The sequence below is a fragment of the Trichoderma harzianum genome (genome assembly GCF_003025095.1).
Source record: "Trichoderma harzianum CBS 226.95 unplaced genomic scaffold M431scaffold_10, whole genome shotgun sequence".
Taxonomy (NCBI): domain Eukaryota; kingdom Fungi; phylum Ascomycota; class Sordariomycetes; order Hypocreales; family Hypocreaceae; genus Trichoderma; species Trichoderma harzianum.
The window spans coordinates 1-103,716 of NW_020209258.1; the positions used below are offsets into that span (position 1 = coordinate 1).

At 42.5% G+C, this 103,716-nt stretch overlaps 34 protein-coding genes across 34 annotated transcripts; 17 read left to right on the plus strand and 17 right to left on the minus strand.

Annotated features, from left to right (window-relative positions):
• Positions 1-7,544: 7,544 nt before the first annotated feature.
• Positions 7,545-9,146, plus strand: M431DRAFT_484078 (hypothetical protein; the record flags this gene model as incomplete). The annotated part of the gene is made up of 2 exons (XM_024916172.1): positions 7,545-8,590; positions 8,660-9,146. The coding sequence occupies 2 exons, from the start codon at positions 7,545-7,547 to the stop codon at positions 9,144-9,146; spliced, it is 1,533 nt and encodes a 510-aa protein (XP_024771672.1).
• Positions 9,147-11,552: 2,406 nt separating this feature from the next.
• Positions 11,553-15,992, minus strand: M431DRAFT_18432 (hypothetical protein; the record flags this gene model as incomplete). The annotated part of the gene is made up of 4 exons (XM_024913165.1): positions 15,107-15,992; positions 13,712-13,776; positions 13,255-13,650; positions 11,553-13,180 (listed from the first exon to the last, which is right to left on the minus strand). The coding sequence occupies exons 1-4, from the start codon at positions 15,916-15,918 to the stop codon at positions 11,553-11,555; spliced, it is 2,901 nt and encodes a 966-aa protein (XP_024771673.1). The 5' UTR covers positions 15,919-15,992.
• A 1,111-nt stretch (positions 15,993-17,103) lies between these two features.
• On the minus strand, positions 17,104-18,428 carry M431DRAFT_7469 (hypothetical protein; the record flags this gene model as incomplete). Its single annotated transcript, XM_024922254.1, has 2 exons — positions 17,104-18,273; positions 18,333-18,428. 2 exons carry the CDS (start codon positions 18,426-18,428, stop codon positions 17,104-17,106), a joined length of 1,266 nt encoding a protein of 421 aa, XP_024771674.1.
• A 4,730-nt stretch (positions 18,429-23,158) lies between these two features.
• On the plus strand, positions 23,159-23,665 carry M431DRAFT_120401 (hypothetical protein; the record flags this gene model as incomplete). Its single annotated transcript, XM_024912096.1, has 1 exon — positions 23,159-23,665. Exon 1 carries the CDS (start codon positions 23,189-23,191, stop codon positions 23,663-23,665), a length of 477 nt encoding a protein of 158 aa, XP_024771675.1. The 5' UTR covers positions 23,159-23,188.
• Positions 23,666-25,315: 1,650 nt separating this feature from the next.
• Positions 25,316-25,706, plus strand: M431DRAFT_510242 (hypothetical protein). The gene is made up of 2 exons (XM_024919429.1): positions 25,316-25,433; positions 25,536-25,706. Exons 1-2 carry the CDS (start codon positions 25,352-25,354, stop codon positions 25,643-25,645), a joined length of 192 nt encoding a protein of 63 aa, XP_024771676.1. The 5' UTR covers positions 25,316-25,351; the 3' UTR covers positions 25,646-25,706.
• Positions 25,707-26,885: 1,179 nt separating this feature from the next.
• M431DRAFT_91773 (glycoside hydrolase family 10 protein) lies at positions 26,886-27,979 on the plus strand (the record flags this gene model as incomplete). Its single annotated transcript, XM_024924296.1, has 3 exons — positions 26,886-27,332; positions 27,397-27,507; positions 27,566-27,979. 3 exons carry the CDS (start codon positions 26,886-26,888, stop codon positions 27,977-27,979), a joined length of 972 nt encoding a protein of 323 aa, XP_024771677.1.
• A 1,183-nt stretch (positions 27,980-29,162) lies between these two features.
• Positions 29,163-31,570, minus strand: M431DRAFT_91307 (hypothetical protein; the record flags this gene model as incomplete). Its single annotated transcript, XM_024924248.1, has 4 exons — positions 29,163-30,304; positions 30,358-30,616; positions 30,682-31,247; positions 31,309-31,570. The coding sequence occupies 4 exons, from the start codon at positions 31,568-31,570 to the stop codon at positions 29,163-29,165; spliced, it is 2,229 nt and encodes a 742-aa protein (XP_024771678.1).
• A 2,230-nt stretch (positions 31,571-33,800) lies between these two features.
• On the plus strand, positions 33,801-34,852 carry M431DRAFT_120410 (hypothetical protein; the record flags this gene model as incomplete). Its single annotated transcript, XM_024912097.1, has 3 exons — positions 33,801-34,098; positions 34,170-34,423; positions 34,485-34,852. The coding sequence occupies 3 exons, from the start codon at positions 33,801-33,803 to the stop codon at positions 34,743-34,745; spliced, it is 813 nt and encodes a 270-aa protein (XP_024771679.1). The 3' UTR covers positions 34,746-34,852.
• A 3,512-nt stretch (positions 34,853-38,364) lies between these two features.
• M431DRAFT_91135 (hypothetical protein) lies at positions 38,365-38,526 on the minus strand (the record flags this gene model as incomplete). The annotated part of the gene is made up of 1 exon (XM_024924221.1): positions 38,365-38,526. A coding segment is annotated over one exon (162 nt), but the record flags the coding sequence as incomplete, so codon positions are not given.
• Positions 38,527-42,444: 3,918 nt separating this feature from the next.
• Positions 42,445-43,906, plus strand: M431DRAFT_120411 (hypothetical protein; the record flags this gene model as incomplete). Its single annotated transcript, XM_024912098.1, has 5 exons — positions 42,445-42,744; positions 42,904-43,014; positions 43,067-43,195; positions 43,262-43,371; positions 43,428-43,906. 5 exons carry the CDS (start codon positions 42,445-42,447, stop codon positions 43,756-43,758), a joined length of 981 nt encoding a protein of 326 aa, XP_024771681.1. The 3' UTR covers positions 43,759-43,906.
• A 277-nt stretch (positions 43,907-44,183) lies between these two features.
• M431DRAFT_91882 (hypothetical protein) lies at positions 44,184-45,325 on the minus strand (the record flags this gene model as incomplete). The annotated part of the gene is made up of 2 exons (XM_024924305.1): positions 44,184-44,764; positions 44,830-45,325. 2 exons carry the CDS (start codon positions 45,323-45,325, stop codon positions 44,184-44,186), a joined length of 1,077 nt encoding a protein of 358 aa, XP_024771682.1.
• Positions 45,326-50,544: 5,219 nt separating this feature from the next.
• M431DRAFT_91657 (GMC oxidoreductase) lies at positions 50,545-52,475 on the plus strand (the record flags this gene model as incomplete). The annotated part of the gene is made up of 2 exons (XM_024924285.1): positions 50,545-50,769; positions 50,889-52,475. The coding sequence occupies 2 exons, from the start codon at positions 50,545-50,547 to the stop codon at positions 52,473-52,475; spliced, it is 1,812 nt and encodes a 603-aa protein (XP_024771683.1).
• A 1,065-nt stretch (positions 52,476-53,540) lies between these two features.
• M431DRAFT_510248 (carbohydrate esterase family 3 protein) lies at positions 53,541-54,634 on the plus strand. The gene is made up of 2 exons (XM_024919430.1): positions 53,541-53,814; positions 53,879-54,634. Exons 1-2 carry the CDS (start codon positions 53,691-53,693, stop codon positions 54,520-54,522), a joined length of 768 nt encoding a protein of 255 aa, XP_024771684.1. The 5' UTR covers positions 53,541-53,690; the 3' UTR covers positions 54,523-54,634.
• Positions 54,635-54,644: 10 nt separating this feature from the next.
• M431DRAFT_91140 (hypothetical protein) lies at positions 54,645-56,018 on the minus strand (the record flags this gene model as incomplete). Its single annotated transcript, XM_024924223.1, has 4 exons — positions 54,645-54,740; positions 54,796-55,072; positions 55,122-55,311; positions 55,367-56,018. 4 exons carry the CDS (start codon positions 56,016-56,018, stop codon positions 54,645-54,647), a joined length of 1,215 nt encoding a protein of 404 aa, XP_024771685.1.
• Positions 56,019-56,517: 499 nt separating this feature from the next.
• On the plus strand, positions 56,518-59,015 carry M431DRAFT_7479 (hypothetical protein; the record flags this gene model as incomplete). Its single annotated transcript, XM_024922266.1, has 2 exons — positions 56,518-56,970; positions 57,027-59,015. The coding sequence occupies 2 exons, from the start codon at positions 56,518-56,520 to the stop codon at positions 59,013-59,015; spliced, it is 2,442 nt and encodes an 813-aa protein (XP_024771686.1).
• A 124-nt stretch (positions 59,016-59,139) lies between these two features.
• M431DRAFT_538519 (hypothetical protein) lies at positions 59,140-60,243 on the minus strand (the record flags this gene model as incomplete). Its single annotated transcript, XM_024921033.1, has 4 exons — positions 59,140-59,764; positions 59,838-60,006; positions 60,093-60,142; positions 60,203-60,243. The coding sequence occupies 4 exons, from the start codon at positions 60,241-60,243 to the stop codon at positions 59,140-59,142; spliced, it is 885 nt and encodes a 294-aa protein (XP_024771687.1).
• Positions 60,244-60,656: 413 nt separating this feature from the next.
• On the plus strand, positions 60,657-61,906 carry M431DRAFT_510251 (hypothetical protein). The gene is made up of 3 exons (XM_024919431.1): positions 60,657-61,097; positions 61,151-61,464; positions 61,561-61,906. The coding sequence occupies exons 1-3, from the start codon at positions 60,710-60,712 to the stop codon at positions 61,756-61,758; spliced, it is 900 nt and encodes a 299-aa protein (XP_024771688.1). The 5' UTR covers positions 60,657-60,709; the 3' UTR covers positions 61,759-61,906.
• A 932-nt stretch (positions 61,907-62,838) lies between these two features.
• M431DRAFT_538521 (hypothetical protein) lies at positions 62,839-63,918 on the plus strand (the record flags this gene model as incomplete). Its single annotated transcript, XM_024921034.1, has 6 exons — positions 62,839-62,894; positions 62,947-63,054; positions 63,115-63,119; positions 63,194-63,376; positions 63,436-63,559; positions 63,636-63,918. The coding sequence occupies 6 exons, from the start codon at positions 62,839-62,841 to the stop codon at positions 63,916-63,918; spliced, it is 759 nt and encodes a 252-aa protein (XP_024771689.1).
• A 1,247-nt stretch (positions 63,919-65,165) lies between these two features.
• On the minus strand, positions 65,166-66,026 carry M431DRAFT_484096 (hypothetical protein; the record flags this gene model as incomplete). Its single annotated transcript, XM_024916173.1, has 1 exon — positions 65,166-66,026. One exon carries the CDS (start codon positions 66,024-66,026, stop codon positions 65,166-65,168), a length of 861 nt encoding a protein of 286 aa, XP_024771690.1.
• A 902-nt stretch (positions 66,027-66,928) lies between these two features.
• M431DRAFT_497320 (hypothetical protein) lies at positions 66,929-68,068 on the minus strand (the record flags this gene model as incomplete). Its single annotated transcript, XM_024917580.1, has 2 exons — positions 66,929-67,415; positions 67,470-68,068. 2 exons carry the CDS (start codon positions 68,066-68,068, stop codon positions 66,929-66,931), a joined length of 1,086 nt encoding a protein of 361 aa, XP_024771691.1.
• Positions 68,069-68,945: 877 nt separating this feature from the next.
• M431DRAFT_510252 (hypothetical protein) lies at positions 68,946-69,994 on the minus strand. The gene has a single exon (XM_024919432.1). It carries the CDS (start codon positions 69,950-69,952, stop codon positions 69,158-69,160), a length of 795 nt encoding a protein of 264 aa, XP_024771692.1. The 5' UTR covers positions 69,953-69,994; the 3' UTR covers positions 68,946-69,157.
• A 1,211-nt stretch (positions 69,995-71,205) lies between these two features.
• Positions 71,206-73,273, minus strand: M431DRAFT_91080 (hypothetical protein; the record flags this gene model as incomplete). The annotated part of the gene is made up of 7 exons (XM_024924215.1): positions 71,206-71,746; positions 71,843-71,872; positions 71,926-72,061; positions 72,145-72,339; positions 72,410-72,544; positions 72,612-72,803; positions 72,865-73,273. 7 exons carry the CDS (start codon positions 73,271-73,273, stop codon positions 71,206-71,208), a joined length of 1,638 nt encoding a protein of 545 aa, XP_024771693.1.
• A 781-nt stretch (positions 73,274-74,054) lies between these two features.
• M431DRAFT_538526 (hypothetical protein) lies at positions 74,055-75,532 on the plus strand (the record flags this gene model as incomplete). Its single annotated transcript, XM_024921035.1, has 6 exons — positions 74,055-74,286; positions 74,352-74,410; positions 74,505-74,559; positions 74,621-74,862; positions 74,918-74,942; positions 75,050-75,532. The coding sequence occupies exons 1-6, from the start codon at positions 74,143-74,145 to the stop codon at positions 75,530-75,532; spliced, it is 1,008 nt and encodes a 335-aa protein (XP_024771694.1). The 5' UTR covers positions 74,055-74,142.
• Positions 75,533-77,922: 2,390 nt separating this feature from the next.
• M431DRAFT_209024 (hypothetical protein) lies at positions 77,923-78,325 on the plus strand. Its single transcript, XM_024913430.1, has one exon. The coding sequence runs from the start codon at positions 78,051-78,053 to the stop codon at positions 78,258-78,260; it is 210 nt and encodes a 69-aa protein (XP_024771695.1). The 5' UTR covers positions 77,923-78,050; the 3' UTR covers positions 78,261-78,325.
• Positions 78,326-78,589: 264 nt separating this feature from the next.
• M431DRAFT_522092 (hypothetical protein) lies at positions 78,590-80,674 on the plus strand. Its single transcript, XM_024920494.1, has 2 exons — positions 78,590-78,717; positions 78,803-80,674. The coding sequence occupies exons 1-2, from the start codon at positions 78,634-78,636 to the stop codon at positions 80,564-80,566; spliced, it is 1,848 nt and encodes a 615-aa protein (XP_024771696.1). The 5' UTR covers positions 78,590-78,633; the 3' UTR covers positions 80,567-80,674.
• A 178-nt stretch (positions 80,675-80,852) lies between these two features.
• Positions 80,853-82,173, minus strand: M431DRAFT_91198 (hypothetical protein; the record flags this gene model as incomplete). Its single annotated transcript, XM_024924234.1, has 5 exons — positions 80,853-81,297; positions 81,347-81,499; positions 81,551-81,842; positions 81,899-81,935; positions 81,988-82,173. The coding sequence occupies 5 exons, from the start codon at positions 82,171-82,173 to the stop codon at positions 80,853-80,855; spliced, it is 1,113 nt and encodes a 370-aa protein (XP_024771697.1).
• Positions 82,162-82,773, minus strand: M431DRAFT_209034 (hypothetical protein). The gene is made up of 2 exons (XM_024913431.1): positions 82,561-82,773; positions 82,162-82,503 (listed from the first exon to the last, which is right to left on the minus strand). Exons 1-2 carry the CDS (start codon positions 82,735-82,737, stop codon positions 82,267-82,269), a joined length of 414 nt encoding a protein of 137 aa, XP_024771698.1. The 5' UTR covers positions 82,738-82,773; the 3' UTR covers positions 82,162-82,266.
• Positions 82,774-85,054: 2,281 nt separating this feature from the next.
• Positions 85,055-86,703, plus strand: M431DRAFT_91616 (hypothetical protein; the record flags this gene model as incomplete). Its single annotated transcript, XM_024924280.1, has 5 exons — positions 85,055-85,277; positions 85,334-85,368; positions 85,422-85,491; positions 85,539-86,007; positions 86,064-86,703. The coding sequence occupies 5 exons, from the start codon at positions 85,055-85,057 to the stop codon at positions 86,701-86,703; spliced, it is 1,437 nt and encodes a 478-aa protein (XP_024771699.1).
• A 1,180-nt stretch (positions 86,704-87,883) lies between these two features.
• Positions 87,884-89,604, plus strand: M431DRAFT_120441 (hypothetical protein). The gene is made up of 3 exons (XM_024912099.1): positions 87,884-88,150; positions 88,242-88,957; positions 89,019-89,604. The coding sequence occupies exons 1-3, from the start codon at positions 88,003-88,005 to the stop codon at positions 89,487-89,489; spliced, it is 1,335 nt and encodes a 444-aa protein (XP_024771700.1). The 5' UTR covers positions 87,884-88,002; the 3' UTR covers positions 89,490-89,604.
• A 380-nt stretch (positions 89,605-89,984) lies between these two features.
• Positions 89,985-91,150, minus strand: M431DRAFT_120443 (hypothetical protein). The gene has a single exon (XM_024912100.1). The coding sequence runs from the start codon at positions 91,018-91,020 to the stop codon at positions 90,037-90,039; it is 984 nt and encodes a 327-aa protein (XP_024771701.1). The 5' UTR covers positions 91,021-91,150; the 3' UTR covers positions 89,985-90,036.
• Positions 91,151-91,730: 580 nt separating this feature from the next.
• Positions 91,731-93,712, plus strand: M431DRAFT_497328 (hypothetical protein; the record flags this gene model as incomplete). The annotated part of the gene is made up of 6 exons (XM_024917581.1): positions 91,731-91,771; positions 91,793-91,944; positions 92,046-92,795; positions 92,823-92,918; positions 92,964-93,359; positions 93,417-93,712. 6 exons carry the CDS (start codon positions 91,731-91,733, stop codon positions 93,710-93,712), a joined length of 1,731 nt encoding a protein of 576 aa, XP_024771702.1.
• A 65-nt stretch (positions 93,713-93,777) lies between these two features.
• Positions 93,778-95,296, minus strand: M431DRAFT_120446 (hypothetical protein). Its single transcript, XM_024912101.1, has 3 exons — positions 94,921-95,296; positions 94,351-94,838; positions 93,778-94,276 (listed from the first exon to the last, which is right to left on the minus strand). The coding sequence occupies exons 1-3, from the start codon at positions 95,149-95,151 to the stop codon at positions 93,883-93,885; spliced, it is 1,113 nt and encodes a 370-aa protein (XP_024771703.1). The 5' UTR covers positions 95,152-95,296; the 3' UTR covers positions 93,778-93,882.
• A 1,373-nt stretch (positions 95,297-96,669) lies between these two features.
• Positions 96,670-98,378, minus strand: M431DRAFT_147762 (glycoside hydrolase family 30 protein). The gene is made up of 4 exons (XM_024912756.1): positions 97,532-98,378; positions 97,388-97,468; positions 97,290-97,336; positions 96,670-97,223 (listed from the first exon to the last, which is right to left on the minus strand). The coding sequence occupies exons 1-4, from the start codon at positions 98,336-98,338 to the stop codon at positions 96,761-96,763; spliced, it is 1,398 nt and encodes a 465-aa protein (XP_024771704.1). The 5' UTR covers positions 98,339-98,378; the 3' UTR covers positions 96,670-96,760.
• A 2,530-nt stretch (positions 98,379-100,908) lies between these two features.
• On the minus strand, positions 100,909-102,671 carry M431DRAFT_484109 (hypothetical protein; the record flags this gene model as incomplete). Its single annotated transcript, XM_024916174.1, has 6 exons — positions 100,909-101,444; positions 101,496-101,673; positions 101,722-101,937; positions 102,000-102,389; positions 102,437-102,539; positions 102,595-102,671. The coding sequence occupies 6 exons, from the start codon at positions 102,669-102,671 to the stop codon at positions 100,909-100,911; spliced, it is 1,500 nt and encodes a 499-aa protein (XP_024771705.1).
• Positions 102,672-103,716: the final 1,045 nt, after the last annotated feature.

Below are 103,716 nucleotides of genomic sequence, written 5' to 3' on the forward strand. Positions count from 1 at the left end.
TTTCTTATAAATTATATTTATTAATAAAACTATAATTTTACTATACCTTTTAATAAACCGTTAGTAGAAATTTATAAATTTTAAAAATAATAAATTTTTTATTATATTTTAAGGAATTAGCTATACTTTAACAGCCTTAATATAGCTATACTTTATATAAATTCCCTTTAAGCTAATTATAAACCTTAAATAAAAAACTATATTTATATAAAATTTATACTTTTATAAATTAATATATAAACTATATTTTATTAATTTATTAAGGATTTATTAAATATATTTTTAGTATTTTATAAAATTACTACTATATATTAAAATATTATTAAAGTATATAATATAAATATAATTTACTAACTTATATAGTATTTAATTAATATAGTTTTAAAAAGTAGTAAAGGTATTTATTAATTTAAAAAATATTACTTAATATTTAAAGTAGCTATAATAGTAGTAAAATACTATTTTTTATTTATCCCTTTTATAAATATAAATTTAATAATATATATTTTTAAAGTTAAGCTTTATATATACCTTTACTTTTTTTAATTTATTTAAAATTTTATAAATTAATAGTAATAAAGCTTAGTTTTTATAAGTAATTTAGTTTAATATATAATAATTAATATAAAGGTATAACTTACCTTTTTTCTTAAGTATAAAAAATACTAAAGTATTTATAAAGCTACTTAATTATTTAATTTATCCTTTTTATTCTACCTTATAAAAGTATTTTTTAAAGATTTTTAATTTATTATTTATAAAAAAGTAAATTAATCCTTATAAAAGTATTATCCTAAGTTTAAGGTTTATTATATATATTAGTTTATTAAGGGGTATAAGTTTAACTATAGCTTTTTTATTAAAAACCTTTATATATTTATAATATTTAAAAAGAAGTTTCTTTATTTTTTTTTATTATTATTTTTTAATATTTATTTATATTTTTTATATAAGTAAAGTAAATACTAGGTATATTTTATTTTTAAATCTTTACTTTTTATTAGTTTACTTTACACTAGAACTATTTATACCTTAGCTTTTTTATCCTATTTATAAATTTACCTTTTTAAAATTATAACTTTAAGGTTTTTAATAAAAATTTAATAATATTATATTTTATTTTTAAAGTTTAAAAAAATATTTAATAATTTATATTATAATTTCCTTAGTAATATATTTAAATTTAAATTTATTATAATAAAAAAGAAATTTAAAACTTTTTTATTACTCCTTAATTATTTATTATTTTATATAACTTTACTATTTTTTTATAAATATTCCTTTTATAATTTTTTATAAATAAAGTAAAGTTTATTTTATATAATAAAATATCCTTTAGTTATATAAGTTACTAGTATATTATATTAATATTACTACTTTTATTTAAGATAAAAATTACTTTTACTTATTTATTCTTAATTTCTATTTTAATTGATTACTTAAAAATAAGGTTTTATTCCTTAACTATAATAATAAGTATTAATAAGGTAAAAGTACTTTTATTATATCTTTATACCCTTTTTATAGCTAAAATAAAGTTTACTTTAGTAAATCCTTTTTTATTTATAAAATTATTATAATACTTTATTATATATTATTAATTTTTATACTTTATATAATTAAATATAATATAAGTATTTCTAAAATAACCTTTATTATATTTTTAATAAATTAATTTTATTATAAAGTTATTATTATTTTTATTTAACTTTATTAAAGTATTATTATAAGTAGGTTTAGGGTTAATTATAAATATCTTTTATTAATAAGTACTTTATACTTTAAATAAATTATATAATTTCTTTAATACTTAGGTACTTTAATTATTTAAAAGCCTATTTTAATAATTTTAACTTATTACCTCTGCCTTAATTCTAGCGCTATAAAGTTTTTACTATATTATAAAAAGTCTAAGATTAATAATTTCTTTTTATATATAGTAAAAGTATTTATTAATTAGCTAAAAAATCTAAAAAATATTAAAAAGTTATTTTAGAATTTTACTAAGGATTATTTTAAATTTCCCTATAAAAACCTAAAATAATTTACCCTCCTGTTAATAAAGGTAGTTTAATTATATAATTATATTAAAAGTATAAGTAGTTTTATTATTAATATTATCTTTATATTACTTTATATACTATTTATATATAAAGTTAATATAAAAGTATTAATATTCTTTAGTTTAAAATAAAGTTTATTAATACTTTATATTTTTTATATAATAATTACTAATATATTAGATTTTATATATATTTATTTTAAATTAATCCTTTTTAAAGTTAAATTAGTTACTTAAGTATATAAAGTATATCTATAGCTTTATTTAGTTTTACCTTTTAAACTTAAGGGTTAGTATTTAAATCTTTCCTTATAAGTTAAAGTAGGTTTATTTTAGTTCTACTTTAAAATCTTTACCTAGGAAACTAATATTAAAAATAAAGTCCTTTTTATTTTTAATTATTTATATATATTAAACTATTTTTCTTTTTTTCTATATTTTAACTATAGTTATAGTATATTTTTATAATTCTTTTAATAAAAAAAACTTAAGTTAACTTAGCTTAAGAGTTTTTTATTAAAAAAAGGTTATAATATTTATTTATAAAGTTATTTATAAAAGGGTTTATAATTATATATATAATTAAGTTTATAAAACTATAGCCTTATAGTTACTAAATTATAGTTTATATAAATAAGTTTTATTAGTAATTATTTTTATTTTTAATAGTTCTTTTACTTTTTATAAGTAAAAAAATAAATTTATTAAAAGCTAGGTTAGTAAAAAAAAGTAAAAAAAAATAAAAAATAATTATAAGTAGTTATATAGTAAATATATAAGCTTAAGGTAGTAAAGTAACTATATTTATTTCTGCTTTTTTTTAATTCTTTTCTTAGATTTTAGGTTTTTTATAATATTATTACTAAGCTAAGGGCTTTATAACCTTTAGCTTACGCCCCTGTAACGTGGCCGGTGCGCAGCTGTTGCGTAACTGCGCCCTCTTTAAATAGGCTCTAATACTTAAATAAAAAGCTAGACCTTAAAAACCTACTATAAAGAGATATTATTTATAATATATTTATACTAAGGAAAAGAAGTAAAGGATTTACTAGGTTTTAACTTAAAATCCCCTTTATAAAAACCTTTAATATTTTTAAAGGTATTTTAAAAAAGCTAAAGAAAATCCTCTAATACTTCCTAAATAATAATATAATAAAAGAAGACTTAGTATATATTTTATTTATTTAATATAATTTTATATATATTATAAAGTAAAAAAAAAAAAATTTATAAATAAGGTTTATAAAGGAGCTAAACTATAATTAACTTTTTAAATAGTCCCCTTTATATATTTAGTAAAATATATTTTAGCTTAGCCCTATTACCTAAAATAATATAAGGAAATAAAACTTATAAAATATATATATTTTTTTTAATATATTAACTATATTTTTTATATTAATTAAAAAAAACTAGCTTTTTTAATAAAAGGTATTATAGTAAACGTTAAATTAATAAAGTATTTAATATTAAAAGTAACCTTTAAGGTTTTTAGTTTAACCTCTTTTACTAAATTATGTTTACTTTTATATATAATATTAAAAAGTATAATATTAAAAATAATAAATATAAACTTATATATATTCCCTTTAAAAAAAGAGATTATATTATTAAAACTAATATTAATATACTTAAAAAGTCTTCTTTATTATTCTACTTATTTAATTTTTAAAAATATTACTAAAATAATAATTTTATATATCCTAATATAATTTATTATAAACTTATATATTAAGTCCTATTACCTTTTAGTAAAAATTAATTAAAATTTAAAAAACTTACTAAGTATTTTAATTATAGATTACTTAAATAGTAAAAGTAAGATTTTATTAATTATTATACTATAGATTTATATAAGATTAGTTTAGAATTTAAATACTATAGAAGTTACTAAAATAATAAAAAAGCCTAGTGCTTAAGGTCCTACCTTTAATTTAGTAAACCTATTATAGAACTTACTAAATTAATTAAGTATTTTTTTAAAAGCTACTTATTTATAATATATATAAATAAGTTGCCCCCATGGCGCAGTAGCATATGCCTGGAGGTCTTACAGTATTTCCCCGGGTACTCATAAGGTAGTCGGTTTAAATCCGGCTGGGGGACCCCGTGCCAGCAGACTGACCATCCTGCTCATCAAATGGTCAAATTGCCGCAACACTTAGGTCCTTAGGCCGGTCCCAACGGCTGCTGCCCGAGGTTAATATACAACCCGGGCCGTACCCTATACGACAGCAGAGACCTAGCCTGACGGTATTAAACTTAGGCCGTAGCTGCTACAATACAGCAGCGCTACCCGGAGCGTTCCCGGGAGGTTAGGCCGGCGGGCCACCCCTGCGGCAAAGGGCCACTACAATAATACAGAGCATTAAATACGGCCTACAGCAGCTACAGACTAACTAACGATACCTATCTAACTAGTTAGCAACCTTCCTCGAAGGGCCAAGAACGTACCGGCTTCGGGCTACTATAGCCGTAAACTATAGCAGTAACGGACCGTTATAGTAGTAAAGGGGTAGTATAGAGGTTTTTATCCCGGTAGTAGGTATAGGTTTTCTACAGAGGGTTTTTCCGCTATAAAGAAACCAGCAGAGGGACTAGTTATTAGCTTAGCTTAGCTTAGCTATCTAGCGTAATATTATTATTATTATATAAATAAGTTTAAGACTTCTATATAACTAAAGAGTTATAATTTTTAATAATATAAGTTTAACCTTAAATTAAAAAAAAATACTTATTTTTATTAAAGAAATAACTATAATAAAAAAGTAACTAAAGTAAGTACCTTTTACTATTATTTATAAAAAAAAAAGGAAAATTAGCTATAGATCTTTATAAATAAAATAATATTCCTACTTATAATTAAAAAAGTAAGTAAAAATAATTTTACTTCCCTAAAAAAGATTATTATAAAACTTATTATTTATATACTTTAGAAAAAGTATATAATATAAATAAAGACCTATAATAAGTTAATAATATTCCTTAAAAGTAGTATACTACTAACTAAAAGAGGCCTTACAGCTAGTATTAAAACTAACCTAAGTAAAAAAAATAATACTTAATTAAAAGTTATATTTTTAGCTAAAAAAATAATATAATATTAATTACTAATTTTACTATATATAATATAAATAAAGTTATAAATACTATATATAATTTAATTAAACTTAAAATTAATAATATTATTAAAAACCTTTTCTTAATATTAAGGAATATAAATTAATAATAAGTTAATATATATTAAAATTTAGTAAATAAGTAATACTAATTATAAAATCTAAGCTAGTAGTTTTTTATTACCCCTATTAAATATATAAAAGAAATTAAATCTATATAAACCCTTTTAAAAAAATAACTAATACTTAAATAATTATAATTATTACTAAAAAAAGTCTTAAAATAGCTAAAGAAATCTAAATTAGTAAAAAAGGATATTTTATAAATACTATATATTAAATTATATACCTTTAGTAAAACCCCTCCTTTTTAAAATCTAAGTATAATTAATAAAAAAAAAAACTATACCTTTAGAAGCTCCTTTAGTAAAAAGAAAAACTAATAAAAAAAGCTTTAATTAACTAATACTATTAATAAAATCCCTTTTTAACCTAGGACTTAACTATTTATATCCTAAGTAACTTAAAACTAAAACTACTAAAGCTATAACTAAAATAATTAAAAAAAAAAGTAAAATTATATTACCTAAGGATTACTTACTACTTAAGCTATAAGCTTTATAAATTTAATAAGTAAAGAAAATACTAATATTAAACCTATACCCCTCTTAAATACTAAATTTAAAATTATAAAGTAATTACTATTAATAAAACTTTACTTAAAAAAACCTTTTATAAAATAATTATACTTTAGCCTTTTTAAAAAAAAATTATTTACTTTTAAAAAACTTTTAAAAAAATAAATAAAGTTTAATACTTTACCCCTTATATACTACTTTATAAAATTAAAAAATAAAAGTTTATAAACCTTTAGGTAAACCTTTATAAATATTTTTAAAACTATAAAATTAACTTAATAATTATACTTTACTTTTTTCTTACTAAAGTTATTAACTTATACTTTACCCTCCCTTAGGTATTATTTAATAATATTATAATATAATAATATATAAACTAGCTTTAACTTTATAAAAGTAAAAAAAAAAAGTATATTATATAGTTTAAATTTAAAAAATAACTTAATAAAAACCCTAGGTTTTAATAATTTTTACCTTTAAAACTAAATAATTAAAGTTTAATAAAGGATTTTTTAATATTACTAATATATTACTTCTTTTTCTTTTACTTTTTTTACTTTTTTTCTTTTTTTTAATTTATATTAATATATTATATTATACTTTAAAACTAATATAAAAATAGTATTTATTTTTTTATTTTTTAATTTTAAAAATATTTCCTATTTTTCTTAGGTTTAGTTTTTTTTTTTTTTTTAAGATTTTTTTTATTTTTATAAAATAATTTTATTTTATACTAATACTATAATATAGGTTTTTATCTTAGTTACTAAATATACTTTTATATTATTTTCCTTAATATAAAAGACTTTTTTTTTTATTTTTTTATTATATAATAAAAACTTATTAATTAAAAAAGTTATATTATTTTATAATAAAATAAAAATTAAGAAATTTATATTATAATTAATAAAAAACTAATACTTTTTTTAAAAAATTAATATAAAAAAACTAAGGTTTTTTTTTTTTAATAATTATAAAAGCTTTAAAAAAAAAAGAAAAAAATCTATTATTTATTTTTATTTTTTATTTTTTATAAAATTTAATTAAGGTTTATTTAAGTAAGTAATATAGTTTAGTATAGGAGATTTTAAACACTAGGATAGTATTTTAGTAAAAGGGGGCGTAATAAAGGGGAGTATATACTTACTTATATATAGTCTAAACTAAACCCTCGTTTAGGAGAGGGGAACTTAGTATATATATACCTATATTATTAAACCTATTCCTAAATTCCTACTTATAAAACCCTCTCTTTCTGTTCTTATAACCCTAACGAGCGCTGAGAGGTAGAGGCAGAACTTCTAAGTGGTGGCGTTGAATATGCTTGCAGGCCGAAGGATTTAGCTTTAGCCAGTTGTCTACTGCATATTCTGCAGGTCCCATGCTCAGTTCCACCATCCCGGACGCCACAAAGGGCCGCTGTATTGCGCTTCGCTCCGATAGATGGGCAGCTACGCCGCATGGAGTCTGGACAAGGGGGCTCGAAATTTCTCATATGAAGTTCATCAAGGTCATTCATGGGCCCAGGACGATGTGTTCCGATCATCCCGTCGAAGCCGTCGCATCGTTGCTGCCACGCCAGCTCGAGTTGACATAAAAGAAAGGTGTTGACACCAGTGCAGCCTAACCCTTTCACCATCCTTTGCCTTTTCTCCCTTTCCCTTCGGAGTAACCCACCATCAGTCTTTTGCACCCCAGATTCAGAGGGATTGCAGCTGTAATACAATGGGTCGCGTATTTCTCCTCGCCGCATGGCTGCTCGCATGCGCCGTTCCTCATCACGGTGCATGTGCAGCAGCTACTGGTCCTGTTTCTGCAATCGCTGGTTCTCAAAAAATTGCGTGCAAGCTCTTGAGCCTCACACACCCAGACCATACCTTTTTTGAGGGCTCCGACAACTACAAGTATGAAACACAGACGCAGTACTGGTCGTCGACAGCCTACAACACACCAGCATGTGTCTTTGTGCCTCAAAATGCCCAGCAGCTCTCTTTCGCGGTGACCACGCTGACGCTAACTTCGACTAAATTCGCGGTTCGCAGCGGTGGTCATATGCCTGTCCAAGGCTATAACAGCATCGGCAGCTCGGGCGTGTTGCTATCCAATTCCAACCTAAGCACTCTCGCTTTGTCACACGATCATGCTACCGTCTCTGTTGGGCCAGCCTACCGGTGGAGGGACGTTTATTCGTATCTGCAACCCTACAACCTGACGGCTGTTGGAGGTCGTATCGGCCATGTTGGAGTTGCTGGTTTGCTGCTGGGAGGCGGCATTTCATTTCACTCGAGCCAATACGGCTTCGCTGCTGATAATGTCGTGGCATACGAGACCGTCCTCTCCAGCGGTCTCATTGTGGTGGCCAAAGCAGATAATGCCTATTCGGACCTGTATTGGGCTTTGAAAGGCGGCGGCAATTCCTTCGCTATTGTCACGCGTTTTGATCTCAGGACCGTTCCGTCTCCCGGCGTCTGGATCGGAATCGCGCAGTATAACGAGACCGACAAGAACAAGTACCTCGATGCCGTCTACAACTTTGGCAAATACGGATCTGCCGATAGCAAGGCCGCCATCATCCCTACAATCGTTGGTTACCCCAGCGTTGGAATGATTGCTTACGCGGCATCAAGATTCTACGACTCCTTGACCAATTCTCCTACCGTGTTTGAGAACTTTACGTCGCTCAAGACTGTGGCTGATCAGTACGCGTTTGGGGCCCTTGCTACGTATATCAGTGCCGTTGACGCACTGCAGCCCAATGGACTTCGCCAGGAGTAAGTTTTGACTCTCGCTTCAGTCAACCGCGTGTCATGGACGCAAGCGCTAACTTGATACTTTTACAGCTTCCGTGTTGCGTCTTTCATGGTCAATCGTGAAGGTCTTTCCACTGTGCACGACACATTTTTCGGAGATGCCAACTCGCAACTGGCAGACATTGCTGGATTGACTGCTTCCATTACCTTTCAGCCCGTCACCAAAGAGTTCATTGAGAATGGCCGCAATCGTGGCGGCAGCAACCCCCAAGGCGTGGACGCTAACAATGCCCCCTACTTCTGGATCGTGCAGAACCTGTCCTGGCAGAACGCTGGTGACGACGACACGGTGCGGGCTTTCGCCAAAGCTACCATTGCCAAGATTGAGGGAACCATCACTTCTCATGGCGTTGCTGGCGGCTACTTATACATGAATGACGCAGGAGATGGCCAACCCGTGTTCCAGAGCTATCCAAGTGCCAACTTGAGGCGCCTCAAGGACATTCGGACCAAATATGATCCATTCAGGATCTACACTAACCTCCTGGTTGGCGGTTGGAAGGTCTTGGATGCCTAGAAACGTTGATCTGGAAGCGGTTGACGTTCGATGTATTGGTTGCAAATTGCATGTGCCTGGCGTCTGTCTAGTGGTTTGTTTAGATGTCGATAATTGTGAGCATTAACCACGCTTTTCTGATTAAGTGTTAGGACGAAAAAGGGGGCTTTACAGATTATACACTGACATGAATAGTAAAGTATATATTAGTATAGCAAACCATGGGAAAGCGTGTTGCAAAGTTTAGGATCCCAGGGAGAGGTTCCCGGATTTCAAATCTCAGCACCCGATAATTGGGAACCAAGATCTAGATTCGGGGCCTCTATATACCTCCAGAACAGTATGTATATACAGTACTTATCTATTCTGCAGTATTGCAGTCTGACCATCCTAAAGCAACCCATCTAGTGTTTTATCCAATTGCGAGAAGCTACTGTGTTTTTTGCTCTCTAGGCTCTCCGTCGTGTTTACTCTGAACTGAGACGGATCTTATAATCTTTAGAGATTGCAGAGCCCAGCTCGTCTTCTCAACTAGTGCCAAAATATGGATGGTCATGTGTAACATCAGTAAGCCGCGAAACATCTAGAACTATGATTATGTATTTCAATCGTGTGATCGACATTGGCCCTTGAGATGCAGCTATGCACACCGGGGTGTAAATCAGCAGAAAAGGACGAAGTACGTTGATCATAATAGGGCACCTTGCGCCAGCCATAATTGAACTGATTGGTTCTAGTTTCAACTTAGATCCTCATGTATTCTACTTTCATCTCGGATTTGGCACGAGGCGTTCAGCTATGGTGGACATAATTGACCCTCATCGTGAGAGTTCGATTCCTGTTATCTGGTGTATGCCTGGTCACGCCCCAGATAATATCATCAGCGTACCTTTACCTTGCCATTTAAAGCCGATGAGTTCCCGGAAGCCAGAAAGCGGGCTGCCAATGTCAAAGACGTATATCCGACAGGCTTACCGGCGAATAACAGATCTCCATACGCCATACTAAGACTAGAATCTACCACAGAGAGCCTTTCACAGGGTCAGCTTGGTAACTGTTCAGAGCGATATTGAGACCAGTAGGTTTCTGGCGCTACCTTGGGACTCGATTTTGTGACTCTGCTAACTGAGTGAAGTCATTGTACTGGCATACCCAACGTGGAAACGTATCTCGCCATCACAATCAAATGTGCCACAGTCCCCACACAATGAAGGTCTTGACTGATACGGCTTTTCGCTAGCCTCGCCCACGATGTCGCCAAAGTTAGGACTGTCGCAACAGAATCAGGTTGGCCACGGAAGAGAGTTCGAAAGACAGGGTGTTTGGTCTGAAGGGCAGTGGGAACGTACGGAGCCCTTGTTTCAAGTCTGATTAGTTGCAGGGCTTACAGCTCCTGACCAATTGCCAGTATTGTTACTCAGCGGCTCAGCATGCGACCGCAGTGGATCAAAGTTGCATGAGTGCTGTCTACCCATGTCATGATTTCGACAAAGGAACCTCACTAACACATTGAGGAACTTTTGGTAAGGCGAGTGCTTGCCCAAATCTTCCGCTGAACTGTGTTTGTTCCTTCGGCGAAAAGTTTCACGTAAGGAGGGATATTTCATATTCTGAAGCTGGCTGGACCATCAGACCTGTCAGCATGGCACACCTGCTTGCCCCATTCGCTTTGTTGACTTGAGTCGCAGACATGCAAAACAAGACTGTGGGATGCCCACATAATCTTCCTAGAACTGCGACGGAAGGTTCCCCGTCAGTAGCTATGCTCCTTGGGGATTAGTGTAGAGGCAGCGAAAGGAGCTTGACACCCATGGCATTCGCAGCCTCAATCAACTTGTAATTCCACTGAGCTCGACGGTCGGTTTGCGAGACAAATAAGCTTCTCCTCTGGCATCAGCCGCGCCCAATCCAGATTATTTCCTTCAACCAGAAACGAAGGCGAGAATGCGAAGGTTGATGCAAAGGAAGGGCTCAGGGTCAGGACCGAGCCCTACAAGGGTTAATCCCATTCCGCTATACTTCGAGTCGTGGTACAACTTGATGGATGATTGCTGTTGGGCCGGGGGAGAGGGAACCAATAGGCAAATGCCGTCTAATGTCTAATCAAACCCCCCCTGCAAATGGAAGTCTAACCACCCGCGTTCCCCACCGGCCAGAGGGGTCCCAGCCAGTGGGCAAATGCTATTGAACCAGTCCGCCATTAGACTTCCTTTGGCCATAGTCGCCGAGGTAATCGTAGTATTTGGACGTAGGCGAAAACTTCTTCTTACTGACCAAGGTCAAACTCACTATGTAAAAATCATTGTCTCTTGTATTGGTTTCTTGTGTTGGTTTCTGCAAAGAGTACTTCGTATTTATTTAATTTTCAACTACTCCTATTATATATATAAGTAAACGCAGGACTTAGCTTCTCTAGGAACTCAACTTTCAGTCTATAGTACGGAGACGAAACTTTGCATTCCACAGCCCTGAGCGCTCTGTCTTATCAAGATCAATATCCATAGGCAACTTCGGGTTCACAACGGGGCGGACAAAAGACTTTGGAGCCCTATGCGCAATACCACCGTCTGCACACTTGGCATTGTTGAAGGCTGCGTTAGCAGCAGCCTTCCAGACCTCGGTGATATCATTAACCATGGGCGCTGTCCAATAAAGCCGACAGTCGGCATGCTCGACGACAAACTGCGCCGGCAGGCCATCGTGTAAGTTCGGTCGGAGGATCTGGTCTCGCACATTCACTGAACCCGCCGTGCTGCGGACGATCGGGAGGGGGTTCACGTTCTGCAACGCCTCCACATTCGCAGGACTCGTGCCAAGGATTATCCCTTGCTCAGCAAGCTGGAAGATATTGGTGAGCTGGTATACTTGCGAACCCTTCACCCCGCCGACTGCCTGGATCGGGCCTTTCTTCGGCCGGCCGCCGAAAGCAACAGACTTGACGCCTGCGTTGATTCTGAGGAATTCGGATGCCAATGTACAAGTCGAGGCGCAGGATCCATCATACAGAAGGACAATGTTCTCTGGCAGAAACGGTTGAGTGAGATTTACGCGGGATCCATATCCTGAAATCCCGAGGCCAAATCCGGTTGTGAAGTTCGTTGAGATAAGAGGATCGCTCCAGTTCCACCTCATGAGATCCGTGTAGTTTGTACCCTGGAAAACCCTTGGTGCAAATTTGTCCGCAAAGCTGGTAAAAGGCTGCTCTTTCTTGTCCAGGTCGAAGCGCCAATTCTCCGACGTCAAATACGCCTGAATCTTTCCAATATCAGCCTCAGTATAAGGATTCACGCCCTTGGTGGCGTTACTAAAGGCATGGGCGATAGTCTCGAACTCTGGGCTGAGCTTCCACCGCGAGAACCCATCCGCTCGGATATGGGGGAAGAGTTGACCGTAAAAGTCGTAGCCCAGAGCTATGAAACCTCCGGGATTGCCCTGGAAGTCGACAACAAGCTTCGATTTCCCGGCGGCTACCGCTTCTGCAAAGAAATTTTGGACGACGGCCTGGAATTGGGGCGGGGAGCTGGGCTCAAAGGTGAGGATCGAGATGACCGCGACATCGTCCAAACCGCCACCTTCGAGAAAGTAGCCAGACACAATACCGTCATTAGTAGCTAGAACTGGCACTGGGTACCCGGGGTTCTGGCCCGGCTGAGCTCTCGCACCGATAGTAGCAGGTTCAGCAGGCACAGCACTGCGTCGAAAGAAATCGACACTCAGAAAGCAAAAGGTATCAAAATAGGATTGACCATCCACGACGCCCGTCATATTTGCCTTGACGGACGCAGTGTTCTCAAAGGTTGCGGTGGTTCCATTGTCAAAGGTAAATTTCGTCTCTGGGCCCTGGTACAGGTATCGGATGCGGCCTCCGCCTGAAAAGTATCCTTGAGTGCCCGTAGCCGCCGCGAATCCTTTGGAATAAAACATGGAGTTGTAGGCGGCATCTATATCCTGGTTGAAAGAGGCCACTGCGATGGTGTCAAGGATGTATTTTGAAGCCTCGATGCCGTTGATCTTTGTGATTGTAGGCGCTGTCTTTGGGTCCTTGGCAACATCCTCTTTTTTTTTTTTTTGGATCAGCTATTGTCCACGCGGTTGTATACAGGGAACATATCAACAGCACGAGACTCACCATAGAGTTTGACTACAGGCAAATCCCGTCCATTCTCACTGATAGACACGATGGGCTTCGCGCGTGTCCACTCAAACGCAATGGTCAGCGCATCTGGATAGAAGACAAAGTGTCCATCGTGCGCTGGAGCAAATACTCGAGCGTAAAGATCCACCTGGAACTCGTACTCGTTCGTATACTTGTCCGCCACAAGATCTGCCCTAACGCCGGCAAGTGCCTTGAAAATGTCGTGGGGCGGGTAGAAGTAATCGGCAGGCGGGTCTGCCTTGTAGGCCGCGTCCGTCTGCCACTCGAGATATGGCTCCAAAGAGTCAATCAACTCAATCCCAGCGTCTTTATGCAGGGGAATTGTATTCAGGCAGGCATAAGCAAGAGAGGCGGGCACACTCGGTAAGGCTGGCAAGCGCGGCGGTGTCAGCAGAACTTGATATCTTCATCCGGTGTGCGGAAGACTCACCGGTGCTGGAAATCTGAGCGGCCCATAAGTTGCTGACTTCGGCGCATGGCTCGACTTTGTCGGCCCTTGAGACATGTTGTATAGCTTGAGGTGAGGCTGCTAGCGCCACGGCTGCGCCGTTGCTCAAAGCCACTGACAGGCGCATCTTTCAACCTACTTGTTCCACTCAAAGGAAAGAAGAAGCTTGGGTCTACACTTATTCACAATTGGCAAACTGCCAGAGCACACGGTCTAAGTTTTATGCATACTTGAAAGGGCGGGCTGCCGATCACGCAACCAAGTCATATACTAATCATCAACCTCTGAGGCAAGCTCAACAAGGCTTTCCCGGGAGAGAAAACTCCTGCCATTCACGTATCAAAGCGGCACCGGAAACAGGTTAATTGCATAAACACAGTTTAATGGGACAACCATATGCCCGGCTACAGAGTTATTACTGAAGAGGTATTAGTATCTTCCTTCTTCTGGCCATCGGATACAGAAGGTGGTAAGAATATAAAGACGGCGGTGTAGTATGTAGAGTTCCATTGCAGCAATAGCAGGCCTATCAGAATCAGGATAGCCGCTATTTATTTGAAGTTCTAGAATAAGCATACAGCTAAGCTCAATGCCTTTACACTACACCCGCACGGCTGATTTCGTAATTGATTGCTCAGCAAGGGATTACAAATTAACTCGCAAACTCGCATAAAAAACAAGTCTGGCAACAGATCCGAATACTATATATAGCCGCGCTATAAGCTACAAAGGCCTGGATGATTTACACAGGTAGGAAGGGGGGCCATCGGCGGCTGGCGATCCGCAATTGCCGAACGTCCCATTGGAGCGGATGGTGTGGTGGCCAGCGCTTTCTACTGACGATATTCTTTAATATTGCATACTTGGCCCTTGTTGATCGTAGATGTCTGTCCAAAATAGGAAGGACGAATATGAGGGGAACACTTAAATTGATCCGAAGCCGCCTTGGCGTCGCTTAGATCGTACATGCCCAGACCAAGAGCAGATGCTAGGGGATAACAAAATCGGAGAAGCAAGATACACGAGATACCATGCAAGTTCAAACATGGAGACAAATGGCACACGCAAATGACACGCATGCTATAGCAAGAATAATTGCTTTCGATTACCGACATCTCCATAAAAGCGTATCAAGCGATAATAATAGCATCACCAACATACGTCTGATCTCGGTTGCACCCACGCAAACTTGGGAATACTCAATTGCCGCTTCAATAGTGAATGGGATATACATAAAACATGGGAAAAGCACCAGAATCAGGTGGGACCAGAAGACGTTACCTTATTTTGCAATAGTTTCTAGAACTTTGGTTTATATATACCGCTTTAGGAACCCGGGTTGTCAGAACCTAGCCAAATGTCTTCCAAGCGTCATACAAGAATTGAACCGCCAGATTATGTGCTTTCACATCGTAGCCAGGCAGTAACTGGGTACCAAAAAGCATCATACGCCCCTTTTCGCGGTTCATGGTCCAAATGATATTGGGTTGACCTTCAAATGCGACAGTCCCTTTCGGGATACATGAGCCGGGGAGGGAACCGTCCTCTTCAACAAGTGCACCCGCCGCGGTCCAGTTCATGGCTGGAGGTGGTATTAACGCCCAGGATACCTTATGCGGCACGTCCTGTTCGAGGGGGAGCAGGAAGCCATAGTTGGTGGTTTCTGCCAGAAGCGACTGGTGTGCAAGGCTACCGGGAGTCAACTGCGGCGCGAAAAACAGATCACGGTGTTCCTGGCGCTGGAGCAGCTTGCAATCCGGCGATATAATATCGCCAAAGAGCCGGGCAAGATCGGATATACTGCAGGTCAGGCCATACGTATCTTTGTCACGGGCCACGAGGTATGCCTCGCCGTTCATCGTAGAGGCGTCCACCTTGCGCTCTACCATCTGCAGGCGACGCTTCCAGACCTGCGGCGCCAGAGCCGGTCGGTAGGTGGAAGTGGTCATGCCAAGCGCGCCAAAGATGTGGTGGTCGACGTACTCGAAGAACCGATCCTTACCGCCAAGCCGCCCGACGAGTAGCTGCACGCAATAGATACCCCATCCGTACTCGAAGCCCTCACCAGGCTCAAAGAAGAGGTGTGTAAGTTGATTCCTGGCTAAGGGATGGGCGTCATCGGGAAAGTCTGGGGGCAGTACTCTATCCTCTCTGCCAAACCGTTCTTGGTACGAATCGGGGGTGCCCATTCCACTCGTGTTCAAGAGTAAGTGACGCAACGTGACGCTACAAATTGGGGGGCGTAGCCGTGTTTCTTCGTCCACTTCCTCCACGAGCAGGCATTTCTCAATCTCTGGAAGATGCCTGGTAATTGGCTCGTCGAGCATCAAAATACCACGTTCAACCAATTGCAAGGCTGCGATATTGGTAAAGAACTTGCCCGCCGAGGTGAGTGATATAGTGCAATCAGGATCCAACGGCGGCGAGTCAGTGACAAGTAATTGGCGTCCAGCAGCATGTCGGTATAAGAAATTTCCTGCTCGTGCCCGCAGTATGAATTATATGTTCTCTTCTTACGCCTTCATACGCATTTCAACACTCGTAGGGAAGTGACTTGTCTCACCGTTATTGTCAATGACTAGCAACGGCACCCAGCATGTCCCCGTTGTCAAGGTTTGTTGCTTTGGCCAACTCGGCTTCAAACATTTCCATTGCAGGCAGTGTCGACGTCTTTCGATACGTCCTTTTGTAGCTCAGGGGAACGAAATTTCGGTCCAGTAGGAGGAAAGACTGAGAAGAAGGCCTCTCAATGATCTCGACACACATGGGCCCGGGTAGGAAAGATAATTTTGACCCGGTGTATATGATGGTATGCTATCGCGGGGAACCTTCAACATCATCGGCGAGCATAAATTCCTTACGTAATAAACCCTACGGGTTTGGTGGAAACACAGCTACCATACAACGGACTGTTGGAGGTGAAGCGAATCTCTCAGCCTCACATGTCCTTTAACAATTTATACTGTTAATGCCATCGCGTTGCGTTGGAGGGGGCTGAAGCTGCAGTAGACGCTAGACTACTGGCTTACAACATTATTCAGGATACTAACAATGCTGAGTTTAGCACACTAGCGGGCGCCAGCATGAGCCGCCCACCGAGGTCAAAGGCTGCGAATAAGAGCAGGGAGATGAAAGCGAACGATGTTGGGGATCTAGGGGCAATTGAGGACGGTTTAATCAAGATTAATTATGCCGATAGAGTAGTGCGCAAGAGTTGATTAGCATGATTTGAACTAATGGATAAATATAATGGCATCCAGTTTGGCCTCATTTAGCCACAGGCGCTTGTGCTTTACCGTTACGAGTGCCTAGAGTGCAACATTTTATTTCACATACTGAAGAAGAGTTATTTCAATTAGTCGTATATATAACCATTACTCTTTCACTGCTGTTCGTCCAATAGTTGCACGCATAATAACAGGGGAAGCCTGTGCGGCACGGAGAAGGCCTCGGAAAATAAAGCGTCGGATTCCTCCCCCGTTGCATGCGTTTTCCGCATTTCTTCGAGACAGCTGCAATGCCTCGTTGGCATAAACCAACATTTCATCTTGATAATTGCCAACTGCTTCAGTTATGGTCAATCTGCCCGCCGCAACGTCCGTGATATGCCTTGAAAGAACTTCTGCATCCTGAAGTGCAGTGTTGGCACCAATACCGCCCATAGGTGTCATATTGTGAATAGCATCACCCAGAAGGGTGACATTACTGGGATCCCATTTGGACAGAGTTGGCATCGAAAGCAGAGATGGATACTTGATAGAGGACGTATCTGAGTCGCTCAACATGTTTCGCAACTGTGGCGACCATCCTTTCGTAACCTCAAGTACGTGGTCTCTCAACTTCGATCCGTCGAGCCCATTGGCATTCTGAGGAATATCTTCTGTTGGCAAGACATACGCCCAAACAACGTAGTGTTCCGCCTCCGAAGAATGATTTCCATCAGCGGGTCTAAACTTCCAAGCTGAGCTGAACATCCAACCTTTCCCATATGGAACAATGTTGTTTAGTGATCCATCCGTTATCTCAGCCGGAAGGTTTTCAATTCGCTGCTCATCGAGCAAGTAACGGCCGGTAATAGCAGAAACCCCAAGATCCAAACGTTTGAGATCTGGAAGATACTGATGGCGTACTGTCGAGTTTGGTCCGTCAGCACCAACAAGTAAGTCTCCATCAACAAAAGTCCCATCGGAAAAATGAGCGCGAACCTGCCCGTCTAGGAGTTGATCATATCGAACGAAGAATTTGCTCCACTGGACAACCGGAGATGATTTGTTGACAAGACCTTCGAGTAAGACATCGCGAAGCTCTAGTCGTCCGATACCACAACGCTCTGTTTCTTTGATCGACTTTCCACTTAGCTCTGCATCGTCTCGTTCGGCTAAGAGCTGTAGCTGTGTGTCGCGAAAATATAATTGTGCCCCAGCGGGTGTGAAAATAGTTTGGAGTTGCGTCCAGCTCGAAAGTGGCAGGCAGGTCCGCAATGCACGTCTACCGTCTTGATTGATATGAATTCCATATCCAGCTAAGTTCTCAGTGTTACTTAACTAAGCCTATTATTAGTTTAATGAGCATCTTCAAAACCCTTCGCGTCTACAACTCTCACCTGCTGCTCAAACACCTGTACTTCTATTCCTGTCTTGAGAAGACCATGCGCTAAGCAAAGTCCTCCGACACCACCACCTATTATCAATACTTTCATCCCAAGAAATCTTATTGTTGATACCTCTTGTTTCTTGGTTGTTAATGAAGAATAATCTAGATATTGGATTGACGTGTAATTAGGAATCTCGGTCTGTATATATAAATCTGAAAAGTCTCTCCCTTCGGATAATCTATCCACATTTTGCTGTCATTTACAACCAAGTAACTTAGCTTCGGTACTTATTAACTTCCAGGCCGTGAAATATTATCTAGAGTAGAGGAAACACATTTCCAATCGTTTCCATAAACCTGTGCCGTTAGTGATGTTCTGAGAACTGTTGAAAGGGAGTTTGCTCGGAGCTTCGGAGCGGCAGTAACCTCCGAAAGATATTTCACTGTGCGGGACTACCCACTATCTTCCGCTGCTACTATGGCGGATCTTGGCTCAATTGCAAGGAGACCCGATATGCAATCGAAGGAAAGACTAGAAGCTGAGTATCTGGAAAATTGCGTAATGACTAATTACGTAGGCATAGCTACGTCTTTCGTCATCGGTAACTATATAACATCCGTCGTCCGCACAACTTGCCCCCGATAAATATTTACAGCTTTATCACAGATATACGCTTGAGAAACTGTTGGCACAGCATATTAGATTTTGTCTACTGTAATCACAAGTATAAATGCTTTAGTGTCCCTTTTATTTTCCTTTCCAAGTACATAGATATATTTGGATTAGCTATCCCCGAGATATCCAAGTCCTAGCGAAACGCGAAGCTAAAACTCTATACCTGTGGATAACAAGCGCTTCCAATGAGTCACGAAGCTTACTAGAACTTAAACATCCTTCCAAGTAAACACAATATGTCGTGACAAACGGCTTCACTAAGTGTGTCGTATCAAGAACATTAATAGGAATAACGTCAAACTTGAGATTTGGTGTAGGTGCGTAGGTGCGGAAAGAACCCTCGAGAAGATTTAACCGAGAGGCCATGGCGGCAAAAGTGAAGGCGACGGGCTGCTTGCTCCAGGATGCTAGCTAAGTCGTGGGGGTAGAGGTTTGCGGATATAAGTAGAGAGAACAGTCAGACTCAATTCGTTCTTGAGTCACCAGTTGTAAAACAGATCATACGCTGAAATGGGAAAGATGCGATGGGCTCTTGTTTACTACTGGGGATGCTATGTATTGTGGCCGCCGATAGCCTAGCTCTCATCTAGTGTTTATCTAAGAGTTGTAAGGCTTTCAATTCGGGAAAAGCATGACGCCGTCACGCCTCTGCTGCATGGGAAACGGGAATCTGTTATTGGATTGAGGATGAGGAGCTTCCGTCGTAAAGACCATGGTATGCCACTTCAGTCAGATTGATCTGTGTTAGACTTAATACGGGAAGCGGTCCCCCTGTCGTTTGTGCAATAAATCTTATTATGCATCATGAGAAAATACTGAAAACTACTTATCTTCTGACACGAAAGTTTTGACAAATCCGAGCTGTCTATACGCCCATGACCCTCAATGCGAACGAATAGTTACTTTCCCAATTGCGGCCTTCCGGAGTTTTTGAATATGATTTAGAAGACGTGAAGAGCTAAAGTTGGCAATATCGTAGAAAACGCCGGTTGCACAACCTATTTCAGAAGTACGTGGTAAGTTATCCAGAAGCCCGACAACTAATAAGACATGTCCCGACAGCTGAAACTCGGATAATGCAAAGGCAGTGTCATGACTCCGGTGCCTGGCCGCATAATGAGGCCACGGACGCACGGCATCTCTCACAACTTATGGCTGGCTGTGCCCTTCTGTGGGTGAAGCCAATTCAATGTAAGTAGCAAGGCGTGACCATTACACGGACAAAATTTAAGGGTTCGCTTACATGGAGGTACTTTCTTTCGATGATACATCTGCCAACTAGCCGCGACAATTGTCGATACTAAGTTAGTAAGAACCGAAGGTTGCCAAAGAGCGAGCGCCATTGGGCGCGACGGCTGACCGACACCAAATGGGGAAAATGGTGCACCTGCCGCGTTTTTTGGGAAGGAAATGTGGCGTTAGTGGATTAGTTGATCTCGGTCAACACTCCCATTCTTATGGAGGGGCCATCCCAACATTGGAGATAAATCTTTGTGGCCGGAAAAGATGTGATTTTGTCTGTACCGCTCGATGGGTTGTAGAACTACAATGGTACGTGGACACCATTGCCAAACCAACTGCTTATTGTATTATTTAGTTAGGTAGTCAAGTAGTTACTTTTGCCCTATTGGAGGATAACGTGGCGTTGACAAGAGACTCGTATCCGGGACAAATGAGTTGAGAAGTTCCCGCGAAGCGATGAGGTCGTTCAACCAAGTATGTAATATATGGATATGACTATGTATGGACCTCAAGAACGATTACGCGTCATTCTGCTCATACACAATCCACTTTTTGTCCCGAAGAGCAGCCAGGCGATGTGGCATTGCGTGAAGTGAATATTTCTCGCTCGTTATAAACTTATAGAAATCATCCGCGCTCCGATATTTGACAGTATCATGTCATCCCATTCATCGTCTGCCTCTCCGATCAGGATCCCCACGTGCTTGCCATAAAATAGTACCTCATTCTCAGTTCCCTCAGACGCCTTTAAAAAGGCCGGTGCGTAACGCTCATGGAATGCCCGCCATCCAGAACAAGGAGGCAGAGCCCGTATTTCAGGGAGATCGTCCAGACGGTATTCAGCCTGTTCTCGGTACCGAACCAAGTTCAGCATATAGACAGGCTTGTCTTTCGCTGCGGTTTCCAGGATTGCGCGTATGGCTTTCTCCGCAACACCGAGTTCAGAAAAGGGAAACATGGCTGACCTATTGCCAAATTTGATTCTGTGAACTTTATAACCAAGGGTGTCTTATGATTTTGAACTGAATGAGAACAATTCAGCATAGGCTGGAGTGTTTCTTTAATAATGGAAAGTCTCAGAGAATCTTGTACCTCGTTGTCAGCTTACTAAGATTCAAATTGAACTTGAAAAAAGTCCCCGAGTAGAAAGATGATTCCAAATGGTTGTATTCTCTATTAAGAACCTAGAGATTCGTTCAAAATTGGGGTCGTCTTTAAACTTACCATCGAGCTCGAACCCGCATTTATGGCAGACCTTAAGAAACAAACATCTACGCTGCATTTGGAGACGCAGGGTTTATGCCCTTTTATCTGAAAGTACGGGATGTACAGAGACGACTAGATGTGAAGCTTTGTATATTGTTTCCACGAGATCGTTGCAGCCAGACAGAAATATAGCAACTGGACAAACTATCTAACTACTGCTGCCTAGGTAGTGACACAGATTTGATGTGTAACATTTCTTTCCATACAGTCCTAACGATGGCACGAGGCCCGCAGGTATATCGAGGTGATTACTCACTTATTCTGCAGTGCCCGGGGGATCTATTTCCAAATCAGAAAAAGCCTCAAAACTCAATTCTCTCCTTATATTCAATATGGAATTCGCTCAACAACCGGTTGGGACAGGTACCATGCTAATACCAGCTAACTCATGCACTAGTGCGGAAAAGGTTGTCGGTGCGGAAATAGCTTCTAGTGTGGAAAAGGCTGCCGGTTAACGTATTGATACTGGTACATAGCTCGTTTTCTGTGTTTACTTGGCTAGTCCTTCAAGCTGCTTGTAGTACAACAAAATCAATAGTAGGTGTTGTAACAAACGCACAACGGCTTACCAAGCGACCCTATAACTTTATTGATTAATATTTAATCTCTACTGATTGCTAATCTGAGATTTTATATAACACCCTCCTGGAAAGCTCTCGATCCAAACTATCTAAGCCGGCTATGAGATGAATAGCTGAACTAAAAGAGAAGTAGCCAGTCACTTTAAAAAGTGAAATCGAACTGCCTCTAGAATAGCTCACCACATCTAGCTACCTCTACATACCCTTACTGAGTACACATTAATATGAAGGGACTCATTCTGGTATGCTTATTTACCTCGCCTGCCAACACAAGTATCTAACTGTTTTGACAGATTACCGGTGGTACCGGTTTCGTGGGGTCGCACATCATTCAGCATGCCCTTGATGCTGGCTTTCCTGTTCGAGCGTCCGTACATCAGCCTCTCTGCTCAGACATCCATTTCCTAGCGAACTGACTCTTCGTATAGTGTGGCTCGTCCAGGCAAGGCTTCGGTTATCCACGCCATGAATCCTAATGCGCCAGGTCTAGAGGTTGTTGAGGTGATCGACCTGGCAGATGGTGACTTCACAGATGCTTTGAAGGGTGAGTTGGATACTTGAATATATGTGATAACTCTGGTCGTGCTAAAGACGTGATATTAGGAGTCGAAGCTGTTATTCACTGTGCCGCACCAAGCTTCGCCGACCCGACTACACCATCTATGGTGGTATGGAAGGGTGCTTATGATGGCACTGTTCATCTTATCGAGCAGTCCCTGAAAGCGGGAATTAAAAAGTTTATATATACGGGGACATTTATGAACCTATTCGGAGATAATGGCAAATCAGCTTTTGGTGCCGAGTTGGTTGGACCAAATGGTAAGTCTCGAAGAACTAAATTTCACCCTCCCAATTATCTATTCAAAGCAACACAAAGCAACACTTTATAGCCAGGGCTTATAAAGGATAGACTGGAATATGATGAAACAAGAGGATGTCTACATGAAGGACGATAATCCTGCCGGTCCTGTTATGGCGTATCTCGGTGCCAAAGTACTTGCTGAGCGTAAAATGTGGGAATTCGCTGAAGCTAACCCTCAGGTAGATTTTACTTCAGGTATGCTACTACCCCCATACTCGTGCACTGATATTGAGAAGCTAATGCTTTTAGCGATCCCGAGTGGTATCTATGGCCCTTTCGCCAATAATTTCCCAAGGCCGAGCAACATCCCCGGATTAAGTACCAACCAATTCATCTACATGCTCCTCAATGGTGGCCCCGAAGGCCCCAATACATACCCACCTATATTCGTGCGTCATACGGTTGATGTTCGCGATGTCGCGAAAGTCCATATCCTGGCTCTGAGCGCAGAGCCACTTCCTAACAAGCAGCAAAAGCGTTTTATTTTATCTGAGGGCGTCCATAAATGGCCTGAGGTAGCCGATATGGTACGAGAAAGGCGGCCTGAGCTTGCGCCGCGCATGCCGGGAAAGGATGCTATCCCACCGACACAGACGGAAGCGCCGCTGGATACCTCCTTAGCTCAAAAGCTCCTTGGTTTTGAGTATCGCCAGTGGCAAGAAATGTTCCTCACTGGCATTGACGAGTGTCTAAAATGGGAGGCTAGCCGTGTTTAAAGCGGAAGTACTTGGTTTCAAAAACACTTAGTTCAAAACAGTCAATTCAATTATCCAAGTATTCATACGTTCCTGGCTGAATTGTTTTATATGCTCCCAGTAGCTCGCTAAAATTGAAATCGTTGCACTCAAATCAAGCTCACATTTGTCAGCTGTCTCTTGGTTCTTAATTCGCCCTTGAATATCTTCAAACCCTTGCATAAAAGGCACCATCCACTATTAATCTGCTAACTTATATACACCGTTGCCTACGAAATATCTTCTGCAGAAATGATGATTATAGCAGTCAATTTGCGGCGCTGCTCCCCTTTTACTGGGTCACATGCTCGCTACTCCCAGAGTGTTGAGATGTGTAGATTGGGTGTAGTATTGTATTGATGAAAGGTATTAGTTATCTATCATAAGATCGGGGGCAGGGCCTCTTATATATCTATACACAGTCCACGAGATACGCAGAGATAGATCGGTCAGGGGTACTCTGCAGTCAACACGGAGGACTCACTAGGCCTGTCGGCATTATGCTGGCAAAAGGGATCAGCAAATTTGATACATCATAGACATATGGCGGCAGCCAGACCGGATCACTCTTGGAAAGTCAACAAGTCTCATAAACAGTTATGTTTTGGGTGTACACATATGCCTCCGAGCCCGTAAGTCCCAATCTCATCAGGAAGCTCGAACTGAAATGGAGGATTTCCAATGAAGATAGTTGCTTTCACCGTTTGTGCTGCGCTTGCGAGCGTCAGTGATTTCCACGTTGGCGCAGGTCCTCGACGTAAGGCGTTGTCTATAATTCGTTCTCTCTGCAGTGAGGAAGTATAAGTCATCCAACGATAAAAAGAAGAAAACCCTTGTGCAAGGTGAGAACTAGCGTACCTGCGAGTATCCAATCAACACCAAACTCAATATTCTAACAATTGTTATAGAAAGTATACGCTATGGCAGTAATTCCCTGTTTTGCCGAGTTGCCATATGAAACTCCGTCGGAACTTGCTCCGCCGCAAGCTGGATAAGGAATTGTCTCGGAAGTAGTGTCAGAATGTGTCGCCTTTAGCCGATTTACTAAAGGGGGGAGAGGGCTATAGGCTGGAGAGCCGCCGGTACCTCATGCACCATATGTGGACGGAGGGACAGGATTGTGCAGTGATCAGGACACCAAGTGTAGCAAAGAGAAACACGAGGTTCAGGCGCCACTAGACTTGTGATGTGAGTGCTAATGTAAAGTTGTGGCGCTGAGACAAGTGAAGCAGACGTCTCTATGTTCCACCGTTCATAATCACAGAAGCAATCATAGTCAACACAAGGCCTTCACCTGGCTTACAACTTGCATGTCCTGATCAAACTGCCGAGTTAAAGCACTGAAACAAAGTATGGCAGTAACACTTGCTATTTAGCCTCAAAGGTAAGCTTTCCGTCTTGCATTTATTTAGTATTATTACAGGGCAGATTGAGGATTAACTCGCCTACATTATTCAAGGTTAAAGAGGATAATTAAGGCACCGGAAATCTCCCTAAATAATATTCGGTAATGAGAAAATATAGCAACTGGATTTTACCATTTTCCCATCCAATTTAGCCTTCGGTAGTTCCCAAAATCCCAACTATATCAGTTTTGTAATGCTAACAACCAAGAAGGTAATTCAAATACCCAATAATACAACTCAGCTTTGTTCAAAGTTTACCCTCATGAAACAGCAGTTCTTCTATTACCAAGTATTATACAATGATAAACCAAATAACCCATATATTTGGCCGAATACACTCTTTGGTATGGAAAGAATATACTTGCATTTACTCCTCAATATAACTCGGAGCGAGATTTATTAATATTACATACATGTTACGGTCCACTAACCGTTACGCCATACAGGGCAAAAGATTAGGCTAATAATCTCAATTGTAGCGATTATTATAGTGGAACCAGCTATTTATAAGGGATCTAGCTGTTACGGCGGAACAGATCGTAACAATACATCATGAAAAGAAGTCTTACTCTAATTAAACCTGTTCGAATATTTTATATCCAAAGCTAAGCATTTCCATTGCTGTTTATTTCTTGTTTTGTATAAAAGGTATTATTTGTTCTCCATCAATAACAAAGAAGTTACACTACTTTTCTTTTATATACTAATGAACCTCATTTGCTTAATTTTATATTTTGAACAACTACCAAAGTCAACCTTTATATCCCTGCCGGTACTTGTGATATTGACCGGCATTTGTGTAGTCCTCTCCTCATTTGGCCTCTCGGGCTTGGCACTGACAGAAACTAACAGGCACCGCTGAGGCTTAAAGTGATAAATGTTAAAGCGTGATTGTGACCAGCAGGGGTTGGGATAGGACGAATTGTTCGCTCAAGGTAGCATTAGTTCAACCACCCCTTTTCCCCGGCTAATGGTTAATGTAGGAAATAATATTCTCCAATAGCTACTACATATGCAGCGACAATGAAAGACGTTGGATATCAAGATGAAGATGTCAACTAGACCAGTGGATGGAAGGATTTCCTTTCTCATTAGGCCGCATAAAATAAACTACCAAACGGCCCGTCTTACTTGAGCTGCGCTGGGGTGTTATTGAGACCCTAATCCGGCCCAATTGGGAGAATGCGCATAGGGTTGTAATGTTTCGGAAGCTACGCGTCTTTAGCCTATTTCTCTCTCTTTAACAATTATGCATATTATGCCTAATTTATTTTCTATTTCTCGGGCATTTAATAATCTTTGGCACTGCTATTAGCTGCATTGGTTTTTGTACATTGGGGTGGAGATAACAACTAGGCTTGAAAGTATACTGTACATTGTAAATTGTATTAATTGTAGTAATAAAAATACATTGTGTATTTTCTTCTTGAGGTGACGTCAAATGACTTTACATTTAGCGGAAGAAAGGAAAAAGATTTACTCAACAATTAACCGCTACCTTGGCAGGTCATAAGCTCTAATGTTACTCTTCAAATCAACACAATGCTACGGGGGAGCGGTAGTTATTGGATAAATCCAGCGGATACATTACATAAATTTTCAGAATAACAAATTGTTTCCAAGCGTTCGGTAGAAGATTTAGGAATTCGGGGGCGGATTTATTTATTGTGCTATGATATATATAACCTAGTCTTATCTACATTTTAAAAAAATAAATTCACGATCAGCTATCCTTTGAATCAAAATTTGTTTCTGCTTATACTTGAAACTTCTGTGAGAGATTAGATCCAGCTATAATGTTGTACACAACACTCCTTTCCCTGGCCTTCGCTATTGCCAGTGGCGTCGCCTCTCCTATCGAAGACAGACAGTCAACTTCTCTGAACTCTAAGCTCAAGGCTCATGGAAAGAAGTACTGGGGCACTGCCACTGATCAGAGTTCACTGTCCAAAAGTGGCATGTCGACATTCGTGCCAGGACAGTTTGGTCAAGTTACCCCGGAAAACAGCATGAAATGGGATGCCACTGAACCTCAGCGCGGCCAATTCAACTTTGCCGGCGCAGACTACCTGGTCAATTACGCCCAGCAACATGGCCTGTTGATTCGTGGGCATAACCTCCTATGGCACTCGCAACTACCATCATGGGTGTCGAGTATCAGCGATAAAGCTACCTTGACATCAGTCTTACAGAATCATATTAGCAACGTTGCCGGCCGCTATAAGGGAAAGCTTTATGCTTGGGTAAGATCTTGCCGCAACACATTGCTTCATTGTTGTAATGATGTTAACAAATTTTCTGCAATAGGACGTTGTCAATGAGATTTTCAATGAAGATGGAACCCTGCGCCAGTCGGTCTTCTATAATGTCCTCGGCGAAGACTTTGTTCGCATCGCTTTCCAGGCAGCAAAAAATGCTGTAAGCGCATTCTTCCACCTGACTATAAAGATAAACAGGGTTTTGACAATGATCCTAGGACCCTACCGCAAAGCTATACATCAATGACTACAACCTTGACGACCCTAATTATGCCAAGACCAGAGGCATGATCTCATATGTCCAGAAATGGCGCTCTCAAGGCATTCCCATTGACGGAATCGGCAGCCAGGGGCATCTTAGCGCTGGCGGAGGGCCTAAGAATGCAGCTGCTCTTAAGGCACTAAGTGCTGCAGCTCCGGAGGTCGCTATTACTGAACTTGACATTATTAATGCTCCCTCCTCTGATTACCTCGCGGTCGTTCAGGGATGTCTTGCAGTGTCGAATTGTGTGGGTATTACAAGTTGGGGTGTTCGTGATGTCGATAGCTGGAGAGCCTCTTCGAATCCCCTTCTTTTTGATGCAAACTACCAACCAAAAGCTGCATACAACGCTGTCATAAGTGCATTGTAGATGCTATATATCTCAAGAGTTATTTTGTTTATGCTTATATATACAAATAGTTTCGCCAATGGAAGAGTAGCAGATTTCTCTTGAGTTATTATTTAAAGAAGTCACTTGTTTTTCCAACTTACTTTGATTCATAGCATATATAAGATAATCCACAGATCGAATAGAGGCGGCCTTGTGGTGATGGCAGAAATCAAAGGGCCCGCAGATGCTGCCTCAATCATAGTCATTGAACGTGCAGTTGAGCCACGCGAGCACCACGCCAAAATAATAAGGGAACAGACCGTGTTGTCTTTGATCTGATAAAGACATGACCCTTAACCAGCGGGCCGAGCCTGAGAAGCTAGATGTGTACTTCCAAGAGGATTTGGGCAATTTAAACATCGATGTTAGTATTAGCCTTCAGATGGATAGCCACTGCGCTACCACGAATGCGTATGAGAAGTCGATGTCTATTGTAACAAGTCAAGATTCGGAAGAGTTCTCAAAATACGTCAGCATGACTAAGAATTCATCACTGAGTGATGGTGGCGATGAAATATTGACAAGTGTCAAGAGGCATAACGAGTGTTCTGATGCTGCCGGCTTCCAGGAACTTGCTTCCACTATTGCTGCGGCAATTGGGGCTGATATCTAAAGGATATTAAAGTACTGACTGCCAAAGCACAAATCGAGACCAAGGCTGCGAGTATTTAATGAGATTGCATCTGCTCAGAGTATTGAGTAAGATATGGTTCCTTACTTGTCTGGCCATTATGCAGATTAAAACAACCCTGAGTTCAGTACAGTCCATGGGCATGTAGAGTTTCCAAGGCGACGACTAAATTATCGTAGGGATATATATAATCTCAATGCTCATTCTCTGGGGTCGGATGTTATTAGGAGGATAACTACGCTCTTCTCATTGACGGCGAAAATGCTACTGGTGTGCTATAGAATCTACAGCTAATATGGGCCTCACGATGAGGTAGTTTACGACAGCAGCTTATCGATATAACTATTTCATTCAAGGACATAGGATAAGTAACAACCTCTATGTATAGTTCAGGCACAACTCAACGTGAGTGAAACACCAGCGGAGGAGGCATTCAGCATAATATCGTCACAAAGCATCCTTGACCTATCTAGCTTGTCTAAATGTTGAATAGCGGCTAACAAGTCGTGGCGCAAGACAGCGAATGCCTCTTTAGACACGCCCCGTCACCTGTGCCCAATCTCTTGACTCTGCCTTCTTCACGTCAAATCTCTGGCCTATCGTCACCAGGCTGGCGTACACCAACAGGTTCCGGAACGCGCGGGCCTCCGCCTCCTCACCAAATCCCTTGTTGAACCCCTGCTCAACTACTTCGTAGTTCAAGAAACCCAGGCTATCCACAGCCTCCCTCGTCAACAGCTTCTGCAGCATCTGGTAGATGGGTCCTCCCTTGGGCCACTTAAACGGGGCCGAGTAGGGATGTTTCTTCCGCTGGTACAGCTCTTCCGTAATGAATGGCTTTGCCGCTTCGCGTAGGATCCACTTCTCCGTGAGCAGCTTCTGCGGCGCAGTTCCATCTGTCCAGTACGGTCCCTGCTCGCCAAAGTCTTCCGTCTCGGGCGTGTATGCGTACTTGAGAGAAGGCGGCAGCCGGTTTACGTACTCGACGAGGTGGTGGTCAAGGAATGGTGTCCGGGCCTCAATCGAATGGGCCATCTCGGCCCGGTCACCTAGCGTGCTGAGTATAAAGTTGGGCAGCACTGACTTTGTCCACACATACTCGGCCGTGTGCAGCGAATGCCAGCGGTTGGCCATCTTGGCGCGTACCTTGGGGTCGTGTGAAGCGGCAACCGTAGCGCGGCAATTCATGTTTGGCCAGCGACGAGACACCCAGGGCGCCCAGGTGGCCAGAGATGGTTGAAAGTAGAGCGTTGGCGCTACGCCCTGGACGTCGTCGGCGGAGGGGTCTTGGTCTGGGCGGTGCAACCATAGGCCGGACCACTTCATCACCTTTTCGAGGACATCGTCGGTCATCTTCAACAGATCGAGTCTCGTTTTCTGATCTTTGGCCAATGGGGACGTTGGCATTGAGAGATCCGGCTCATTCAAAATGTCGCGCATGAAGAAGGGGTATCCGGCAAAGATCTCGTCAGATCCTTCACCAGACAAGACGGCCTTGAACCCGTTGTCTCGGGCTTCCATCGACAGGCCATACTTTCCAACACCTGCCAGGTCGTGGCAAGGAAGTTCAGTGTGGAAAATGGAATCGGTAAAGTACTCCGCCAAGGTGCCTTCGTTCATGTCCTTTTTGGCGAGGTCGACGCCAAGCCACTCGGCCGTTCGATCGGCAATATCTACAGACGGGTTAGATTAGGGGGCTGTGTGAAGCAAGGCAGTTTGCACGCACCAGACTCGTCAAACCCGGACCCGCTAGGGAACTGTATCGTGAAGCACCGGATATGCTTGCTTGCATCCTCCGTGCCCGCCAACACGCCGTCTTCCCGGACGAGGTGTGCCACTATTCCCGCCACGGTGGAAGAATCTATGCCTCCGGACAAGTAGATCCCGACAGGCACGTCAGCCCGCAATCGGAGCCGAACGGCCTCGGTGAGTCGCTCCCGGACGCCTGAAATGATGTCGTCAAGTTGGCGTGTTTCAACCTTATCCTGCGAGAAAGTATCAGATAAGAGTGTTTCTCTTACTTTGTATGTACCATTGTTGCTGCCCTTACCTTTTCGTTATACTCCATATCCCAGTATCTGTGATGATGTACGGTCCCATCGCCGTGCATCTCCAACCAGCAGCCAGGCAGGACTTTGTGGACATCTTTAAAGACGGTCCTCTCACCGTTCATGTACCCGCCATCGACAATGGCCCCGACGTCCCATTCTGGCTGCCAGCCCAATGGCAGGAATGCTTTCGCCTCGGATGCTACCAGTAAGCGTTTCTCCCCTGACTCATCGCGGACAAATGTCCAGTGGAGTGGCTTAATGCCGAACCGATCTCTCCCGGCAATGACAAGGTCCCTGCGCTCATCGTACAAGATGAAGGCGAATTCGCCTCGGACGTGCTCGATGAAGTCGGGAGCCCCGTAGACCTTGTACAAGGCAACCAGCACCTCGCTGTCGCTGTGGCTCTTGAAGTGGTACCCGTGCTCGTCGGTCAGGACCTGACGGAGCCTGTCGAAGTCATACACTTCCCCGTTGACCACTGCGTGTATTGTCCCGTCGTCGCTATGGATGGGCTGGTCGGCGTCGATCGACAGATCGTTGATCGACAGGCGCGCATGACCGAGGCCTGTGTTTGTGCGTTACTTAGAAACAGAATTCTCTTGTGAGGAGAAGTAGTGATAGCATACCAACTCTAGCATCTTCTGTAGTCCACACATGAGAGTTATCAGGTCCCCTATGGGATATTTCCGTCAAGCCATCCTCTAGTTGCGTAGTCAAAAGGGCTCGCTGCCTTTTTTGATCTTCAAGTTCCCCATTTACGACCACATCATGGTTTCGAGTGTCTTTGAGATCCCCGTTTACCACTGTATTATGGTTGTTATTGGTATTATGGTGTCTATTGCGACGCGGGAAGCGCTCGACTGAGATGCTAGCAAGAATGCCACACATTATATCAATGATTCAAGAGGCTCGACTGTGGAAGAAATTACTCAAGATGTAAGGGGAAGGAGATGATTCACCAGGAGCACGGGGGAGATATCTCTCTCTGATATACATCCTTGGAACTATGGCTACTGCTGCGTAAATTCTTATTCACTGATGTGTAACTCGTAGCCGTGTCAGCTCGAAAATAGACCACATCAGCGTCTGACCCAAATTAGAGTCTGTTAACCGTATCCACGTCAGACATCACAGTGTCATCACGAAAGCTTGTTTACAACAAAGTTCAGCGTTGGTGATTTTTCTCTTACCGTCAGCAATGATGACATGCTCATAGTCAGCAATGGTTATAGGACAGCTTGAAGAGATGTAAGCTTGTGAGAATGACGCAAGTTACAGCCCTACAGAGCTATGCCCGTGTATATTTCCGAGGTCCGAGCAAAAAGACTGGACTCTCTCATGTAAATGTGGCGATAAGGTTTTATCCTCAGATCAGCCACAGTAACGCTTTAGTAGGCACCCTGGAACCGCTTTACATGATCACAATATTAGCTCAAGATCCAATCCAACATCATCCAGAAGTGCTGATATTTAGTAAGTGAACAAAATTCCGAGGTTTCTTTAGTCGATTAGCTAAATGTAACATTATACGCCATTTTAGTAATACTTTGTTGTAGTATAGCTTTGCGAAGTCAATGATCGCAGGGTTACGATCTCATGTGCGAACGGCCGTTTCTGAACTGAATGACTTATTATGCTTTCTTCGCCTGCATGGCTATCTACCATCCAATAATCGCTCTTCTGGTATTTACTTTGGTCATACTGTTATATGACTGTCCTGGTGACAATCGCAGTAATCTCGTGACTGGATTCTTCAACCTAGAGAAGGAGAAACACATGGCACTGCCCAAATGCTCTCAGGTGGAGCTGTAGAAGCTCCAACTATGGCTAATGTAGGTATGGATGCATCAGAGTAGTGTCTCTGACTCGGCCAATTACCACTCTGCCATGCTAGTGCAGCGCTAGCTTTATTTCCTATTTGCCGATTAAAGTACCCAAAATCCCCTGGATATGCCCCCTGGTAGTAGCAATACAGATCTGCCGATATAGGCGGTCATCTCGGAATCCTGGAAAAATCTAGCAGAATCGCCGTAGTTCTTTGGGGAATACAAGTGTCTTTGAGTAAGCAGAGGTCGGAACGGGGTAGGAGAATGAGGGTATTACGGTCATAGTAGAAACAACTTTGCTTCGTTAATACGCGGCCCGTCTGATGTAAACAAGATGATTCTACACAATCAAGGCTGCAAACGTGGAGAGGAATAACGCAACTTAGAGCTTCTGCATTTTGCAAGACGTACTTTGCGGTGTTTCATGGAATATAGAAGCCAGTCCCTTGCAGGCGAGAAGAGGTGTATTCGTATGCTGAGTACCTTGTAGTCAGCAACTCTATTATCCTATTCAGCTAATAGCGTATTAAAGTTTAACAGCACAATCGTCTTTGAAGATGACCATTGGATTGAATGCTGCCCCGTCTTTTGAAGAGCTAGTTCTGCAAAATGCTTGCGAGAATGGTATCCACTAAATTCAGCTTGCTAAGTTTGAACGGCTATTAGTCGACACAACGAGATACTGATGACGCAACTCGAAGTAGGTGTAGACCAAATTGAAGGAGAAGAATGTACTGAAATGTTATCAACATGTGAATGTAATACAAAATTCAAGGACATCCGTGTAAACCAAGTAGGACTGCATGAAACTGGTTTGAAAATTTCCTCCAGGGTATCTATGAAGGGTAATTATCGGCTTAGGTACTTTGTGTTGCTCTTGACGAGGTATCTAAAAAAGCTATGGGAAACATCCTCTTCATTAAAAGAGTAAGCTGGTCGCTCGAAATAGCATCATAGCAAATAAACTATTTATTCGTGAAATCCGTTAAAGGCCATGATGTGCAGTTGGTATGAATGTTTGTGAGCGCTCAATGTTTTCAGCACCCAACTTAGTGAGTTCAAATAACGAGGGAAGGCTGCAATCGCCATGTGGGGTGTGAACAAGCAAACCCCAATGTTCACGGAAAGCCGTGAATAGTATTGACAATTTATAAGCATGTATTCTACATAATAACCATGCAAAAGTTTAGTGTTGACAACTGTTTACGAAACTATAAAGATCAAGTAAAAACGTCTCCAAGCTCATTGTATGCACTCAGCGTTGACATTATTTATCTGAGCTTGACAAGAACATGACTGCGGAAACTCTCTCGCTTGCAGGCAAGACTGCCTTGATCACTGGATCCGGCAGAGAAACTGGCATCGGGGCTGCCATCGCCAGAGTGTTTGCCCGAAACGGTGCAGCTGTTGCAATCCACTATGTCTCAGAGAGCTCTAAAGCGAGGGCCGAGAAAGTAGCAGCCGACATTGGTCGGGAATTTGGAACTAAAACAACCGTTGTACAAGGAGCCCTGGAAAAAGCTAGCACTTCGATGAAGATTGTCCAAGAGACTCTGGAAGGGCTTAACGCCGACCACATTGACATTCTCGGTACGTACTTGAATCAGCCTTAAATTTTGTAAATAAGACTCGAAGGTGGCTAACAATTTGATGTGATCCAGTGAATAATGCTGGCTACGGAAGCCCAACGAATCTCACAGAGGCGACGCCGGAATTACTAGAAGCCGAATTCGGGATCAATGTCTTTGCCACCATTTACCTGACACAAGCTGTTATAGGAATAGGGAAAATGCCCAGAGGAGGGCGTATTATCAACGTTGGCTCCATCGTCTCAAAACTTGGCCTTGAACTCAGCGCAGTCTATGCCGCGGCAAAGGCTGCGCAGGATAGCCTTACAGCATCCTGGGCTGGTCAGGTGAGCTCCCTTACCCAGACTCCTATTCTCACAGGGCAAACCTTCTCACAGCAAGTACTAGCTTGGCCGTAGCCATGGAATTACCGTCAATACTCTTGCGCCGGGACCAATGATGACAGACATGTCGAAAGAGTTTTTGGTTGCACCCGACGGATCTGCATCTGAATTACAGACCGGGATGCTGGCACAGACGCGGGCTGGGTCACGAATTGGGACGGTCAATGATATGGCCGATGCTGCGTTACTGCTAGTCTCAGAGAAGAGCCGCTGGCTTACCGCACAGTGGATTTCGGTCAGCGGCGGAGTGACTGGAACTATGTAATCAGGAGTGTTAAGGCTCGCCATGGTATGCGCAAGCCATAGCGCTATTATACAGTGGATGTACAGTAAGGCGGCGGAGAGTAACTTGCAATAGATTTTGCTTTTGCGCCTGATCCAAAAGTTCTTTCGCCTCGCTCGCCTGTCTATGTGATGAATTAGTAGTGCCGGCATGGTCGCCAAATAGCAAATTTCCTGTATATTGATATCGTGACTCACAGATTTGACCATATTACCAAGTACCCATCAGCAATGCAGCTTTCTTGACAGCTAGGCATATATGAGAATGAGGTAGCTCCTTTTCATAGAGTGATAGGCCTAATACGCGCATCTCTACCTACCATCCGGCTCCTTGGACTGTCCGCTCCAGATACTCTCATCCCTTGCTGTACATCAGTGGCCGTGATTGTAGCTTAGGAGTACTTATGTAGCGCGGGTAGCTACTGTTCATACGTTTAAGTTTGTTTATTTATTTATTTATTTTATTATTAACGTCTACTAAGTAATCTAGTTACATAAGTCCTTATCTAGGCACTAGAACGGTAGGAGCCGCCGAATTTAAATTAGGCGTTTACTACGTTTTAATATAATAAAGGAAATAAAGAAGTATTAATCTGTTTTATATATTTATTTCTATAGGGGGGGGGGCTGTATAAGCTTATCTCCTTTACTAGCTTTTAGAAGTCCTTATACCCTCTATTACTAAGGAGGTATTAAATATAGGTAGTTTTAAAGTATACCTCTCTCTTTAGTATATTAAGAAAGAAAAAGGCTATTATATAATATTTTATAAAGTATTCTTATATCCTTAGCTTTTTATATTTATAAATAGGCCTAGTATTATATTTAAATTTTTTATAGTATTTTATAAAATCTTTATATTTAAATTTTTTAGTTAATAGCCTATATAAAATTAAGTATAAAAAATATAGCTTTAAAAGTATAAAAGGGGCTTTATAAAGGCCTTATTTACTAGTTTTATATAACTTTAGGTAATTATTATTTTAATTATTATTTTATATTTTTTTATATTTCTTTTTTACTTACTTTTTAATAAAGGTAATAGTAAAATAGTTTCTTAAGTAGTAAAGGAGTTTTAAACTTTTTTTTATTAATTAATTAGCTTTTTTATTTCCTAATATATCTTTATAACCTAGGACCTAGGCTACCTTTATAATTACTTATAAAGATAGTCTTTAGGTAATTTAGTATAACCTTATATAGGCTCCTTAAAATAAGGCGGAAGTTAGCCCTAGTATTCTATCTACTACTGCTAAGTTATTTAAAAAAAGCAAAATCTCTTAGATATTTAGGTTTATAAAGGTATATATTCTAACTAGCTTTATAACTTTAAAAACACCTATTACTTTAGTATTATAAACTTTTACGTTAGTAAAAGGGCTATATATTATAATTCTCTTAAAGTTATAGTATATAATAGCTCCCTAGCTAGTATTACCTTATTTATTCTATAACCTATTTAAATAAATAAAAAAAGTAGACCTAGGGAGGCCGTTAAGTAATTCTAAGTATTTCTCTACTACCTTTAACTTTAGTAAGCTTTTAAAGTCTAGGCTTACTTAAACTACTTTATTATTCTTAGTAAATAAAAAAAATTAAATTATTTTCCTTACTAAGGCTATAGTATATTATAGTTAGGTAAAAAAAACCCTAAGGGGGAGTTTTTTATTAATATATTTGCTAACTAAATAGTTCCTATTTAAACTTATAAAATAAGCTACTATATAAAGTTTAATTTATATTACTTATACTAATACTAAGGGAACTCCTAATTTTCTATATATAATAAAAAAGTTAGTTATTTTTTACATAAGGATAATTACTTTAACTACTACTTTAAATAAAGGTTCCAGGATTATAATTAGTTCTATTAAGCCTATTTCTACTTATTTATTTAGGTTTATTACGCTTTATCTACTTTTACTAGGCTAAAAAGCCTCCGTCCTATATAAGGCTATAGAGGTAACGTAGGCCTTAGCTACTATAGCTACTATATTTAGCAAGGATCTTTTTTATATTTTATTTAAAAATTTTAGGAAATTAGCTACTTTAAGGGCTTTTCCTTTTATAATCCTAAGGTATTTTTTAAAGGAAAGTTATAAATTTAAGTATATCCTTAACTATTAAACTAAATTCTAAGGGACTATAGTTTTTCCTCTAAAGTCTACTCCTTTATTATATATTTAAGTTTTAATTTTATAAAAGTATATAAATTTAACCTTATTTAAGTTAAAAAAAACTATATTTCTATTACCTTAGTTTAAGGTATTTTTTAATTTTTACTAAAGCTTTTAAGTAATTTCTTTAGTATTAACTTTTATTACTATAATACTAATATTATTTATATACCTAAAGTAGATATTAGGATTATTAAGCTTTAGGCTAAGGGAAAAATAAAATATAAAAATAATAAGGGAAATAAAAGACCCCTATAGGGCTTTATATTCTAACTTTATCTTTAAAAAGGTAGTCCTATAGCTGTTTTAAATAAAAGCCTTATAGTTACTTATAAAAAAGTTAACCTATTTTATAAAAAAGGGGGGCTACCTTTATTCCCTAAGTTTATATACTAAGTAGTTATATATAATAATATTAAATATACTAAAGATATTAAATATAAGGAGGAAAATAATAAAACCCTAGGCTAAAGTAACTTTAGTATTATATAGTAAATAGGTAACTAAGTTTATTATAAACCTTTTTAAAAAAGCCCTAAAATATTATTTTAGTAATATTTTATATTTTATTACTAAAAAGAAGATTTTTTTAGCTAAAAGTTTTTTAAAACCTTTATTTATATAAAAAAGTAAGGAAATAGATTTATAACCTTTATATATAGTATACGCTTTCTTTAGCTTCCTAAGTTTAAAAATAATAGTAATTTTTATACTTTAGAAAAAAAGTAAATAATATTTTATTATTAAGTATTTATAGAAAAGGTTAGTTATATACTTATTAATAATAGGCTAGGTAAGCTATAAAAAGGTAATTAATATATTATTTACATTAGGTATAGTATTTCCTAACCTTATTATAGCTTTCTTAGCCTTTAACTTTAATACTATTTAGTCTTAGTAAATATTTTTATTAATAGGAAAGTCTTTTTCCTATAGGTTTAAAATATCCTCCTTTATTATCTTATACTTAAGAAGCTTATCTTTAAGGAAAATTACTTTTTTTATAAAATTTAAAATACTTTTATCTTTATTTATTAAAAAAGGTAGTTAAAAGTAGTTTATTACCTTACACTACTTAGCTATTAATTAAATATTCTTAATAACGCTAGCTTTTACTATAATTTTATTTTAATAAGCTTACTTACTATAATATATAAAGTTTTTAAAGGTTTTATAAACTCCTTTTTAGGTAGGGAAGCCGTCTACTACTTTTTTATAAGCTTTATAGGCTGCTTTATACTTTTCTAATTACTATAGTATACTATAGCTATTTTAGTATTTAGTTTTACTAACCCCCTTTATAGCTTATTTAAAAAGGTTCTATAGGGCTTTAACATATTTATTAAGGTTAGTTTTTAATAATATAGTTAAGTTAACTATAGAAAGGGTTTAAGTAAAAAAGTATATAAATTAGCTAAAGTCTTCTTAGTATTCTAATAAAATATATTTTTTCCCTGCCCCTAGGGTTATCCTAAAGAGCTTAAGTAGATTTATAATTACTATATAGTAATCTAACCTTATATTAAGGGAGTATTTAACCTTAGTTAATATAAAGTAGTTTATAAAAATTAAGTTAATATATTTTCCTAAGTATTAGGTAAATATATTTATTAAAGCTAGGAGGAGATTATACTTTTTTACTTATTTTATAATTTTATTATCTACTAGGTCTATACTTCTGCCTAGTTTCTAAAGTTAATATAAGGTATTAAAGTTATTTATAATAATTAAGCAGGGGGGGGGAGGGCCTTATTTAGTAAAGGTTTTTATAACTAAATCTACTAAAACCCTTTAGTAAATATTAATAATAGTATAATTATATACTTTTATTTAGTATATATATTTATTTTTTAAACCTAAGGAAAAGAGTTATTTACTAAGGAGGTTTAGAAAGATTTTAATAAATATAAAAACTAAGGGTTTAGCGTTTTTTTAATTATTTAAGGGGTTATATACTTAATATTTAAGGTAATTTTTAATTTACTTTCTATTTAATACCCTATTCTATTAAATATAAGGTTCCTAAATTAATATAATATTATAGCTACTTTTCTATATTAGTAATAAAATAATATCCTAGTATAAACTACTTTTTTTAATATTAACTTAAAAGATTTTAAAGTTAGTATTCTTTTAGCAGCTGTAATAAAGTCTATTATTTATAAACTTATATTAAAAGGTTTATTAATTCTAAAAGGGGTATTAAGTATATTTTTATTACCTTTAGCTTCTTCCTCTTTATTATTTAAGCTAGCTACGTAAACTACTAACCTAACAGAGGAGGTTCCCTTATAAAAATCTTCTTTATTTAAGTTAACTTTAATAATAATCTTTTTAGCTAAAGCCTAAGGGAGGAAAAGTAAAATTAAGCTAAAAATTAACAGCCTTATATAAGGGCTTATTTAAGTCTCTAAGTTAAATATTTTCTTAATATTAAAGGTTAAAGTAGGGGTAGGTTTAGGTTTAGGTAGATTAGCTTTATTATATTCCTACTAGCTTAATTCCTAAATTACCTAAAGTTAGGCTTTAGTTATTTATACTTTTTCCTTATTTTTAATAATTAATTTAGTAAGGTACTTTAAAAAGTCTACTATATAAAGGCTATTATAATTAATATACTAAGGTAGGGATAAGTAGTTAACTATAGTATTATTATATTTAAAAAATAATTTACTATATTTATAATACCTTTTAGTTTTAATATAATTCCGTAGGTTATAAAATCTAAAGTACTATAGGTACTAAGTAACCTAAAGGAGCTAAACCTAGATTTCCGCTAGGAGGGAGTTACTAAAGAGTTTAAAGCTAGGTTTAATATTTTTATTAAAAAAAATAAAATAGTTATATATATTAAAGGATTTTTTAAAATTAACTTTATAGTAAAAGATAAATAAGCTCTTAACCCTTACTTTAGTATATACCTCCTTTAAAATTAATATATCTATAAGGTAGGTTCTGCTTATATTAATATACGTCTTTAATATACTATATATAAAAAAAACCTTTTATAAATATACTTTTTTAATTTTTAAACTATTATTTTTTACTATTAACTAAAGTATAATAATTTTATTTTTAATATTTTAATTTTTACCTTTAAAGGTAAAGCTTAATTAAACCTTTTAGAAGTAAGTAATATTTTTGTTTATAAACTTTAAAATCTTAATTAATTCTTATTTAGCCTTAATAACTAATAGCTTTCTTTATATATAATCTAAGGGGACTTAAATAAAAATATAGTTATTAAAACTTTCCTTAAGTTTATTAATTTTATTTATATTTTTTTTATTAATAGCAGGGGCTAGCCTTTTACTACTTATAAAAGAATACTTTAGGTTATTAATTCCCTTCTAAGGGTTTTTATTATAAATATTCTTTTATAATATAATTTATACTTATATAACCCTAAGGTTTTTTTAGCCTACTTTTTTAATAAATATAAAAGCTTTTACTATAATAAAGGTCTTAGTAATATTTAATTTATCCTTTTTATTATAAAATATATTAACTAATATTATTTTAGTTAGTTAAGTAACTTTTTCTTTACTACTTAATTTCTTAAGGTTTTTAAGCCTTTCCTTAAGGTTAATATAAAAGGTAATAAAGTTTTTAAAAGCAATATTTAAGTATAAGTAAACTTATTTTACTACTACTAAGGAAAGCTAGGAGGTATATTATACTAAGTAGAAGTTAATAACTATAGTTATATTTAATACTATATTTTATTTAATTTACTATTATATATTAATTTTATTAATTTAGTTTATAATTTTATTTTTAATAAAGGATTTCCCCTTTTTATTTAAGTTAATAATTTCCTTTATATTATTAAAAATAAAAGTAATAAAGCTTTTTAAAGTTATTTATATTATAATTACTATTACTATTATACTTAATCTTACTTTATTAAAGCTAAGTAAAGGTATTTTATTTATACTAAAAGCTTCTTTAAAGTATTTTTTCTTTTTAAAGGTAAAAAAAAAGACTATAATCTCTTCCGTTTTTAAGCCTAAGGGGGTTACCTCCTTTAGTAGTTAAAAGGCTATCGCTAATCCAGGGGCAATAGGTTTTATTCTATTCTAATTATCTAAAGGGTTTACAAATATTTCTATCTCTCCAGGGTCCCTAGATAAGACCATAAATAAAAAAATCGTAGTCGTTTTATTTAATAGCTAGTTAAACAGGTAGGAGTTTTTAATAGTTAAGCACCCAAAAGGTAGGGTACCTGTAGATGTAGGAGGGAAGCTTGTCATACGTTCAAGGCTTCAGAGCTGGAAAACAAAAAACCATTGGCCGTTGCAAAAATTTCGGCTTGATGGCCTTCAAATAGCTAGTCGCTTTTCTTATCTAGGTCCATGGTTAGACGGAAGATGTCTGCGTAGTAAGAGCTATAACTTCAATAGAATTACCGCGAAAAGCACGAGGTAGGTATTGGAAAGATATACATCAACCTAGATGAATGGGTTCTAGACAGGCGGCTTAAAGGATGACAACCTTTGAAACAATGCGAATAGCCGTAATTCGGCTTAAAAAGATGATTTAATGGCCCATCTGACATGTAGTGGTTGACATCACTCGGCAAGGAGAGCGTAGAGTCCAGTCGCCAAGCTCCGCATAGTATCGCAATTCTCTGAAAATGTCCATGGCCCACATATAATATGGTGCTACCTAGGGCTGTAGATCTCACTAGCACTGAAATTAAGGAGACTAATAGCACTACTGTACCATTAATCTTGCCGTGCCTGACAAATGTAGGATCATTAATAAGCCAATTATTGCACGGAACTCCGTGAAATGGACTTTAGAAGACAATGGGGTAACTCACGCCCCGGAATTCACGCAGAAGACATTAGCTCGACAAAGTTCTTCTCCAGACTATGAACTGTAACATCTGGTTGTAACTATCAAAATGCATAAAGAGCAAAAGCACATACCTTCCAGCACCTGCGAAGCAAGCCGCCATTGTCCGCTATGCAAGAGATCATTTGCTAAAGGTATGACAATGTCTGAAAGCCCCTAGAAGAGAATCCAGCGGCAGTATCCTTATTTCTGACACAAATCGGTGTCTATCTGCTAGAATCCTCACGCAAGCGGCACTACTACTACTGTCGCTCCAAACTTCCTGACACGAACATTTCTCGCAAGCGATCTTGCGGTGCATGTGTTCGGGCAAAGACTCGTTGCATCGTGCCTAATGATTCTGTTTCAGAAACCTGTGTTCGCTGCCATGAGCGGAGCATGGAATGTGATGTTGCTGCGGTGGCACGGCGAACAGGAGAGCCTCATGATGGCAGCGTGGATTCAACCCCTAGCGCATCTAACTCCAGCAGAAAGAAAAAGAAGGCAGAAGTTCATGAGAGTACAACATCTGTGGCCCTCTCCCGAGCATCTAGTCAATCCATAAATTTGGAAGATATAACATTTCCACAAGCCTCTCTTAACTCTGCAGCCTCCCTTGGATGGTCAACGGAAGACAATTGGAATACTATCCTCAGAGACTTCGATATGTTTGGGCTTGAGATTCCACTTGATCACCAGAGTACTCATTCTCTCCTTTATCCATTCAATGAAGAGCACATTGTGTTGGAAAACAGTATATCTCCCCTGGCACTGGGAAATTTATCTGGCCCTTCGCTGTTTGAACATCGGATCTTTACTCGGCCGAATCAAGGTCCCCTGGTGTCATTGGCAATGCGGATATTGCGGTCGTATCCTTTTATGATGCTCCAAAAAACAGCGCTACCTCCGTTTATTAGCCCTTTGCAATCAAATTGGGCTGAGACTGGAGTAGGGCCGCCGCAACAGGTCAGTTAATCCATCTCCTCGCCCGGATGTACGCAAACACTTGTCATCTGTCATCAGACAGCTCCAGACCGAAAATCGAACTATCATAATCCACTCTTAGCTTCCCCAGCCATTCCTCTGGACGGTAGCCCTTTTTACTGACATTGTATTAATGACTAGTCTCTACTTACATGCATGGGTCTAGTGCAGCTATTCAAGAGTCGAACCGATTCAAACAAAAATCTTGTATGGAGGTTGATTAAGCTCGAACAAGAGAATATATTTTCCAAGGTATGCGCTGATTTTGCTCTTGTCATTTGGATCCGTGATCAACTGTTGGTAGCATGCGGCATTCGACAAATGGGAGCTCCTGGCTGCTTTTCAATCTCTACTCGTCTACTGTTTGCTGCGACTCCAAGAACAGCCATTGGGCAATGACGGCTTCGAAGCCGCCCTTCTGACCACAGTGAATGTAAGCTAGCCGCAAACCAACCCCTCCCGCATTATAATATGCGCTCTGCTCTGACAACCACGGAAGCATGTATTTAACGCGCTAGCATCATTGGCTGGTGGAATCCGCAAGATGAAGCTACCCGACGATCCCAGTGTAACCTGGATGGATTGGGTCTACAACGAATCAAGGAGACGGTGAGTATGGTTGTCAACAATTGTCGCTGCTCGACTCATACTAATCAACCGGGCAGGACGGTGCTTATCTTCCAGATCCTTAATATCTTAATTGAGATATCCACGGAGGCTTCTTCCTATCCGACTTGCGGTTTTGTTCTTGTGCCTCTCGCAAACAATGCAAGCTTGTGGAATGCGGATAACACAGAGGAATGGCGAACAGAGTTTGTACTCTGCAACAAGGAGCGGAAAATACACGGGCTCTCTCAAACTGGAGTATTGACGAAGTTACAGTTGGCTGACGAGTGTGTGAGACTGAGTAAGCTGAGTTCGCTGGAGTGGGAAGAATGGAGGGCCGAGGTTGGTGAGATAGGGACACTTGTGATGATAGTGGGAGCGTTGTTATAGTTTGATGAGTGTCTTCTCCAAGATCTTGAAGTTCACGGCTTGTTCACTAGACTCATCTAGTAATTGGAGATTGTCTTGGGTAGGTTTCTGGGTACAAAGCCTGATAAATCTGGCCATCCGTAATGAAAGAAGACCAAAATGCTAGTCGGAACTAAGTTGGTTCATTCCCTCTCACTGAAGTTCGCTATCGTATTAATATTTAGAGAAAGTGAAGTTTTGTTATGGCGATACTCAATCTGCTAGCTATGTGACTGTGAATGATATATATTGATGTATTGAACTGTGGTAAAACATTGGTTAATAAGTCAAGCAATAAAATATAGAAGGTGAAATAATGATGTATAGTCCACAACTAGTTTTATGAGATTTATTCATCATCAGTACTTCTAAAATACAGTATTGACAGGAAATCGATTTCTTAAATATCATTCTGAAGTTGCCGGCTTGGGCTGGCCAAGAATGACATCGATGACCTTATGGTCGTCGTAAGCGGCAACGGTGCGCTCACACAAGACCGCCACGCGCTCTTTGCTCTGCAAGCCATCAGGACAGATGAGCCAGATGACGTTGGTCATGAAGGAGCGTCGAAACTCGATCATGACTTCAGGGTCATTGTGACGGTCAAACTTGGGCCCGCCAAGGCGATGCAACGTATCGAGGTAGTGATCCAGGATCTCCATTTCATGTGAGCGACGGTCTTCAACACTTAGCATGGCTGTCATGTGATAGACAACATCATGGAAGCAGGATCCAAAGTGGAAGGCTGACCAGTCAAGGAAACCGATGCGTCCGCTAGACGTAAAGTAGACGTTGCCGATGTGGGTATCGCCGTGAAGGAGTGTACGGAATCTCGGATTACGTTCCGCATAATAGCGGTCTAGGGCCTCATTACATCGCTTACCATCCATCAGGTACTCAGGTAGCTGGGGACGGCCAGGAGCTCGTACGACTTCATCCCATGACGTGCACATGAATTTCATGGCCGGGTCGTAGTTATTCCAAATCCCTATCTAGCAGTTAGATACCGTAGTGGATCCAATTGAGAGAAAAAAACAAGAGGGGATTCATTACATGGATGGTCATCCTGGCTCTGGCCCCAGTACTGCGCATGTAGACCAGCCAACTGCTCAACACCGTTCAAAACTTTCTCAACTGGATACGAGGCGGTCTCGGTGGGGAAAGTGCAGCCCTCGGTAGTCAAATCGTTCATGATGGCGATACCCTGCTTGTCACTCAAACCGCTCCACCAGCTCTTTGGGAAAATCATGTTTTTGACGTTTGGCGCAACTTTAGCAAAGAACTCGGCCTCTCGTTGCGCGAGGCTAACTGTCCATGGCTGCGCTTCAATCATCTTAGGGTCGAAGACGCCTTTGATGCAGATGTGGTTTGGCTGCGCATCGCTGCTCTCATCTTCATATGTAATGGCATAGAATAGTTTGCTGGCCGTACCCCAAATATGAGAGGTATTCTCGATTGACTTGACCCTGTGCCCTAGCTTCTCTCCTAACCACTGGGGAGTAATGTCCGAGGGGAGAGCCGGTAGTTGTTCGCTTGCTGTATCAGACATCTTTTCGTTATGTTTTTTCTGTGCGTTCAACATTTTTTTTAAGGAAGTATAGAGTTAGTAGATAAAGAATAGAATGAGCATAGAAGGAACATAGACACAGTAGATGCGAAGTGCCCCGATGTGAGAAAGCAGCTGGAGCTCTTGTGTCTTATATGACCAACGCCTCCATTGATTGCCCTTAAGAATCCATCGATACCTACAATGTACTCCATAGCTCCATTCTTCTCAAACAAGTAGTAGTATTTATTATCAAAATCGTTTCTGGCAGGGTTGTTAGCCCTTGTAGGCAGTGTAGCTATAGGTATCAATGCAGCCAGCGTCTCGCTTGCAGATGCGGATTCTACTCCTCTGTATCACGTCCAACAACATAATTGAACTCCACAAAGACAAGCCGGTGGTCAAAAAGCGGTGTACGAAAAATTTCTAGAGAAGCAAAGCAAATAAATAATGGTATGCGCTTGGCGGTAATGATACGCAGTATGTACTAGTAGAAGTGGGATTCCATGCGTTAAAAACAGTTTGCATCAACATTGATGCAGATCATTTCATTCAGTTTCCTCTCGCTTGCCAAGCGGCGCCAAATTCAGGGCCTTTAGTACCGAGCGTGGGGACCAAACCTCATTCATTCTCTATCTCCCTGGATAATCTTTTTCGTGATACTCGCGGAGGCGAGGAGCTAGTTGAGTAAACTTGTCGTTTGTTAGAATGTCCGTGTAGTTTGCCGGACTTCCAGTCAATGCAGCTTCTAATCTTCGAGCCTTGTTGCTTCGCTGCCTTGTTGCCGGGAGCCAAAGGCGAACTACTGAGTGGAGTCGATCTAAATCGCCTGATTTTCAACCCGCTCGCTAGCATAGATTTCCTGTACCAAAGTGCTGCGGTTACTAGCCAAAAACTAGTGTCAGCTATAACCAATTTACGCACTTGCGTACTCGGCTATAACAAAAACCATTTGATGTTGAGTAACTACTGAAGCTATATAACCGAGATTTGTAAAGAAAGAAGGAAGAGAGAGAAGGGGAAGAAGCATTCCGTTATCTATCTAGGATGCAGTACTACTATGACCAAGCTTTACATTATTTGTCAACTGTTACGTCTTGCAGAGTAGACAATCACGGCCCGCGCCTTCAAATTATGTTCCTGGCCCAGACGCAGAAGACTTCGAAACAGATGTCAAATGGCCCTAGTTTCCCTAGGGAGCAAGCTTCTTCACAAAACTTCATGTAGATGTACTTGTACTCATCTGTCACCTTCATAAACCCTTCTCTCATCAGTTTTGACGATTTATTTTGCGTCTCAAAGACGCAAAGAGAGAAACAAAAACTGCAAGTCCACTGGCGGTAATTCAACCATGGCTAAAGATTTGACAACGAGTGTGTATGAGTCTCTCCAACCCGAGGGCCAGGCGCTCACCTTAATCGTTGTAACAATCGTCTTCACTATCTTTTCTAGCTTTGTTCTGCTCTTGTGCCTCTATGTTTGAGTCTCACTTGGCCGATTTTCTAGCTAGGATTGGCTGATGCTTGCGGGTAAGGTATGTGATGCGGCTATTACTGATCAATATCTGTAATTATAAAAAAGAAGTTCTTTATATTGTTATTATTAGGATGATACCGCGAATATAGCTTTTACTTATGTTGAACGATATGACATCGCGAACGTGTGAAATAGGCAAGTGTTTAATGATGTCACCCAGTCTATATTTCGCATGTTATTCACCTGTCTCGATAACAATCGAGGTGTCAGAGTTCAAATGTTGAACGTTGCGTGAAATGGATAACACTCTCTTCAAATATATGTATGAATAGTGTTTGTCTAAATGAAACATATTCTTGATGGGAGGAATATACTGTTTTTGAACGTAAAGGTAAGTGAGAGATTCATGTTACTAGAGAATCATGTAAGACAACCTAATGACAGCAACTCCTTAGGAGAGAGAGAAAAAAATTGAAATCTAATGAAAGAAAGAAAAGGGCAAAGATTGTATAGTTTGATTAGTTGGTTGGTTTATTATTAATGCTTACTAGGTAGACTAATAACATAAATTGTCACTAAGCAATGTGAAGTACGAGCTGCTAATTCCAGCTCTAGCATTTGCTATATGTCATATTTGCAAAGATGATGCGATTGTATCAATATGAAGACCTGTATCAGCTGTGGAGAATGCATATTTCAGATGGGGGAGGGGCATAGGTCTTGTATTTTGGCCTAGTGTCTGGAAATCCTTGAACTAGGAGGGCCTTACTAATAACCTAGCTACTATAAGATGAATCGAGCTATTAGGTGTTTTCCATATCACATCTTACTCACTTCTCACACTCGTATGTATCACAAACGTTCACATTATAGCCCCAGAATTTTTACTCAGCAGTCTTAGAACTTTGTATCATCATAAATCACTGGTGAATAGTTTCAAAGCAGCTCCATGGTTTCATAAGGTTCATATAAGTCTATTGCATTTGAGAATGTGGGAGTGTATAAAACATACTATAAGTCAAATCTCCCCCAACAAGTTTCCAAAGGTAGATTAGAGGATAATTAGAGAGCATATAAGAGTAGTAACACATGTAAAATAACCATTCTTATACTCAATCTTGCCCCTGTCCTACTTTTTAATTGGCAGCAAGGCACGCAGCGGCACCAGAATTGCAGTACTTCAGACCGTTAGTCATATCGTAACTCTATATATTCAGCAGCACTTACGTGTGAACAAGCATCCGAGGGGTTATCACACTGATTTGGAATAGAATTGGCAAAGCAATTGGCAAGGATTTGGCAATTAAATGCATCACCAATACAACAACCAATAATGTGATTGTTGCAATTACCGAAACAGCCAAGTGGGACTGTCTCCGCGAAGACGCTTGCAGCCTGAAAGATGGCAATTCCGAGTACAACAGAAGGACGCATTGTGATATATAAATTATGTGGTCAAATGTATTTCGGAAAATTGAACGGTCGATACAATAGTAGCGATTTTTCTTGCTGAGTTGTGAGTTTCGTGGTGAGTCTTGACAACCTTATTTATATGTTAGTTTATTGGTATTCTTTGTCTTGTCAACTTCTTTAACTGGCGGTGGAGGGATTATCCAATCTTACGTTAGCTATGATACGAGCAGATCCACGAACACTTTCACTTTTACAATACACCTGCTGGTTCTGGCTAAAGGGTCCGCTTATACATACGACTACAGACAGTTGTCATCCAAATAACTTTACATTTGGCAGGCGCTAGCAAAATACGAAGTGACTGATAGCCTATCAGGAATTGTCTTTCGTAAATCAGGGTATAAATTACAACCTTGATCTGTGACATGTCGAACTTCTGAGATGCATGGTTTGCATATGCTTGATTAGAAAGGTAGTTAAAAGTGTAAGCTTACTCAATGGTTAGGCAGGTGGTTAATCTTTTGAATAGTGGCATTTACAAAAACGTAATGTATATAAATAATGCAAACGCAAACGGTCAACTTTACCTACGGGGCGACTGGACATGTTTTAGGTCAGCGTAGTTTCAAAGCTTATACTTAGACTAGTATAACCTCGTTAATTCAACTGTGGTGGTAGGTTTCTGAATACGAATCAAGTTTTCACCAAGCTTTTATATCTTCCAAGACATCATATCCACTTCCCTAAACACTCAGGTTTATCCATACAGCCTGTTTATCCTAAGCTACCCCTTATGTTTCCCTATTTTATGCATGAGTTTTTAACAATGTTGAAACTGTAATGCCATGAAATTTGTGATCAATTGCATATGTGAATATAATAGCAGATCTCTTTACAAAATTGGTACTCAGGACGCTTTGATTCCAGTAATTCTAATTGTATTCTTGCAAACTGGAGGAAAGGCAATCATATTTACGATAGTTGAGTGACAGTGCAACCACCAGTGAGCGATATCTATGATTTACCCTCCCTACGCCTAACATCAAGAAGGGTCACTAGTATACCTGCTTTTGTCTAACAGAAGCATTGAGTTTGTAATACCACCCATCTAGGTCTCAGCGATCGCTGATTGACACAATGTGAGATCCCATCACCTCATGAACACATATTCGCGCATCGGTTATGAAGGCTTTCAAAATGTATTCCAATTTCAGGTCTTCTCTACATGGTATCTAATATCCAAGAACTGGCACCATATCTCATTCCTTTGGTTTCATATGTCCCGCTAGAGCTATAATAGGACTCGGTATGAACTCTCTAAACTTTTGTGGTAAGATTTACCCTTACCCACCATCACAGCGATATTGGCTCTTTATGCAGACGCAACACATGAGCCTAATTTAGGCCTATCTGTTATTCACGTATATTTACCTCAGCGAGCATAGCATAAACTTCACAAAACGTTTGGGCTTGAGGGAGCAAACGTGGTAGTTGGGCATACATCGCCATGGGTAGGCTAATCGCAGCTTACGTGCATATAAGTACGTAATGGTAAAGTGGAATCGCCGTGTGATTTGGGCGCAGCAATTTATAGCATCGTTATCGTTTAACTCTACTAACATGCTTCCTTTTAATTTGTGTTATTCCAGAAGCTGTGGTCCAATCCGCTGAGCTACCCACAGGCATGGCATAGTTAGTTCGTTCACCACAGCTGACATCAGCAGCCCTCAAATCTCGCTCAGATTCGGAGTTTGATTCGGTATTAAGTCCAGACTTGATGAACATATCTCGCCACTATGAATAACATCATATATCAGGCACTAATAAAATGGTCCTTCATTTGTTATAATCAGCAGATGTGCTACTACCCTAGTGAAACGTCAGTTGCTGCATTTAGTGATACCTAAAACCGAAGGTCTAGAGCGCCGCTACTTCAGCATCACCGAGAACCTAGCTAACGACGGTTAAGCAACAAAAGATCTCAACGGACTTTATTCGTGGTAAAAACGTAAGGGTACCTACTCTAATAGATGATGTTGGTGGCTTTCATTGGTCTGAGTGTCGTGCGTAATAACGCCACTGGTGCAATATAGTGTTGACACTGAGTTAATATGTCTGATTGTATTGCTACTGCTGACCCATATCCACAAAATACGCCCAATATTGGGCTTTGGTTAAGTATTCTTGTGTTAGTCGCAGAATTGAAAGAGACCAAGGCAATATGCTACGCTATATAAGAGTAAACTGACTACCTCAATCCGCCGCACTTTCGGCCTATCCGAGCTAAATACTTGAGATCTCTTGTGAGGGGCAGCGTCATCAATCAAGACAAGATGTTATCTGCAAACTTGCTTGACGCATACGACTATATTATCGTTGGAGGTGGTACAGCTGGCTTAGTTGTTGCATCTCGTCTGAGCGAAGACCTTCATGCCACTGCCTTGGTTATTGAAGCCGGAAGAGATCATCGAGATGATCCCCCAGTATCGACTTCAGGATTCCTCTCTTTGCTATGTGGCAACGACAGCTACGATTGGAAATTCACCTCGACACCTCAGGTAATTATTGCCCTTCTAATTCAAGTTTGCCTCAATTCAGTGATCAATCATTGGAACTTTTGCTCGCGCAATGTGCGGCTTTGAGAACCCGCATGCTGATATCTCCCCAATATTTACAGCCTGGCCTAAACAGTCGGGCTCTCAGCTTAGCTCGAGGCAAGGGTCTTGGTGGCAGCTCAGCCATTAACTTCATGCATACTGTCTATCCTACAGCGGCATCAATCGACGCATGGCTTAAACTAGGTAACCCAGGGTGGTCATACCAAGATCTCGCACCCTACTACCAGAAGTTTGGTACAAGACATGCCCCAACCGACGAGATACGTGCAATCACTCGTATAAAGAGCCTAGACGACAGCCTTTCCGGCTATGGACCTATCCAAATGTCTTACGGTCAAGCATTCGGTGTTACCAACTCTGCATGGATGGATGCACACATTTCCCTGGGCTTGAAAGAGACAAATGATCCGATACCAGGGAGCGTAACCGGCGCATTCCAGAATGCCGCAAGCATCGATCCAACCACTAAAACACGCAGTTACGCAGCCTCAGCATATTATAATTCCCAGATCAGACAAAGATTAAACTTGACAGTTCTAACGGAGACCATTGTGCAAAAAATCATGTGGCAAGGCCAAGAGCCAGACGTTGTTGCGACGGGAATTCAAGTACGCGAAATGAACGGAACCATCAGCACTGTGAAAGCTCAGCGAGAGGTTATTCTTGCTGCCGGCGCATTTCAATCACCTCAAATTCTAGAAGTTTCAGGTGTTGGTGGAAGCAAGCTGCTCGATGCTTTGGGAATTGATGTTATTCTCGATATTCCCGGAGTTGGAGAAAATTTACAAGACCATGCTCAAGTGTGTCAAAGCTACGAAGTGAAGGATGGTATACCATCGATCGATATGTTCCGGGATCAGGAGCTTGTCGGTGCTGCTATCGCCCAGTACCGTATCAACGGAGATGGTCCACTAGGCACCAACGCTTCTAGTACTTCCTATCTACCAATCGTCGACAAGAATGGTCCATTATCCGCAGAATCAAAGAAGATCTTGCTCGATGAATTCGTGACCGATTCATCAGAGAGGAACGTGATACTGAAAGAGTTGTTGATGGAAGCTGGCGCTCCCGCCTTATCATATGTCACTTTTCCATGCCAAATTAACACAGACATTGAAGATCTTACCAGCTTTTCGAACTATACTGCACCAGCCAAGCCAGAAAACTATTTCACGATACTTAATGCACTCGGACACCCGTTCTCACGCGGCACCTGCCATATTACTTCGCAAAACATGGACATCTCTCCTACAATTGATCCGGGATATTTTAAGCACCCGGTCGATTTGGAAATCCTGAGCCGAAGTGTAATGTTTGCGGAGAAACTTATGGCCACTGAACCTTTAAGTTCAACTATTCTTGCTCAACCAAACGGCAGGCGTCTTCCAGAAACGATACCAAGTACACTTGAGAATGCTAGGCATATCGTTGAGGAGCGTGTTATTTCCAACATGCATCTATGTGGAACATGCCCCATGATGCCACGCGAAGAGGGTGGAGTAGTTGACAGTCGCCTCTTGGTTTATGGCACGAGGAACTTGAGAATTGTTGACGCAAGCGTATTCCCGCTCATACCAGTCGGCAATATCATGACGACCGTATACGCGGTTGCAGAAAAAGCGGCAGATCTGATAAAAGAGGACTAGAGGTAGATTTTTAGGGTCTACATGAGTTATATAGTAAGATTTGAGTCTAATATCTTACGATACAGGCCGTAGCTCATTGACCAATACTGAGGCTATTTTTATTCTGGCTACTTTATCACACCTGGGATCTATCTAAGCAAATACACATTGCGCGCGAAATGCTATATTTTCCACAATATTCCCCAGCAAAGCTCATAAATATGTCCGCAATTGCAGACGTTAGGTCGCGCTGCCGGCTTTTACTTTCACATAAAAAAAAAGCTCCGATATGCATCTCAGCTAACAACATTCCAATGGCCGGTAAACAGCCCACGCCTCGTTTTCCCACTGATAATTAAATTTTGGGAATAGTGGATGACTCTACTTAGCGGCAAGGAATGCTATCACAGCGTAAGTTCACGGGGTGGAGATACACGGCTCCAACAGTAATTTCGTTGAGCATTTTGTGCACAATGTCTACAACAAAGGTTCTGACGCCTAGCGCGGCAGCATTCAAGCGATTCTTCTTTCCGATCAACCATTAGCAAAGTAATTATCGAGGCCGGCAGACTGTCTCGACATACGCCAGTTGCATTCAGTTCGTTTCAAGGCATAGGAGCAACTGACCCAACATTATTGTATCTTTGTATTGCTGAACTATTGAAGTGAGTCAAATGGCCTGGTAACAGCTCGTTGAGCAGTGAGCATCCAATAAGATTGACGCCTCAAGCCATGAGCTGGCGCCAATTTTTGGTGCCTCTATCGGCGCTATTCCCAGCAGGCTACGCCATTCAGTGGTTCATTCGAGATGGTTCATCTAACGCACTTGAGCACTGAAAGACGGACTGACACATGTATTAATCCGCTAGATAGTGATCCTTGTGAAAATCATGAAATCGTAACCCTCATTTTGTCAGCTTCAATGTTAAAATAGGCTTGATAAACCAGAATGGAATGTATTTAGTATTATATGGGGTGAATTGCCGATTAGTGTTGTTATGAATAGGGCGCGGCGGGGTTGCATTTGCCTTTCGAATCCGGTGGGTGTCGGAGCAACATTGTTTCTAGCAATGCCATTGTGGTAGTCGTTATTCGCGCTGGGAGAGAAAAAGTCACGCCTATTACATTTGAGGAAGTTATCCAAGAGAATTCTATTGTTCTTGTCTCTTTTTTTGCTTGTATAGTGGGCTTTAAAAGTGCTGACTTCGCCGCTGTCTTCTCCCCAACAGCCCCAACATGAGACCCTATAGGCATTGCATTCGAGCCTCTGCCAATGTCATATTATCGATCGCACACCGTCGGATGCTATTGCCTATAGCATATCCTGGAGATCCATTTCGCGCTTATTGCTCTGGTCAACGTATGTTTTGCTGACATTCACTCCCTAAGCAAACATAATAGGGCGATGATCTGACTCCCAATAGTACCTAGCAGCAATGCGTCAATTCACACAATGCGCCTGATGCCACTTGGAGGCTCGATTACATATGGAGTTGAGTCCTCCGATAAAAATGGCTACAGAAAATATCTACAGGATATGCTTATCGCAGACGGAAATAATGTTACCATGGTTGGATCGCGAAGCGCTGGTTCCATGAGCAACAATGATCATGAGGGTTGGCGGGGCTTTAGAATTGATCAGATAGAGAGCAAAGCCAAGAACTCTGTTCAACATCTCATGCCGAATCTTATTACGATCAATGCAGGCTCCAATGACTGCATCCAAGATTTCGATATTGAGCGTATTGGTAAACGAATGGGCAATATGCTTGATGTTATTTGGGCTGCATCTCCAAATTCAACTATTATTCTATCTAATCTGATACTCAGCCTGGACACTGAGGTTGAGCCGCGCATAAAATGGGCCAACGATCAATTCCGGGGCATAGCACTCTCGAAGCAGAGTGAAGGAAGAAGGATCGTCTTTGCCGATATGCATAGTCAATGGGGACCAAAAGAAATTGACATAAGCGATGGGACCCATCCAAATGATCAAGGATATTATAAAATGGCCAAAATCTGGTACAAGGGTGTTCTAGAAGCCATAGCAAAAGGGTTTATCTCTTAACCTGATAGTAACTTAGATGATCTGGATGTATTGAACTAAAACTGTTTACTTTATGGACCAATTATTGCAACTCAAGACTCGTTTTATAGCAACGCAGAATTCACTATAGAGATCCGTAATACTTATGAAAATGTAAAAGTCCTGTGAATACATTTGGAAAATTCCTCGATGTCGTCTAAGAATAACATCGGTTGCTCCAGCCTCGCAAAATGCCCTCCCTAGGTACCTTGATTAGCGATCGCTGTGAAATAAAAATGTTTGTGTAGATCTTACCATCTCATGTGCTTTAAAGAATACTAAATTCGGGTAAAGCTCATAGGCCCAGGCTTTGGGGAGCAAAGCAAGATCGCGCGAAAATTGAGAATATCCAAGCGGTTTTTCTTTCGATATTGGGATGGGATTTCCTTTGAGCAGTGTTTGTAGAACCTGCGCGTGGTATAGGCTGCGAGGAAACGTATCCGTGAACCAATAGAAGCTTGCCATAACTAAGATGGTATCGAGAGGCAATGGTTCTCGTTGATCAACCCATTCAAGGAACTTCTCGCCAATCCTAGTCTCCTGTTAGTTAAACGTAAACGTTGATTGATGGAATCAATCACCAAGCTAGCAAAGAGAGCGGATTGGAAGCAATAGCCAACCCAACAGTAGCAGGGCGAGTGCCATGCTCAAGTGCAAATGCCAAGCCAGTTTGAGCCCAGGTTTCAGTTCGCTCCATTTCCCGCAGCTCCTCAACAGACACACCATCGGACGAAGGCGCAGTTTCTCCCGGATTCAGCGTTAGCATATTGACTATAGTCAGTTAGATATACCTTCTCTTGTCTTGTACCTCCAAAGAAAAGCTTACCGTGAAAAGCCGTACACTCTTTGTATCTCGTCGACATAATCCTTGCTAATATACTGCCGAGATCGCCTCCCTGAGCAACGTATCCCTTGCTGAACCCAAGGTCAATCATCAACTGGTGCATGATTCGCGCAGCCTGTTCCAAATTCATCTCGACGTCCTTACTAGGACTGCCAGATAGTCCGTAATTTGGCAGTGATGGTACAATGACGTGGTATGGTAGAGTTGCGGGTGTGTACTTGTCGAGAAGGAGCTCCATCATGGGTAAAAGCTCGAAAACCGAACCCGGGAAGCCATGTAGGAAAATGAACGGTATAGCGTCCGTCTTCGAGGAAAATAGAGCCAAGAAATGCACCTCAATTTCCCCAGACTCCGGGTCATCAACAGTCATCTTGAAGTTGGGGAACCTATTGATCCTCGCCTCTTGTTGGCGCCAGTCAAACGTCTCAAGCCATATTTCTTTCGCTTGGCTTAGCCACTCCCGAGACACTCCAAAGCGGCGATCATTGTGCTGATTCCACCATGTCGCAGGTCCGATCTTTGACAATTTCAGGAGCTCATGAAATTCGGACAGTTTCTCTTCAGGGACATGCATGGTAAAAGGCTCAGGCTTGCCCGGCATATTAGTTGGCGTAACATTGAAATGGCGTGTCATACTGTGAGCCTTGGGTGTGGGCTTATTTGAAGTTTAGGAATCAGATTATTGATGCAAACTGTGTTGAAAGAATTTGATATTAGTATGTAAGATTTGAAGAGAAATTGACTGGTTTTTATAACCGCATAGTTTGAGAACTGTTGCATGTTGGAATAGAACAATCTCCGATGCCTCGGACGAAGCTTAACGGCCAGCTCAGTCCAGTTCGTACAGTGAGAGGGACAAGTGGGGTGGTTTAACGTCATTAGGCAGCGCTCTGTGTCTCAGTCCGTCCACCGAGCCTTCGGTCGAAACGAAACAAGGCGGACGGCTTCTCATGCACGTAATCAGGCTGCATCCTCAGCTGTCGCGCGGTTCATGCGACGCGTATCCGTACTTCGAAACGTCTCTGCTCTCGAGTCCACTGCTTAGAGGAGTCTCAGTTCCGTTTCGAACAATATCCTGGCGGCCTGCCATCAGAACCACGCTTTAGGTGCCAGTGCAGGATAAACTTCCTCGCATGGACGCAGCGTCAATCAAGCCGTCTGGGTCGCCACATGCGTCACGCGGCGAGGAGCGCGAAGGCGATGGCGGTTCTCAGCCAAAGAGGAGAAAAGTACGAAAAGGGACGAGGAGCTGCTGGGAGTGCCGGCGACGGAAGATGAAATGCATATTCGGGTCGCCGGCAGACACCGCCTGCATCAGCTGTAAGCGACGTGGTGCTAAATGTGTTGACCAGCAGTTCCCCGAGCATATATCAACGCCTTTAGACCGTAGCCTTCAGATGGGAGACCGAGTCGTGAGAGTTGAAGCACTCGTTGAGCAGTTGCTCAACACAGTCTCCAATAGCTCGGACCCTTGCTGCACATGTGCGACGGCACAAGACAATGGAAAGTCTCGTCATGACATTACTAGCCCTGCTACTAATAGCCCTTTGCTTTCGCCATCGCATAGTTCATATGAACATTTGGATGTACGTGTTCAACGCCCAGAAGGCGTTTCAGAAGACCTGCTCACTTACTTTGTCAGCACGACGAGACCCCTCAATACGAAATCTTGGACGGCAATGGCAGCGGCAGACCTTCTCATCGAATATATGATAAAAATCGTTCTATTGGACTAGGGAAACACCTTGCATTATCCCAAGTTCTATATGAATCGTTACCTACGCCACAGGACATCGAGATAATCGCCAAAGCGCGGGGTGACTTGTCTTCGCGTTTTTATCAAATGCTGACTGTCCCGTACAATGACCTTGACCAGAGCGACCCTCAGTCGTTAGATAGCCTACTTGAGCGGCCGGGATCAAATGCCCACCCTGTTCTGATAGGGTTGTACATGCTCAGAATTGCTACTTTCTTGCAACATCTCCATCCGGATCTTCATAAGAACATCAAAGGATTATCAGACCCTCCGCGTCAGATGATGAACCGCCTGTTCAGCACCGCCATCGGCCTCGTAACCATGAACGAAAGTCTTATCAGCAGCATTGAAGGACTCGAGTGTGTGATGTTAGAGAGTTTGTGGTATACAAATGGCGGAAATCTACGCAAAGGCTTGGTTGCAATCCGGAGGGCCATAACCATTGCGCAATTGATGGGGCTCCATCGCTCCTCTAGTGGCCCGCCGCAGTGTAAGCTTCTCAACCCAGAAAAGAAAGTTCATCCAAAGTTTATATGGTTTCGTATTGTATTTGCGGAACGACACCTTTGTCTCATGCTGGGTCTACCTCAGAGTACTGTCGATCACAGTATGGCTTCCAAGGATATGCTCGAAACTGATACCCCCATGGGGCGTCTTGACCGCATGCACTGCGTTATTGCATCTCGTATACTCCAGCGCAACCAGTCCGACCCAAGCCCCCACGATTTTGCATTAATGATAGAATTGGACAAAGAGTTACAGAAAGCGGCTGAAGACTTGCCTAAAAAGTGGTGGCTTCACTCAAACCTGGCAACGACCTTGGACAACCCTCAGACGCTTTTCTGGGATATGCGGCGGCTATTCCATCAGCTATTTCACTACACTCTTCTCAACCAGCTTCATCTTCCCTATATGCTCCGCTCCTCAATCAACGGACGCGAAAACCAATACTCACGGATTACCTGCGTCAACGCCTCCCGAGAGGTTCTCTCGCGCTTTATAACATTCCGAAGCTCCGACCGTATTGCTTTCTGGTGCCGGACACTGGATTTTCTCTCTCTGATGGCGGCCATGACACTGTTAATAGCGCATCTTGACGGGCACCGTCAAGCTTCCATGTCTCCATCACGCGCGCAGTTGCAGCAGGTAGCAAGATCAGAGAACTTGCTAACGCACCAACGTCCCGGGGACCGCGCGATGATAGAACAAGTACAGGAAAGTATAGAGGAAGTCAGCCGACAAAACGGGGATGCACTAGGAGCACAGAGTGCAGAGCTGCTCCGACGACTACTGTCTATTGAGGCCGAGGCAGCCGAAGGCCATAGAAGCAGTGTGGACAGCGTAACTGTGCGGATACCAGCGACTGCTGAAGATCCAGCGGACGAAGAGAATGAAGAGAAAAGCAGCGTTGTGAGCGTCTACATACCATATTTTGGTACCGTCAAGATCACTCATGGAGGCATCATCTGCAAGGAAACGCTTACAGCGCAAAAGCACGTCGCATATACAGCTGATCAAGGCTGGATACAAAATTCCGAAACAGATTTTGTCGATAATGCAGTCGAAGTTCTAAAGACTTGTAGTAGCGCTCTGGTCGATAGAAACAGCGGTAATAGCCGACAAACAGATAGAGATGTTCGAGCAGGAAAGCTCTCAGTATTGGCTCCTTCTGCCGGGGATTACAGTAACACTACACAAGAAAACAGTATAACAGAGGGTTTTCTACAACAAGAGGAAGATCTTTTATTTACCAATGGGGCTGATGACTGGGTCTACCAAAGTGTTGACATGGCCTTTCTTGATTCCTTGGTGAGAGATGTTGGAGATGATCGGGGTGGAATGCCGGATAAGTGGGAGGAGCAGAACGTGCTCTAACTGACAGTAATTAACAAAAAGCTAAAGATATCTAGAAAGACAAAGGGCTAGGAGGATACGGAAAGCATGTAAGACTGAACTATATAAATTTATACGTTTGTATAAGCTTTTGGGCCATGCCCTTTCACTCCAAGCTGTTGTCCTTTCTTACAACCCTAGTAATCTCATTCCAGCCAATTATATCTTTAAACCCCCGTTGTAGAAAACTTTCTCCCATCATACTTGCCCAATAGCCCTTGGATGCTCCTGTTCCCACCCAAAGCCATTCTCTCATTGCTCCAAATCTCCAAGGACCCAAACCCCAGCCTCGGCCTTTTTCCACTTCGTTTACCACCAGCTTTGCATATTCTACACCTTTCATCTGTTTTTGCGGAACCCCCAGCTCCATCTTCCCAGCCATAGCTTTGTACAAACTGTTTTCAGGTACTTGATCTGTCCCGTTGGCTTCTAGTTTGCTCTCTATATAGCCGGTTGGGCATGTCAAGACTCGCACGTCGAAAGGCGAAAGCTCTATTGCGAGAGTACGACCATATGAGTTCAGTGCTGCCTTGGTCATTGCATAGGGACCTTTGAAAGGAAATGGTGTTACAGATGACGCCGACGAAATATTGACAATCGTGCCTTTGGCCGCAATGAGAAGCGGTAGGAGACTCGATACCATAGCCATGAGGCCAAAGACATTCGTGTTAAATATAGCGTAGATATGCTCGCGTGAGACATCGGCTAATGCTCCACGGGTAAGAATTCCCCTTTATGTATTTGTTAGTAGTGTCCATGCCCAAGTAGGTAGCCATAGGATGAAACAAAATTAATCCCACTTACGCATTATTGACCAAAACGTCCAGCTTACCATCACTGAGTTTTTCCACTTCTGTCTTAATTGCCGTGACACTCTCTGGTTTGGTGACATCAAGAGATAATGTAGTCATCCCTGCCTTCCGAAGATGTGATATGGCTTCTATTTTGCGAGCCGTGGCGATAACATGGTAACCTATAAAGCCGAAAGGAATAGAGAAGAGTGTGTAAGCTATTTATTCAGGTCGAGCATCGGCTTGCATATTGGGGTTGATAATTTACCTTGGGCTTGGAACTCTCTCGCTAATGCTTCACCGATTCCACTTGAACATCTAGAAAAGAAATTGTGTTAAAAATGTGGCCACGAGGTTCTTTATCACTGACATATATACCCTGTAATGAGCACTGTTTTGCACTGGCTATTTGATGCCATGGTGGAGTGTTAATGTATCCCTTCGAAATTGCAAAGTATCTGTTGGCATATACGCAACGGATTCCATGTGCAGAAATGTTGTCAATTATCCGGAGGAGTAGGCCAGATTTATAGCAGGTACATACATACATATCACGGATGAGGCTCTCGACATCAATACAGTACTACTGCATTGTCTGATTTCCAAGTTGGGATAGTGGAGCTGCTTACTCGCCATGTCTAATCTTAACCACAAGTTTTGCGATCCTTGGACATGTTTCGACGATGCGGCTATGCCAAATTAGGCATTTGGAGCTGCTTATGCCCAGGGCTGAAAATGGGGCATGGCATGGGTAGTTCCGATTCACGTGCTCCATAAGGCCGAAAAGCTTCCCCTGCTTCGTTTCTCTAATACAAAACTCCATGCTTCATGGACCACATTCATCGCAAGAGACCTGCTGCCGCAAATATTCTCTCCTGCATGAAAATGGGTCCAAAAACAGAGGCATCACCAAGAATGAAGACCACAGAACCTACTGCAAGATGGCCTGAGCAACTGCCGGAACAGGGAAGACACAATGCCAAGCTCCGTCGCATTGTTGTTGCGCAACAACCAGAACTGCACTTCATCACTGCTACTCTGCCACAGGACATGAATAATGTACAGGCACTAAGCCAGATCAGATCGCATGTATCCAAGGAGTCTCACGCTCGCCGCCGCCGAGCTCTTGCTGAGAAGCTGGCGCTGTATCACGCGAACCGGACCAGCCTCAAACAACAGCTGTGGGCTCGTGTTAGCGATGTCAGTAAAGACGCTTGCAGTGTTTGCTTCCCTTGGCCTCTCTCTAAGGATGAATTCTTCTTGTTCAATTTCTGTACGCAAGGTTATTGACCCTAGCCCCTTGCCACGCCCTAACTTGCTCCATAGTTTTGGAATGGGTAATTCCGAACGGTTGGACCGAATGCATCACCGCAGAAGCCCAACAAGCCTTCCAAAGAGGCATGAAGTCAGTTTTTCTTCCTGTTGCCATGGAAGACAGGAGCCTCTTTACGGCCGTCATGTATGTGTCTGCCCGAAGATACAGCCTTATTTCGAACAGTCCCGCAGAAGCTGAAAAGTATCACGAGCGGATGATACATTACCTTCTGCTATGCCTACAAAAAATAAAACTCGTCATAAATATGCAAAGTTACCCAACAGATGCAGCTATGGCCCTGGTACTCTGCATGGCTACTGAAGCAGTACGTATTCATTGTCATTTCCCACCCAAGCCTATGTGCGTTTCGCACTTAAATAGCGTATGAAAGGTTAATATGTTGATAACCATTCGCTCATAGTACTGGGAGGGGCAACCGGAAGCATTCCAAATTCATGGACTGGCCTTCACCGAAATGGCTGAAGCTCGTAGAGCACTTCCAGAGAGGGGGAAAGTTGATACATTTTTATTGGAGATGGCATCGAAATCCATTTACGATCCGAGGTTTAATATTGTGATGGGACCTTCTGATGTGAGCGAATTGGGCAACAAACATTAAAGAATGCGAGTTTCAATATTTTAGGGAAAACGCCCTGTCCTTGTATGGCCTAAATGACGACTATTCTTAAGCCTCCATCTTGAGGAAACATTCATGAGTTACTTGTCTCGAGAAAATGACGAGAGTAGTATACTTATCTTGCTTTAACCCTTTATGCCTCTCGTTTCCTCGTATCATTGTTTGACACAGACAAGGCTCCGTGGCATAAGTAACATACCAGCACAACTAATGATATATAATCTTCAGGGAAGAAGCTCTTTGGAGTAAAACATTGGGTGTATAGACGAAGGCATATTGCTATGGAGCTTATAATATACCGTTTTATAAGTACTGCTGAAGCTTCAGGTCCTCGACTTCCAGGCATGATACAGGCTTGGACGCTAAGATATAGGTAAGAACTGGCACGAGGTCGGGTACAAAATACCCTACAACTAATATGAACCTAATGCCTGTATATATATCCGGAATTGGTATTTTGCAAAATTTACAGTCGTGTAGGTATGTTTAACCGGTATTATAATGAGAAGTTTGACAAGATCTTAAAGCGAGCCTAAGGAGAATGATATCCCTGAGCCTTATTGGCTTGCTTTGTAATAGATATTCAGTAGTCAAGATTGGGAATCAAGCTAGGCTGAGACTGGGTGTCCTATTATACGAAGGAGCCCTTGTTCTTAGATTGAACGAATTACACAGGCTACTGGCCTCAGAATGACCACTAACTCTGCTAGTAGCTTCGCCCCGTTCCAAGGGGAAAGCAGTCGCGGCAGTTGAATTGAACAAGCCCTCTTTGTAAATAGATAAAGATGTACTACTGAACTGAGTTGTTTTTGTTATCGTAATTATATCTGCTAGGTCGTTATATACCCCCCATCTATAACACCGAAGGCGCCCGCAATTGGCCCATTACTCGTACACATCGTCATCAGCTTACTGTGGGTCGGGATTTACTACTCATCTGATCTGCTTTCCTATATACTATTATAAAAGACACTATGCTGCCAATTGCTTCGACGCGCGGATTTGATCTCATGCTATTCCTTGCGCTGGCTCAGAGGTTTGGACTTAAAGAATATATACATCATGCCTGCTGCAACGGATGATTATGTGTTGGGGCGGGACCTGCATGGCTCAATCAGGTACGTGATATTTTTACTGGATGCGTAAACTGGCCGCTAATGCAGTCTCTAGATTAGAAGCCCAGCACCTTTTGTTTAAGATGCACAATGGTTATGCGTTGAACCCCAAAATACCTATTTCTTCAGATATGAAAATTGCCGAGATAGGGACGGGAACAGGGTGAGTCGTATGCTTTTTGTTGTTCATGCACAATTCCACGATATGTTGGCTGATAACTAGATCTGGTTAAAGAATCTGGCTTCAAGACATAGCATCTCAACTGCCAGAAACTGTCCAGCTGCATGGCTACGATGTTCAGCAAATCAATTCCCCCCCGCATCCCTTTGTCCACCAAATCTGACGTTTGCTACACTTGATGCATTTGGCGATGTTCCTGCACATCTTGTTGAGACATATGATGTCGTCCACTTGCGATTTTGGTGCGCCATTATTAGAGGCAACGACCCAGGTGCGCTTATCCGCCACGCTATAAGGCTACTGAGTGAGTTCCTACCCATTATGCTCCTGTATATATGCCAATTCCAGTACTTACTGTTGCAGAGCCTGGGGGATACTTGCAGTGGGAGGACGCAGACATGGGGAAACCGATTATGCGAGGAGACGAAGCAGAGGCCTTTCATAAACTTGGCATGTCGGTTCTCCGGACCTTTAATGTCTTGTTAGAGTGAGTCGCTATATCCAGCAGAATCACCTTTCCTCTAGGGAGAAACTGTACTAATTACACATTTGTGATCTCTTAGCTGGATTGGAGATATTCCAAAACTTGTCGCGGACCATGGATTAACAGTTGTAGATAGCGCAACTAGTACTTTCGACTCTACTTTGGTACCTCTTACTATCAGCACATATCTGGCTGGTTGGGCTGAGCTTTTCCAGTTAGTAGGCAAGACCAAAGATCCATCCCTTCCAACAGCCAGTGAGTGCCAGAGGGTTTTACTGGAACTAGACGCGGGTGTTAAACATGGGGCACTGTACTATTGGTTGCCGGTGAATCTGCTTGCTCGGAAGCCCAGTACAGAGTAGTCAGGTAGTCAAAAGAAAGACGTCAATAAGAGACTTCGAGAGTTGCATTTGTGAAGAGAGAGGTTCATAATCGCGAGAGAGCTGGCACCTTAGGCTGTATATATATTCATCAATAGGGTTCCGTAAAATTGTCACGATGTTATGTTTTAGAACCACCCCAGGTATGAATGGATGAGGAAGAGGGAGGCGGAATGTTGCGTGCAGTTAGGCCTACGCTCTTCTTGGGCTTTGGCATATTGGTTCTGACATGTGCCGCGGCATTTGCAACAAAGAATCCCCATTTGTTGCGGGGAACCCTCTTGAATGGCTAACCAGGGACAAAACCTGATATTAGTAGGTACGTTTGTAATGATTTTACTAATCGGACACACCACTAAGTCACAGTTTGGGCAATTATTCCGACGCGTTCTAATAACTACCTAAGCAAAGGCAACTAATTGCGAAGGAAATAACTATTACAGATAGCTTGATTATAATGCTATTGCAGAGACAACATCTGCCTACCACCCACTTATGGCCCAAAACGATGCGGCATACGGTATTATTATGAGCGTCGGTGTACACGAAAATGCTTTAGACTGCTAGAAAGAAGGGAGTTTCTATAAGAGATTCCATCTTCAAACAAAGAACACCGTTCTAGTTCACTAAAGCATCCGTAAGGCGAGCACTCTCGATCATCTTTTTCTCAGACATGACACGTCTTGAGGATCAATATTAGAAGCAGTTGGAATATGATTGCCGCAATTATATCACTGTTGAAATGCAAAATATAAAACGTGACCTATGCTATAGAATTTAAATTAATGCTATGGAACTTTGAAGACCTAAGCTTATATGATTTGCCCACTGGCCATAATTTCTCCCCGGCAGGCTTCTTCGGGTGACTATCGAATAGTGGTTTTACTGCGATATAGAAAATACGATGTGGCGGTCCCAAAATGAATCATGAACTTTTAAGAGTCTAATATAAGTCTTTCATAATGTATGTGGCCGAAAAAAACGGGCTTGCTGTCAACATCGGTCGGTAATGGTCGCTAGAGGTACAACGCACAAGCGGCAGATCCTTGTGAGCTTGTTGTAACAGCTACAAGCTGGGCTCCAATGGTAATGTTACCATCCACAGGCACTTCCATGCCCCCTGCTGTGGAGACATATAGAACATTCTTATCATTTAAACCACGACCAAATGCAGCAGATGTAGGCTCTGCAATTGCTGTGGAATTGACATTGCCGGCTATCATGGACTGCTATCCATTAATAGAGATGCGCTCCACGCCATTTCCACTTCCGGTCACAAGGAAAATGTTTCCATCGCAATCAAAAGTAAAATCGTCATATGTATCGACTGGCTCTAGCGGTCGGGCTACTATTTCGATGTCTCCGGCCGGTGTCCCATCATCATTGATCGCAACGCTGGCCAAAAACCCTTGGCCAGCATTGACAAAATAGAGTGTCTTTAAATCTCCATCATGATGGACATGTAACCCATCCACTCCGGTCAGAGGGACAGGCGGCGTAGGTACAGAATTGGTCAGAGTTCTGTTGATGACGACCTCGTAGCTGCCCTGTGTATCAAGGCGATAGACAACGCCAGCATTGATATCGCTCAATAGGAATGTGCCCTCGGACTGAGACAATAATGTTATACCGTTGAGAAAATTGGCGGACGCGACGTTAGCAATAAGACTAACATTTGGCGACCCAGAGAGCACGTTTCCCTGAACTGAAACACCATTCATATCGACACTCCAAACATTCCATGATCCAGGACCGACATCTCCAGTGGGAATGTTGAACCTTCCAGATATGACTGCAAAGATATCAGGCTCATATTCGGCGATACCGGCAAAACCGAGCGAATCGGTGAACTCGTGTACCAAAACCGCCTGGGGCGCTCCAGTTTCTGGGTCTGGATCAATCACGAATAGTTGTGGCTCGTTAAGTAAGCTCGTGAGAATTTCGCCATTAGATCGAACAGCGAGGTTTTCAAAAAAGGTATCCGGGGGGAATTGAAAAACCGTACGGACGGGGTCGAGAGACCTAGGCTCTGGCACAGCTATTCCCAAGCCGAAGAGGGTACAGAGCGCAAATGTTGCTGGGAGAAACATGACTGATGTGGTGCTGCTAGCTTAATTCGCAAGTGTCCTTTGGTTGATGAAGGAACTGTGATTAAGGAAGACTCTAACAAAAGCTTTATATACATTTTACAGCCATAGCTGAGAGTCCTATTCGGACTGTCGGGCTTGTATGGAGTTACAACTAACTCCGCCAGACAACAAACTTGGTGACAGGCGGTGAAGTTGATCTCCGAAGAAGATTTTCTGATATCGCCGATCTAAAGGATTCCATGTTTCCAAGTTTTTCTTGCAGGAAGGACTTAAGTTGCACTGTACTGACAGCCGTCTATTGTAAACATAGGCAAGGACCTGACAATACATTAAATTACGTTATTTGCCTCGGGGTTCGAAGTTATCCCACTTGTTTGTGGGAAATGAGCGATCAAATCGATTAAATACATTTATACCTGTTATTCATGTTGCTAAGAGTAAGTTTTTATATCCTAGTGTTGCCTGACCGGTACTGATAAATCTCGTTGACAATAGGGGCACCAACCTATGTATGAGTACCTGGACGTTCAGGGTCATTCCGGCTACAGTGCATAAGTAGGGGGCTTTGCCCGCAGTTTAATAGTAATAGACTAGGCCAATTGGTTATATTTCAACAGATTTGACGATTTAATGAGCCATCACAAGGCTCGATACTTCTTGGTTATACTGCCAAAGAAAGATGAGCATTGTATAAATGTCTCTGAGGTATGGACACGGGGATTCCCCACTTAATTTCTGTAGATGGAATCCTCTACTTATATAAATGGGTTCATGCTACTTCAACGTATGGTCTTTTATTTTCTACCAAACCCCATTAACCACCACATCTAGAGATCCAAGTGTTATCATACACAGCTAGTTATAAAAACATAAGAAGATATCCAATTCAGATCGCGTCATTTCTAAATATCATCTATCAATGGGCTTAGCCCTTCCGCAGACCCCAGGCGGTTCTCGAAGAAGAATCTCAATCGCTCAACAGTAACACGATCCTCCATAAACCGAGCAAATGCCGTCGGGTTTGTATGAGGTGTATGCATTATGTCAGAATATGGTGAGCCGGAAGACTTGATGTCCTGTCGAACACTCAAGCTAACAGTCTGTTGATATTCAGCACTAAGAAGATAGTTATGGAAGAGTTTTGCGCCCTCTGGATGTGGCGCATTCTTCAGTATCGCAGCAGTTTGAGGCCAACTGACGAAATTTGCATCATTCGGGAAGGCAATCTTAATATTTTTGCCCGGGTTAAACCCGCCAAAGCTCGTAAATGTAGCCGACTGAGAGTAGTTGGCCGCGCTCACAATGGTAAGAGGGGTAGCAGTCCCACGAACCCATCGAGGATTTTGCTTCAAAAGGCCATCAAACCACTTGGTTCCAAGTTGTTGCATACTAATCATCATTTATTAACCAAATATACTTGTTGTTTCGAAACAGTCAACTCACATCTGATAAAACGCAAAGAGAACAGCATCATCGTCATTGGGATATGTTAGGACAAGTTTGTTCTTGAACTCCGGCTCCAAGAAATTGCTATAGGAAGATATATTCTTGACATTTGGTAGCTTCTCAGTGTTCCATGAGATGCTCCAGAAAAAGATGCTATACCCGTACCACGAAGCTGATATAGAATCCTTGAATGCGGGATATACCTTGTCAAATCCGACGGGGGCGTAGTTGAGCAAGGCGCCTTCTTGTTGCCAACGCGGGAAGTCTTGAAGTGTCTGAAGAATTATGCTATCAACAGAAACGTCATTATTATATAATTGTTGATCGATTTTGCCGTCGAGATATTTCGAGAGGTCCACCGTAATATTTAGGGTCATCCCAGGAAAGCGGTCTTCGAAAGTACTTTTTAGAGTCTCTTGTTGGTCCTTTTCGTCACCTCCATGCCACACGGTAACAATTCCACCCTCCTTGAGAGCAGCATGGTATATTTCATCAAGTGACCGCGTCTCAACCAATGGGTGTGAATTAAAGCCTAGAACAGTGTCATAAGCAAGAGACTGCCCAAGGAGGAGGGCTATGGTTAAAAGTCGAGACATGATGAATTGAAAGATTGTATGAGGCGGTTTAAGTGGTGTTAAGATAAACAACGCCCATAAGTATGGTTCTACATCGAACATTTTATATTGAGCCATAAACTCTTTGCGATTACCCTTATTCCCTTTACGTTTTGAAACAAAGCTCACCGCCCCAGTCGCATTAGCAATCATCCTGTCACTGAATGGGTCAACAATCCACATCCTCTCCGATTGTCCCTCTGGGCATTGACAAGCCCACATTGTTCCCCGAAGAAAATAGCTGGACTTACAACATACCGCGCGTTTAACTGTAAGAATGTGGGACGCTTTCATAAGCGTTTCTTCAGGGGTATTGGTACCTATTGTGGCTCGGAAATTAACTGCTCAATAAGACGACGTAGATGCATTTTAAGTCATTTGCAACGAAAGTATTCGTACAATTAAAACGTTCAGTACCATCGCAGTATGCCACTTTCATGTCATGATACATATAGTAGCAAGTTGAGAATATCATTTCACCGAAAAATATATATGGATGAAACAAATCTGCACATCTTACTTTTCGCACCATCCGACTGCTCCAAACTCCAAACCCAGTATACAGTGGGGCTATGCTTAGGCCATGGCTATCCTTGGAAAGGTAGTTTACATCTCTCTACAGAGGGTAGGGCGCCTGATATTATCCTTGCAACTGTTCACTATTGTCATGATAATTCCACTGCATCTAGTTTATGCAGTAGAAGCTTTTGTAACTTCAAATTGATCGTTAAAACAATGCTACTTCCCATGATATTAGAATAATGCTTTCATCATGAATGTTGCGATATAACCCGGCTGTAGCAATTATGTCCTCTCTGGTCCGCATCAATATGTTTTTGGAGTAAATAAAATACAAAAGGCCGTATCTATTCAGCTCCTGCTATAAAATGCTGATGAAATCAAACATATAGTGAGTGTGCACGTGCGTAGTATTTTTCTTAAGCCAATCCTATGCCTAACCTCCTTTCATTTCGCAATGTATTCAACACTACGGGTTTCGAGTGTTGACGTGTTCCGTCCCAGCAGTTGAATCTCTCGAGATTCCTTAGTTTTACCTTTCGTAATTGACATTCAGTCTTTCCAAACTAACAATATCCCGCAATGAGGGTTTGCCACTCTCACTTGCCATTCATCAGCTGTCAAACCAAACTGCTCTCTCTTGTCCTCTCTACCTAGTGTCTCTCTTCTCCACTCCAGTTTGCCTTTCATGCCACCGAGCCTTGCAGCTTCTTCATACACACTCTTTTTCATGTGCCAAGTCATAAAGTCCACCCCATCGTTACTTAAGAAAACCCGTAATCTCCAACCATCACCTGAGTCCAACTCATCTAAATATTCGTTGCGCGGGAAGTATTGATTCAGGGCAGCATCTTTGTAATCCTCTGCTCGTTTTACTAGGTCATCTGTTGGGTGCGGAACAACTCCCACAAAGACACCACCTGATTTGAGATTGAGGGAGATACTCTCAAACATAGCTATTAATTTCTCTTTGCTCGGAGCATAGTTGAGAAACCAGGCGCCAAAAGCCAAATCAAAATGCCCGTAACTATCATCGGGGGCGAATGATGTCGACATTGTATCATCTCCGACTACAAATCGCGCATTTCCGGAAGCAACTTGTGATGGTAATCGATTTGTCGCACTTTCCAGCATCGCGGGCGAGATATCCATGCCAGTCACATATTCAGCACCCCAAGTAAGAATGTGTGATGAATAAAATCCTGTACCGCATGCAAATTCAATAACAGATGTACCTGGCTTAAGCAATGGTTTGATGGCCATGTATACATTGTACTTTTCAACAGCTCTATAAGGAAGGTTTTCAACAACGTTATACGATGCTCCGATGAGATCGTATTGGGACATGATTAGCTTATTTGTGCTTGCAGTTCTCAAGTACAGTTCAGAAATGCGATCAAAAGTTTGATGCGACGAGCAAGGAATTTTCTGAAACAGGGCCTATGTCAGTTAATAAAGGGAGCAAACGATAAACTTTTAACTGGCATAAGCATTGTAAGCGTCGAGTACATCATTACATACATGGCGCTTTTAGCATGCATTAGTACCTTAGGTATGCAGTTGAAAGCAACCTGAAAATGTTTATTTTAACCAGATAAGCTTGAGATACCAATACTTAATATTGAGTACATGTACCGTACTAGGTACTCAGCAAAGCTTTCGTTTTCTACGTAGTAATGTACGTAACTAAATTTGCGTCACTCAATTAATCGTGCAGTAATATTAATTTGCCGTATGTCTTTGTGTATACTCCTAGAATACTATAAAAACTTCAATAATGACAAAATCGGCACTAATGATGCAGATATATGTATAATATTGATCTAATATGACAATAATAATGCGACTGTCAGGTCGTAGGCTCATGTAGATGGAGTTGGAGGAACATGAACGACCAGCCCGCCCTGGCCCCCCTCCCGACTGCCCCTATAAGATAAGACGGTGACCCAGCGTGTTAAGAATGCCGATGCAACATGAGGAAGAGTGATTATCTATTACACAGCGTCCAAGTTTCCAGTCATACTAAAGGAGGTACCTGTGGTCGGGTTCGAGGTATTATCATGGCCGGGCGACTTGGAAATGTTAGTTTAAAGTAGAAAGAACGCTGACATCCCGTCATGACATATTTTTTCTCAATGAATTAAGGCACACCCGATGCTTTGGAAGAAGGAGGAAATAATTATTGATGCACTCACTACTGGAAACAGGGACTAACAACTTCGGAAGTATTGGTGCATGTACCTCATGTACAGGGTCCGTTTCGAAGCCTACAGATGTATTATTAAATGCACCCGACAACATGCGGCGATGCCCAAATAACTGTTAGGTAGCGACATTAGCCGACACTTTATGGAAATATACTACTGCTACGGCTAGTAGCGCAGAATCATGCAAAAGTAATACCACCAGATAGACAAACTACAGCAATCCGGCATCATGAGACAAACACCAGTAATAAACCAGGCCATAATACAATTGTCCCAAAAGCCTGTGCAAATAGGTTCGAAGACTCCCTTATGAGGTGAAATGATCCAACCCATCTCTCATCTCGTTAATAACATCTGAATTGTTTGCAAGACCGGGGCCAGGAATCGTCGTATTTATAAAGGCGTAAAGATAAGATGCAACGGCGGAAGTGTCAACGTAAACGTATCCATGACTCCATTGTCAAAGCTTTTACTAGCATCTGCATGAGCCAAGGACATACTATAACGGAGTGCAATGTGGCTAAGAGCCATGCGAAGCTCCATCATAGCTAGATTTCTACCGGGACATGCCCATTGGCCTCTTGTAAACGGAATCCATGGGGACTTTTCCGTAGACAGATTCTCCCATCTCTCGGGCTTGAAAGTATCGGCGTCTGACCAAAAACGTGCGTCACGTTGTACTGTGTATGTTGGGACGGCGATAACTGTACCTCCGGGGATGAAGTCGTCGTCAATCATAAGGCCTTGTGGGGGCGTGACACGAGGCAAGCCGCCTGGGACGGAGGGCTTTAGTCTTAATGTCTCCTGAATGACGTAGTCCAGATACGGGATATTTTTATCATATGTCCAATCACTGATCCCTCCAGGGAATTCTTCTTTAATCGCCGCTTGAAGACGTTGATAGCTATTCGGGTTGCTGGCGAGATAATAGAGCCTGAGAAGCCCCTCCTGTTAATACAATATTCCACATACCATAAAATGCATATAGAAGAGGGAATTTGGAGAAAAGGTTGCCTGAAGTCATACTTACGCATTTGAAAGAGCGGCGCTGGTTGTGTCACTGCAATATTTGGTCAGTGCGATATCCGGTTCTAAAGAGACATGTTTGCCTACCTTCCAGCTATAATCAAGAGGCGAGCGTCTTCTTGAATTGCTATTTCACCAGGTGGGGCAGAAGGATCGCCTTCGTTGAGGGCTTTCAACAGCCAGGATATTATATCTCGTGGATCTTGATCCTTCAACGCAGCAGCTTCACTGGCAACAACCTTGCTCGTCTAGTTAGTCTCCTTACATTTTGAGAAGGTTCAAGGACTGCGGTAAATCTTACCTCACGCTTTTTTTGAAGTTCCCGATGGCACCATGTAGTAAATCGAGAAAAGCTTGCTGCTGCACCAGGCACCTTAGATATCATGGACAGTAGCCACGGTACTGTGCCTAGAACACCAATGGCCAGCATGCTCTCATGAACGCCCTTGATGGCGAGATGCTCACTTTCTAGCTCAAGCATATGGAAATCTTTGGAAAATCCTGGCACCATGATGTGAGTTCAGGCACTTTGAAACATAACCGTATCAAAATATTCTTAAACTTCACGCACCGATATCACCCATCACGTCGAAGCCAAAAAACATAGCGTATTCCGTCATGTCAATTGAGCGGCCACAATGATTAGCAATTTTTGATAGCAGAAGATCTACTTTAGCTTGTATTCGCGGTGCATAAACAGCCAGAGCTTTTCACAGTTAGCACGATGCCACATGATTTGCCCTTATGAAGAGCTAGGGAGACTCCATTCATACCTCGGAAACTAAGACCTCTTTCCCAGACCTTCTTACGAAGCTTATGCACTTTGAGAACTCGAGTGGAGTTTAGGGAAATTTTAGTAACATCGTTTGACACCTGTGCATACCATGGCGATCTTGTTGTTCGTGTAGGGGGTTCGTAAATAACACTGATAGCAGACGGGCGATTGATGGAGAGCTCGCGCGGGCCTTTTTTGAAGTATGAAAATTAGTTTTCGACAATCGGTATGGATATAAGCAGATGCCTCACCAACTCGAACTATGTCTCCATATTTCTTATGGAGGCTTCGAATATCTTCAAATGCTTTAATGTTCTTAGCAGCATTATTCATGGCATAAAATCGGGAAATCTTAGCCAAGAATGGACCTGGAAAGCGATTGAGTGGATGAAAGAATGCTCTATACATGAAGATGCTAATCGCGGCACCAGAGCTGTATGCAGTTGCGATAAGCGAGACACGACACAGAGCCAGAATAACTCCATAGCCAGCAAGTTGTATACAAGCGATGACAAAGATGAACACTGAACCAAGAAAGATAAAAAGGATCTGCCATGCATAGCCATCAATCTCAAAGGGCCGAAAGATTAAATGGTGGGAAGCGACACCGGCTAGTAGTGAAACCAGTGCTGATAGCTCCCATGAAGCTTGTAATGCCATACTAAAAGCATCGTAAAATGCTCGAGTCATCCTAAATGCTGGTTATTATAGGTTTGAACCTCGACAGAAGGGGGAAAATAAGACACTGTGAAGGTGCGAAATGTGTAGAGAAGGATTTTGGGGTGTAATGCAGAAATGACTTGTCCTTAGCTGCAAGAAGCGCTGTGAACGGTTGAATCATAAACTTGCCTAAAAGGCTACCTGTGTCAGGAGAATCTTTAGCCAGGGAATTCTTGTGCCCTGTGGAGCAGGCACAGGGGTCGAGTCTTGGAGGCCAACTGCGTGTAGGGAGTAGCATTCGTGTAAGTTAATTATGAGATACGGATTACGTACTCGTATGCTACTGGTAGAGCTGTATCAGACAAATTGACAATGGTGCGTAGTGAAGACGACACCCCGTTTATAAACTTTGGGGTAACTTCAGTGTTCAATCTGGGGTGGTGGCTGTTGGCTTTGATGATGATAAACAGCCAACGAAGATTATGGAGTAAATGCAACCACATTCTCGCCATGATAATCTGACAGGTCAACAATTATGGGTACGATTCCGCAAAATATCAGGTCGACTAATCCTTACTTGAGTAAACCATGCATATATGACTCCTACGGAGGTTTGTACTAGCATGGGACGGGGAAGCGGAAATAAGCGAACCAATGCCCAAATTGTACTGTGTGCTGTAGATCAATTCCAAGATGTGCATCCAGCTATCCTTGTGTGTAATATTAGTTATGATGGTTATTGTTTAAGGGGCTCGCGAAATGTAAACGGTTGAAGCTTCGATACAAATCGCCACTTTCTCTTCTCTTCCTTAAAGTTCGCGCCAAGGCATTCCAATCCCTATACCAATGTATACTATTGTAAGACAAAGATGGAGGACCTCCGCCCACTTTCATATATTATCATCTCGCTGCTCTATATCCTCGCCATGATTACCATCGCCATGCGAATATGGGTTCGAGGTTATTCCATGAAGTCCTTTGGCTGGGACGACTGGGCCATGGCGTCTTTATTGGTTCGTACGAATCTTCACAGCTATCTGAGGTTGGCAACTGACACCATAAGGTTTCATAACCTCAGATTTTCTTTTCTTTCCAACAAGCTCTCCTGTATTTTTTTCTCGAATTTGGTGCCGGGATGTAAGTGGCATAGACTTATCTTCCCTCTCAGTTTGGAGAAACTGTTATGGTTCAATGAGATGTAGGGAGAGACGCTAAGAATATTATCTCGCAGGCATATCACACAAGTCATGCAAGATCATCCCGAGTGGATGACGATACTTCTCAAGGTAAATACTTCTTTGTGCGATAAAATATGAGCTGCTATATCAACTCCGTCATAACTTCTAGGGCCTGCTGCTTGAAGAATATTGGTACGTCTTCATGCAATTTGCTGTCAAGATGTGCTTTCTTCTGTTCTTCTTTCGGCTATCTGAAACGCAGCTATTTTTGCAATTTCTTTGGGCCATAATTGGATTCCATATGCTGTCTACGATAGCCATTTGGCTTCTTTATTCATTACAGTGCCGTCCTTTGCAGGCTTTCTATGCCCCAGAATTATATCCAGACGCCAAATGCCTGAGTACTACCATGTTTGTACCACGACTGCTTGATACCAGGAGATCGATGTTAACGCAAGTTCAACAGAACATATTTCGTTCCTTATTCTCTCGTATGTAGATCTGAAAGCTGCCTGCAGCTATCATATCAGTCAAGTCCGACGCGAATGATTGGCATACCATTTTGAAGAGATATAGCTGACGGAAATTGAACTACTAGAATTTGTTTGTCGATGTTTGCATACTATTTCTCCCGCTCCCGACTATTTGGACATTGCAAATGTCCCTAAAAAGACGAGTCGCTGTACTTGTTGTACTGACAACGGGTGGCTCTGCTGTCCTTATCGGTGGTCTACGTGCAATTATTCTCATTGAGTTCTCAAAATCACCCGATTTTACATACTCTTTAGGGAAAATGGTCATCATTAGCAGTGCTGAGATGTCCATTGGAATCATTGCCGCCAATATGCCCGCTCTGAAAGCTTTCTGGAGCTGCTGGCGACAAAATAAGTTGGGAGTTGGCAAAGCCACTGATCTCACTGGCAGCAACAGTGCTGCCGTCAACAACTCAAAGGCAGCGTATAAAGGTGCAATCGAAATGAATTCGAACGGAACGTCAGCCAAAAATGATACGAAGATCAATAAGAGTTATACCGATGGTTTACTACCAACGGAGAGCGAGGAACAACTGTGCGATAATTGACGGGTCCTGCAAGGACAATTGTCTTTTCAATATATTGGTCGTTACGAAACTCGCACAAAAGCCTCCAGCTGTTCAGTAATACGTATTGATGAGACACGAAGCTTTGGTATTGGCAAGCTAAAACAACCTCGTGGAGACGGCAATATTATCGTCGCGGTTTGTCAAGAGTGGTAATCTACGTAGAACACCATAACAAGAAGCAAAAGGCTGTAATTGCTACCAATTCACTGAAAGAAGCCGAGAAATGAAGTAGATGAAAATGATGCTGTATCAGCCAGTATTGTTGTTCAGGCATATTTAGTAGCGCATGTGTGATGTGTTTGTTTGATCACATTAAATTGGGATTAAGTACCGTGAGCTGCAAAATTTCCACACTCAATTATGTTTGCAAATGAACTTTCTAAACCAACTTTCACTACATGATTTGGGATTCGAATAGATACATAGTCATCAAGCAGGAAGTATTAGCCTTTAAAAAGAGTTATCCAACAGCGCAATACCCTGATGAAGATGGAATTACGGACAGTAGTTAATACTCCACGTGCGCGTACAGTCGAGTACTTATACAAAGCTCAATAGACTTTCAGCATCATAAATGGGGAAGCATAGAGTGAGATAGGCGAGGTGGTTATTGCTTCTGTGAACTAACATTCGGGGGGTGATATAGATATATTGTGTAGTCAACTGCAGCAAGTCTTCCGGTAGCCTATCTAAATCCTGAACTGAAAGGCTTCATGGCAGATTTTGTTGAGTAATAATCTCGCAGCATCAATACCACAAACGTCGGCTGAGAAAGTCAAAATATGCCAGATACAGAGCATTCTATAGTAGCGACCATGGCAGCGACCAAGTCAAAATTCCAAGAGGAGAATTGTGGCATCACTTTACAAACTGTTGGACTGATAAAGCTACCATGAGACACGGCAAACCCCTTCCAGGCCGGTTACACGGCTACAAAGCTATTATTAAATTTAAAGGAAAGAGATGTAACAAGAAATGTTCTTCGGCGTAGATTTCTCTTTGTCGTACACAGTGATGTTCTCAAGTACTCCGTACTCCGCTCTTAATAGCCAACTGGTATCCTTTTGGTCAAAGAACACCAGTTATCTACCTGTCTACCTTTATGCATAAAGTACGGGCTGATACATAATTGGAGATAATCAACAATCTCAACGCCACAAAAGGTAAATATTTCTACTGGCGTCTGGAAGCATACGAAGTGGCCATCAAAAACGCTCTTTTAGTACAAATCTACACTAGCATACAGTGTGTTGTTTTTCACTTTCGCCTCAATTGCACTCTTGTGTCTGAATTCCTGCGTTTATTTGCAATGAATTCATCGTGGGCGTTATCCGAAAGCCCCAATCAATACGAATTTGACATATCATAGTCATGCTACGAAGTACTCGTATTTTATGCCTAGAACATTGCAGTGACATAAATTTTCCTGGCTGCCTGTCCAACTTCCCAGTTTGGGGGCCTGTATTCCATATGCCCTGGCGGACTTTTGCAAAATGCGACGCTGAACCAACAACATGAGCACCTTGGGTCGTATCCACTAACTAATATGGCAAAGGGCGGTCGTCCGAGAACACTAGCTCAAATTTGGGGGGGAAGCCCGAAACCGTCGTCGTTGTGTGTTGTTCTAGACAAATGAAGTTTCCTACTACGTGAACCCTTTTTGCTAATGCTGTTCTTGTGGCAGACATGTTCACATTCATTTGAATTGGCCTTGCTACCAAAACGACTCATAATGAAGGATCTCATTTGATACCTCGGCGTGTTTGCCCTTCCGGCGTTACCGGCTCCTCCACAAATGCTGACATTTTTAGCGCAGTAGCTTACTTTTACGACTTCAAACCCCTCATAGCTTACTGTGGACCTAACTGAGGTTGCCATAATGGGAATAGTACTGGATCTACTCCGTAGGCAGATTTGCATAACTGTGCCTACAGTAAGCCTGCATAACAGCATCACAATTTTCGATTTATCAAGATTGCGTGGCCAGCAATGGTTATGGAATAAACACAAAGTCCAGACGTAATAGACAACGAGACTCGGGTGAACCATGTTTATTAATAATGTAATGCTCCAAGGTCTCTTTTAGCTAACTGGAAGTGAAAGTGGAATAACGGAGAACAACATACAGGGAGAACTTGAAAAGCCTTGCGGGGAAATTGCAAACCCACAAGGACATGTGATTCCATGCCAACCAAATTGAAGTGTAATTCATTATCACCCAGCAGTGAACGTGCTTCCATTTATAACTTTGGTAATACTAGTTGCCAGTTTGATCGTCAAGGTATAAGTCGTCTGTTCCGTGCATTTGATCCCTCGTCGTGATCTATTCAGGGTTTGCGAATAGATATATCATCATACGACATTAAACTTTAACTCGGTCGTGCAGGTACTTCACGCGCTGTGGAATCTCTGCGTCTAAAGGGAACTGACAGTGAAATCAATCAAATAAGACCCATGGTATGATTGAAACCATATTGTAACCTAGATATAAGCGCCGATGCCGCTGATCTTATCCGCTGTTTCTAAAATATCGCAGAGCTGTTTCTTTTACCATCTAGTCACGATAATTGTGGCGGTGGGACACCTACATTTTGAAATAAAGTTGAGAATAATCAGGCACAGAGAATTTATGAAAGATATTATATCGGCTGGATTACTGCAGCAGCATAGAAGAGTTTTCAGGGTAGCACATCAAATGGCACAGTGACTCGCAACGCCTATCTTGTATGTTGCTTCTGGTTCTTGAGTGAAGTTGACTGCGAGATGACAAGTTTACCAGTAAGCATGCAGAGTGCCCTTGCGCGTGCGCAAACTAACATACCGTGTATTATGCTCACAATAAATCAGTCGAGTAAGCAGTTTCCTTGATACTGGTGATATTGCATTGAACAGGGCGTTAATTTTCCCATCGCAAGTAAAATCCGAGTGCCTCAAATGACAGCTATAGTTTTGAGGCGAGGCAGGTGTATAAATTATTGTAAGATCTGCCGTTGCGGAGAGACTACAAAGCGGTGATCTTTAAGCCTTCATGATCCGCGCAAATATCCAACGTAGTATCTAGGCAGCTGCAATACACTAATATGGTGGTGAAAGCTATATATTTTGCCGCTCTTGCCACGGTGCTAACAGGGTTAGTCCAAAATGTTGATGCAGCATGCAAATGTGTAGGTAACATGGCCCTTCGAAGCGTGTATTTCACAATCCACGTGTTGGAAACGAGACATTTCTAATATGATGAAATCTACGTAGCTATACGGTGACCGTTGCTGGCCGTCCGACCAGGCATGGGCGTCACTGAACAATACAGTGTCTGGAAATCTGATCAGAACCGTTCCAGTCGCAGCACCGTGCTACCCTGGGCCTCATCAAGATGCAGAGGCTTGTGCCTTCATTCAGGCAAACTTCTACGACTCAGCATTTCATGCAAAATTTCCAGGCGGCTATGATTTCCCACATGAGTGGTCATGCCATGTTCCGGGACGAAATTCTTCGACATGCTCTCTCGGGGACACTGCTGTATATAGCATCAATGCCACCACACCCGCCGCCATCAGCGCGGGGTTGAAGTTTGCTGCCAGGTATAACATTCGTGTTTCCGTCAAGCAGAGTGGTCATGACCTCCTCGGTCGTTCCAGCGGAAGAGGAGGCCTGCTGATATGGACTCACCATCTGCGAGATGATCCCACCAAGGCATTGGAATTTAGCAAGACGTATGTTCCCACGGAATCATGCGCCGATGTCCAATTAGGCGGTGCTTTCTACTGGGGCGGTAGCGCCGCGCGCATTGGCGGAGGCTTCACCTGGGGAGATGTTTATCCAGCTGCTCACGACAATGGTGTTGTCGTCGTGGGCGGTACCTGTCCCACAGTTGGAATTATCGGTGGATATCTCCAAGGTGGTGGACATGGAGCAGCAATGCATGAATATGGCCTTGGATCTGACCAGGTCCTGGAATTCAACGTCGTTCTGGCCGATGGCTCAAAGGTGTTAGCCAGCCCATGCTCCAACCCAGACTTGTTCCAGGCTCTTCGTGGCGGAGGTCCCAGCACATACGGCATCGTCACGAGTGCAACAGTCCGCACATATCCGGAGACCCCCATGGTCGGGCTCATCTTGCAAATCATACCACAAGAGGGCACCGATGACTTGGACGCCTTTCTTGATGCTATCACTACCTGGTATCAACAAATACCCGCTCTTTTGGATGGTGGCGTGCAAGGCTACGCGGGATGGGCGGCATGGGATGGAAAGTCATCCCTGGGGCCACCGTCTCGTATGCTTCAGCAGGCCGCGGGTGTTTTCAACCAAACACTCGAAGAGGTTCAGAGAACAATGGAGCCAATCATGGAGAAGCTGGCAGTATTCAAATCCCGGGGAATTGATGTTTCAGTTGATTACCTGGCTTTCCCCGACTACTATGCATACTTAACCGGACTGATGCATCATGACGCGGAGGTTGGTGGTGGTATCCTCATGTCTTCTCGCCTGTTCGGGGAGAAGCATTTAGCCAATGTAACGGCGGTACGGCAAATGGTCGAAGCAATTGCCGGTCTACCGGGACAGAATACATCGGCCGTTATTGACATGACTGGCGGTGGTGCTGCGACCAAAGATTTACCACTCTCAGGTGTCAACCCCGTGTTCCGCCGAGCGCTGTTAATAAACATTGTGTCGCGCAACTGGGATAGCCTGACACCATATGTAGATATTGCGGCTGCTCAAAAAGATGTCACATACCACAAAGGCAAGGCCCAAGTAGCTTTTGCCCCTGATACTGGTTCATATCTGAACGAAGGCAACTGGCTTGATCCTGACTATCTAACCAACCAGTTCGGGGCTATTTTACCTACCCTTGAGGCTGCGAAGAAGAAATACGATCCTACAGATCTCTTTTATTGCCCTACTTGCGTGGGTTCCCAGCATTGGAAGGAAGAGGAAGATGGCCACTTGTGTACGGTTAAGGGGAGCTGGTGGCCGTTCACTAGGCCTGTAGACTGGGCAGAAGAGTTGTGATTTGCCGTTAAATATCCGGATATCCTAAATTTATAGAGAAATTGGAGACTGAATAGTACATGTTCATAAATATGTATATATGAGGCAGCTGGATAATATACATGTGCGTGTGTAAGTGTGTGTTTAAAAAAAAGCAAAGAAAGCTCTTCGACTGGAATACAAAATTTCAACTCTACATCTTCTAACTCGTTCAACGTAGGCAGTGAGTTGCTCTATTATGTAGGGAAAAAGAAAAAGACTTATAGCATTCAACTCCCCTGAACCGCAGCATCGACATTAGTGACCATCATACTGTGTACTTGTTATCTGGATCTGCATCGTGCGGCCTTTCCTGAAATGTCATGTCGATGCTAACAGTCTTCTTGATGCCCATTATCCTTTCTTCGCTCCCTTCGCTCTTATAGTTTGTCTCCAAGTCGTCCATACCATCATCAAATTCACCACGCCTCTTGGAGCGGTTGGATTGACTGTTCCAATTGTTTGATCGAGCGCCTTCGCCGTGAACGCCATCACTTAACTCGTACGAACGGTCATGCTTTGTAGAGCCAAACAGGAAGGGGATGAATCGAGCCAGCGGCATTCTCAGCGAAGGAGCGCAGGCACAAATCACGCCTACTGTGGCTTCCACTTGAGTCCAGATGACTGATGTTCCAGTTGCCCAGGTAAAGTCCAAGATAAAAGTGGCATTGAAGTTGAGACTAATCAGCCGTTCGATACTAGTGATGCATACACTGAGAGATGTATTAGAAATGCGAGACGAGAATTATCTGGAATACTCACAATGCTCCAAGGACAAAGACAGCGATGACACTGAGCTTTGCTCGACGATTCATCTGTAATTTTAAGATTACAGGAATTGGCAAGACGAGAACGACAACGTCCATGAGGGTGTTCCATCCTGACTGGCCGTACCAAAACGCTTTAATGTTGATGCTGGTCCAATATTAGCCGTACATTACCACTAACACGACCAAGATGACTGACCAATGCCCGGGTATAGTCTTGTCCCAAGAGTACTTAACCGGAGTGCACTGAAAGATTGTGGTAAAACTGAGGGCAATCAAGGCGCAGCCTATCTGAATAATAAGTATCCAGCAGATAATTCGAAACTTCTTCTGCGGAAAGATGTCGAGATATAAGAAGAGAAACGATAACTTTGTTATTGCGACGGTGTTCTTGACAAAGCACTGGAATATGAAAAAGTATAGCAACGAGTGGTATCGTTGTTCTGCGTTGAGATAGGGGGCGTGATGTCCAAAGCCCCAGTTCAAAATGGCTGAAATGTTCAGTTAGTAGCAGAAAACGATTAATACGGCACGAAACAGTCCTCACCAACTGTTATACAAGCTGTTTGAATGATGTTAAAAATCTGTTTATGAGTTAGCCGCATACAAAAGACATCTGTGCAAACGGCATATTACCAAGCAGATGACAACGCAAACATCGGCCTTGTTCAGCGCGCCGCCGCCATTTTTGATGCACCGCCACCATACACGGAATCCAACAATAACCGTCGCAAGGACGAGTAGAGGTATATTCACGTATATAAAAGTGTATCCATTTTTCGTGTCTGGGCCGTTGGGCACAGTGACTGGTGTTGCCGTCATAATATTGGCTGGATGCGAGAACAATGAAAAGACAAAAGAATGATAATATGATGAGAGGCCAGCGATACCGATCTCAGGTATTGCTACAGCCTATCATACTGGTTCGCTGTTAGGCAAGGGTTCGACGATTGAATCGCACTCGCAGCAATCAATCTGACAGAGCCCACTATCTATAAGGAATCGACGGCGTTGGACAGCGAGACATTGCTCTTCCGCTAAGCTCATCCTTGATCCTGGCTTCACTAGATGAGGTGGACCAAGCTTCGTCCGAATCCGTGGATGTCCCAGCCCCAAGGGGCGCCCTAGCATTGTCCCAAGATACAACAACTCCTACAACGACAGCCTTGTTAGTGGCGGAGATCAGATGTAATCTAACTCAAAACGTACGGTAAGCCATAAAATGGACAGGATGTTTAAGTCCCCAACGCGTGTGAAGTCGTAGACATCTGGTTTAATGCAGAAAGGTTCTCTTACATTATGCTGCTGTCTGCAAAACAATATCTCCCATAATACAGCTGCTAATATTATAGCATGAGAAGCATATCGCTGATTGAACTTGTTCATAAATTGTATCTAACTTTACTTGCAGCTGCAGCTGCTGATGTGTCGACTCTGGTCCAACAACATGTTATACGAGGCAGCATGCTGTGATGTGCAGCAACTGCACTTGCAGGCTGCTATTAATGCCAACAAGGGATTTTGTAGGCACAACTCGCTGCCGGGTGTTATCCGGACCGGTGGCTGAAACATACCCCAGGGGGGGTGGGAGTGCGGTGTTCCTCCTGTCCATCGCCCTGGCTGCGAAAAAGGGGCTAACGCATGGTGATATCTCAGCCAATTGTCCTACAGTGGCTTGAATGGTCACTGACCGACATCTGACAGGTCTCGAACACTTCTTTATTGGCAATGGTGGCTGAAAAGCTGCAACCAATGTGCAACTCATTCAGGTAGCATTACGAAAGCTGGATTCAGCCGAGGAGACCCTTACAAGGTGAGCCAATATTGAGTATGCCAAGATTGAGTATGCACTGTGGTATAACTGCTGTGTTGGCCTTAAAAATAAAACACAATTACGTGTGTAGTCATTTCTCAGTTGATAGATCATTGTTAAGATTACGAGAGCCAAAAGATCGGTGCCCACGAGCAAGAACCACTTGTAGAATGTGACAGGAACTGGGCTTTGTTCAATAAACTGTCACTACCAGTTGACAAGTCCATGCGTAGCAACAGGAATGTTACAGTCTAATTAGTTAATGTTTATGCCGTTTCATGCTATCAATGTTGTATTGCAGCAGCGGAACGCCGAAACTCCGCACATACTGAGTAACAGCCACAGTGAAAATTATGATTTCTGATGGATTTTGTGCTTCAGAATCCTGAACGCTTTTGTGGCTCTGGCTTGGTGTTATTTCGACAAGAGGTAGACTTGAGTCCAGTGGCAATCACAGGACAGGAAAAAGGTTTCAAGACGAGGGGTGCTGCTTCAGCCAGAGCGCCTTAGCTAACGAATCCGAAATCCATTGCTACATGAGCTGAAGAATTAGTGGGATGAAAAGATGAATAGAGCCTGAGCTTAACTTATAACGGCATAGAGGAGAGAAAATTTCCCATGCAATACGACTCTACGGTATGTGTGTTGGTTGCAAGTGTAGAATTCTGAAGTCCGTCCCTTGCTAGTGTAGACGCGTGTCTGGACCAAACCGCCATGGATGCTTGCTGTATGCAGCACGCCCTTTTCGTCTTGCTCCCCCTGCGATCAAGAAATCCTGTGCCGAATGGCCTGATCTCGAACACTTGTTATGTTATGCTACCGCCTTTCTTGTTGATTATCACATTCTAGAGAAAGGAGTCTGGCCAGGCATGTGCCTACGGGAGTTTATTTGAGCTCATTTCTGCCACGCGCTGTGGTTTACCAACATGTGTGTGGGGACTTCTTTTCCACGTAATCCGGCATTTGGCCAACTCGTACGAGTTCGGAATACAGGCAAATCCTGAAAATGCCTCTCCAGTGACATAGCGTTACACAGGCTTCGTAATGATGCTAGTACGAGTACTACTGTACGGTAGGCGAGCTGTTACTACTATACCAAAAAGTAATGCCTCCTCCGCACCCCGTTGGTCTCGGTAGATGAGAGGTACAAATAAGATGGTGTGTAGATATTTTGTCAGGCCCCACTCGCGGAAGCAAGGTGGCAGCCCAAGATTTCGTGAAGAGGGGTCCTGTTCCAGGGTCCAGGTGACAGGGTCACGGCCGAGAGCCTGTGAGGACACTCCGTGATGCCGCCGGCTTCGAGCTAGGGCCAGACCTTGAATCTTCGCAACATAAACTTCTTTTGTAGCGCTGCGGATTCCCCCACAACGCGCCAGGCAATTTCCTCCCGGCCGTGGTCTCGCACGGGCCGCGTCCACCGGGAATCCCATCCGTTTGTGATTCGACAGGGGCCCCTTGCCCCTTGCCCCGGCCTAGTATCCCCATCCGCGACGCAAGCGTGACATTCTAGGCATTCTGTAGCTGAACCAACAATCAAAGATGTGGAGAGAAAGTGAGGTAATCCGCGATGAGTTTGCCGGCTTGGTCGCGTGGATGTGGATGAATCTGGCTCAGCACAGTGTGTGATCACTGGCTGGGGCTGGCCGAAATGGGCTTCTTGCAACGGCGGCTGTAGGAGAAGCTACTGGTACGAGGGGGGTTGGTATCAAAGGTCAAGTCTTCTTTAGGCAGCGCACATTCTGTTCTTCTTCGATTTATTTTCTACAACTACACACCCTGTCAAGACACGGCAGAAGTGTTCCCAACCATACGCAGCAGCAACACACACGGAACGCAATCATGGAATTAGACGCAGAGGTCGCGGCAGAAAAGCCTTTGGGCTTAGTCTCGATGTCACCCTCTGACACAACGACTGCGGATGCAGCAGAGTCCCTCTCCAGTGCCGAGTATCGTAAGCTTATCTGGAAACTCGACGTGCATCTCCTGCCACCACTCTTTGTATTGTGGTTTATCTCCTTGATCGACCGCGTCAACATTGGCACGGCGAGGATCCAGGGTCTTGAGAAGGACCTTGGGATGAATCCTTTGACCAACCAGTTCAACATTGCAACCGGTAAGTCTTGCGCCACAAAAACCGGACATTGTTGTGTCTAACTTGTGTTTCCCTAGTTGTCGTTTTCATTGGCCTCATGCTGGCAGAGGTAGTCACGCCCAACTAACTAACATCAATTTATATCTTACTCACAAGCGAGGGCAGGTTCCAAGCAACTGGCTGGTCAAAAGATTCACACCGTCTACCGTGCTCTGTGGTGAATGCATAATTCTCGGTAAGTGACACAGTCGATCCGATTGACGAGGTGCTCATATCGGGTAGGGATCTTCACAATTGTTCAAGGCCTGCTCAAAAGCTTTGGCGGTCTCGTTGCTATACGGCTTATCATTGGCATCTTAGAAGCGGGACTGATCCCTGGTTCCATCTTCTTGCTGGCAGCATACTACCCAAGATACGAGCTGCAATGGCGTGTGAGCATGCTCCATGTGGGCAATGCGCTCTCCAACGCCGTCGGTGGACTGTTGGCCTATGCTGTTGCCAGCATCCATTCATCAAATGGATGGCATGGATGGAGATGGATCTTCGTCATTGAGGGTTCGATCACAATTGCCCTCACGTTATTCTGCTGGCCCTTTATGAACAATTGGCCAGCTACAGCGAAGTGGCTCAAGCCGAGCGAGAAGGCCGTCTTGGAAGAACGCATTCGTCTCGACGGCATCATCGGCCGTATGGACGTGTTAGACCGCAAGGCTGTCATCCGATGCCTCACAGATTGGAAGATTTATCTCAGGTACAGTACTTCCGGAGTGGGCTGCATAACATAATTGTGCTAACATAAAGCTTTAGTGCTTTCATCATTGTAGGCGTCATCTCGAGCGTTTACTCATGCACTCTGTTTGCCCCAACGATCGTCTCAGTTCTCAAGCCTGGATCCTCTCCGAAGAAAATCCAGTCCCTGGTGATTCCAATCTTCGTTGCAGCGTCAGCCACCACCCTGGCGTGTGCATACATCTCAGACAAATTAAAACACCGCGCCGGCGTCGCCCTGGCAGGCTGTTTTATTGCAATCATTGGCTATATCATTATTCTCAACCAGGAGCACGTTTCGGTAAATGCACGATATGGAGCGTTGTATCTCATCGCTTCTGGTTCCTTCGCGGCCTTACCTGGAGCTTGGATCCTGCTTTTGAACAACGTTTCGGGATCTTACAAGACAGCCTTTGCCATGGGTATGGAAATTGGTCTGGGCAACGGTGGCGGATTTGTTGCGTCGTTCTCTTTCCAATCCAAAGCGGCCCCTTTCTACTGGACAGGATTCAGGACTACCTTTTCCCTCATGTGCATGGCAATTGGACTAATCTGTGTTTATGTGGCTGGCCTCTGGTACGAGAATCGGCAGAAGCGATTGGGGAAGCGAAACCACCTCCTGGAAGAAGAGGGTGATAATCTGGGAGATGCCCATCCCCATTTCATCTACACATACTAGAGCTGCAACCCGTTGGGATCAGTACGAATGGGCTATTTGCCAGTAGGAAATGTTAGACGCCTTCTGAATTGGTGCGATATTTTGTCATTGCTTTTCTAATTTATAATCACTTTTACTTCTCTATAGCGAACTCAGAATATATCAACCTTAGAGTGCGAATCAACAGAGGCCCTGAAACGGGTACCACAGTGTCCTCTCCCTTCACAACACTACGAAGGTAGGTACTCCTCAGCATAAGCGGCCAACCACTCTTGAATACGGCCAGTCCAGTGACCATAGGTAACTGTGCCATTTAGTGCATGGTCAGCCATGCTAGATGAGCATACAGGGGTCAGTTTGCCGATTCAACCCTTCTTTGATACGGATGCTACGGTGACAATACCAGGGAATTATGCCAGCGTCCGCGGAGTATTATACGGAGATATCTTTCAAATGCCGCTGTGTCAGCACACCCCAGTACGTCTCAATTTTTTCTTTGCTCCTTAATTCTTCAGTTGCGTGGATAAGTCATTGTATATGGTTGCTCGTGCTCCAAAGAGGCCTTGAGACGTCACGTTTTAATGAACGGGAGTAGCCGGATACGTGTAAACCATGTTGGAAGAGGGGCCAGTTCAAATTTGGAAGCTTTTGCGATTCCTCTAAATGATGAACTAATGGAATACACCGACCGGAAGTACCCCTTTTTACCACACCTCAGACCATATATCAGCAATGAAAAGTCTAGAAGCCTGGATTTGGTTCAATAATCTGGAAAAGGTTGATGTAGCATACTTAGAGGATGTGACAGGGATCATGTACCTGTTACCGGCCGAACGGCTCAGCGTAAGATCAACCAAATGCATCAAAATCTCAATCTAGGCACCAATACTGAGCACAGTGCATGGTGAGCAAAGTAATACTGCTGGCAAGAGCGCATTGTGTGGTAGGGGTTCTCAGGCGAGGCTTCTAGGCATGTTATGCAGGGGTACATATAACTGAGGTTTCTCCTCCGTAGCATTCCGTGAATGGATATCACACCCGGGCTCGTGCCCCGCCTCACGAACCACTGCACGCTAGTATCGTGCAATTCATTGTGACCGGGACAAAGCGTGTGCTTCCCCGAAGGATTGTTAGCCGTAGATAAGACGAGACCTAGTTCCAAGGTTACACTCAGCTAGTTTTCTCACACTTTGGAAACGCCGCTACCTGTCTACTAGAACTCCGGCTCTCGACTTTACGGCTTACCTCATTGGCAGCATATCAAGGAGATCTGTTTTCATTTAGTCACGGTTGTACTGTTCAGCGTTATTGCAAGAGAAAATGGGTTCCGTACAAGATCGAGAGCCTATTGATATAGCAATCGTCGGTGGTGGGATTGGCGGGCTGTCTTTGGCTATTGGCTTGCAACAACATGGCCATATCAGAATCAAAATCTATGAGGCTGCCTCTAAGTTCTCCGAGATTGGGGGTGAGTACTAGCCCTGTACCGTGAAAGAGACTTGATGATTGGATTTCGGTACTTCTTACGTGTATGAATGACCGTCACTGAAACCTGGCAGCCGGCGTTTTCTTTGGTGCCAATTCTATTCGGGCCATGAGCCTTATACACCCGACTGTTGGAGAGGCGTACGCTAGAATCTCAACGAGTGTGGGCTGGGAGTCAAAGAAAGATACATACTTTGATTTTATACTTGCACACGAGCTTCATGGCCTACCTACTGGGACCCACATCATATCTCCCAAACTCTCGGCGACTGAGCGCCACAGCACGGCTCACCGTGCCCATTTCGTGGACGAACTCATCAAACTCGTGCCTGGAAGCATGGCCGAGTTTGGCAAGAGGTTGACGGACCTTTCACGGGATGAGAATAGAGGCAAAACTATACTCAAATTTGCCGACGGCACTACCGCAGAAGCAGACGCGGTTATTGGATGCGATGGCATTCGGTCCGTATGCAGGGAGTTTGTGCTGGGAAAGGGCAATCCCCTCTCCCAGCCAACGTTCACAGGGAAGCATGCCTATCGCGGGCTGATACCAATGGACAAAGCCATTGCTGCCATAGGAGAAGAGAAGGCCCAGAACCGCTTCATGTTTATTGGCAAAGGGGGGCATGTGCTCACTTTCCCCGTCGCTAATGGCGATGTAATGAACGTCGTTGCATTCAGCACTACTAAGAGTGGAGTGTGGGAGGGAGAATGGGTTAAGCGAATGGAACGAAAAGATTTAGCTGCCGACTTTGGCGGCTTTGGGGAGGAATGCCAAAAGATATTTTCGGTAGGCTTGATCAATAATGCAGTGATTAAAGTGAAGTTCAATGTACTGACTTGGGATTTAGCTCATGGAGAGCACCGATCACTGGGGAATCTTCGATCTTTCCCCCGAATTCCCAACGTATTCATCCCAAGGCCTCCGCCTCCTGCTCCTGGGCGACAGCGCACACGCATGTGCTCCTCATCAAGGGGCCGGTGCCGGCCAAGCATTGGAAGACGCGTATATCCTCTCTCACGTCCTCGGCGAGTGTCGCTCGTCATCTGATCTCCTCGCCGCATTCAAGGCTTACGAGAGTGTGCGTATGCCACGGGCCAAATTTGTCCAGATCCATGGACGTCGACAGGGAGAGCTTTTGGATCTGCAGAGACCTGATATAGGGGACGATCTTGAGAAATTAAAGGCTGTTATTGACGTCCCAATCAGAGAGATTTGGAACTGTGATTTGGGTGCAGAGTTGGAGAAGGCATTGACAACGATGAAGGCAGAGTTGAACAAGGAAGGATCAGAGAAGCGAACAGTTGTGAGCAACGATTGATCAACAACATCCCGTATGAACTTACCAAATGAACAGAAGAGAAAAGTTCTCTGAACTCTCAGCTGTGAAGACTTACCAATGAGCCAGAAGAATGCAAGCATTTCCCGCGGATTGTAATTCTTTATCCCGCAATACCATATCTCCTCTTCTTTGTGCACCCCAAATGGATATCTTACCATTTTACCATTTCTGACGCTACACCATTCTCTTACTTATAGCTTTCTCGCAGTTTGGTGGCCTCTTTCATGCGTCGTTGTCATTGAACCCAACTTCAAAGCACCACTGTCATCTTGGAAGCAGAGGCAAACAATAGATTGAGTCTCCAAAAACTTGCCGCGAGAATAAATTTCTACTTACCTCTAACAGGGTACTCATTTGGGGTTAAATTCACAACGCGAGTTATGAGGGTTGCAAACAGAACATGTGGCGGTTTCCAAGACTCCGTTTTCAGTATCACAACACGGGACTTTTTTTAACAACTTCCCCAATCGCTCACTAACAGTAAACAGTGGTCTATTAAATAGAAGATATGGAATTGCTATATAGCTTACTCAAGCGTTTTCCAGAACTCTTCAATTAACTTGGCGACCTCTGGAACCTTTTCTCGTACAACAGCATGTCCAGCTTGTGGTACGACCACATAATTCTTCATCCCAACGTTGAGCAAATCCTTTCCGCTAACTATATCGTCCAACTCTCCAAGGATACAGAAAGTTTTGATACCTGTGTTCGCTGCTTTCAGAAATTCGTTGTCATTGTCTAAAACCCCGCCATCTCTGAATATGGCTACTACACTCGCTACGTGACCCTCATGGTTCTTCATTTGCCAGTCTCTGACTGCCTCAGCGACCACCTCACCTTTATCAACTCTCTCTTTCCAGTCGGCCGGGACAACTAGGTCTCCGCCCTCTAGGAGTTGCAGAATCCACTGCTTCGCCTGCTCTTCTATGCCTTCGCCGCCACGCAAGTAGCTTCTGTGTAATTCTTCAAACTCTCCTTGCCGGATGAAACCTGCAGGTGCAACAAGAGCCATGGAAGCCACACGCTCTGGCTTTGCTGCCGCAAAACTTGCAGTTGCTGATGCGCCAAAAGAGAAGCCAACCAAATGAGCGTTCTTCCAACCGAGGTGTACCATTACAGATTCCAGTAGACTGTGGAATAAAGCTGCAGCGTGGGGTACTAGTGGGGTGTCTGTGAGCCCATGGCCCCAGAGGTCAACAAGTACGCATTTGGCAAATGGAAAACGTGCAGAGAGAGCGCTTGCTAGTGGTTGCAGGCCAATTGCAGAGGTCTGGATGCCATGCACAAAGAGGACGCGGGATATCGCATTTGTGGCATCTGCAGGCGAGGAGGACGAGGGTGGCAGCTCATAGATTGCGGCTCTTCCATTCGGTGTTTGCAGAAATGATGCTTGAGGCATTAAACTGCCAAATGTTGCAATGAAGGCGCTTTCAGATGGTGCAGATATCAATCGCCTCTCGTCAGGCGGCGGAACACCGGGACGCGGTAATACTAATAAAGGAGTTGACATCTTTATATGGAACTGGTGATAGCCGCGTGGAGTTGATAGAATGTAGAAATTTAGACGTTGGGTGTAGAGGAGCAACTAAGGGGACGTCTTGAGGGATAATGAAATATTTACTCAAATAGCGATTTCTGGCCAAAGGAAAAAAGACGCTTAGCAATGGAGCATCGTGCATAATAGATGAACTTACGTAAAATTCGTTACAAATAAGTTTACACTTATGGAAATATAGGTCGTGTGTCTAGATCACAAATTTCGTCCTACGATGGTAGCTTATTGCATTATCCCATAAATAAATGAGCGGCCTTGCACGGAGGTTTAAGTGGGGGAGTAAGAGGAATTAGGGAAGCGAAAAGAGAAAAGATAAGAAAAAAGAGCCAAGTACAGGAAGCCCGGCAAAGTAACGTCAATTTTTAACGGGTCTATCTATTATTATCTATGAACCAACAATTAAACATATAGTCTGCTGATGAACTTGGCACTTTGCTTATCGACAAACTACCTGTGCAGGTCCAGTGATAGCCAGAGGGCATTTTTTGCTAATCGCAGCATATGGTTGTCTGCAATGCGGTCTTGGGTAATGATCTCTCATCTTCCTTCAATTCTAGGTCAATTCTAATAGAAAGCCAGTGGCAAACGAACTTGCCAATGCCGGAACCCAGAATGATATAAATGTTAATATAGCTATTGAAGTACTTGGCAAGGAGCATGATTACATGGGCTGCTCCAAAGATAATAGCATGAATGATCGCTCGTAGTAGCTGCTGCAGTGGAGTAGCGCCAGGCCTCTCTCATCACAAGATCACTGGCCAGAGCAACATTGGTGGTATGCAGATCGCGCAGTACCTTGCACCAACGATAAAGTTTCATATGAATACTTAGATCTGGTCTACTCGGCACACGATTTAAGTATTCTCTATGCTAGCATTTGTGGATAGCAATTGGAGGCATATTGCTTTGTTGGACATTGCACCGCATATATAATTTGCCTTCGCACATTCTACCTAAACCACTCACAACTATAGAACCAGCGTCTGCAAGACTTCGCCGTACTGTCGGTTCTGCTATCAGGTACTTTCTCCTCCGAGACTCTATTCGCTCGATATTCGGGCGTACCACTCGCTTACAGGTCACCGTTCTCCTAAGTCTAATTGGTTACCTCATTATCTGGTTCTTTGTCGGCCTTACATATCGGACCTGGGTGACACCCGTCAAGAATCTCCCGGGCGTTTATAATACCCGTACTACACTTGGTCCATGGTCCGATCATATTGGTGTTCTAGCCTACGCACTTACAGCGTTATCGGCGATGCTTGCCAATCGGGAATCTGCGCTGTCTTTTCTGACGAGAGTATCATACCAGAGCTTCAGCTTTTTACACCGCTGGCTAGGTTATATTATATTTGTTCAAAGTGCCTTACATACAGTCGGTTGTTGTGTCGTTGAGATTCGCCTCCACCAACCGCAGCCTCTCGTGGCGCAGCACTGGGTCGTCGAAACATATCTCGTCTGGGGAATCGTCTCGATGACGATTCTCGCATTACTTGTTGGATTGAGTAAAACGTGGGGCATTCGTCTTACTGGATATGAAGCTTTCCGCAAGCTTCATTACAGTCTGGCTATGGTATACATTGGAGCCTGTTGGGGCCATTGGGATAAGCTCAAATGCATTATGCTACCCTCTCTTATTTTCTGGCTCATTGATCGCGCCTGTCACCTCATGAGGACAGGTCTCCTTCATTATCACATTCTCAACTCCGGGCATGTAGGATTGCGAACCTGTACTGCCGACATCACTTAATTTCCAGACCCCGAATATGGAGATGTGTACCGGCTTGATCTAGCAAATAATCAAGATCCTTGGGCAATCGGCCAGCATTATTACTTATGCTTTCCTGAAAGCAGTATTTGACAATCGCACCCGTTCGCTCCTCTTAATGCACCCCAAGTTGAAACTGGACTCGTGAAGCACTCATACATCATTCGCACAAAACATGGAGAGACCAAAAACTTTGCTCAGCTCTGTGCAAGCAAATTGAGCCCAGCAGTGTGTCCAGATATTAAAACCACACCAGTAATATTGACTGGTCCGTATGGATCACACACTATGGACAACATCGAGCCTCACAGCAATGTTCTCTGTGTTGCAGGGGGCACTGGTATCACCTACGTTTTGCCAATATTACTTCAGCATGCACAGTCTCTGCGTCCTGTGCGAGCTAAATATAGTCTAATATGGAGTATCAAGGAAACAAGAGATCTAAAATGGGTCGAAGCAGAGCTGAACGCCCTTCAACAAGCTCCTGAGGACATGAATCTCGACATCAATATCTTCGTCACTCAGGGCATTGCAACGAAGATCGAGTCGAGGGGAAAGGAGCTTCATCCCGCTGATACTCAAGTGAAAGAGGTAACAAGTATCGAATCATCTGGCACGACAGATGGCAGGTCCCGGAGCCTATACCTACATCAAAGCGATGGGATCAATGGCTATCGGCGCCGAGATGTTGCTAACTTCATTGGCGACTTCCTAGAGAGCACAATTGATGGACCAACCATAGTATTTTCTAGTGGTCTGGGAGTAATAATTAGCGATGTTCGTGGGGCTGTCGCAGGCTTTAATTCTCCCAGTAGAGTATGGTGTGGACAACAACGGTACGACTTAGAATTTGTTGGCGAAGATCGCATGGAGATTTAACAATTCCGAATCGCATTTTCAACTTCTGTATTGAAAAAAAATACATAGAGATAGTAGGTCGACCTACGAAAAGGGCACTTCGTCCGTTAAGATTCTCTTCAGCCTGACAAACGATAACGATAAGATCCAAAGACGCTGCAAATATTGACTTTTGTGCTCAATTACTTATACTAAACAAATAGACATTGAAGATCATGCTCTTCAAATGCCTTCGCATCTTTCCTCCAAGCGTTAAGCAAGACGTCTCTTCCGAGCTTGGCAATTTTCTGACCTTCCTCTGGTGTCCCCCATCCAGGTGTCGTAGATCCAATGCATATCAGGTGAGCACCGACATGAATGAGCACGCGGAAGATAAAATCTGTATCAAGCTTGCCGTATCCCTCCACAAAGCCGCGAATAATCCAGAGGGCAGCGTCTATATCCTTGTATAGTTTCAGCTGCCATAGTTCGGCAATCAGCTGGCCGAGGTCTTCGGCTCGTACACCAACCTGCGCCATTTCCCAGTCAATAATGCGAACTGGAACCAGCTGGCCATCTGCAAAAGTAATGTTTGGTAGCAGCACACTGTAAGTAATAAAAAGTCAGTTCTCATCGTAAGGGCGAGACGTTGCATGAATTATGTTGCACTCTCAACTTACTTGCCGGTCCAAAAGTCACCATGGATTGCACTGAGTTGGCTCTCATTTGCCAGCTCAGCCGAGGCCATCTTTACAATCTCCTGCAAAACGTCCTTGTACTCCTGCAGAAGGGTTGGGAACATGTTCACCCTTCCAAGCAATTGGTCATAATTGATGAGCTTTTTGATGTTCTGCATGTCTGTATTCTGTGCGAACAGATCACGCAGGCCCTGCTGCTCTGGCTGGTCGCTCCAACTGTGGAATTCCCGCAGCCACCGACCTAAACCCTGTCCAAGTTGAAGGCATTGTGGTTTAACTGCCTCAGAAGTAGCAGATTGATAGTGGCGGAGAGCATAGTCTTTGAGATTGACAGCATTAGACACGTATTCCTGAATCTGAGTACTACTTTCAGGGCTGAAGTGGTACAGTTTTGGAGTCCCAATTTCGTATGTCGACGAAATCACGTGTGGAAATTGTGAGAGGAATCGTAGGCCTTCCTCTTCAATGTTCTATTAATAGAAAATGCACACGGATTGAGTATTAGTACTTGAGCTTTTCTAAGTGATGTGGAAGAGCGATGGGAGAACTCACGCATCGAACCATTTTCAGTTTGAAGTCGGGATGTTGGGCAACATATGCTTCGCCATGTTTCAGCACAACCTCGGACACACCGTCTGGCAGAGGCTTCTGAAGTTTGGCGTGGTAAATGAAGTTTGCAGTCCCCCCAGACAGAGGTGTGAAAGATGATACAGCATAGTCTGTACCTTCCAGCTCTTTTTGCACCGTCTCTTGGATGTGTTTATTCGTCTCTTCTGCCGACATGATTGGGACCCGGAGATTTGATGCGACAGTCTAAACAAAATATAAAGACGGCGAATTATCTATCGGGAGTGTGTGCGTGGTTGTTAAAAGAATTGCTCGTCAATAGAAGAAGTGGAAAGATATCGGAACAAAGGGCAAGGTTATTGTATAAGTTCCTTCCCCGCTAATAAATATCGGTAGTACCTACCTACCTATATACTCCCTAATCTAGGTCGGTAGGAAGTTGAAAATGTACTCCGTACCGAATGAGCTTACACATGTACTACGTTCTCCATACAGCTAGGACGTAATTGCAGCCTTTCGCCGGTGAGTCAGAGCTTTAAAATGTCTCAAATCTGGGATGGTCTGCAGCGTGTGGCAAGTCTCTTTCGATGTCCCCAAATGCTATATTAAACATCCATCAAATACACTCCCCGGTTCAGAAAAAGAATTCTCTAGCAGAAGATCTGATGCTCTCTTTAGAGGTTACAGTTTTTTCGCAAGTAGCTACGCGTACATCACTTTGGGAAACCCTAGCCCGGCATGTGACGGAGGAATAAACGATGGATCTCTTACCCCGCCTCCTAAAGAGGATTGCTGTAGTTGAGTCCAGTTCCTGTTGCGACAGTCCCAAGTATACAGTACTATATTCCCGTGCACTTTAGCTAGTGTTTTTAGGTATACAGCACTCGAGAGTGGCTCCAAAACACGCTCCTCAGTACCTGCTAACTCGTAGCGCGATCTCATTGTTGTGATGGGTCATTGAAGCCAAATCGACCCCGCAGAGAAAGGAAGAATAAACAGCCCGCGTGAATGTTCGAGACAACGGGGAAACTGTATATCCGCAGGCTTCAGATCGCACTTAGTGTTACGAATTTGAACATCATTGAGATGTTCATTAAAAGCCCGTAATGGAATGTCACCGGGAAACGCAGGTTGATGGCCAATTAGAAAGACATGTTTAGACTAGGCCGGGAATTTGATGCCCTTTGAAGCGTTGATTGAGGGAGACTCAAGGCTAATGCACACGTCTTACTGTATGTACGTTAATCATCCCTGCAGGGCTTGACCGAAAAAAATTCTACTACAGTCGTATCATACAGATCCAATAGTTTTGTCGTTTTTTGATCTTATGGCTATATTGCGAGGCAAACATCTTGTAGCTCTATGTTGTTGTGGATTTAGCTGCAAGTCATCAACCAAAGCTACTTTTTACTACCGTACTACTCTGCTGAGGACCCTCTCCGATTACCGCGTAGCTCAAGTGCGATTAGGAATACCAACTCATCGATCGGGAAGGATTGCAGAGTCAGAATTGGAAGAGAAAAATGGATAGATGAATCTTATACGTAGATCAAATCGCACGCGCTGCTGTGAATATCCGGATATTACAGCCAGCTCAAGTTATCGGCGTGCGCCGCTTAGCCCGCCGCGGAACGAGTTAACCATCACGATATTCATTCCCAAGTCCTGATGCTGATATTCTGGGAAAATATTACTATGATTCGGATATTCATACTATAACGTATAGATCATTATGTATATTAGAGGAAAAATAATTAATATTGGCCCGACTACTGCATAATCATCTTTCAATGCTGATTATGAGTGTGTTACACTAGACCACTGCTTACTCCAACCAGAACGTCTTCATAGCCCTTGGCTCAACCGTCACCTTGAGGCTGCTGCCGCTAATCTTGTACCGACTCTGCAAAGTAACGTTGTGGCTATTATCGGTCAAGTATTCGCTCAATTTTCTCTTTTTGATGCCCTCCAGATCGATAGTCAAGTCGTAAGGGAAGTGAGCTGCATTGATGACGGGGATTGCCACAGTACCATTTTTGTTGACATAGGCGGTTACATAGACGTTTTCTACGTCGCTTGTTGCATCAATGCGTACAGAACCTGGTCTAGCAAATCGGAAATATTGTGCAAAAGCCCAGAGTCGAGATGATACTTCGTAGTTGTCGCGATCGAGCCGAATGAGAGCATTGTCGCCATTGGAGTTCTGTGCGCACCACCAGTGAGTGTAACCCGAGGTGTCGCTATTCACAAAAGCGTTGTGCATATACAACGCCCATTGCAAGCCCTCACTGACATGAATTGTTAGCATCGACCTGGAGAGAAATGAGGACTATTTAGGTATAAAAGATACGTACGCAAGTTGGCCGCTGTAGTCCCAAGTGCTATTCCACGCACCGGTACCCTGTTACGCGTGTGAGTAAATAGCAAAAGAAATCTTTGGGCTTTATCTTACATCAGCCCATTCTGTCATAATGTTTTGCTTTCCACCAGCGTTGAATGGGCGCTCAGGGTTACTCTGGTAGTTGTGCCACGTCTGGAACTCGGTCAGATATCACATCGATGTTTAGCTTTAGGAGGGGCGTAATGGAGAACAAACCGCAATGTCAAAAAACTTCTCTCCGCCTGCTTGCTGAAGTTCGTAGAGAATGTTTCTTTCTTGTCTTGCGCCAGTTGCATCACAGCAACTGACATCCACTTTCGGGAAAGCTTTTTTGAGTGTAGGGTATAAGACCTCCAAGAAGTCTTTAGCCTGGTATCCGTCTGACAGCATACTCTCATAGGTAAAAGGGTTGAAGTCAGGCTCGTTCCAGGCACCCAGAAGAGATACATCGATACCTTCTTCCTTATAGAACCGGACGTATTGAACGAGATAATCGGCATATGCTTGGCGCCAATCGTATTTGCAATTGGTGCCACGTACACCGCATATTTGTCCACCCAAGTTCTCCGTTCCAACCGTCTTCATACATCCAGGAGCAGACCAAGCATCGGCGTAAACAAAAAGGTCTGGGTTATACTTGAGAGCCGTTTTAGTGAGATTGAATTGGCAATTATCGCTGCCATCCCAGACATAATTGAACTTGCCCTCTGGAGTGGCGGGACAAGTTGGCAAAATAGTGGTTCCCGGGGAGGATCCAATGTCGTTTCGGACAATAGACAGACCTCCAATGTTTTCGTCAAAGAGGATTTGAGTGACCTTTTGTTGGTTTTCGGGCGATAAGCCAGAAGACCCAAACTGTTGACAAGCAATACCGAAAGCACCAGAACAGCCGCCTCCAATCATAGTCTGATAAGTTTGACGAGCGTTAATCTTAATATTAGCTTTGTATTGAGAGTTGGTGTTGTATGACCATGCTGAGCCTTGACCTAGCAAGGCCAAGACAACTGAGACAGTGGACATCATCTTGAATGAGGTGAAAGAGAGATTGATTGGGAAGATTGAGTATCAACACTGCTCATCTGGATCAAAAGGGGGAGATTATCAACTCCCAACACGTCCATTTTATGTCAACTGCTCTTTAGAACCCCCTCTCGTGCTCTGAGTTTGGTCTTACAATGGATACTCGTACATTTATCCGGCCACTATTCTGTACACATATTCGAATCCTTGTCGCAAGACATCGGAGGTTGAGCCATTTAGCCTTTTTATCCGCGATGACGCTTTTTGCGGAGATGAGGCAGGGGTTCAATCAACACCAAGCCAATGGCGCACACTGATTCAAGGCATCTAAAATAGTGATGAGTTTCGGTGTTGGCTAAACGGATGTATAAGAATTCTATAATGAAGGTGTATATGATCATGATTCTGGATGACAAATATATTTGTTACCGTTGATGTCATGCGCTGTAGGTGTCGGTGAGATGTCACTGAGGCATTAGCTTCAGCAGTTAACGGATTTTGGAGATTGACTTACCTGGCAACTGGTACTACGCGCTAAAACAACTATTTCCTCTGTATGGCTATATGATGCTGCGACGAAAATAGATGTCGAACTTCTGTAAAGAAGTACTATGCCAACGAAATAGTTGGGATATTGACCAACGGAGTATGTAGCCAATGCTTGCGAACCTTAAAGTTATAACTGTCTTCATCATACAACTACTAAACGTACCTACGCGTAACAGCATGGTTGGTCCACACAGTAGAACTGAACGTGTAACAATTCTAGAAGAATTAACTACGTCTTGTAGCTTATACTTCTAACAATTAATGTATATTTTACGGATATATTTCCTTATATTTTCCATCTGAATGACTTCTCTCTATCCCAAAGCTCACCTATCATTTTCCTTCTTGTGACGAGTGTAGATGTCTTCCATTGGATTGCCATTGACATAAATCCACTTTTCAGCTGTCTTGCGACTGGCGCTTGGCCTCTTGTCATAAACCTTCTGTTGGCCGATGTTACCTCAATCATAGATCGGTTCCTTATTCTAGCCGGAACTATGTGATCTAGTTCCACACCATATTCAAGCACGGGTTGAGATGTCGGCGGAAGAAGTCATCGGGGTACTATAGCTAGTAATGAGAGAGTAAAGCAGGTAAATAATAGCAATGTAGAGAAAGAATACGGCATGTCAACGACGCTTAAATACCCTTGGTCATTCATTACTACTTCTCCCGGGTATTTGGACAATTGCCAGTGATATAAACTTCTCCTTACTCATGCAGTAAGACAATGTACGTACAGTACTCCTCGTTAGCACGTTAAGTATACTAAATGCTTGACAACCCCAGCATTCATAGGGATCATGGCTCCATCGTTGCGCCGGTGCCTGTTGCAAACTCATCCCGGTATCCTGACTCCGCCCGGATAAGTTATTTTCACTCAGCGTAAGCCTTTGGAGCATCATCAACTTCATTGGCCCAGTGAATTATCTCCCGTGCTATAACCAGAAGAATCTTATGAGAGGGGTATTCCACGATCTCGACTAATAAGAGAAAGGCGTAGTCAACGTGGATCTGTATCCCCAGCATCGTTTATTTGATCCGAAGCCATATGCATCGTCTCGGCAAACCGGCAATGGATGGCGCTATCGGGACTTTAGCCGATGCACCCCACAAACATTGCAGATACCGCTAGACCGGGGATGCCACACTTGATGAGAATCCAGGAAGTTTTACTCATCAGCATCACATGGTCTCAATCTCACGCAAAGCACTCCGTATTTCATTGTGAATCGAAAGCCATTGGGTCAAAATCTGGCGTCTTTTTTTTTTTTTCTCGTTGAGATAGTGCAAATTGGACGTTCAAACATCGACTTCCAAATGTCTAGGATTATAGTTCTGATACAGCCCCATTCATACAATTTACCGTCTTTAGTTTTATTCGAACAATCTTTGGACGTTCAGTATCATTATTTAATTTTAATGTGAGATCATCATTTTACAAGCAGCCCACAGCTCCTTATAACTATATCGCCATCATTGAAGCAAGCCTGTAGCTAAGAACCTCACATTGTTTGCTGATCCCGCCCATGATTAGACGGCCCGGCCTAACCTACAAAGTAATCCCAGCCCGATCTGTCGGATCCAGCCGCCAAGCTCTCGAGTAGATAATGAAAATACTTCATTATTACTACCACAGTAACATAAATAGCTGGTGGTATGTTATAACAATTGGTCGTGTTTAGGGATGTCATTCTAAATGGCGGTGCGAATTGAGTTCGTTGTAATAGGAGAAGGAATATCTTAAACGTCGGTAAACATTAGCGGAGTAGAGAATTGCGAGAACTGTGTCTTGTTCATATCTATTCAGCAGCGTATTTCCAGTGGCTGATGCTTGTCTAAAACACCCACATTTACAGTGGCATGACATGGCGACTTCCTGAGATGGGTTGGACGATCAGACAATGAAGTCGGAAATGATATCAGAAATGGATGCGCATATATATTCTAATAAACGCTGAAAATATATACCGAGCAAGTGATTCCAAGTGAAATAAAACACCAATTGGTTCAAGCGTCCATTCTTAGTTTTGACTAAACTGTACGCCGATGTCGATGTAATAGAAGTTAGGATCTGCTGTCGCTGGTGGAGTAAATGTCTTTATGGCTTGTTCATTAACAATCTGCTCTCCCGTTGGGCTAGTAAGGCGTATTCCAACGGGCAGATTGAAAGGTCCTGACCCCTGTGGAATTACCCAGCTTCCATATCGTTCTTGTGGGCGACTGCTGGTGTAGTTTGGATCATGTTCCAAAGCAACCCAAGTATCTGTGCCTGCACCCTTGATCTCAATCTTGGTGACCGATCCGGGTCCATTAGTATTCACGGCTGTCAGAGCAAAGTAGTACGGCCCCCCGCCATTTCGAAGCCATATATAAACATTTCCAAGTTTGGGGCAAGGAACTCTCTTGTATCGAGTTGGAATCACACCATTAGTGAGTGAACCGTTGCCCTGTAAGCGGCCCATGGCAATGTCTGAGAGATCGAGATGAATGCTGTCGGCCGGAAGAGGGCAGCCATATTTAAAATCGATCTCTCCGCAATGATCGGCACCGGGGCCACCTATAGCAAGTTAGCCAGAGCTCTCGCTAAGTCGTAAACCGAATGTCTTACAGCACCACTTGGAATTTGCGCTACAAGGGCAGCTGTCTACTATCTCCAGAGTGATCGGATCAGTGTAGCCAGCTTCCCCTACAGCATAGTCGGTTCCGTCTGGTTTCGTCTGAATGAGTTCAATGCATTCGCCACAAGACAGGTAGTTATCTAGGGCTCCTGGCAGAGAAGACCAAAACTATCATGAAATTAGATTAGTAGAAGATTAATGAGCAGTGTCTCTTACCTGCGAATAATAATCTCCGTTTGGTGCTGCAAAGTTGCCGCGAAGAGTAGTGCCCGTAGGATCTTTGCAAAGTAAGGGGTAGGCTGTGCAGAAAGCATCACAGGTTGATCCCAACATAGGATCTGTCCAGCTCGCGGTAACACTGCCTTTTGTGCAGAGACCATAGAGGCCAAAGCCACAAGCTCCGCCGCTTGTCAAGCCGAAATGCGTAGATCTCTGAAGCCTCGACAGTCAGCACGCCACAAGAGAATAAAGGGTGGCAGGAGTAATCGCCTTACGCTGTAGTGCCAAGTCTCATTGCTAGTTACATGGTGGACTTCTGGGTACATAGTTCCTGATTTGCAATCCGCCGAAGGTGGCGTGGCACAGGTGCAGCCGCCCGTGCAGAACTCGGATGTGTCATCGGTGGCACAATATGATGGACAGCAAACATTATCCACTAGAGTCCAGGACCCGCAGCTGGAGGCAGCAATACTGGGGTAAGGAGACTGGGAATGAGGAGCAACCGTAGCAGTATCAGTCGTTGTATACGTAGAAGCGCCACCAGTTGGTGAGCCGCCCCCAGGCGAGGAGCCGGCAGATGAGGATCTGGAAACTGAGCTAGTAGATGAAGATCTTGAGACTGAGCTGGATGAAGTTGATGATCTACTAGTAGTACTGCCGCCACCCTATACTTGGTTAGAAAACGCCTCACAGCAGCTGTAGAAACTCATACAGTTGAGGCAAGACACTGAGAATAGAAGTCGTTCACGTAAGTGCACTGGGCGCCAGAAACGCAGCATGTTGAGCCGGTCCATCCATTACCTCCACATTGGCCACTAAACTTGGGTTAGTAGATGAGGTAGAAGATATCATGGCGTTCAGTGTGCTCACAATAATGCTGCGCAATTCTGCTGAACTGACAGCGAAATAAGGCTTGCAAGAGCCAGTAGACTAAGTTTACGAGCCATTCCGGCTATTACGACTATTTGGGAAAGGCGAATACCTCTAGTTCAGACGGCTTACTGACGGTCTTACTCTTTTAGCTTTATATAAATGCAGTGGTATGACTTGTGATGCACTGAAGTTCTTTGCTTGAGGGGGTGCTATTTAGGCTGAGTATTATCAGGTGTTTTTGGATCGGATAAGCGGATGTCCAAATGCTAAAAACAAGGGCCCAGGCTCTACACCGCTGCAGAGCTGGCGATGGGCCTTGCGGGACGTAACAACCGTGATAAAAGAGCTTACCCATCAGGTATTGGATGGTTAATAGCAAAAATATGTAACGCTGGAAGCTGGTGACCAGTGCTTAATGCCTAAACGTGTATATAAATTACCAACAGCCTACTTGCTTCAGCCTGCATCAGGATGTTTGGAGACACATTCAAGGGAATTCTATTAGAATAGGCTTATTTCTATATTTCCCAGAAACCTAGGTTATCAATTTTTGTTATTATTATTGCTTTTTATGTAGAAATAATGTCCCGCTTTTTGTTCAATGCCACAGTGAACCCATGACCTAAACCACCTCTTATAGCATTAGAGAGGAACTTCGATACTTTGGAATGGTTATTTCCCTTCAAACCCTCCTTCCTTCTTCGACACGCCGGCTATCATATATTGTAGGGCCAATAGTGTCATTCTCTCGAGCCACCTTTTCCCATGCTGCTCTCCTCTTGGTGTGCGCTCCATTGGGCATTAACGGGAAAACTGCGAACTGGCAAACGGCGAGGTGAAATATTCCACTAGGTTATTTTGCCGAATATTCAACCTCATGCTCTTATATGCTTTAGCGTCAATTGTGATTCCTCTAGCAGTTAGACAGCACATACAAGCCATTACTTCAGTGATCTAGGATCATGAAATTGAATGACCACCTACAGTGGGGACGCAAAAGTGAAGACGAACCCCGCTAATTTACGCGATCGCGTCGCGTTTTCCCTCCTCCATCAGACAGCATCATCAACTTCTTTTCTAATTATCTCAACAACAATGTCTCCATTGACTGGCAGAGTT

What these genes read in the sequence shown, in the direction of transcription:
- M431DRAFT_510242 (XM_024919429.1), top strand. Translation starts at nt 25,352, where the DNA reads ATGAAACAGCAGTTCTTCTATTACCAAGTATTATACAATGATAAACCA. An exon ending in TTGGCCGAATACACTCTTTG is followed by an intron (nt 25,434 to 25,535) that starts GTATGGAAAGAA and finishes TACGCCATACAG; the next exon opens with GGCAAAAGATTAGGCTAATA.
- M431DRAFT_120443 (XM_024912100.1), bottom strand. Translation starts at nt 91,020, where the DNA reads ATGTCAACTCCTTTATTAGTATTACCGCGTCCCGGTGTTCCGCCGCCT.
- M431DRAFT_209024 (XM_024913430.1), top strand. Translation starts at nt 78,051, where the DNA reads ATGCCGCTGATCTTATCCGCTGTTTCTAAAATATCGCAGAGCTGTTTC.
- M431DRAFT_147762 (XM_024912756.1), bottom strand. Translation starts at nt 98,338, where the DNA reads ATGATGTCCACTGTCTCAGTTGTCTTGGCCTTGCTAGGTCAAGGCTCA. An exon ending in AGAAGTTTTTTGACATTGCG is followed by an intron (nt 97,469 to 97,531) that starts GTTTGTTCTCCA and finishes ACCGAGTTCCAG; the next exon opens with ACGTGGCACAACTACCAGAG. An exon ending in GACTACAGCGGCCAACTTGC is followed by an intron (nt 97,224 to 97,289) that starts GTACGTATCTTT and finishes AATTCATGTCAG; the next exon opens with TGAGGGCTTGCAATGGGCGT.
- M431DRAFT_120441 (XM_024912099.1), top strand. Translation starts at nt 88,003, where the DNA reads ATGGGTTCCGTACAAGATCGAGAGCCTATTGATATAGCAATCGTCGGT. An exon ending in TAAGTTCTCCGAGATTGGGG is followed by an intron (nt 88,151 to 88,241) that starts GTGAGTACTAGC and finishes GAAACCTGGCAG; the next exon opens with CCGGCGTTTTCTTTGGTGCC. An exon ending in AATGCCAAAAGATATTTTCG is followed by an intron (nt 88,958 to 89,018) that starts GTAGGCTTGATC and finishes CTTGGGATTTAG; the next exon opens with CTCATGGAGAGCACCGATCA.
- M431DRAFT_510248 (XM_024919430.1), top strand. Translation starts at nt 53,691, where the DNA reads ATGAGACCCTATAGGCATTGCATTCGAGCCTCTGCCAATGTCATATTA. An exon ending in CGCTTATTGCTCTGGTCAAC is followed by an intron (nt 53,815 to 53,878) that starts GTATGTTTTGCT and finishes GACTCCCAATAG; the next exon opens with TACCTAGCAGCAATGCGTCA.
- M431DRAFT_510252 (XM_024919432.1), bottom strand. Translation starts at nt 69,952, where the DNA reads ATGTCCCAATACGATCTCATCGGAGCATCGTATAACGTTGTTGAAAAC.
- M431DRAFT_209034 (XM_024913431.1), bottom strand. Translation starts at nt 82,737, where the DNA reads ATGAACAAGTTCAATCAGCGATATGCTTCTCATGCTATAATATTAGCA. An exon ending in TGTCCATTTTATGGCTTACC is followed by an intron (nt 82,504 to 82,560) that starts GTACGTTTTGAG and finishes CTGTCGTTGTAG; the next exon opens with GAGTTGTTGTATCTTGGGAC.
- M431DRAFT_522092 (XM_024920494.1), top strand. Translation starts at nt 78,634, where the DNA reads ATGGTGGTGAAAGCTATATATTTTGCCGCTCTTGCCACGGTGCTAACA. An exon ending in TTGATGCAGCATGCAAATGT is followed by an intron (nt 78,718 to 78,802) that starts GTAGGTAACATG and finishes AAATCTACGTAG; the next exon opens with CTATACGGTGACCGTTGCTG.
- M431DRAFT_510251 (XM_024919431.1), top strand. Translation starts at nt 60,710, where the DNA reads ATGGGTCCAAAAACAGAGGCATCACCAAGAATGAAGACCACAGAACCT. An exon ending in ATTCTTCTTGTTCAATTTCT is followed by an intron (nt 61,098 to 61,150) that starts GTACGCAAGGTT and finishes CTTGCTCCATAG; the next exon opens with TTTTGGAATGGGTAATTCCG. An exon ending in TCTGCATGGCTACTGAAGCA is followed by an intron (nt 61,465 to 61,560) that starts GTACGTATTCAT and finishes ATTCGCTCATAG; the next exon opens with TACTGGGAGGGGCAACCGGA.
- M431DRAFT_120446 (XM_024912101.1), bottom strand. Translation starts at nt 95,151, where the DNA reads ATGTCGGCAGAAGAGACGAATAAACACATCCAAGAGACGGTGCAAAAA. An exon ending in AACTGAAAATGGTTCGATGC is followed by an intron (nt 94,839 to 94,920) that starts GTGAGTTCTCCC and finishes TTCTATTAATAG; the next exon opens with AACATTGAAGAGGAAGGCCT. An exon ending in GGTGACTTTTGGACCGGCAA is followed by an intron (nt 94,277 to 94,350) that starts GTAAGTTGAGAG and finishes TATTACTTACAG; the next exon opens with TGTGCTGCTACCAAACATTA.